Source organism: Schistocerca nitens, chromosome 1, assembly GCF_023898315.1.
Source record: "Schistocerca nitens isolate TAMUIC-IGC-003100 chromosome 1, iqSchNite1.1, whole genome shotgun sequence".
NCBI lineage: Eukaryota > Metazoa > Arthropoda > Insecta > Orthoptera > Acrididae > Schistocerca > Schistocerca nitens.
In genome coordinates, this window is record NC_064614.1 from 353,689,662 (window position 1) to 353,833,840 (window position 144,179).

Genomic DNA, 144,179 nt, shown 5'->3' on the forward strand with positions numbered 1-144,179 from the left:
AAGTTTGTGAAATGTATGTTGTCTTAGGCAATCAGAATACATCGACAAAGAACAGTAGCGGAACAGTAGTTGATATATTGAACTCATGGGAGAAACGCTGAAGAACATACACTCGACGAAGGACGTCGAGCACCTCGTAGAAACTTATTTAGAAAACCTCAAGACCTGTTTATTCTATGACGAATGAGAAAATATACTGTAGTAGTTGAGCAGATGTCCTGTGAGCACGTTGAAGATGAAAACGTCCACAAACTCGAATACATAGTCGTTCTTCCCTTGGTCACTGTGTGAGCTATTTAATAATTAAAAAATACTCTCCGCTATGTAGTAGGTTGCTGCGTAAGTTAGTAGCGTTTTTATTTATCATGTTGGTGTTCCGCTTGATACGGGTTTATTTCTCGAGTGTCATTTTTTATTTGTGGTTCGCTGTTGCTATTTGACTTCACATACTTCCATTTTATAATTTGGAGACAGTGAGTGGAGACGACAGAAAATGGAGGCCAAGTGGACCATTAAGAGTCTCTCCGACATATTCTTCTGTTTGAGTTCAGCAGATGGATGACAGCAGCGAAACCAGCCAGAAATCATTTGTGTCATGTATGAGGATAATGCCACTGAACAGAGCACAGCAAGAAAATGATTTTCTGGTTTTAAGGAAGATCGTTTTGACGTTAGTGACTCTCCACGTTGAGGAAGACCTTCGGAGTTTGATGAAAATAGTTTAAAAGCATTAATCCACACTGTTCCACATCAGTATACTCGAGAACTGGCAAATTTGATGAACTGTGATCATTCCAGTATCGTACGACGTTTAAATGCAATGGGGAACGTTCAAAAATCGGGTGCATGGGTACTGTATTTTCTAACCCGAAACCACAAAAATCAGTGAACGAACAACACCGCCCCTTCCCATCCTCTATTGCTGTTACGGGTGACGATAAATCGTGTCTTTATGCTGACCTCAGCAAAAGAAAAGAATGGTTGAGCCCAAACAAAGCAGCAACTGCCCGTACAAAGACCTGTGCGCATCAACAAAAGATATGTTACGCATCTGATGGAACAGCGACTGTGTGTTGTACTACGAATAGCTTCCCCGAGCTGTAACCATCACTGCTAACAGTTACTGTCCACAACGGAGACGCCTTGCAGACGCAGTCGAAGAGCAGTGGCCAGGAAGACTGTGTGAAGTCTACCACTCGATAATGCCAGTCTGTTACACTGACAAAGAAACCGTTGGGTTGGGAAGTCATTCCGCACGTACCATACTCAGCTGATCTTGCGCCTTCAGATTTTCAGCTTTTCCGCTCTCTATCGAACAACATTCAAGGAACTTCCTTTCAGGACGAATATGCGCTCAGAACATTGCTCAGTGAACTCTTCGCCGCAAAACCCGGTGATTTCTGCAGCCGTGGAATCGAAAACTTATCGCAGCGTTGGCAGATTGTGAAGGAGAATATACACTCCTGGAAATGGAAAAAAGAACACATTGACACCGGTGTGTCAGACCCACCATACTTGCTCCGGACACTGCGAGAGGGCTGTACAAGCAATGATCACACGCACGACACAGCGGACACACCAGGAACCGCGGTGTTGGCCGTCGAATGGCGCTAGCTGCGCAGCATTTGTGCACCGCCGCCGTCAGTGTCAGCCAGTTTGCCGTGGCATACGGAGCTCCATCGCAGTCTTTAACACTGGTAGCATGCCGCGACAGCGTGGACGTGAACCGTATGTGCAGTTGACGGACTTTGAGCGAGGGCGTATAGTGGGCATGCGGGAGGCCGGGTGGGCGTACCGCCGAATTGCTCAACACGTGGGGCGTGAGGTCTCCACAGTACATCGATGTTGTCGCCAGTGGTCGGCGGAAGGTGCACATGCCCGTCGACCTGGGACCGGACCGCAGCGACGCACGGATGCACGCCAAGACCGTAGGATCCTACGCAGTGCCGTAGGGGACCGCACCGCCACTTCCCAGCAAATTAGGGACACTGTTGCTCCTGGGGTATCGGCGAGGACCATTCGCAACCGTCTCCATGAAGCTGGGCTACGGTCCCGCACACCGTTAGGCCGTCTTCCGCTCACGCCCCAACATCGTGCAGCCCGCCTCCAGTGGTGTCGCGACAGGCGTGAATGGAGGGACGAATGGAGACGTGTCGTCTTCAGCGATGAGAGTCGCTTCTGCCTTGGTGCCAATGATGGTCGTATGCGTGTTTGGCGCCGTGCAGGTGAGCGCCACAATCAGGACTGCATACGACCGAGGCACACAGGGCCAACACCCGGCATCATGGTGTGGGGAGCGATCTCCTACACTGGCCGTACACCACTGGTGATCGTCGAGGGGACACTGAATAGTGCACGGTACATCCAAACCGTCATCGAACCCATCGTTCTACCATTCCTAGACCGGCAAGGGAACTTGCTGTTCCAACAGGACAATGCACGTCCGCATGTATGCCGTGCCACCCAACGTGCTCTAGAAGGTGTAAGTCAACTACCCTGGCCAGCAAGATCTCCGGATCTGTCCCCAATTGAGCATGTTTGGGACCGGATGAAGCGTCGTCTCACGCGGTCTGCACGTCCAGCACGAACGCTGGCCCAACTGAGGCGCCAGGTGGAAATGGCATGGCAAGCCGTTCCACAGGACTACATCCAGCATCTCTACGATCGTCTCCATGGGAGAATAGCAGCCTGCATTGCTGCGAAAGGTGGATATACACTGTACTAGTGCCGACATTGTGCATGCTCTGTTGCCTGTGTCTATGTGCCTGTGGTTCTGTCAGTGTGATCATGTGATGTATCTGACCCCAGGAATGTGTCAATAAAGTTTCCCCTTCCTGGGACAATGAATTCACGGTGTTCTTATTTCAATTTCCAGGAGTGTATTATTGATGACTAAAGCCTCTGTTATGTGTATCTGTAGTCTTAATTAAACTTATGAAAAAACCTTACCAGCCCACTAATTTACAATGATCGCTAAGCGCAACTGTAGAGCTTGCAACGCGTCATACGTCTGAACTCTCCCTGGACATCACAAGCCCGACGTCACTCAGCGAAATGTTTTCACAGCTGCCTGCCGTACAAAGGCGTGTTGACCAGAATGGGAACCCCGGAGTAGGTGCCGCTAGTCCCACAAGAATGCAGACAGCTCTGCGAACTGCCGTCCTCGCTCACAAAAGGCGCGCACTGCTCGGAGTAAGCTGAAATACTAACGCTCCGCAAGCCAGTCTCTTACGGCATATAAAGGAAAACTTTCCCACGTTTGCTCTCCCGATGCAGCGAGTACATTCGGTATTAATAGTGTAAATCAATATTCTGTATTTATGTGCCGTACTTGCGTGCCAATCACTTATGGCCACTTACCTTTTAAAAGGCGTAAGTACATCTTTTGCGCACAGACATCTCCTGTTCCTGGAGAGATTATTTTACCTGGAGGTCTTGGTACGTAAAAAGAAGTAGGTACCACCACACTTCCACCCCATAGATCAAGCAATTCCTATAAATTACCACGATGTCTTTTGTGTACTCTAAAGATGGCATTCAATGATGTCATCGATTCCTGTAGGCCCAGGATTTCTACCAGAGTTCGTCGTAATGTCCTCAGACGGCTTCTTGCGTGAATAACGGTCCTATCGCAAAATACTGTTCTTGGAGTGGAAGTTTCTATCTGCCTAGTGGTGCAAGTGGGCAGCAGTATAATTTCGTCACCTTCTACAAAAGCACAAGCCCCATATAAAAGACTACTGAGCAGCTACTATTATAAAGTAATAGCACCATCAACGACAGGGAGATCTGTGTGCAGAATACGTGACACTCTACAAACTGCTGTACAATGACACCTGATGCAGGGAACGAAGGACCTTTCGATTGCAGGTTAAGGTGCTGTGTCAACATATTGCAAAATAGAAAGACTTCAGACTGATGGATTGGACCCTGTGGTGCCAGGAAGTAATATGTTGCGCATATATACGAAAAGAAATCCACTACTGTACAACTACACTGTTAATAACATATTGCTGGAAACAGTATCTACTGTAAAGATCTAGGAGTAACTATGCAGAGTGACCTTAAGTGTAATGACCATATAAAATGTATTGGAGAAAAAGAAGATATCAGATTGGGATTCGTAAAAAGAATCTTAACGAAACGTAATTCATCCACGAAAGAAGAGACTTACAAGGCGCTTGTTCGACCGATTCTTGAATACTGTTCGTCAATATGGCGTTCTTAACAGGTAGGAGTCTAGGAGAGATAGAGAAGAATCAATGAAAAGCGGTGCGTTTCTTAACGGGATCGTTTAATCGGCACGAGAGCGTCACGGACATGCTCAACGAACTTCAGTGGCAAACGCTGCAATAGAGGGTTGTGAATCACAGAGAGGGTTACTACTGAAATTTCGGAAGCGTACTTTCCGGGAAGAGTTGGACAACACATTACTTGTGATTCTTCAGTTTCTCCCGGCGTATTTCTTGCTCGAACAGTCCAACGGCCCTTTGGATACTATGGACCGGCAGTACACCCGTGGACTGTTTGAGCAAGAATACGCCGGGAGAAACTGAAGAATCAGATTATATACCTCTATGGGGAGGAGATGTATCGCAGCATGAAGAAGGTGCCCGTTGGACATTATGGACCGGCAGTACACCCGTGGACTGTTCGAGCAACATATTACTTCCTCCCACATACATCTCGCGAAGTGACCACAATAAGAAAATTAGAAAATTATAGCCAATACAGAGGCTTGCCGATAATCATTCTTTCCACGCGCCATTCGCGAGTGGAATAAGAAAGGGAGTATCAGTTAGTAATACCAGAAATGCACTCTGCCACAACCCGCCAGGTGGCTTGCGGAGTACTGAAGTAGATTAAATGTTTCCATTCATTGGCAGTATACCAGAAAACTGAAGTCGACATCAAAAATTGCTTATGAAACATTTGGACGGCATGTAATGGAATTCTGTTCCAGTGTGTGGTATCCACGCCAGGTTCAAGTAATAGAAGATGCGACTGTGCTAAAAGAAGGGCAACATAGGTCGCCCCGAGCGTTCGTAATCCACGAGGGAGTGTTGAAAATGTGCTGGCACAAGTTCATTCGGAAATGCTCTGAGAGAGCTGCGCCAATCTGCACAGAATATTTTAATAAAAACGCTATCCAGATCGCAATAAATAAATTATTTTTTTAATTCGTTCTATACGACCATCTTCAGATCAGAGGCTCCAGATGATGTGAGGTCGCCTCATAGAGCTGCTGTGAGTACCGACTGTTACCTGTCACCATCTAAGTTCGTAAGTTGGTGGCAGGTACGAGTCGGTACTCACAGCAGCTCTGTGAAGCGGCACCTCACGTCATCTGGAGCCTCTGCTCTGAAGATGGTCGTACAGAACGAATTAAAAAAATAATTTATTTGTTGCAATCTGAACTGCTTTTTATTAAAACGCGAGGGGTGTTCAGTAAGTGATGCAACACATTTTTTGTCTGAAAGCAGGTTGGTTTTATTCGAGATTCCGATACACCAGATTATTACCCTACTCTTTTAGCTACAAAAACCGGCTGCGTGGAAGTGGTTGTGTAACACCTAGACAACATAAGGGAAGAAAAAAGTGAAGTTAGAAGAAGGGGAAATTAATGTTAATGTTGCTGTTGCAATTGATCCGCACGTTAGCTCCCGCGCAATCACTCGAGGAAGTGGCATGAGTGAGACAACTGTCTCCACCGATACTGGTTTCATCCCTGTTACATCTCTCTCAATCAAGAGCTGCATGGAATCCATTGTGAGAATCGTTTTAACTTCTGTAAATGGGCATTAAGACAGGATACTCCAGATGTATCATGTACCTTGTTTAGTGATGAATCCACAGTTACCAATTATGGCAATTTAAACCGCCGAAACATGCACTACTGGTTGGCTATCCCCGTCGGCTTCCTCAGGTGGAACGTCAGCGTCCATGAAGTGTACACGTGCGACGTAGGATAATGAACCATCAGCTCATAGGCTCGTTTTTCATAGACGGAACACTGAACGCGCGCAAGTATTGCAGCCTCCTAACAGACCATCTTCCACTGATGCAACAAGACGTTCCTCTGCCGACTATGAGGTACCTGTGGTACCAACATGATGGCTGTCCAGCCCACAATGAACGAAGTACTACAGCATTTCTTCACGAGTTGTTTCCAAATCGTTAGATTGGACGCGGAGGACCCGTACCTTTGCCGGCCCGGTGGTCGGATTTGACACCTGTAGAAGCTAAAAGACGCTGCTACAAGGACATACCAACTACACGCGATGATATGCAACGACGCATTACTGCTGCTTGCTCGGACATTTCCGCTGAAATGCTAGCACGTGTGCAACTGCGGGGACCAAGCAGCAATCGGTATTGTAATTGTCAACTGTCGAAGCTGCGTTGGTAAAGTACCGGAACTTCAAGCGCTGATAGAAAGCACCGAAGCTGAAATCGTTATAGGTACAGAAAGCTGGCTTAAGCCAGAGATAAATTCTGCCGAAATTTTTACAAAGGTACAGACGGTGTTTAGGAAGGATAGATTGCATGCAACCGGTGGTGGAGTGTTCGTCGCTGTTAGTAGTAGTTTATCCTGTAGTGAAGTAGAAGTGGATAGTTCCTGTGAATTATTATGGGTGGAGGTTACACTCAACAACCGAGCTAGGTTAATAATTGGCTCCTTTTACCGACCTCCCGACTCAGCAGCGTTAGTGGCAGAACAACTGAGAGAAAATTTGGAATACATTTCACATAAATTTCCTCAGCATGTTATAGTCTTAGGTGGAGATTTCAATTTACCAGATATAGACTGGGACACTCAGATGTTTAGGACAGGTGGTAGGGACAGAGCATCGAGTGACATTATACTGAGTGCACTATCCGAAAATTACCTCGAGCAATTCAACAGAGAACCGACTCGTGGAGATAACATCTTGGACCTACTGATAACAAACAGACCCGAACTTTTCGACTCTGTAAGTGCAGAACAGGGAATCAGTGATCATAAGACCGTTGCAGCATCCCTGAATATGGAAGTTAATAGGAATATAAAAAAAGGGAGGAAGGTTTATCTGTTTAGCAAGAGTAATAGAAGGCAGATTTCAGACTACCTAACAGATCAAAACGAAAATTTCTGTTCCGACACTGACAATGTTGAGTGTTTATGGAAAAAGTTCAAGGCAATCGTAAAATGCGTTTTAGACAGGCACGTGCTGAGTAAAACTGTGAGGGACGGGAAAAACCCACCGTGGTACAACAACGAAGTTAGGAAGCTACTGCGAAAGCAAAGAGAGCTTCACTCCAAGTTTAAACGCAGCCAAAACCTCTCAGACAAACAGAAGCTAAGCGATGTCAAAGTTAGCGTAAGGAGGGCTATGCGAGAAGCGTTCAGTGAATTCGAAAGTAAAATTCTATGTACCGACTTGACAGAAAATCCTAGGAAGTTCTGGTCTTACGTTAAATCAGTAAGTGGCTCGAAACAGCATATCCAGACACTCCGGGATGATGATGGCATTTAAACAGAGGATGACACGCGTAAAGCTGAAATACTAAACACCTTTTTCCAAAGCTGTTTCACAGAGGAAGACCGCACTGCAGTTCCTTCTCTAAATCCTCGCACAAACGAAAAAATGTCTGACATCGAAATAAGTGTCCAAGGAATAGAAAAGCAACTGGAATCACTCAACAGAGGAAAGTCCACTGGACCTGACGGGATACCAATTCGATTCTACACAGAGTACGCGAAAGAACTTGCCCCCCTTCTAACAGCCGTGTACCGCAAGTCTCTAGAGGAACGGAGGGTTCCAAATGATTGGAAAAGAGCACAGGTAGTCCCAGTCTTCAAGAAGAGTCGTCGAGCAGATGCGCAAAACTATAGACCTATATCTCTGACGTCGATCTGTTCTAGAATTTTAGAACATGTTTTTTGCTCGAGTATCATGTCGTTTTTGGAAACCCAGAATCTACTACATAGGAATCAACATGGATTCCGGAAACAGCGATCGTGTGAGACCCAACTCGCGTTATTTGTTCATGAGACCCAGAAAATATTAGATACAGGCTCCCAGGTAGATGCTATTTTTCTTGACTTCCGGAAGGCGTTCGATACAGTTCCGCACTGTCGCCTGATAAACAAAGTAAGAGCCTACGGAATATCAAACCAGCTGTGTGGCTGGATTGAAGAGTTTTTAGCAAACAGAACACAGCATGTTGTTATCAATGGAGAGACGTCTACAGACGTTAAAGTAACCTCTGGCGTGCTACAGGGGAGTGTTATGGGACCATTGGTTTTCACAATATATATAAATGACCTAGTAGATAGTGTCGGAAGTTCCATGCGGCTTTTCGCGGATGATGCTGTAGTATACAGAGAAGTTGCAGCATTAGAAAATTGTAGAGAAATGCAGGAAGATCTGCAGCGGATAGGCACTTGGTGCAGGAAGTGGCAACTGTCCCTTAACATAGAAAAATGTAATGTATTGCGAATACATAGAAAGAAGGATCCTTTATTGTATGATTATATGATAGCGGAACAAACACTGGTAGCAGTTACTTCTGTAAAATATCTGGGAGTATGCGTGCGGAACGATTTGAAGTGGAATGATCATATAAAATTAATTGTTGGTAAGGCGGGTACCAGGTTGAGATTCATTGGGAGAGTGCTTAGAAAATGTAGTCCATCAACAAAGGAGGTGGCTTACAAAACACTCGTTCGACCTATACTTGAGTATTGCTCATCAGTGTGGGATCCGTACCAGATCGGGTTGACGGAGGAGATAGAGAAGATCCAAAGAAGAGCGGCGCGTTTCATCACAGGGTTATTTGGTAACCGTGATAGCGTTACGGAGATGTTTAATAAACTCAAGTGGCAGACTCTGCAAGAGAGGCGCTCTGCATCGCGGTGTAGCTTGCTCGCCAGGTTTCGAGAGGGTGCGTTTCTGGATGAGGTATCGAATATATTGCTTCCCCCTACTTATACCTCCCGAGGAGATCACGAATGTAAAATTAGAGAGATTAGAGCGCGCACGGAGGCTTTCAGACAGTCGTTCTTCCCGCGAACCATACGCGACTGGAACAGGAAAGGGAGGTAATGACAGTGGCACGTAAAGTGCCCTCCGCCACACACCGTTGGGTGGCTTGCGGAGTATAAATGTAGATGTAGTAGATGTAGAACTGTCGTTCCATACCAGGCTGGCAGCGTTTATTGCCGCTGCCAGTGGCCAGACAACCTGTGATGGTCAACTGTCTCGTTACTAGTCAGAATCCACGTAACTAGTGTTAGCACTTGTGTTGTTTGTTATTGTGTGCTACCACAGGTATTGCACAAGCGTAGGTGTGAAAACTTTTCAAAATACGGTATCTCGTAAACTACCCGCACTAAAATCCTGCAGCAAACACCATTGACATTCTACGTTAACCTACTTTTAGTCTGTTAATGCCGATAGGCAGTGTTCCATTTAAAAAAGTGTATGTTTGCTCAGAAAATGCATTTTCTAAGTATTATTACCACCTGTTTATTGGTAAATGTAAATGTCGGGTGACTAGAGCCTCCCGTCGGGTAGACCGTTCGCAGGGTGCAAGTCTTTAGATTGGACGCCAGTTCGGCGACTTGTGCGTCGATGGGGATGAAATGATGATGATTAGGACAACACAACATCCAGTCCCTGAGCGGAGAAAATCTCCGACCCAGCCGGGAATCGAACCCGGTCCCTTAAGGTTGACATTCTGCCGCGCCGACCACTTTTTTTAATCTCATTTTGATCGTTATAGTTTGTTCTATGTGTTCGGGGCGGACGTCCTATGACGTCCGTTCCAGTTCTTCATTGATCCATTCACTCAGTTTTTTTTTATTGCAGAGGGCAGTCAACCCTCTGACTGAGCACGCTGAGCTACCGTGCCGGCAAAATGTGTGCCCCTACCAGAATCCGAACCCCGGATCTCCTGCTTACATGGCAGACGCTCTATCCATCTGAGCCACCGAGGGCACACTCTCAGCTACCAGGGGCAGACTGTTTGTTGGTTAACAATACGAGTTCCTGACTACCAGTTCATTCTGTGAAAACTGCACATCAATAGCGCTTTCCATTTCCCACTTGCGGTGCAAGTCTTAGATGATTCACAGTGTATGTATTCATTTATATGTAGTTTTGAAACTCTCATAATTATTTTTGAAAACGATTAAACTACTATGGCGTTATTGTCTAGGAAACTGGAAAGTTTTCTTTCGTCACTCACGTTAGCAACTTGAGCCGAGAAGAATTCACACTTACCACGTGTGGCTAGCTCGCTCGACAGCAGACGCGCATCGTATCACAGCTGACGGTTTCAGTGGCCTCCACCAACAGATTGTGGCAGGACATGTTCCACACCTTTGCGACGCTAGCTTTGTAGAATGAACTGAGTCGCTGACTGCTTTCTCCGTCTCAGGGGCGCTTAATCCGTTGCTCCGTTTGACTACACATTCCAAACCTAAACCTCTTAACAGTAGGAGCGTTTATGAGGGACTGATTTGCATTATTAGTAGCCATTCCTACCTTACCAGCGGACTTCGCCTGACAGTAATCTACTCTCATTTTCATACACCGTGAACATCTCTAAACCCCTCGTACGATATGGTTATTACACCTTTAACGTAACTGTTCTGCAATGGAAAATGCTGTTGCTTACCTCGAGATTCAGTATGTGGCAAAATTTGTGCGCTCTCCACTGTATGCCAGGCAGAGAAACGAGAATTATCGCTTGGTTGCTTGGTTTGACGGTGATTATTTTGAGATTAACATTCATCTTAAGTAAATAATTAGTGACCAACAGAATTTATACGTGACATACGACGAAAGTATATAACTGATAACGAGTAGTGTGTTTATATTTTGATGCGTGCAGTTGCAGCTGTAGCGGTTTTAAAGCTAAGTACTGACAAAGTTATTTGTGCACTGTTATACCGTTATTAAATTTAATAGTTTTCAGCGGTGTTTCGTGCTGTTTGTGGCGAAATAACGATTTAATAAACTTTTCGAAACGTCCGCTAGTTGTGTTTTTTAGAGTTTCCTGTGCGTTGAGTTCGTTTCGTAAATTTCGTGCTTTAGTTTACACCTGTCGTTTCTTATTGTTTCTAGTGAAATCTTTCAGTAAAATTTTCATTCAGTGTTTTAACTTAGTTGAGTGTTCCAGTGGCCGCTTGAATTTTTGGTTTCAGTTAATAATTTTATGAAGTTTTGTTGGTATTGGTACTAGCTGTGGTGTAGTAGTATTAGTACAAGTAGTTGCTTTCTTAGTAGACAGAGAATTTCGAGACCGCTATTGCTAGTTCTATAAATAGTTCTACTGGTATAACTGAACTTAAGTAGCGTAGGCGTATAGTTTTTTTTCAGTACTGTAAAATTTTACCATGAGTGAGAAGTTGGGCTCTGTCGTAGGTTTGTGGGTAGTGGGTTACGATGTAGGATTTCCGCAAAGTATTTTCAAATGGGGGAATGCAGTGTGGAAGCCAGAGAATATTCTAGAGAGATCGTCTCCTGGAAATGCTGAATTTGTAGCAGAAATAAGTTGACTGTTGAGGAGGAGCGTAAGATCTGTGCCTTTCAGGTGCAGTTATAACGCGCAAAGGAGGAACTAGATAGGTTGAGGAGAGTGAAGGGTGGATGGGAACGGGGACTGGCAGTTGGCAAGAAGGCAGCTAGGAGGAGGTATTCAGCCAGTTATACTTTGTGTATATGCAATAGATTTGACCAACTGCCAGAGTTGAGTGGAGAGGGACCTCTTGCAGCTGTAGGTGTAGGGAACATGCAGCAGTCCTCGGCAGTTAGGAGGCCTAGGTCAGTAGCAAAGTCTAACAGAAAGAAGAAGGTTCTGCTGCAAGGTACTGCGCATGGTAGAGGTGTGGGTCGGCAGTTGCAGGAAGTGTTGGGGAGTGAGTACCAGGTCACCAGCATTGTGAAGCTTAGTGCAGGGTTGGCTCAGGTGACTGACAGCATAGGGGAGTTATGTTGGAATTTTACGAAGGTGGATCAGGTAGTGATAGTGGGTGGAGCAGGGAACAGTCTTGATAGGGACGGAGAATATGATGAAGGTGGTGACCTGGTAAAGATGGCACAAGTGTGCACTAGTGCACTGGTGTGCATTTCGTACAACTGTTTCAGCGTCATGATCGGCCTCATCTTAATGCGGCTGTTAGGCGCATAACATGGGGGCTGGAGAGGGCGCTGATGGCAGAGGGCATGCGTCACATTTCAGTGGTGCCAGTTGTGTCTATCAGTAGATCGGGTTTCACTGGGCACGGCCTGCACCTCAGTAGGTATGGGAAGGGGAGGCTTATACGTGACAGTGTAGTGGGTGGTGGTGGGATCACTCATGGAAAAATTCCTGTAGTAGTTGGCGTTAGAGCTGTACCTTTTTTAGATTGAAGTCAGCTTATAGGTATACCTACATAAAGGAAGTACCTCTAACTAAGGGCTCACCTTCAGAGGACTTCATGTTTCCAAGTAGAGAAGGAATTAGCATATTTCATCAAAATATAAGAGGTATTAGAGATAAAGTTAGTGAACTATTTATAGATGTTGACGCTGAAATTATTCGTATGTCGGAGCACCACTTAAATAATTTGACAATTCAGAGGCTTCCTTTACTAGGATACAGATTAGCTGGCTGTTTTTCAAGGAGTTCCTTGCGGGGTGGGGGAGTGGCCATGTACGTAAAAAACAGTATTCCATTTGAGTCCATAGATGTATCACCTCACTGCACGGAACAGATATTTGAATGTTGTGCAGGGGCAGTTGAATTTAGTGAAACTAAACTTCTAATTGTTGTTGTTTATAGGTCCCCTAACTCTGCCTTCAAAGCATTTCTGCTCAAGCTAGTGTGTGCTCTTGATTCACTTTATAGGAAGTACAAGAAATTAGTTATATGTGGTAACTTCAATATAAATTTTTTATATGATTGTGCAATAAAACGGGTGTTGGTAGATCTACTAAATTCGTATGATCTGATGCAGACTGTGTTTTTTCCAACTAGGTTGCAGGGGAACAGTAGCACATCCACTGACAATATTTTTATTCATTCTTCATTACTAGATGGGCATTCTGTTACTAAAAGGTGAATGGCCTTCCAGACCATGATGCACAAATTTTAACACTAAAAGGCTTTTGTAACCAAACAAATATCACGTACAATTACGTTTTTTAAACCCTGTCAAGCAACAAGAGTGGCAGGATGTTTATATTGCCGATAACATAGATGTAAATATAACGCTTTCCTTAACATACTTCTCATTCTCTTTGAGATTTGCTTTCCATTAGAACGTTCTAAACGGGGTACACAAAATATTGCTCCAGAAGTTGGACCATTACAGAATAGGGAGAGTAGCTCACAATTGGTTCACCTCTTACTTCAGCAACAGACAGCAAAAGGTCATTAATCACAATGTTGAAAATGGCTGTGATGTGGGGGCTGAGTGGGGTACGGTCAAGTGGGGGGTGCCCCAGGGATCAGTGTTAGGGCCACTCCTGTTCCTTATTTATATAAATGATAAGCCCTCTAGTATTACAGGCAACTCTAAAATATTTCTATTTACTGATGACACTAGCTTGGCAGTAAAGGATGTTGTGTGCAACATTGGCTCGGTTTCAAATAGTATAGTTCATGACCTAAGTCTAAGGCTTGTAGAAAATAAACTAACGCTAAATCCCAGTAAGACTCAGTTTTTACAGTTTCTAAGACACAATTCAACAAAACCTGACGTTTTAGTTTCGTAGAATGGGCGTATGGTCAGTGAAACTGAACTGTTCAAATTTCTGGGTGTTCAGATACATAGTAAACTGTCGTGGAAAGCTCACGCTCAGGATATTGTTCAAAGACTTAACGCAGCCCATGTTTACTATTCGAACGGTATCTGAAGTGAGTGATCGTTCGACACGAAAATTAGTCTACTTTGCTTCTTTTCATTCATTTATGCCGCATGGTATTATATTTTGGGGTAACTCTTCCCATTCTAAAAGGATATTTTTGGCTCAGAAACGGGAAGTTCAGGCAATATGTGGTGTAAGTTCACAAACCTATTGTCGTCCTCTTTTCACGAGTTCGGGTATTTTGACATTGGCTTCTCAATATATTTCTTGTTAACAGTTTTCTTCTCAAGAGTAAGCAGCTTTCACTCAGTTCATACTCGGCAGAAGTCAAACCTGCATTTAGATCGGACTTCCTTAACTCTTGTGCAGAAAAGTGTGCAGTAACCTGCTGCATCCAATTTCAATAAGCTACCAATATAATTCAAAAATCTTAGCAGCAATCCACGCTATTTCAAATCGAAACTGAAGAGTTTCCTTATGAGTCACTCCTATTCTGGGGAGGAGTTCCTTGAAAAATTAAGCTGATTCTTGTTGTATTATTGATTGCGTTTACTTAAACTTATGGGCTGACTTTTTCCAGTTCATAAACATTTTATTTTTTTGTTATTACTTTTATATTGTAATTAAATGTACTGACACGTTCCATGACGTTGGAGATATGCTCCTCAATTTGGTCCTACGGAACTTGAAGTGTAAATAAATAAAAAAAATTAGAAATTTCTTAAAATCAAAATTGCATATTTCTCTGTTTCATTCAGTCTCTATCAAACCACTAACCTCACACACTAACGCAAACAAACACATGCGTGCGCCGACAGACGCATATGTAGATGACGATAGATCTTTTGTACCAACACTTACTGAAGCAAATAACTAATACACTAAACAAGAACACTGTAATTTTGTGTAGGATGTATGTGTGACTGGCTAATCAGTTACAGGACTCTGAGCTGCGTAGACAATGTCCAGATGCAGAGCAATCCGAACTAATGCTCACTTGCTTTATCGCCTATTTTTCAGAATTTTCTCTTTAAGTTTCGCAACACTGCCAAAGGAGTGGCACATGCAATAAAAACTGTGATACAGACATATTTAATTAATTTAAAACGATGTTTCTGGTGTATCAGCAATCGGATGTACTTTTTAAAAATACTGAGTTTTCGAACAGTGAAGTATCGAGAACTTAACAATTTTGAAATATATCTAAATCTGCTAGACACTACTCCGGAAGGAGGTAATACTGGCAGATGCCGCACTTGCCAGTTAATGTCAGAGATCTTTTTGTTTCACTGTTTGCCGGCCGCTGTGGCCGAGCGGTTCTAGGCGCTTCAGTCCGGAACCGCGCGCCTGCTACGGTCGCAGGTTCGAATCCTGCCCCGTGCATGGATGTGTGTGCTGTCCTTAGGTTAGTTAGGTTTAAGTAGTTCTAAGTCTAGGGGACTGATGACCCCAGAAGTTAAGTCCCATAGTGCTCAGAGCCATTTGAACCATGTTTTATGGGATGTAGCAGTAGGAAAGGTTGAAAGCACCAGAGGCGGTGCGGAGGGGCGTGCACCGGCTGAAGCCATAAAAGAGTCGCACCCCTCGGATAAGTTCTCAGAAAGGCCACAAGGGGTGATCAAAAGGGGTCACTGAGCACCGGACGGAGACTGTTACGTGCAGAGGCGTCGCAGATGTCTGGGCGTAGTACAAAAAAGCAGACAGCATCTCCAGTAGGGAAACGCCTTCCCCATGTGCGTCTTTTCAGGGGTACACTCAGCCGTGACTTCATTTTTATGAATGAAAATGCGCGACGGCGTCCAACAGAGCAAGTGGAGCTCTCGGAACGAAAGGATTTTTGACGATTGGACTGGCCTGGCTGTTCCACCGACTTCAACTCCCGTCGAACACTTGCGTGATACGTTGGGAAGACGTACTGTCCACATGCACCACCGACCATTCAGTAGTTCTTACAACACTGGTGGAGGATGGGAAGCCGGCTGGAGTGGCCGAGCGGTTCTAGGCGCTACAGTCTGGAACCGCGCGACCGCTACGGTCGCAGGTTCGAATCCTGCCTCGGGTATGGATGTGTTATGTCCTTAGGTTAGTTAGGTTTAAGTAGTTCTAAGTTCTAGGGGACTGATGACCTCAGTAGTTAAGTCCCATGGTGCTCAGAGCCATTTGAACCATTTCATTTTGTGCAATCACACGCCGTATTATGAACCATCTCCCACCTTTTGTAATGTCCAGGGGATCTTCATAAACCGCAGTGAGATCAACATATTTATCATCTTTGAATAAAAGTGTCATTTCTGTTCGTCCTATTGCGTATTTCTTTTATACCTACTGTACTACACTGCAACAGGTCTTTCTACGCGTGGCCCAAGTTCCATCGAGTTATGTTACATAGGAGTGACACATCATACGAAAGTTACTTTCGTCCTTCAGCTTTACACACCGAGTGTAAATCTCTATTGTGAACGTTAGCCAGCTCTCAGCGGCTTGGACGCGGACGTCACTCTTAAGCATCTACCCCGACGATAAATGTCTTCTAAAGAGGGAAACAGCCAAAGTCGGCGCGTCAGGCACTCATTGGGCGTGATACATAGACAGTTTACTCATTAGCGCCTGACATGCGTCCCGGTTTCAAAAACCCGTATCGCCTGGAATATTCACTTCCCATCTTGCTTCTCTACCTCAAAATACTCAGTTTACATCCGGAGTAATAAAAAAACACTGTCTGGATCACAACTTTTTATTACCGAATACCTGTCTGTCTCTGCGCTGCAGATCACCTTTAGGTCTAAGCTGGAACAGGAAAATGGCAACATCAGTAAAAAACTACAGAAGTATGATAATACAAACACTATCCTCAAAACATAATTTTAAAAACATGAAACATTCCCGGTGCCGCAAAGTTTAGTTTGTCAACATTGGTGTAAAAATAACGTAAAATGCAAAAATGTGCGAAAAAAAATTTCGTATAGTCAAGCGACGTTCGTACACGTCGTAGGTTAGTACATGAAAACAGTGTACAAGAAATTCCTCCACCATAAAATACAAACATATTTCATTTGCGTTTGCTCTAGTAGACACTTCAGCCTGCGTGCTTAAAAAGCATTTCAGCAAATACTGTTAGCAAAAGTTATGTTAAATGCTAGTCTTGTAGTGAAATCAGCGTTTTTCTGCAGGTCAGTCGACGCTGTGCGTGTGTTCTCGTGTGATGCAATAATTCCGGATCTCTTGGAAGTCTGTTTGTTCTCGGTAGCTCCACATGTAGACTGCACACGCAGCGATTAGATCACGTGACAGTATTTGTAACGTGATAAGATAGTAAATTACATAATAGCATCTTTCTGCTACAGGTGTTCTAAAGCGAGAAGTTCTTCTAAACTGTACGTCTGCAGCTGTTACACTGATAGCATTCAATACGTTTTGCTCTTCACATACGCATATAAGAGTAAGTTATACCAAGTTTTATTTCCTCCTGTTATATGATGTTCTATTATGAGAATGATTGTGTTTCCACAGTCACGCATTGTTGGCTAGGTTGCGTAACGACGTTTTAACATTACTGCTCATTCCATTTTTACGTAATAGCTATTCAGCGAATACTGCAATTTAATCGCTTTCTTACTGGAGACAACAATCAGATTTTCTTTAATGGCAGCTACCTTCCTCCTTCATGCATCAGGCACTAATTGCCTATATACCTAATAAGCTTCACTGGTCCTCTTTCATGCATCAGGCACTAGTTGTCTATATATCTAATGAGCTTCACTGGAGACACATTAATAAAATATTTTCATCACACAAATACGTCACTTCATCATTATAACCAACTACTTCGAACAATTTCCCCGTATCCATCAACGGGAAAATACTAACTGCAGTTAGAAAATGTAACTCCTAACAGTGCAATAGAAGACAGTTGCAGAATATGATTTGATAAGTAAAAATGAACACGTAATTAACTCACATTTCTTTTTTTAGTTATTGTATTTTACAGTTAGATAAATCATTTGTCTCTCGTGTGCACATCACAGATAAATGCGAGGTGGGCTAAATTCCGGCATCACATAGTCTGTAAGGTTTTATGTACTCTGAAACATCTCTACATGCAGTTGTTTACTTGATGATTTATGGTCAGTTTTACTTTCCTTTCAGCATGAACGCTCTCTAACAGTTGTGACAATTGATATTCCCGTCCTTTCTGCCGGCGTCAATTCTCGTACCAATGCTCGATAATGCTTTATTTATATTTTCTCTTTATGTTTTAATTTTCATTTTACTTGATTATTTATGTCCTTATACTTTCCGTTCCTGGTAAATCCGTTACTCCTTTTTTATTATTATGGCCCACTATTGGAAGAGAGGGTAAGGAAAAGACTGAAGTAGGTGTTTCCAGCGCAGTTTAGAACTACATTTCTGACTGCGTGAACATATCTGTTGAACTGTATTTGGTTCATGTGGTTTTATTTATTTTCCTGTACCTTCGTTATTGCTGTTTTCTTTCATCGTGAAACGTTGAACTTCGTTTTCCTTTACGACTGCAGGAAACTCGAGCGGGGATAGTGTAGTCTCGGGCTATTTTCGTAGTTACAATTCAGATATTTTCCGTCTGCATAACTTCTTGTATTGGTATGGGAACTCTACATCTTGGGTTATAACGTAAGGAAAAAATAGAACAGTGCAGCTCGTTTTCTTCATCGTTGTCAATGATGTGTCGTCTCGCCCCACTTTCTTTATCTACGTAGTGTCGTCTATGCTGCGGGTGTGAACACATGTGTCTTAGATAGCCTACCTGCCAGATTTTTTTATGACGCATGTAATTAGCAAATTTGTCTTTTCATTGTCTTTATAGTTTAATCGTTGTAATTGGTGATGAGGAGTGTTGTAGTAGTACTGTAGTGTCGTACTAGTTTAGGTCTGAGCAAACTCATTTGCAATTTCAGAATACCCATTTGCGCTGCTCGGGGTTTTTTTTGTGATGAAAGGCGATTTCTGCAGATTTTGTTGAACAGAGATGCAACACATTCGGACGTCGAAAAAGAAACCTATCTAGTAGATGAGATCATCATCAGTGATGAACAGTTGGTATTTGCCCCTAACAGTAGAAATGACAATGTCAGGTAAGCGAAACGTTCAATGCTACTTATTTTCACTTTTTAAAATTTGTAATAGTCCGCAATCTTGCACTATGTCGTACCATTCCACTGCTGTTTTGAATCGTCAAACCATAAAATGATTTTCACTTGGTATGTAACTAGGGTTGTCATGTAACCAATGTTCACGTTAACAATTTTTGAGGTTGACATTGGAGTACAACAATTAGGGGACTGGGAGCCCTGGGTCCGTTCAGACAGATGGGGGAGCTTCATAACGTAGATACGAAAGAATACGCAAAAAAAAACTCTTCTTGGATTAAACCCTTCAATTTCCAGTCGAAGGACAGAAGTAAACGGCACGTGTGAAGCGTGCGTTGCTGTGAGGATAGCGACAGTGTTTGCAAGGCCACACGTGTTATGTCTACCAACTGGTAATGACATTCTTCTCCAACTAGTGCTACATATGCGCGGTCCCTTCCGCAGAAAAGGCAATATCCTTGTAAGACTTCGCTGGAATCATGAGCAGCCTAGCAAATTACCCCAAGACATTGTGCAATATGAGAAACAAACAGCTGCCAATTCACGCCGCCCGGCAACCATTTATTATCAGCCGGACGCAATTAAGGGTGGATTCTGAGAAGAAAGAAAGGCTTCGCCTTGCGAGTTATTTGTTGGCTAATCAAAAATACGCGAGCGTCCTGGCCGCTCACGGCTCGAGTGAAGTGCGGCTGCTCGGTGGAAGGGGTTTTTGGCAGATGCCCCTCGAGCTTTTAGTGTTTCGCGACAGATGGCGCGCGTGCGGAGCTTATTTAAGTGCGGACCGCCTTGTAATGGTGCCCCGTTTCGTCCAGCAGCGCAGGCGTTGCCTTTTTTTATATACATATTTCGGGAGTTTTTGAGTGTTATGATAAAAGGGGTTTAGCGCAAACCCAGGAACTAGGGGCCCCTGAGTGAGTTTAAGTAACCCTTTTTATTGTGATCAAAAATCTTGCCGAAACAAGTGCAACAGGGACCACACTAACTCTCAAGTGTTTATAGGTAAGTTCAGTGTCCTTTATAGGTGACTTGCTATGTTAAGAGATCCTACACCAACGACGCGGAGTGATGAAATGAAGCCAACGAGGATTGTAGCGATGAAGATAAAGTGCGCGGTATATGTACGTGGAGTGTGCCGTTAACATTGGACGTCGAGTGCGGAGAGCACACGCGACACGATGGGAAAGTGCCACAACCTCTGGCTCTGACATCGATAGTCCGTCAGTGCGGCCGCCTTTCTTATACGACATTTCAACGCGCTGGATACGTGCATCAACAAGTATGCTGTGCAAGCGTTTAAGTTGGCGACACTGTCAAGTTCCTGCGATCTGGCGGTGTCTATTTCGTATTCCTAGTTCCTGTTCTCCAGACTGTTGCTGAAACAGATGAATCAGGGCGAAATGGAGAAAGATAAAAGGGAATTGACAGTTTATGTAGGATATCTGAAATTTTCTTCCTGATTGTCTGGAAATGTAGAGGACTTTCACGCCTAGTCTCTAGTTGTTCTGCATCCGAATCTACCAACAATTCATTGAGCTGTCTTCAAATTTGTTCGTAATTAAATAGTGGCGCCATTTGAAATGACCCATTCCAAAGGACAGCAGCCGAATCGTTTTTAAGTATTGTCTCTAGCCTGATTCAACAAGGAGCATCACAACAACGCTGTGAAAGATTTGGCAGAATAAAGCTTGTTTTTAATTAACTAAAGCCTAATTAAGTTACGGAAGGTTCTGCGAAAAAAATGCGTATGGTCAGTGAATCCTTGCCAAAAATGCTTCAGTGCTTTCACTAGCTTAAACACGAACATTTTTGCTGCTTAATTCCTGTTATAACACCGCATCGACATTACAAAAGGCGCTGTAAGCACCTGTAAGCTGCCAAGCTTCGTTCTCCTTGACAATCATTGTGATTTCATCTCTGAAATCTTCTGCATAAGTTTTTTCATTCCTTTTGACTCAGTGAATGTTGTGCAGTGGTCAGAAACATTTTCGTTCGTTTATAAAAAATTCCAGCTAATTTTTAAACGCGTTTTTCGTGCTCACGTCTGCTTATGGAAAGATGAATGAATCGTTTCGATGTTATTGGTTTGACTCCCCCAGTTCGAGCAGTGCTAATGAAATTCCACTCTTCTGGTTTACTGCCAATATTTTTGTTGAATATAAGATTAGAAGACCTGAATGAAATCATTCATTTGCATGCTGCACGAATCAAAATGTGAGTTATTTGTAGACTTTATATCGTAAGATTTTCTGTAGGAATATGAGCAATATGAAGCTAATATTAAATGACTGCGTTATAAATTACAAAAGAAGGGAAAAGAATATGGTTTGTCAGAACCTTTCAGCCGAATATGCAGCTTTTCTAGTTTAGTACCGTACGAAGTCATGAAAATGCTCTATAAAACGAAACGGCTGTTACCTTTAAGAAAGTGTTTGTAGCCCAGTATTTTGTCCGTTGTATACTGTGTGAACCTTCCTTGCGTAATATTGTGTGGTGCTCCGTTAATGCCAACCACGAAACAGTGCTCGGGAATGTTTTGGCAAGGCTTAGCGAATATGTCACTCTCCCGGGACCAAATAGTTCATGGGAAGCCTAAGTTAAAAATGGTCTACCTCGCTCTTCGTCCCTCCCCCCTCCTCCATTTTCCCCTCCTACCTTGTCTATTGGCACATCGTGTTCTAGCTACACTTGCCAAAATAATTAAGAAAGCCATCCCAATGTGCTAAAAGTGTTCGCTCCTGGCAAGCGATTTGGCAGCATGGCTCTTTCCCGGGGGAAATGATGAGGCAGTCCAAGCGGACATCTGCAGACTGTGCTCGGATTTTAAGTTGGCCGCCGGTTCAGCACATAGCACAGGTGATACTTTATACCTATGGAATTATGATAGTTAAGAATTTTCATTAAACCCAGCCATGATGTATGTTTGCAAATGTGTTGATTTTAGGATCATTCAATAGAATGATTACTCGTTGGAAAATTTATCTTCAATCAACGCAGTTGTAGGAATTGTAGAGTGTGAGTTCGATATTTGCGAATAATTACGACCAGTAGACGATGTTACATTATATTACGAGTACCCAAGATTTATTGACCATAGGTGGATAGCAAGTTTCAAAAATGGTATTTGCAGTTCGCAATATAGTTTCTAGCGATTCGTGTCTTATCGATTGCTCTCTGCAAACTGAAAGACCAAAGAGTACAAACACGTAGCACATAAATGACATAGTCGCTACGATAACACATTTGAAAGCTCCGCCGTAGCAACAGCTAGAAACGACAGAAGCAGTGCGCCAATCAGGTTCGACCACATGAGACACACCGGTTTCGAAACATTCATTTAGCGCAGCATCTGTTATGCAACCTTAGAGTTCAGGAGTAAGTTTATGAGAACGTAAAATCATTTTGATTTTGTTTGAGGGAACCAGATGTACTAACTAACGACGTTTGCGATTTCGGAATAATTCAGAACAGTTGAGTAACGTAGTGGTAGTGCCGAAAGCGGCCACCAGACAGCAGAGCCAACTGCTGGGCCTACCGTAAGGCAGTGATGCTGTGAGCAAAATGTGCTAACATGACGTGGTTTTTTGAGATGGTCTGCGTCAGTTTTAGTTGTGTTTATTTATGATATTAATTGTATCAGTTCTTCCCCATTTTTGTGTTTTTTAGTGCTCCTTCAGTGCTTAGAAGGTGTAGTTAAAGAGTTGTTCTGTGTCAAGTTTCTTGCAAAAGAGGTAATACGGGTAAGTTTCTACAATCTCATTTCCGGTTTTAGGAGCGCAGCATGTTTCTGTTTGTCATTACAAAGGAAGCTTCGTAGCATATTGTTTTCGTGATTATTATTTTATAGTATGCGAATCTGAAAGCGTCCGTTGCGCATGCCACTTTAGAAAGTTAAGACATGCTGACTTTTTGAGAAAATGTTGATCTGGCATTACGCAGATGAAAATAACACTGAAGTTCAGCCCATTGCCTCTATTCTTAACTTGCGAAATCAGTCCTTGTGCATCGATGAACTTGAACCCTATTGTTAGTTTTTTTGCCATCTAACCGAACAGTCTGGTTAGTGGAATAGGCACTTCATGTATCATTATCTTGCGTCTTCTTATCGGGCATTATAAACAAAAGGAAATACATGCTGCTATCTGTGTAGTTTAAACACAGCTTACAGTCTCAAATAGATTCTTGGAATAATTATTATGCTGTAACTAATGATGGGTCTTTTTCCTCATGTCTTACAGAACTATTGCTGCAAGTGCGTTAATGAACACAAGAAATAGCTCGTGAAGTGCACTAGAAACTGAGTGGCCATGGAGGACGCTCACACGAAAACTGTGGAGGAGGTAGTAAATTACTTCAATGTTGATATAGACAGAGGCCTCACGCTAGATCAAGTCAAGAAGTACCAGGAGAAGTATGGCCCTAATGGTAAGTGCCTGATATCTCTTTCTATAGCATAACCAGAAAATTGTGTTAAACTTATATTCTAGAGATTGGGATTGTTTTCATCATATTGGGTAAACAATAACCTTCGTGTACCCATGTATATGTAGATGAATTCCTGGTCACAAGATCCAATGTAACTGTTTTTCCAACTTAGGTAAATGTGTGTCGATAACAGGCACTTCTGACGTTACTTGAACAGACTTACCCGTGTTATGACTATACTGAAATAAATCACTGCAGCTGTAGTGTAGGTAAACCGTAGGTTCGTTATTTGTGTCTTGTTTGTGGTCATTGTGAATTATTCATGACTGTTATGGCAGCAGTTGCAACCTAGATGTCCGACGAAAGGATCTAATTTATTTTGTTTATTGGGCAGTGATTGAGAAATACGCCATGATTGCCAAAACATGTGCTGTGTCTGTTATTGAATTTGAGTAATTTTCCTGTATGACTTTCCTACTACTTACACATTTATTTTGAGATTTACTGGCTACTTTTGTTTCAGTTAATCTTTCACAAATAGCGGAGTTAAGTTTCATCAATGCGAGAAAAAGTAAAGCACTGCCCTGTAATTTCCTTTTTTAATTTTGATTTTGTGCCTCAAATCAAGTGGGGTAGTTCATTAATTATGGCACTAAACGATCATTAGGAAGGTGCTGGGTTAATACCACTTTTCAGCCACTCCTGTTTAGGTTTTCTGTGATTTTTCAAAATCATTTGCAACAAAAGTCATTGTGGTTACTCTGGAAGCTACTGTGCTGATTTCCTTATATATTTTTTAATCTGAGATTATGCTCCATCCCTCATTATATCATTGATAATCAAATGTTAAACTATTAATTTTCTTCTTGCTCTGATCATTCTATTTCTGCAAAGATGATCACTTTTGTATTGTTCATATGAGTGTAGTTTATGATGATACTTATTTAGGCAACATTAATTTGCTTTGTTTGCTTTGTCTGCTGTTGTCAGTAACAGGAAAGGAGAAAAGTTACTTATGTCTTGCATCTGACAGAAAAGCAGTTGCAGCTAATTATTCAGGGTAACAATGTGTATTTTAGTAGGCACTTGAAGAATTCTCCACCAGTAGCTGTGATTTTCAGTTTATTTTAAATTGACTTGGTTTGGAAGTTTGGTAGATACACTAGACCTGTGGTGGTCATTGGTTGCTTGCCACTATATAACATTAATATGCTGAGGTGCAATTCATTTGCAAAGGGAGGCTGGATACACCTTTCTTGTGTGACTTGTCCCTCTGTGCATTTCCTGTATTGAGGATCCTCAGCAGGTCAGCTTAGAGGCGATGAAAGGGTTTCTGATATGTTTTGTTAGATATGTAACCAGATGGGTCATGGAGTTAGTGTGTTAGAAACACACTTTAGGACATTCCTTTTCATGAGCAAGTTTAGAGACTCCTTATTAATTCAGAATGCCAACAGACTCTGTTGCTTTCATCGTCCAATCGTCTAGATAGAAAAATGTCATTAAGAGCTTGCTGCTTGAAATAGAATTGTTTAAAATGCCTGCCTGTGAATGAAACAGAAAGAATAATCTCATATTATGATGCAACTGTGTGACTGAAAATTAGTGCTCTGACTTGTGAATACACTTAACTCTCTTTAATTTTCTATTAACTAACTAATTTTTAAGGTGGGTATTATCATTCCACTGCACTACTCACTGTTGTATGTAGTAAATAGCCATCTATTAAAAATTGTTTGTACAGGAATACAGCTCTTAACTGTTAATTCAGCTTACCAGTAAGTCATGACAAGATGCTTCTATTAAGCCTAAGATCCACAACTATACTGTGCAATTCATACTTAATGTGCTTGACAGAGGATTTTTGCACCAGCTTCAGACTATTTCTCTACCATTCCACTCCTTAACAGTGGAAGGGGAAAAACAAAAGTGTAAATCTTTGTGTATGAGCTTTCATTTCTCCTATTTTATTATGATTATCATTTCTTGCTTCGTAGGTTGACAACAGTACAATATTTCCACATTCAGAGGATAAAGGTGGTGGTCGAAATATCATGAAAAGATACCGCAGCAACACAAAATGCCTTTGTTTTAATGATTGCCACACCAACTCGCTTATCATATCTGTGTCATTTTCTCCCCTATTTGTGATAATACAAAACAAGCTGCTCTTCTTTGGACTTTTTTGATGTCTTCTATCAATCCTATCTCACAAGGATCCCATACAGCACAGCAGTACTCTAGCAGAGGCTGAATAAGTGTAGTGTTGGCAGTCTCTTTTATAATCCTGTTGTATGTTCTCAGTGTTCTGCCAACAACACAATCTTTAGTTTACCTTCGCACAATTAAAGTTGTTAGTAGTTGTGATTCCTAAGTATTTAGTTGAACTGTGACAGCCTTGAACATTTGTCTAGTTTATCATTTAACTGAAATTTAATGGTTACAACCCCAAGGTTGCAGTGCTGTATAATACATGGTCCTAATGGAAACACTATGCCCTTACCTTTCACCCACCTTCAAACTGACATAGCCAGTCAGTTATAGGGGAACCCACAGATTGAAGTGGACTCCAAAGTGCAGTGCAACATAACATTGTTCACATTGACAAATTGCTGCTTAAGGTAAAATACACAGCAGGGCCAACTGGGTTTGAACCCTAGGGCCTTGGATTTGTAGCCTGGCAGTCCACTCAGTCACACCAGACAGTCTTATGAAACAAACTGAATGTAGCTTGAAATAGAGAGAAATAACAGAGGCTGAGCAATGTTTCTCTTTATGTATTTCAGTAAATATTTTGTGGTATAGCTAGTGCAGAAACCTACCTACCTCCCTCCCTCCCCACAAAATTTTTCTACCCCAACACATTGAATTCAGTTCACGGAACATGAATACATATCTCTTAGTGATGAAAAAAGTTAAGATCAGCCTCCTGTTCTTGTACACTGAGGCTGCACTAATCTGTTCGAATCATTGAGGAACTGTGACTGAGCAGGAATGCAATAGGCCCATATTGTAGCTTTGAGTCAGTCTGCAAGTTGTTGTCAAGTAGTCATGGCCATTAATCATAGAACAGTATTTTTAATTTATATTTTCACTGCCTCAAAAATTTTACTGTATCATATAAATTGGCTGTGGTACATATTCAAAGCAAGGGTGAAAAATTTCTTAAATTATTCTTCGGGTTTGGATTTTTATGCAGATGACAAAAAATGAATATTGGGCACCAATTCTACAAAAATCTCTTAACAGTTCAGTAATGGATCCACTGTTCAGTTGATTGAAAATGCATAGTTGCAGAAAACTGCTCTAAATTATACACTGATGGCTGTAATTTCACTTTGTTAACCCCAATTAGTGACTTAATCTACTGTTTTTATAAAATGCAAAAAAAGGGAATTGTTTGTATAACAGTAGACACAGTCACATGAGATCCCAGTGTTCATGTTTCAACACTGACCTGTAGAATAAAATTCTTAACCGCTTATGTTGTCTGTTGTTTCTTCCAGTTGCAAGTTTGTCCTACTTTTGCTGTAGCATGATTTTCATATTCTGTCAGAGTCAGAATATTAATTTTCTGTATTCACATTTTACAGTTGTGTACATGAAAGTTTTGAGTTTTCTGTTTTCATTGTGTTATCAGATGAGGTAAAATTCAAGATTTGTCAGAGGAAAACCACTGCAGTCTAGAGTGTAAAGAACTAACTAAAAAGGCCACATCCAATTCTTTTTTGCATCCTTATTAAATACCATGGTATTCAACAGAAAATTCACTAATACAAATTAAACATAGAGTAGTATTTAAACTCAGAGTAGTTTGCACCTTAATTCTAAGTAATTGGTAGAAAAAATAGTGCTGTGGTACAGCTACCCAATATGGGAAGAAATAGGGTTCAACATCTCATTCAGTCATCCTGATTTAGGTTTTCCATTATTTCCTAAATCACTTCAGGGTGGGGAGTCAATGGCTTCTTTCACAAAACATCTGAAGATTCTTTGTTGCTTGTTAGCATTGGCTTTTCCAGTTAACAGCAAGTGAATGTCTGAATGATTACCATATTCTGCAATTTACATTACGTGAGTAGTTACTTACAGTCATGAAAAATACATATATTGGAAATTTAGTACATTTTTGCATTTTTGTGGAATTGCTAGTAGTGACACATCTCTACATTCTTCCATCTGTTGTCATTCTTCTGAATAGTATATCAAAACCATTCAATCACACTGTATACTATTCTTCATCATGTCAAAAGGGAACTTCTACATTCAGGATCCATTTCCCATCATTGCAAGTTGTGTAGTTTCTTCTGACATTTAAGATTCAGTTGTTATACTTATGAATATTTTCTGAGGTTTTATAAAAAGTTACCAGTTTCTTTTCTGCTATCACTATTTTATTGCGGCTGTGATGGTATTTCAGCATAAATTTTGCAAAATAATTTTTAGTACAGTAGACTAGTGGACTTAATTCCTGTGTTGAGTGTTTTAATATCAGGGTTTAGTTACTTGCCCTTTTAAGTACACAAAATAATTAATACCATATTTTTATGCTTACTAAAGATTGAACATCTGAGTTAATCATTTCATACTTTCATCCAGATGTGGATCACATTGCATATATATCATTGATAGTTAAAAAGTGAATAGGGCTGTATAGATACTGGAAAAGGGCTGCAAGTGAATATGTAACTTAGAAAAGATGGAATTTTTTTTAGTCTCTCTTTCTTCATCTGTGGTATATTTTGTATTGTATGGTGTACATTATGTCTGGCACATGGAGCAATGTAGGAATTTTCTTATTTTGATCTTCTTGCTAGAAGAAAAAGGGCACAATGAAACCATCTCTTGAGAGGTAACATTTTACAATGTAAGGTGCCCTTGACAACGTTGTTGTCAGAGTTCCCTCAGTTACAGCCAGCAGTAACCTGAATTCCTACCAGATGGCTCTACATGCGATGACGCCAGGAAAAACACCACTTTCCCTTCTCCAAAACATTGGAAGAATCATACTCTACACTGTTGAAGTCATACTTGCTGACTGTGATCATTTGGCGTAATGCAGAACCACAATTCATTGCTGAACACAATCCAACATTATCATCAGTTCATGCTTCCCAGCCATGGCACCACTGTAAAGATAGCCACATGTGTTGTGTTAATGGCAGCTTACGCATAGGATTGTATTCTCTAGTCCAGCTGCTGCTAGTTTCCGACATATGGTGCATGGTGACACAGAATGTTGCAGGAAATCAGTTACTTGGTCTTGGATGGCAGGTGCAGATGTGAAGCAGTTGTGATGTGCGTGGAGCGCAATACTGTGATCCTAGTTTGTCATAGTCAGGCATGCTCAACTGGAACCAACTATGCAGTCCAGCATTAGGCCACTGTCACATCTGAATGCCTCACAACTCCTAATATTGCATGATTTGCCTGGACAACCAAATGGAAGCCCACACTGGGGCTCCATTCAGACTCTTTCAGGTGCTTCTAATGCTACCTCTGTGTCTCACAAGTACACGGCATCTCTGTTCTTCACTGTGATCCCTCAGCATCAGACACTGCTCACACTCCTTATATATCATATTATGTTCTTTGTCACATGAAAAGGGAATTTCTATATTCAGGATCCCTTTCCCATCATTACATGTGGTGTAGTCTCTCTCTCTCTCTCTCTCTCTCTCTCTCTCTCTCTCTCTCTGTGTGTGTGTGTGTGTGTGTGTGTGTGTGTGTGTGTGTGGGGGGGGGGGGGGGGGGGGGCGAGCATGCGCACATTTGGGGGGGGGGGGAGACTGACTTGAAGAGTAGATATGCGAGTTGCTTGAAATTTATGGAACATTTTTTCGTGTGGCAAGTTCTCTTTAATAGGTCTTTCTCATTCAAAAGAATAAAGTTCATTTCATTTTGATGTTTAATTTAATGCTATCATTCCTATTACAATGACACTTCAAACATTAATTTTTGAAAGCAGTGCTCTTATTTTGTAGTTTCAAATGCTTTTAACGGTGACCAACTGATGTAGAGGGATAACTAAGATTTAAAATCTCATCTACATGCAAATTAAACCTACTTTTTATGTGACCTTATATCACCTTGTCCTGCAGCATTACCAAATCTGTAGCTGGGCCTTGGTTTATGCTGAAACATGAGAACTGCTGGTTTCCAGTGTGGGAAGAAAGTGTTTGACTCGTGACAGTTAAGTTGACTGTCAGTATCCAATTCGGATTATGCGTGTATGCCACATTATAAGTCATCTAACCCGGTTGGAATATGTTGCCCATGATAGACAATTCATGTGTGGTGTTGAAATCACTGATTAGATCTCCAATATGTGAAGTGGCTGCAAACAAACGAATTTACCCAGCCAATTTCCATATCCGCCACATATGTGCCTAAAGATATTTAATACTGTTCAAAGACCTGTTAGTGGACATACTGAGAAAATGTATTATGCAACTATTATGAAACATATGTTATCACTACTGTGCACTTCTGGATTTGTGTGAAAAAAGTTCTGTCCCTTGTGCCATGTTGATTATCATGAGATAGAGAGGAACAATGGTCATCCAGAATGCTCGGAGAATAATTTTATTTCACCAGTGGGAGTGTAAGAAAGTTAACATGACATTGATATTTTGCTAATCAAAAATACTGATCAACTGAAAGGGCATACAGATGGCATTAGGCATACACCCATGAAATGAAATGTAAGGGATGTTTTCATCTTGAAGGAGTAGGCTGCAGTTGCTTTGGACAAGATCAACAGCATGTAGGATAGGAATTAATTTAAGGTCTGTGATACCTGTTGGGTGGAGGGTTGTTAATTGTTGCAAAATATTGCATTTTCGCGAATGAACTATTTTTTAGCAGCTTTACGAGCGAATAGGGGGCGCGTATAATAATTTGTATGTATTTTACTGTATCGGGAATTGCTCGAAACCTTGATATTGCACATATCTTTGGCGAGCAGCAGATGGCTGTGATAAGTGCGGACCGGCCGATGTGTGGTCTACTTTCTATGTTTACCGTCGCCGGTGGCGGCGCACGTCAGGCCGTCGGAGTTATTTCAAGGCATGAACGGGACGCGCGCCTGCCAGCGAGCCAGCCAGCCAGGTCTCCGTTATCTGCGCGCTAGCCACTACGCGAGCCGCACAAATACCAGCCAACCCCAGCGGTAGCTTCAGCCGTCCTATGAGTGCAGTAGTCCTCTCTCTCTCTCTCTCTCTCTGTCTCTACACGCGCGCGCGCCCACACACACACACACACACACACACACACACACACACAAAATAACGTATGTATATGTACGTGTACACTTGAGCGTTAGCGTTTCTATAGTCATTGAGATCTCACCAGAAATTTAAATCGACTGTTTACAAATTCATATGCGTAACTAAAGCTTATGGACAATGTTTCGATGTGTCGTACTTTAAGATGTTGACTCGTTGAGATCGATTTCATGCTGAATCAGTTGTATGTATCGTGTGCACATTTTACAACCTCCCTAATTTCTAATTACTGTGCAAACTGTTTTATTACTCCAGAGTAACTTCTTACAAGCTAATTTTAAAGAATTAGCGATGTCACTAGGGGGTGGAGAACACACTGGGAGGGGGGTGAGCGGGAAGATGTCTCGTTCTTTCAGTGAATGAGGGTGGTGTCTTAAATGCGCTACCTAACTCGTTGCACATATAGTTGTGTAAACATTTAAGACTTACTAGTTTTCGTAATATTGAAGTTCTCAGTTTCGACAGTATCCGTGAATAACCATAAGGTAAGGTATACATGTGAAAAAAGTACTTTCCCATGGAAGAGAAATTATTTGTGCAGTAATTAATACACCAAAAATGTACGAGAATGGTAAGCCTAAGGCAGTTTCACCACATCATAACAATAAGGAAGAGTGATGTTTAGATAAAACACAAAACGCGTAAAACTATATAGTCGTCCGTCTGTTTTCACGATGATATAAACTGAACATGCTGAGTCTTATACTGCGCTTCATTTCTTAACTTCTTGTTTTAACTACACCTAATGCAAGTTGAAAGTCGAATAAATAATCATAAATGCACCAGACGGGTGCTCTTCCCAAGCCAATGCCTCCAAAAAATTACTCCAGGCGGAAAGTTCCGTCAAGAATGTCACATTCGACTCTCTCCTGCATCATAACAACACACCATTCGTTTCCAGGGAAATGCTAAGATGATTCCTTCGAGAAAGATACGGCGATGAAGCGTTAAACACTGATATTCCTTTTTCCTACCTTTTATTTTCCCGTGTAAAGAACAATAATGTGTAGTAAGATTGTAATAGAAATGAACCGTTCTGATTCACGAACTTGATTTGTTGTTTTTACCGTTTCCGTATTCAGACAGTGTTCAGATAATATGTCAAACCACGTTAATTTGTTACTTTATTGACGTATGTTTCCTGCTGTGTTTAACTTTTCCGCGACGATGCTGGGGGGATACCTTTGGAAAGAATTTTGTACACATTGAAGAAATAATTTTTTGCAAGCAACAAGTAGATGTTTTATGACTTCTTATATGATCTACGCAGTTAGACCTTTGAACTTATATTGCCTTAGACACCTGTCATATACACTGACCACATTTTATTCACAGATGAGTCTTAACATTTTAGGTATTGTAGTATAGTTCGTTTTGCCGGATGGGGGACATGTAGTATTTCTACATTACTTGAGAAGAATAGTGCAAACTATTCGGTTCCTTCCCCATATATTGACAGTGCTTCTAAACTGAGACCAATGGAAAAATTAATATCATGCGATAAAGGAATTCGTTTAAAACAGCATTTGTAGTGTAGTAAATAAATTCGTAGGATGAAGGCCGTAAACTAAAGAAGCGCGATTTTCCACGTATTTAATAGCCTATAGAGAATAAATCGGCGTAATAAACATCTGCATATGCTATGGGAGTAATTGCTACGCAAGTCGTAGACAATTATGAATGTCACTAACGTCATTCGTGTTGAGAACGGCAGAGAGCGGACAAGGCTGTGATGAAATTTTAACCTAAACATCTGTGTACTTGTATTTTGTATGTCAGTCACTAGCAATCACATTCGATGGTGGATATTTGGCCTTCCACCGATCGTTCTTCTCTTTGTTAACGAGACGTAGTAGTCGGCAGCACAGAAGAGCTACAGAACATGCGTCACGGAGGAAGTGAAAGCAGCAAGCGGTGATATGAGAAGACCTTGGGCAAAGAGACGAGCAAATAACGTCAAAAATGACGTCTGTCCTTCGCGGAAGAAGCGTCGCTCGTAATCAGCTGTATCCGCCCTATCATTTCGTGGACTTTCTGCTTCTAATGATGAAAAACTTATCAGTGTAAGGTCACCTTAACGTTTTTTTAACAATCCGCAAATACGGACCCAAAATTCGCTTGTCATGTCTGCTTGGTTTGTCACGGACGATCCGTGTGCCGAACGCGTCTCTATTTATTAATTCATACGTAATAAACCGGTCTAGATCCAGTATAGCGTTAATGTTAAAAGCCTTCGTATCCCCTTATCTGCAGGAAGTTATTATTTCTTAAAGGCGCGTTTATCAGCAGCGTTGTGCGCTGCGACAAAATGACGCCTTGCCATAGGGACTATCTAAAGCAGTGGTCGCATAGCTTCCGGGCCCCAAGTTATCGAATGAAAATTTACCCGCAGAAGTTATACTTCATCTACGTTCACCTGCTTTATTTTCTTCATCTTATACTCGACACATTTTTCTGCTCTTTAGATTTACGCATTTACTAGTTTTAAACGAATCTGTGCCATTTGGCACGATGCTTTGCCACCAGATTTGTGTTTACTTGCTAGTCACGCTGTTCATCTCTGCCTATGCCATTGTATGTTGAGTTGCCATCCGTTAGTGATATAACGGCGAAATCGTGAGTCTCTTTTGAAGCAGCCAGTAGATTTTCCGAAATGTACCTTTTCCATTCGTGATTGAGTTGTCGTTTCATACTTGAACAATTATTTTTCCTATTGTGAAAATGACAAGCTGCTCCTGCAGGCGATCATTCTGTACATTGATTTGCTGGTTCATTTGCCTCGTTGTGTTTGCCCCACATAGTTCATAAACCCCATAGTGACCAGTTGTATTCCACAGTACCAAAATTAGCAGCATAAAATTTAGTTGATACTGTCGCTCTACTTTCTTTATAACACTCAAACAAAATGTGCCTATTACTGTAGCAAATGACCTTCTGGTATTGATCTGTGTTACAGGCCTAGTGTGTTAACAATAGAATCGAATTCTGTCATAGTCGATGTTTCTTGGTAATTTTATTTTTATTCTTTTAATACATTCCTGTTTCTGCAGTGTTCACTGCTGTTGCCTGGCATAGTAAGCATTGTTACTTCGCAATTATATCGGGGGTGCAGTTACACATGGTAGCTTTTTCTTCAAGCGTTGAGTCTCTTATGCCTGTTCTTACATGTTGCTTTTAGGGCAAAAGAAAGACAGCTTTTTCGAAACAATCGTGGCACAAAAGAGAAAACGCGAGGAACTATGTCGCAACAGCACAGGGTAGACAGCTAATCACCTATCCACCCACCTGGTAGTGTCAGGTGTACGTTATCTGTCGGACGTCAGAAGCGCGTATCATTTACGACACTGTCAAGTGATAAGGAATTTGAGCACGAAATTGAAAACTGATGTTTGTAAATAGTAATTGCGGGCAAGAAATGAAGAAAATTTTAAGACTACAGAAATTGTAAGTTTAGTTTTCTTCATTTTTGAGTATAATGATATAATCCAATAACTGTATCCTGTAGGTATTTACTTTTGGCACAAGCTTCGTTAGATACATGTGTTCCTATTTTGTGTTTCGCGCCTCTTCCCAACGCCGGTAGCATTTTGGACTGGTGAGTGGCGTTAGACCGTAATTTCTGGAGTATAACGTATCGGCTGTTTTCAGTGGAGTTCCACCGAGGATTGCTCTAGAGCCTTCATTTAGTGGGTGACGAAGCTACTGTTTAGCTTTAAGAAAATATTTCAATCGATTTTCATTCACGAATTAAGCTACTTGCCGTAGATTCTCTAGTTTTGAGGTGATCAGAATAAGGTTATTAAATCATCGCTGCAGGAATATTGAAACGTATCTAAGAATCGTTTTCTCCCGAAGAACGTTTTGAAGTTAACTACTTGTCGTGTTTTCTCAGGACACTCTTGATTCTGTAGCTTTCAATTTGGATCTTCCCCTCTCCCCCCGCACCCCCCTCTCTCTCTCTCTCTCTCTCTCTCTCTCTCTCTCTCTCTCTAACTGGTTTTAAAAACACTTTCATTTTACTTAGTTTACGGAGATTTGGTGCGCAGCTTGTACAGTAGCTGCGCTAGGGTTCCCACAAAATTGATATTTATAAAATTACCTGCGTTTCAAACGTATAAAATGCCATAATACTAATTTTAGTGTTTATGAAAAATGCCTAATAGTATATAGAATCATACGGTAAAAGGGACTAATGACTCTTGCAGCACATAGATTTCAGTATTGTAAGGCGCGACTTGAACACAAAGCTAAAATAGCTCAGTTGAACAGCGTAAGTGGCGTACAGGTGTTGCAGCTGCCTTCCGGCAGTAGTGTGCTGCAGGCCCGTGACCCGACGTCGGCTGCCGCTCGCTTGGCCAGGCGCTATTGAAGCTTCTGACGTCTGAGCGATAGCAGACAAACGTGCCGCAAGCTATTTTGGCCGGCCCCTCTCGATCCGCGTCGAAGATGGCTCACTTGAAGTGCCTCTAGTCGCCTTCCATGGTCATGTGGGTCGCCGAGGGTGTCATCGCGAAGCACACGCTCTCGAATAAGCTGATGGCACTGGGGTGGAAAACTCAATGTTTCCAGCTCATATGCAACTTCAACTCGCTGCGAATGCAGTCTTTAATTTGTAAGCATTGTGTTTTTATAAAATACCCCATTCTACACAACGTTGAATCACTTAGTGGTACAGGAAAATTGTGTCTCGCGTTGATTCAGCAGCAATCGTGACGAAACTAATAATTGAGAAAGCGGGGTTACGATCATTCATGTGACAACTCTAAATTAAAATGGAAATAGGTTGGTTGATTCCTGTTGATCACAAGCGTATCAAGAGAAGATTAATCTAACGGGAATAAGTAATATCAAACAACGGAAAGTCCAGGTTGGAATATCAACGTTCTGAAAAAGAGAGATTGCTACGCAGCGTAATGATACGTTGAATTCCTTGTGTGAATGTGTGCATGATCTAAATCTCAGTGTGTAACAATGTTTTCCATTGTGTCTATCTGCAATTCGTCTTGTCAGTTAGTAAAGAACCTATCTTTTTCATTATATTGGAAATAAGAAATTTACGAGCCACGCGAGTAATAGATATGAGAACGAGGGCGCGTACTCATGCGTGGCGTACGACGAGCGGGTGGTAGGCTGCTTGCAAAACCCGGAGTGAGCCCGTGTTGGTATAGCGATCGCAGAAATCTCGCGCGTCTTTTTGAGATACGACTGGATTACAATCGTGAGTTTCAGTACGCATCTGACTGCCAGATAGTGAAGTTCAGAATATATCGCAACTGAGATGCTTTCAGGCCACTCTTCACCATGAACCGAAACCTAACAACCACTACTGGATGGATACTATTTGAGTGGGCTGGAGAGAGTATCTCCATCGGTTTTATATCGTTTTATATCGTTATTTTGTGTGTTTCCACTGCGCTGTCAACTTTACAGGGAATGCGCCAATTTATTCTGCTGTTTTATTGCTGTGCGGCAAGGGGCACAGTAGCTAAGCCAGAGTGGCATCTATACACAGACGCGAGAAAAAAGGTGTTCTTGCTCGACGGTGCGACCGAGAAGTAGGTTAATAGCTCACGGTCCTGGGATTATTTTAGTAAATTGATTTCCAGTAGTCTGGAAATCGTCCCAGTCTTCTCATCCCTGGTTCTTACCCTTAGTTCGTAATTGTGGGGAAAAATTGCTTTTGTGGGAGTAATTTGCCTGTCAAATTTACCCACTCATTGATTATGCACGCGATTGCAGTCATTTAGTTCACAATCTCTTCTACGGTGTTAATCCGTGATTAGCTTTTATATTAATTGTATATTTTGTGACAACTTCTTACCGAAGGCTGAACGAAACTGTGGTTGGTAGTTTCCCATGTGTGTGTATGTGAGACCTACAAAAGTCTCCAATTCACACCTCTTTGGGAGTATAACGTTCGTTCAGCAGCGATGACTGTTTTAAGTTTATTTGAACGAATTATTTTTCTTTCACTGTCGTTAACAAGTTAAATAACGTCCAAAGCTATGGTAACAACATGTCAACTGTTACCAAAGAAAAGTACTGTTATTTTCTTAGTGCTCCCTGAACGAACCTCTTATCTTTTTGTTTCATCGTGGAACACAAAAACTCTTTGTTGCTGATTAGTTTGTGACTCGTATGATTGTATTCAAGGTTTGACTCCTGTTAAGATGTATACGTATTTGCATTTCCATGGTCGATTTTTTTTTTTTGAGTATTTCCTCACACCAATCGACACGAACCTGTATTTCGTTTTCTGTCAAATTGTTCGCGATCCGTCAGGAGCAGATCTTCTGTGTACTTAAAATGTTGGAAGCCCAGCGATGTCCCTTGTCTCAGGGTAAGTTACATGCCGAATCTTTTCAGTCATTTTGTGCACAGCAGCATTGTGTTTTTTGAAACAACAGCCTATTTTGATCGACATCGACGAAACTCGTCGCTGACGCTGACGAATCGCTAAAAGCCAGTTGTAAACAGTCTTTTCTGAATGTGGTTACCAATATTTGAACGAACCAATTAGAGACATTGTAGTTGAGATACACCGTTACAAGAAATCGTAAAAAGTCACCCAACAAGAGCCTTCATGTTCAGTTTTTTCCCAACACTTCCAACACTTTCTTTAAGTGCTCAATGTAAGCAGACTACTCAGCCAATTTCTGAGCAGCCATTGTTTTAAAAATAAATGTCAAAATTTAAAGCAATGGTAATGTTACACCTAATGGGGCCCCATCCTGTGGCCGTCCGTAAAAACAAAAAGCAACTCTCGTACGAAGTGCAGTGGTAACAGAGCTCTTATACCAACCATGTGAAGATATGTTTCTGACAGAGGAAAATTTTCATATTAATTCCACGTAAGTATGGCGAGTGACGAGTTAGTCGGTCCTGGACGTGACGTGAGCCGAGCAGTATCTGGGAGACTTTCTTTAAAAAGTAATGTGAATTGTTGTAAAAGCGGAAGCTTTCAGGCAATAATACAATTATTCGTAAATTAGGCGGTGTAAACCACGTACGGTTGTTCAACTACCAGGCGGCTAGATAATAAAGACTTTAATACACTGTGGCACTCTTATTTACTGTCGTCACTATCATGAATATCGCTCTGCGCCCTGGCTTAAGTAGTAATAACTCGGGCACTAAGATTCGTTGTCGCTTCCTTAATGAACTCTGAAGTTCGTGATTCGGACTCACCTTAGGTCGGATCGCTTTTTTCATAAAAAATGGGATTTTGAAATTCGACTTTTTACCACTATTATACTGGAATCCATTCGGACCGGAGCGCTCTCTTGTCATTGAACTTACACTAACGAAATTGCTTGATTGCAAATTATTGATACGAGGTAATATATGCAGGATGTGCGGCATGGGCTGGTCTTGTCGGTTACGGCCCTCCACGGCCGGTTGGGCCACACTACCTGCGCAGCCCAGCCCCAAGGCCAGCTGCGGGAGTCCAGCGTGGCACGGCTCTGACCTAGAAACTCGCTTAGCCGTCCAGGAATGAATGGCACGCCCTGCCCGGGGGGCTTCTCGTCGCCCATACTGTACCATGTGTCTGAAGGCCAAGAGCGTGCACGTGCCACGCGAGAGTTTTGTCTATGTACGTATTCTGCCCAGTTAAAACGGTAGAGGCTACTCGCAGTTTCTCGATAGTACCTGTTTCAAATGTTGCCAAAAGATAAAAAAAAAATTGCTCGAATGATTTAAGATGTATCAGGAATACATATGCAAACACTGTTGGGCGATTTCCTGACACCAAATCAAGACACCTATACAAATGTTGGCCTGAAGATCCATCAATTTGGGTTATTGGTAATGGAACACTTTTGAAAACTTCTGAAGTCCGACACTCATAACGAATGTTCAGATCCCCATCCGCTTCGACATATTGGCGTGAACTGTCGGGAACTTTCAACTGCCCGCAGACGCTTTCGAATAGTTTCGTAGACCTTGATGACATCTAGGTGAAGCGACTCTACCAAGGAGTGTTGGAATCATCTACAGTAGGGATGTTTACCTGAGCCAAATTGGAAGAAAAGTGTATTTGGGCTGCACATAATATAGTTAACACTAACGATAACAGCCGGCCGCTGGTGGCCGAGCGGTTCTGGCACTACAGTCTGGAACCGCGCGACCGCTACGGTCGCAGGTTCGAATCCTGCCTCGGGCATGGATGTGTGTGTTGTCCTTAGGTTAGTTAGGTTTAAGTAGTTCTAAGTTCTAGGGGACTTATGACCTCAGCAGTTGAGTCCCATAGTGCTCAGAGCCATTTGAACCATTTGAACTAACGATAACCACTGAGAAAGAGAGAGAACGGGGTAGACCAATGAGAGACTAGCATCGTATGGTGAGAGTTTCAAATTGAAAATATTCAGTTTATCATAACTTTATGTACACGGAATTTCATTGCTCTTTTTCCCGATCCCGTGATAGATACGATCTTCCTGGATTGCATTGATAGTTACTCTTTGGGCCGCATGCGGATCGCGGGTTGGACACCGCTGCTCTAAAGCATTTGCTGAATGCACCATGGGTAATATTTCAAAACATTGTGAAATGTGTAGGACATGAAATTTTTTCTTTCCTATCCGCCTGTCAAAATAACACTATTCATTGTATATCGAACAGTGAGACGGAAATGTATTTGAGCCTCCTCACACATGAGAAACTCTCTTCCTCTTATATGAACAATCAAGTTGTGTAGCTATTCCGATTGACTTCCATGTCGACAGCACGTGTAAGACATAGTGGAAGAACGCGTGAATGTTCCACATAGCCAAAATCCCAGCATACACATTAGTCTTAAACGGCTATTCTCTGAATTTTACCCGTAGGACTTTCCTCCGGCCTCAGATCTACTAGTGCATGCATGTACAGACGAAAGCGAAAGACATTTACGCCTTCGTTATGAGTTTCTGACTCGAGAACTTAGTTAAATGTCTTTTGATTAAAAAGCGAAATATTTCGAAAATGTGTTTATACGAGTTTCTTATCTTTTTATGTGAGGTTCCCACCCCAAAATTCAAGTGTTTGACACACGCCGTAAATCTGTTAAAATACTTATATGGCAGTTATGCACACTGTTTTCCTTGTATTAAAGCTTTTTCTGCACGCGGGTCGACATGCCGTAAACTACAAAGGACGTTGTTTATGTACCACTATGAGCGTACGAGAATATACTCCTTTCCTTCCCAGGCAGGTAAAGCTATGCGCCACGTCTGTTGTCTGCTCCCTCAGAAAGATCGGCGACTGTATTCGTTGATATGTCTTTACTATATAGACACTCTAGGCGTCGGATGGATGGCAGTACGCGGATTTCGTAGAAATCATTCGTAATTTCTTTCGCTTCTGTAGCCGCTGAAATTGAGGTACACTTATTTCAGTTGTATAAAGTCTTTGTGAAGCTTAAAAAACAGCGCATCCCTTTCAGAATCTTGACATTTCACACGATTCTTAGTAAGGATGAAGTTGTGAACCAAATGTGACTCCGATTTTCGCAGTTAGCTATTTGGTTTTTCCGTTCCAAACTTCTTTTACCACCAATCTATTCCAACAGGCTAGCTAAATGAGACATTTAGTACTAAAAATCATAAATTTCCCCATTTTATGTACTGTGTATGTACCAGCTCAAACTTAACTTGCTTATGCGGAAGTGTGTGTGTGGAGGGGGGGTGTGGTGGGGGGGGGGGCGGGGAAGGGGGGGGGGGTACAGCACTGGCATCACGCACCGAGATGTCTATTAAAGCCGTTTTTAATCATGAATATGCAAGAATCATCATTTCAGAGAGCTCTGTCGTAAAACAGACCTTTAATGGGTAGGATCGCATCTCTGGATATGAACTTACTGAATTAATTACTGTTTCGCTTGTTACTCGATAGTGCCTGAATACCATTCCGTGAATAATTCGTAACCTTGAGAATATCTAACGAGATGCTTAAGGCAAATTTTTCCTTGAATCTCTTGAATTCTATGTTGAAATTCGATTTTGAAATTAGGCTTACATTTTGTAAGCACAGAACAGAACCGTACAGGTTAGCTACAGAGCTGAAACTGAGCAAAGTTGTTCCCGAGGCATGTCGGTATACGACGCACGCACTCGTTGCGGTATGCGCGCGAGCTACTAGTGCTTACAACAAAACGGACCTTATTTAAAAAACACGCCTCGTATTTAAATTTCTCCACCTGTCTCACAAATGCTTTGTCATCGATGTGTACTTCAGATTTAGCATCACTATTCATCACCAGATACTCTTGTTTTTTAATTTTAGAATGATTGTATTAGGATGGCAATTATGGAAAAAAGTGTAAAAATCATCATGGAAACACATTTATTCTCCTGACAATGAAAGACATGAAATTTGGCACATATGTTTTCAACATAACAATTGAAGATGGGTGTGACAAACCACACACACCAATGTTTTCTACATTCTATGAAGTTTTCTGGGACACATATGTCTTAGTACTGCAAATTATTTACAAACCAGCAGATGTGTAGTAATGTTTCAGACTAATGTCTACGATAAATCGGACAACACGGAAACTTCAGATGTTCTTAGAATGGAGAAGATGGTGATTCGATCTGATTTTCGTGAAAAAAACGCACTGTGCCACCTTCAAACACACGCCGCCCCTTTTCTCACGCTCAATCTTATATACACTGAAGCGCCAAAGAAACTGGTATAGATATACTAATTCAAAAACAGAGATGTTGTTGTTGTTGTGGTCTTTAGTCCTGAGACTGGTTAGATGCAGCTCTCCATGCTACTCTATCCTGTGCAAGCTTCATCTCCCAGTACAGCCATAAAACGGCGCTGCCGTCGGCAACGCCTATATAAGGCGAAAAGTGTCTGGCGCAGTTGTTAGATCGATTACTGGTGCTACAATGACAGGTTATCAAGATTTAAGTGAGTTTGGACGTGGTGCTATAGTCGGCGCACGAGCGATGGAACACAAACATTTCCGAAGTACCGATGAAGTAGGTACCTTCCCGTACGACCATTTCACGAGTGCATCCTGAATATCAGGAATCCGGTAAAACATCAAATCTCCGACAACGCTGCGACCAGAAAAAGATCGCGCAATAACGGGACCAATGGCGAGTTAAGAGAATCATTGAACGTGACAGAAGTGCAACTCTTCTGCAGATTGCTATGCTGGGCCAGCGTGCGAACCATTTAACGAAACATCGTCGATATGAGCTTTCGGCTCCGAAAGCCCACTTTTGTTCACTTGACGATTGCACGACAAAAAGCTTTACGCCTCGCCTGGGCCCTCCTCTCCGGCAGTGCAATTTTGATTATTGGAAACATGTTGTCTGGTCGGACGAGTCTCGTTTCAAATTGTATCGAGAGGATGGACGTGTACGGGTATGGAGACAACCTCATGAATCCATGAACCCTGCATGTCAGCAGGGGCTGTTCAAGCTGGTGGAGGCTCTGTAATGGTGTGGGCGTGTGTAGTTGGATTGATATGTGACCCCTAATACGTCTAAATACAACTCTGACAGGTGATACGTACGTAAGCATCCTGTCTGATCACCTGCATCCATTCATGTCGATTGTGCATTCCGACGGACTTGGGCAGTTCCAACAGTACAATGCGACACTCCATACGTCCAGAATTGCCACAGAGTGGCTCCAGATACACGTTTCCGAGTTTAAACACTTCCACTAGCTACCACACTTCCCAGACACATTATTGAGCATATCTGGGATTAGCCGGCCGAAGTGGCCGTGCGGTTAAAGGCGCTGCAGTCTGGAACCGCAAGACCGCTACGGTCGCAGGTTCGAATCCTGCCTCGGGCATGGATGTTTGTGATGTCCTTAGGTTAGGTAGGTTTAACTAGTTCTAAGTTCTAGGGGACTAATGACCTCAGCAGTTGAGTCCCATAGTGCTCAGAGCCATTTGAACCATTTTTTATGTGGGATCCGGGGAACGTGCTGTGAAGAAGAGATCCCCACCACTTCGTTCTCTTATGGATTTATGGACAGCCCTGTAGGATTCATGGTGCCAGTCCCCTCCAGCACTACTTCAGACATTAGTAGAGTTCAGGCGACGTCGTGTTGCGGCACTTTTGCGTGCTCGCGGGGGCCCTACACGATATTAGGCAGGTGTACCAGTTTCTTTGGCTCTTTAGTGTATATCCGCCTCGGCTCATAGTACTTTTGTTTTTTCTTCAGGTTCCGAAAGCATCTCGCTACTTGCTGGCACTAGACAGATAAGAGGTATAGACGTCTGAAAATTGAAAAATACGTATGATTTTGGTGGAGCTTAATGAACCCCATCTACCACGAAAGGGTTAAAAGGCGCCCTTCCAAACAAACAGTTGTATAATTTACGCTGAAGTTATCTTATTTTTCTGATGACTGTTTTAGAAGGGCCCCCAATGACCCGTCACTTTGAAAGCGTGATTGCTGGCCCGCGGTTGCTCTTAGGATTCGGTGTTGTTTTTTCTGATCAACCGATTTTGTCACTGCATGTATACACACTGCAGAGCCATTTTCTGGAATAACTCTTCGCCCTAGTTACTGGTGCTTCATTTGTATGTGCGCTTCTTGGTTTGTGTGTGTGTGTGTGTGTGTGTGTGTGAAATGATCTAAACAGATTTAATTTTCCAGTCGGTTAATGAAAACTTGAGCATCTTCTTACTAAGCGTTATGCCTAATTTAAGATGATTGCGTGGGGAGCGCGTCACGTTATCGCTATTGCTATAGCACTGATATCGTAAGCGATATCCGTGCGTCTGAGCGCAAAGTTAATTGATGGCCGTGATAAGGGGAAATGATGTATCGCGTCGGCAGAGTGGGCAGCGGTTCGCCGCCTTGTGTAGCCCGCGCGCCCCGTGCCATCGATCGTGAACCGTTCACTCGGCTGGCTGGCGCTCCTCGCCACGACCTTTATTTTTAGGCGGTGCGCTCTGCAGCTCGAGGCACGCTGCCTATCATCGCGTGCTCTCTGCCTTGTGTAGGGCAGTCGGCCTACCTGTGGCTTTGGTATGGCTTCTGATCATGCAGATACCAGTAGGAGAGACTTGCACGTAAAATATTGTACACCACTAGCAGCCCCCTCCTCCTATTCCCAATATGATAAAAGAAGAGCGACGACATTGCTCTTCCGGACTCTCGAAAAGTCTCAGGCTTTATTGTACAGGTCGGTTTTGCAAGAGTATTTTTAATTACACACGTGCTAACAATGGAAAAATGAACAAGAATTTTGACTTGTTGATCGTCTCAGACAGTCATGCGTGGTATTTCTGCAACTGACAGTTTTGATTGCTACAGCAGCGCTTCCTGATGACATCGGATCTTGTTTGGTTTTGGTTCGGTAGGCTTCTTACTCTCTGTACACGCTGAAAAAGTGATGCATTATGTACCATAATTGGATGACCTGGAACTAAAATGGTCTGGACAGTTTTTTTTAAATAATATAGTTTCACGATTAATAACATACACAATCGTAGGTGATCTATGGAGCATTCCTCTCTGCAAGTATCTCCAGGTTGTGAAAATACTGGTGTAAAATTTTGATTTATAGACTGTTATTAATTAATTTTGTTTTATTGCGTTTTGTAATGGCCAACTTAGTTACAAACCATCCGGTAGTCATTGTGTTAATTTTCCACAAAAGATGTGTACTTCGCGTAATACGATAATTTTACAAAAAAATCCAAACTTTCAAAATCTGAGGCAAAAAAACAAGCGCTATAATAGATATTTTATGGTATTTGTTACCTCAGCTCTTCATTAAAAACTGATCTGTAAGCCAGCGTCACACATTGGGCATAGTCATTCTTAAAATGCAGGGTGTCTCAGAAGTCTTTCCTTCATTAGACATGTATAAGGCAGGAAATATGACATATCTTTTATGTTGAAGTGCAGATAACATATTCAAGTTTTTGTGTACTCACACACACCATTAATAAGTTTCGACGTGTGTAGCTTTCCCCGACGTGTCGGTTGACAATACCGTTCAAATGAAATGTGGCCTCATTTGAAAAAAGGACGCGTTTCATATAGTTATCATCTTCCTCAATCTCATCCTGCATTTCAACAGGAAAGTCCTAACGAGCGCTGAAATCTGTTGGTTCGAGGGACTGCACGCTCTGGATTTCGTACGCACGCAAAAGAAGTTGTTTTTGTAGGATGTGGTGCACTGATGTCTTCGTAATCTACAACCCACTTGAGTCTGCGAACTGTCTTCGTGAGACCTCAAAAGGCGTCTGTCTGAATTGTTTGCGCACTAGGTCCAGGCCTGCCTTTCCTAGGGAGATCACAGACGCTTCCTGTTCCCTTAAACTTAGCGGATCACATCTTGATGCCTTTAACATATGGCGGCTGTCTGTTATGCCGTCCGGAATTTTCTGTAAGCTGTTTTTGGTAGCTGTATCACCGTGTACCAGACGACACACTGGACATTCTCGTGGTTTGAGTACCTGTTGCTTACAAATACTGCCCTATCCATTGTTATTACGTCACGGTGAATTGTAACAAACAAAGTGACATTAAGTATGTATATATACACAAGAACTTGCATATGTTATACGCAATTCAAGATAAAAGTACTTGTCTGTTTGTCATATTTTGTGCCTTGTAAATGTTTGTAATCAGGGAAAGACATGTGGGAGACCCTAACTACTTCCTTTCGTCACATAATCAGCCCTTCATTACAATAAGCGGTCCACTTTATGAAATAGTTCGCAAATAATTACGCAAACTGCCAGCAGTACTAAAATTATGATCCTCTGTAACCTGCTCGCCGTAAGATTCTCCGTAGATTATTGCAGCCGCCTTCTGTAAGCTGTGTTTTGCACCTAGTCGGCCTGATAATTTTACAGCAAAAAGCAAGCGTGTTTGGCCTCGTTCTAATAATGTGCTCTGATGTGACCGGAAGCAGATTTCACAGTCGTTGACGGTCTGCTGAACACGTATGAACAGAAGAGCCCCCGATCCTGCAATAGTTTCCCCACATTTTCCAAAAGGAGCGGAGAGTGTCACAACTTACTACGTGGACCAGCGTTATGTTCTTCAGTTCCTGCCCTAGGTTTCTCGAAATTATTCTAAGACGCTGTGGTTGCAGATAACTCATGTTTGCTGCTATTAACACTCCGACTGGCTGAACTAGATCGATTTATTGTTTAGCAATTCGGACTTCGGCCTGTAAACAAGTCACCTCAATTTTGGGCACGGTCTATACTGTGTTTATTGAAACAACTCTTCAGACATAAGATTGCAGCTTCTTTAAATTTGTGGTTCCGTCTGTTACGAATGGAACGGACGATGGGTAACGAATCTGTTAACGTCAGTTCATTCACTTGCAAAAGTACCTACAAGTAACGTGAAGCCCAAAATTATCCTCTAAATCCCGTGATATTACAAAGGGCATACTCGTGTTCATTGTCACGCACTACGTATCTCGCTCTAAATCCTATAGCACAGCAAATTCTCTTCTTCAAAATATACTGTGTTTTATGCCGAACTGTTCGCGTTGTCATCCAACCTATCAGTTACTTAGTGCATATTTCCTGGAACTGAATAAATCTATATGCGAAAATGGTAAATTTCGAAAGTCGTTCCCTCCCATTGCTACTCGTAAAACGTCAGAAATACACATCATGTAAACGATGGCTAACGTGTTCATTAACTATGAAGGAGACAGTCTTGAAACTCTGGCGAGGGCCTCAGTAGACGATTGCCCCTGTGTTTGTGAACCTTATCAAAGTGCAGGGTAAGATAACAGATCCAGTACAAAAGGACAGATAGCCTTGTAACTCATTTGTTCATATGGTAGAACGACGTCCGTGTAATTGTAAAGAATGCCGACATTACTTGATTAACTCACTTTGGATATTTGAGAAATTGTGGGTGCCCCCGAGAAGACAACTAATTTGAGCGTGTTCGTGCTGAGCACACGATACTGTTACTAATCAACTTTACCTTCCTGTATGTAAGTATGGGAACGACACATCTAACGATATCTGCATTAGGAATTGAGTCCTCATCCCATTGTCGCAGCACTGTCATTAAGTTAAATGCCCGTGTAATTTGTGAACTGATGCAGATAATCGATTTTGTCCTTGAACGTCTTGCATGACACATAAGTTCATCTGAGGATAGCAGTATTCCCATTGGTAATGAGTGAAGTAGAACAGAATCGCTTAAACAGTAATTTGCAGTCATATGACGCGTTGATTGTATTTTAAGTTACCTAAATTGTTCTAGTCCAGCTCTACGTGGTACCTTTTCAAATCTGAATTGACGCTTACTCAACGACGGATAGTTTTATTTGTACTTAGTGCGAACAGTAATAATTTTTTTATAAGAATTCAGTCAGCAGCGTGTTTCTACACTTAACGTTTCCTGTTTTCCTCGTCCGCGATATATTCCAAGCAGCCTGGGAATTTATATTTAATTAGAAAAGTATCACTCCCAGTATACTTCTGATTGGTGCACGTGGAGAGTGTAACAGGTGGTGGAAGCATTACTGTAGCTCGTCGAAGCCTGCTAGTATGCGGGACAGGCGCTGCTCAGGCGATTGCGTGCCGCACTTCCCCTAACGGGGCCCAGAACAGCCTGTTGACGCACGCTACGAGGCAGCGCGCCTTTTACCGACAATTTATTCGTAATGTTGTCGTCGATAAGGTCTGTGCACGTAACGCGGTCCGTCACTTGTTGCTTGTCCACTTGAGGCAACACGTCACGGGGCCAGTGTGCTTTGCAGTCATTCACAAATTTACGTTTATTCTTTGATCTTGCGACTCCGTTGGCCAAGTCAGTGCGCAGAAGTCTAATACAATGCCGAGAGAGAAAAAAAATACGCCTCATTCAACATGTTTTAAAGTGACGTGGGATCATCAGTATTTCGTAATTAGAATGATCGATTTTGTGTTGAAGAATACGAATGTCACATGGAATACTCGCTCAACAAATGAGTATCGCATACGCACACAACTCCATCAGTTCAAACAGTTTCGAGACTAGATAAATAAATAAATAAATAAAAACAGAACAGTAGGTAAGGTGGTGCTTTTAATTCTTCGCTTGTTCTTCATAGTCTGCCCCTCACTTCAGTACAAAGCACAGAACGTTCACAAAACCAGGTATAACTGTCATAAAAAGTAATTCTTTTGGTTGTTCAACTCTCTTGTCATATTGGCTTAAATGCTGATTATGTCGTCAGAGTCTTGTGAATTTCTGCTCTGTGTCGTTTTGTGGTAGGTTCTTATTGATACAATCTCGTCGCATGTGATGATTTTTTTCTATAAATTAATTGTCCGATATGTCATTATAATGCAGCTTAGTAATTTGGAGGTAATCTACATAACATGGGCAATCCTTATTAAAATAACTGTAAGGAAACTTTGATGTTTCTAAAACTTTCATGTATCTTACGTGTACTTCTATTTTTTCTGCAGTACAGATTTTCATAATAGAGCTTGTGAAATTATTATTTATGAATGCAGATAAATTTGTTCTATGTAATTAATTTCCATGTTTTCTTTGTTTCAGAACTGCCCGCCGAAGAGGGTAAGTACTACACCCATCAGATCACTTCACGTAGAATATAATTTACTGAGCACAGTTGGATAGAAGCCGTATCTTTTACTTGTCGGGAAACGCATTAGACTCTGGCGCGTAGGATTAGTACCATTGGCGCTTACTCAAAAGAGCGAAAATGCCGTTCACTTTCCGAAACCAAGCTTGCAGCATAGACAGAGCATCTTAAACATTTATGGAATGAAGGGAAACTTACCTAAGGCAGATCCTTCTGTTCGAAGTAGTCATTATACAATATAACGTTGCTTCTGTTATGAAGAATCAATAATTAATTCACAACCGAAGGCCTTCTATTACGGGAACGCCAAATCACAGTTTGTGACAAAGATTGCATGTTTTGTGACATTACGCATGGACTGTGTTGACTAGTTTGTGATGCTTGAACTGACGATGAATTGTGAGAATTACAGTCTTAATGCTCAATTGTACTAGGGGTTGTGTTGCAATGGGAACGGTGTGGGTGCAGCCGCGCATCTATACATAAACAGAACAGCTCTGGGGCAGCACATGACAACAACGTCTTTCATTCCTGTTCGTCAATTCTTAATCTGACCAATGTGATTAGTGACGATTATAGTGACGACGTAAGTTCTTCTTGGTGTTGTACCGCGTCATTATAATTAAAATATTTTGTAAAAGCTATTAAACCAATGTTTCGAATGTATTAAATGGCGTTCCTCAGAACAAGACTCGTTTTGGAGGAAAGAAAGGCCCCCAATTCATTGCAGATTATCAGTCTCAGTGCATCATAGTTTTGAAACTTCATTGGCCCTAGAATAGTCTAGCCATGGCGTAAGGCAGAGGGTAAGAAAGACACTATCCAGTTTGTCAGCGATTGGCGACAATGTGCAGATCAGCGCTTGTCATCTGGTGGTTTTTCTTCTTAGTGTGCGGTAAATGCATTGACAGTCCCTCTACAGCCGGTTGTGTAAGCTGTCGCATCTGCGCCCAGGTGTTTCACAAATATGATGCATTGACTGATTCTCTGCAGTAGAGGCACATTTCCTCCTCCAAAACAAATGACGCGGTATATATATGAAGCGCTTTCAAGTAGGTGATTATTTATCTCGTGTAATAGGTATCAGCAACAAAAGGTAGCGATTAACGAGTACATAAAGGTCTGTGAATCCTAAAGCTCCAAACTGAAAACGGCGTATCAGAATGCGAGAAATACTATCGACCGACACTCTTGTAAATGCACTGTATTAAATGATTGACGAACATAGTGAAACAAAATCTAAATTCAGTTTTAAAGATCAATTGTGTTCGACAAATTACACTGGTGTTCAAAACTTTCAGATGAAAGTAACTCACACATGATGTACGACTGCCAAGTAAGATACCTCGACGAAACTTCGACCATATATAGAAAGAACTGCCACAGGATTTACATAAGGTAACTGAAAGGAATACCCAATGAGGCGAACAGAAATTACACTTGGTCTCAAGAACAATAATTACACTGAAGCCACTGCGATTTAGATAGTCCCTGCAACATTACATTAGACGGGACGTGGTTCATAATAGGGCGTGTGGCCACTACCAGAAGGCAATGCCTGCTCTGCGATGTGCTCCCATGCTGGCCACAATGTTGGTAAAGAGTTGTGGGAGGACCTACCATTACTCCAACAGCGTGGTTGACAGTTGCTGGATGACAGTCGGTGCACGTGGCTGTCTCCCCAACGCATCCCACAAATACTCGATGGGATTTAAGTCGGTGAAACGGACAGGCCAATCCGTTCGCTGAATATCCTTTCGTTCCAAGAGCTCCACCACATTCACAGTTCGATGCGGTCGCGAATTGTCATTCATAAAAATAAATTCAGGGCTGAATGCACCACTGAAAAGACGCACATGGAGGAGTGAAGTGCGACAATGACGACGACCAGTGAATGAATGTACCGTGTTCAAAGATGTGGAAGGCTGTACACCCATGCGACATTATGCTTTCCTCTTTCCCCCCACCCCTCCTTCCAGAACACACACACACACACACACACACAGAGACACACACACGCACACGCACACGATCATGTCCAATAATTTCGTAAGTGCATTACATGTTCCCACCTCTCGTCATATGAGGATACGTAATGCATACAGGAATATTATCGAACATGGACCAAAGTAGAGAGGCATAAAGTTACGTGTGCTTACTGACCTCCAAATCTTTGAAAACGATATACTCACTGGTCAATGTTATTGCGACACTTTACTATTTCTCCGTGTGAAGTTCTTCGGGGGTGCAGTCGGCCCTGACTTTATTTTTATTGATAGCAATGCGTGACGGCATCGAATACGCAGGGGTGCGGGAGCTCTTGGAACGAAATGACATTCAGCGAATAGATTGGCGTGCCCATTCCACCGACTTCAACCCTATCGAGCGCGTGTGGGATGCGTTGGGGAGACGTAATTCAGCGCGTCCACATGCACCGACGACCATCCAGCATTTGTCAACCATATTGGTGGATTGGAACGCCCTACAAGAACTCCTTACTAACCTTGTGGCCAGCATATGTGCACTAGCGGAGCGTGCACTGTTGTCTGTAGTGGTTTCACTCCATATTAAGAACCAAGTTTCGTCCGCAGCTCGTGGTCGTGCGGTAGCGTTCTCTCTTCCCACGCCCGGGTTCCCGGGTTCGATTCCCGGCGGGGTCAGGGATTTTCTCTGCCTCGTGGTGACTGGGTGTTGTGTGATGTCCTTAGGTTAGTTAGGTTTAAGTAGTTCTAAGTTCTAGGGGACTGATGACCATAGCTGTTAAGTCCCATAGTGCTCAGAGCCATTTGAACCATTTTTGAAAACCAAGTTCCGCTTTTTATAATGTCCAGGGTATCGTCATAAATCACGGTGGCTTCATTGTAATATTGTCTGTGAATAAGTGTGTCATTTCTGATCGTCTTATTGCATATTCCTTTCACTTACCTACTGTACTGTAGCACTTCTTTGTATGTGTGTTCAAGTTCCATCAATCTCTGCTACTTGGCAGCAACACGTCATGCGAAAGTTACTTTCGTCCTTAAGTTTTGCACACCAGTGTATTTAATAAAAGAACCTGAAGCTCCTATTAAATGCAACTGATCTTTATGATTAACATTGCCATTATGTGCGATAACACTAGCGCGACTTAGTTTTCATAGAACAAAACCCTTCACCTACTGCTGCATATTAATCTCCAGTTGACGAATAAGGAACCAATCTTCAGTTTCAAGAAAATTGTCTATTTTCGTAAAACAAGTTCCACAAAATAATGAGCTGAACTCTCAATAGCTGACAAGGTAGCCAACAGGAATGGTTTTGTCGGAAGAAAAGTGAAAAAAACTCAGCAGGCCAACCAGTAAGACGTCGGCAAGCGTTGGACGGGAGTGGCTGTTGGCAACGCAGTCCCTGCTCGTAACTCCGGTGGCCCTGGACGATCTCCAGCGCTAACGTCACTCCTGCTGCTTTTACGCCGCACTCACTACTATAGCCCTGAGATCGGCCGACCCTGAGCTTGCTGAGGATTAGATATCGACCATGTAGTCCTGTTGTTTTACGTGATCACTACCGGTTTAGATAAAATATATGTATATATCGTTGAAAACTTACCCAAAAGGACTCGCTAACAAGGGGACGGTACGAATTTCCCTACCCGATTTGATTCACAGTGACTGTGTGTAGGGTACGACGAGAACTTCGCAAGTAAACAAGAATTCGCAACTCTCAAACGTTTTCGAGAAAATAGTTTGAAAATGTTTGGCGTGCTGTGTGCTTTGTATGGTCTCTGGTTGCCGCAGCCTAGCAGCGTTTTACGTCATAAACTCGATGTCTCTGAATCGAATCTCCTTGCCGGTATTTCTTTTATTCTCACTGTGTAAGTAATCAATATTTAATGCTTATTATTTTTTATAATATTTATCCTGAAAAAGAGAACTTTTCGTAAAGAAATTGTAAATAAAGGATACACGACAGCATTCAATCAAATCATTATAGTAATTTATTTTTTATTGTTGTATCTATACTTGTACCCATTACAACGTGTAGCCCATGGACCATTGCACGAATCAGGATGATACTGATTATTGAAACATGAGGCACAATAATTATTTCGACATGCAGCACATGTAATCAAAGCCAAATCTTTGTATGTGGATGGTTTTTTCACTGTTCCATTGCAAAAAAAAGCAAGCTTCTTGTTTACAGTGGGAAACTGCTTTCAATTTTTGAGGAAGTCCGATTTATCAGGGCAAAGAGTATGAAATTAATAAATGAACGCATAATAGGGCGCTGCAGTCTGGAACCGCAAGACCGCTACGGTCGCAGGTTCGAATCCTGCCTCGGGCATGGATGTTTGTGATGTCCTTAGGTTAGTTAGGTTTAACTAGTTCTAAGTTCTAGGGGACTAATGACCTCAGAAGTTGAGTCCCATAGTGCTCAGAGCCATTTGAACCATTTTGCTGAAAGAAAAGTGGCCGCTTTGCTTGATTCTTAGGTATACGTGGATTGTTAAAGGATGTTTATTATTGTGCATATTTTCTGTTCGCTTTCAGCGCTGGCTTAAATGTGCATTGTCTTAAAGGCGAGTCCATGCATAAATACTATTGCTTAGTTTTCAATAGTAACGCCCTTGACGCGAAGAACAGCAAACGTACAACGGAATTTATGTTGTGTAGATGCCCAACTATCTCTTATGTCCCTACTAATTCATTTAACAAATGGGTGCAACTAATTTTCTTCGTGAGTTTACATATGAAAAAATGCCGTAGCGGTTCAAATAATGACTTCTGAGAAATAAATATCAAGTTAAATTCATTATTTATATTTGGGCATTGTGTTAACCTACAGCTGTTAACATTTTTTTGTACTATGATTTCAAATAGCAAAACGTGCATTACCGTGTACAGAGTACATGTAATTGCTTTCAGATTAAAGAAGACATTGTGAGAAGTTTTATTGTGAAGAACTAAGAGTAAAGTTAAACGTAGTTGTATGCTAACAATTTGCGATAAAATGCGCCATATGAAAATAGCAGCTTGCGATAAATGGTGCCTGGAGAAACTTTTTTTGCGTTCAGGTTTAAAGTAACCAAAAATGTGTTGACGTGGCGTAGAGAATGTTTGAGGATACTTACGCATTGTAGACTGTGGTGGCTTATATACCGACGAAGCGACCTTGACGTATGGCCGGCGCCTGGGAAAGAGCATGTCGAAAACTTCGAAACTGATCGGCAGTTCGCATACTACCGTCATGCTCAAAAAATGGTTCAAATGGCTCTGAGCACTACGGGACTTAACATCTATGGTCATCAGTCCCCTAGAACTAAGAACTACTTAAACCTAACTAACCTAAGGACAGCACACAACACCCAGTCATCCGTCATGCTCACATTTGTTCAGTGGTGGAAGGACAGTGAAACCACAAGTACCCCACATTGTGTTGGACGTCCAGACTCATCACAGAATGCGGAGGTCGGAGGTTTCTCCGCTCTTTAAAGCAAGACAGGCGGCCATCTGTTGCAGGTTTGACGGCAGAGTACATGCTGGTGGAGGCATAAATTTTAGAAGCACACTATTCAGCTCATGCTCTGATAGCGATGGAAAAAACCGACTGGTTAAAATCGATACCAATATTTCAGTTATAAATAACTAGTATTTTCTGTATTTTTTGATCTCGGCTACAACAGGTGTTTATTTTTTACTAATAACCTAGTAAAAAACGAAATATCAATTAGCCATCAGTACTAAAATTTTTCGTTTTTCAATAAACTGTTTAGGAGTAATTTTTATTCGTAAAGTTTGCATTGGTTGGAATATTGCGTTACTGGGAAAAGCGAGCAGCGATATTTTAATAACAATGCCGACAGAAACGAGCAACAAACATATGATGTAAGAATGGGTACAGCATTGCTGACACAGTAATGTCCCTGGTGTGTCGTGGCTTAAGGTACGCGTGTAAGGACAGTGTGCAAGGCTTGCTCTCACTTGGCCTATATGGTAGTTTCTCGCTGTCGTCGCGGAATATCGTTCTATTGAAGAATGGTACCAACCCCAATCTGGAAATATTTTTACATAGTGACGTAGCAGTGAAGTACAGTGCTCCATTTCCTTTAAAAGAGTAAAGACTTGTCTTCCATTTTAATTAAATAATAGAAGATGAAGGAAATTGAGGTAACAACAATAAATTAAAAACTTGACAATTCATTCATAGAGTACAATACAAATAGAAAGTGGCTGATCTGCTGCCTATGTCTATAAAGCACTCCGTCTTCAGGCCACGAGTGGCCTACCGGGACCATACGACCGCCGTGTCATCCTCCGACGAGGATGCGGATAGGAGGGGCGTGGGGTCAGTACACCGCTCTCCCGGTAGTTATGATTGTATTCTTGACCGAAGCCGCTACTATTCGGTCGAGTAGCTCCTCAATTGGCATCACGAGGCTGAGTGCACCCCGAAAAATGGCAACAGCGCATGGCGGCTGGATGGTCACCCATCCAAGTGCCGGCCACGCCCAACAGCGCTTAACTTCGGTGATCTCACGGGAACCGATGTATCCACTGCGGCAAGGCCGTTGCCTTTATGTCTATATAACATGCCTTTATCTGCTTGTAGCTCTTGAAAACGGACAAATTAACACGAAAAACGGAGTTCTTAGACACCCGTTAGCGCTGACTATTCGTAATGCTCAAATTGGAACACGAGTTTTGAACTAAGTTTCGAAAGATGGGACTAAGTAATAGAATACTGGCGTGTGTGTTTTTTAAGTGTCCGACCACATTACATTTCGTGAAAAACAACGAACGTTGTACGAACAAAGTTTTTTTTCTATTTGCCTAATTAATTTACTATTTTGATCGTGTGTTTCCTGAAATTGAGTATTCCAATCTTTGTTAGATTTCTACGTTCACTGCAGGAAGTAAAAGAAATAAACAACCGAAAATCGGTTTTTCAGAAACAGGTTATTTAGGGCAGTGTTAACAGGTTAAACTAGCTTGAAAAAAAAGTTTGTTTCCGTGATAACCGCCGTCCCTAGGCTCCGGAGCATACGACCCTCGCATGTTCTCATGTCAATTATGATGGCAGGGGGCATGGGATCGTGGAGATTGGACACTGGATCAGTGTATACCTGTCACTTGGTCGGATGACTCACGTTTGTTACTGCACCAGGCCGACGTTCATGTCCGCATGCGCTGTCATTCACGCCAACGACTGTTCGAAACGCCATGGGTAAAGGCCGTGGGGGGGGGGGGGGGCGTATTATACTACGAGTGACAGTCACCTGGTCTTCCATGGCACCTGTGGTAGTAATTGAAGGCACTGTGACAGCTGTGGACTAAGTTCACATTATTGACGACCACCTGCATCCTTTCATGATTCGTCAGACCTGGGTATCGTCAAGAGTGCTCCGTGGAAGGGTGATAGTACCGCTCTTGTTATCTGTATACATAAATGGTCTAACGGTGGGGTGAGCAGCACTCTGTTTGCTGATGTGTCTGTAGTCTGCAGGGAAGTCTCGTCGGTGTGTGGCTGTAGGATGATACAGAATGATGTAGACAAATTTTCCATTTGAGGGGGGAAGAAACGCGTAACTTTCTAATACAGTTTTGGTGGTGTACTCCTTGACAAATTCACGACGATTAAATATCGAGGAGTGACGTTGCAAAGCGACAAGAAATGGATCTAGCACGTTAGATCGATACTAGGGAAGGCGAGTGGTAATTTCGGTGTATTGGGAAAATTTTGGCACAGTGTGGCTCATCTGTAAAAGACATTGGGTATAGAACAGGAGACTGTTTTAAGTAATGCCGTAATGTTGGGGATCCCCACCTGCTCGGATTAAATAAATGCAGTGAAGCAATTCAGAATCGTGCTGCTAGCCTTATCATAAGTTGGTTCGAGCAACACTCGATATTACGGAGATTTTTAGTAAACTCAAGTGGGGAACGCTATTGAGAAAATTTAGAGAACCTACGTTTGAGGCTGACTGAAGAAAGATTCTACAGCCGCTAGCTTACATTTCACGTGAGGACCACGAAGACGAGAGAAATTAGGGCTCGTACGGAGGCATATAGACACAGTCGGTTTTTCCCTCGCTCCATTTGCGAGAGGAACAGGAAAGGGAATGGCTAGTACTGATGCAAACTACCATCCGCAACGTATCTTTATGATGGCTTGCGTAGTATGTACGTAGTTGCCCTAATTATGGCGAGGGAATCTTCCAGCAAGATAAATGCCAGTGTCACAAGGCCAGAATCGTATTACAGCGGTCTGAGTAGCATGGTAGTGAACTCACGTCGACGTCTCGCTACTAATTTCGTGATCTAAACCCGGTTGAATATATCTCGCCGGCCGCGGTGGTCTCGCGGTTCTAGGCGCGCAGTCCGGAACCGCGCGACTGCTACGGTCGCAGGTTCGAATCCTGCCTCGGGTATGGTTGTGTGTGATGTCGTTAGGTTAGTTAGGTTTAACTAGTTCTAAGTTCTAGGGGACTGATGACCTAAGATGTTAAGTCCCATAGTGCTCAGAACCATTTGAACCATTTTTTTTAAATATATCTCGGAAGTAGTAGGCGCCAGCTGTGGGCGGGCCAGTACACCACCTGTAATTTACGGGAATTGCGTGGATATACTCGTACGTAGACATCTGGTGCCATATATCTCAGGAAACCTACCAAGGGCTTGTTGAATCTGTGCAACACAGAACCGCTGCTGTATTGCGTTACAATGGTGGACCCAATATCGTTTTAAGCAGGTGATCATAATGTTTTGGTTCATCTGTATTTGATGTGTTTTGTTGTCATATTTCTTCAATACGTTAATGGACATGTTGCACCAGATACCCCTCTTCGACATAGTTTTCTTGGAAAACTGTAACTTTAAAATACGGTTGTTCTCTCTGCTCCCTCCCCCTTTTTAGTCATTTTCATTCCTTCATCGAATATCGGATGGTGTGCTATGACAAAGTGGCGATTACATTTCTTTGTCTGAAGCATTCTTAGAAAGCCTGTTTAATTTGCCCAGAAGTAGCTATGTTTACCGGGATAATTTGAATCGAGGTGGTAGTTAACAAAATGAAATGCCTGAAAGAAAATTTTCTGGCTGAACAAGAAGCTGAGACCGAGCGAGGTGGCGCGGTGCTAAGCACACTAGACTTGTTTCGGGGGGACGACGGTTTAAACCCGATTCCGTCTATCCAGATTTAGGATTTCTATTATTTTCCTAAATAGCTCCAGGTAGCTGCTGGGGTGGCACCTTTGAAAGGGCAAGCCCGACTTCCTTACCCATCCTTTAAATATTCCGAGCTTTCGTGCTCCGTCTCTAATGACGTCTACGTCTGCGGGTCAGTCCCTAATCTTCCTTCCTTCCTTTCGACGCTGAGCCGGTATACAATTACGTCTACATATGTATTCTGCAACCCCTTCTACAGTACATTGTCCATAGAGTTCTTGTCAAAAAAACTATCGGAATCGTTAGATAGCTGTTTCACATGCCGTCTAAAATTTGACTTGAGCCGCTGTAAGAACTTCAAGAAATATCCGACGTGTCTTTACAGATATATAGTCATTATTTTAAGAACTTTTTTTATTACAAGAAGTCGTTTAATGTATATTTCACCTGTAATTTCAAGCTCAGTTCCGTCATATTGTTGCGAATTCCTAGTAGTTTGTGAGCCACTCTTTGGTGTAGATATTTATTACCATAGTCGCTGCAGCTATTTTATGAAAAATAACCTGCTTTACTGCTCCCACACGTAAGCACAGTGTTATCATAAAGATCAGTAACATTGAACAGAGGTACCAGGTGGTATTCGTTACTGCTTTTTCCATTATTAAGGTCTCTTAGTGGGTCAGCTTCTGCTAAATACTGTCCCAAACATAAGTCAGCAAAGTAATAAATATTTTCTGTCTGGTGACTTTTTGGTATACAGCCAGTACCGCTTTCTGTGATTTCCAAATCAAATTTTTATGCATATACAGTCCATTTGCACATGTTACGATGTTTTTTGATGAGACAGAAACGACACGTAATTATCGAACAACTGAATTCGCAAGTCACTGTACGGACGATAACTCAGAACTACTATCAATCGACCTTTTTTTATTTCGATGTATTGGCTTCTGGGTCGTGCCCATTCAGTCATCTCAGTAATTGAAATACGATACGATACTGTATTTGAGACGATTTTCTTGTAAGTTACGATGATACGAACGTAAGGACAACACAACACCCAGTCCCCGAGGGGAGAAAAATCTCCACTCGGTCGGGAATCGAACCCAAACCCTTTCGGTTAGCAATCAGCCGCGCAGCTACCGAGGCGGTCAACAACTGACTTGAAAACATGTCCATAGCTACATCTATAAACACCAAAGATATTACATGGCGGTAAAATTTGAATCTCAACAATCCCCCTCAATTTTTACAATTACAAATTAAGAATTGAGTCTAAAGTTCGTGGCTTTAGGATTGAAGTCCAAGTCTTTCAACACATTTCTCGTGCTTTGGTGGAGGAAGAGCCTTCTTCAGTACATCTGTTATATTTTCTGTTGGCTGATACTCCAGTTTCAGCAGATACTCTTGTAGACGTGTATTATGAAGTGATATTTTATATGAATGTGCTTAGTCTTCGAATGAAAAACGGGATTATGTGCTAATTTTACAATTGATTGTCATTTAACAGTTTGGTGATGACAGTTTTCCTCTACCAAGCTCCTTCATAAATTTTGACAGGCGAATTGCTTCCTTGTAAAGAAAACTTAATTTCTACTAAAGGTTGCTGTTCTAACGAAATGTACTAAAATTATTTTCTTCTTCCTCAGCTTGTAGCTGAACGGAGTTTTCGTAGGTGCTGTCTAAGGCAACCCATTTTGACATTTTGGTATCGTTGCTAAAGTTTTTAGCAGCTGTGAATGGAACATAACAGGAAATAATCATTCTGTAATACAGTCACTATTTTATGGTGTTTAATTGAGGACATATTTTTGTCGTTTATCAGCCCGTGAATCGGTAATGCATGGATGAAAAATTTGTCAGAATTGAAACTCTCTAAGCGCTGTCACTGTGCGAATGGGTGGCTTCAGCGTAAAGGTCAAAGTAGCTGTAGTCTGTATATGAATCCGTGCGTATTTTGCTGCTGTTATTCCCAGTAGTGGTGGATCTTTAACATCTGACTACCGACTGCCACCGAGCGAGGTGGCGCAGTGGTTAGACACTGGACTCGCATTCGGGAGGACGACGGTTCAATCCCGCGTCCGGCCATCCCGATTTAGGTTTTCCGTGATTTCCCTAAATCGCTCCAGGCAAATGCCGGGATGGTTCCTTTCAAAGGGCACGGCCGACTTCCTTCCCTAATCCGATGAGACCGATGACCTCGCTGTCTGGTCTCCTTCCCCAAACAACCAACCTACCGACTGCCTCTCTACACAAAATTATTTGTCTTTTCGGGTATCTCTTCAAGAATTTCGTGGAAAGATAATTACATTTTTTTTTATAAATACACGGTGAATTTTCATTCGAAAGTAAATGAAAGTTTACGTCTCGGAAACCGGTAGTCATTGTTGAAGCCCTCGCTCATAGCAAACGGCGTTTGCAGTGCGCTGTAGCTGGTGGCATGTAACGTTTCCTGTCCCGCTGTAACGGTCCGTGTCCGGCTGCTGTGAGCCTCGCGTTCGCGTTTCTGCTTTGTATGAATGGAACTCCAAATGTTGTACCTCGATTTAATATGATATTGGCACAGAGTTGGCTTTAAATGTTGCTAGTAACTGCACATTTTCTCGTGAATGGGAGTAAATGTTCGAAGCATTTGCTTTTTAATTTCAGAGCCTCCTAAATGAGCATTCTTGAGTTGATATTGTTTCGCTGGACATCCGCAAACGTACGAGCTATGAAATTATAATAAGAAAGAAGATTAGGAACGTCCAGTCGACGAGATGGATATCCAATCGGGGGTTTGAATAAGAGTTAATTCGAGTCCATCGAACAGAAGAGTCCAAATATGATTTGGGGAGCGTTGAGGGCCACCTCTGATTCTGCGTAGATTGTTCGTGCATCTCGTCAGGGGGAGCAGTTTTGTGGAATCTCAAGAGATACTGTCAATCGATAACTGTGGAATTATTTTATTCCACAGTCAGTGATAGCTGCAAGTTCTTGTTTTGTTATTGCAGAAAATTCTCGTTAGCCTTTATAAACTTTCTAAATACGTATAAGACCTTGGAATTTTTTCTCATAAATTAAAACTATTACGAGCTTCCTGGAAATCTGAGACGATTGTAGTATAAGGAGAAACATGCGTCGAAAAAGATCATGAAACAGTAAATCCAATTGATTAAAATTTGCACCAGCAGTAAATCAGATTTTTTCCTTTTATTTATTGTCAGTGATTGGAAGTCGGGTGGTTCCAATCGATGTCAAGTTCAGACAAGGCACTCACTGTCATTTTCCCGTGAACGTGCTGCCACTGAAATGTCCAAAATCACATTTGTGACAACACAATTTGCTCTCGAGTATCCGTTGGCCAACACTCATTGAATATTGTATCGTTACGAAGTCAGTTGTTGTTTACTTTCAGGGAAAGGATTTCCCGGCAGTTGACGTTATTTGTCGATTAGGGATTACTATTGCACTTCGCTACCGTAGGCATATTAAATTTGGTAGCAGTGCAAAATATCTGAAATTGCGTCATGATAATATAATTTGTCATCGATAATGTATAATAAAATCAGTTCTTCGGTGCGTACACGTGCCCTACTGTGGTTTTTTTAAACTTCTGCTTTGTCCTGGAATGTTCTGATGTCTTGTGGTTCTCGCAGATTTTGCTTCAGCGCGACGTTGAAGCAATATGCGTATGTTTAGTTAGTAACTTCTGACGAATGGCCTTCCTTTGGTCTCACGGACTTCACTGCAGCTAACAAGCTATGGATGGAGACTACTGTGCTCCGCGAAATGGGTTGAATTGCTCCGCTTCTCTAAGAATAATCTAAGCAGTGACTTCCGTAGTGGTAATCGTGTTTTAATTTCGTTTCTGCCTTGAAATGTTTACATTGGCGGCGATTAATCAGTTCAGTAACGCGATGCATTACTTCGTAAAGCGACGTATACGAAAATTATTAATCAAAAGAATACAAATACGTAGTGCTCCATTCCTTAAGGTCTTTTCTGTACTTGTTGCTGTTACTAAAAGCGGATTATCATTTCTTTACCCAGGCGTTATCAATGTTTTAGTAATGGTAGTCACTCTTAGTTTATAGTAGAACCCGATATAAATAAATTATTGAACAGATGCGTCGAAGTTCTGTGGGTGGTGAAAATCATCAGGATCCAATCAACTTCATATAAAGTGAATAACATGGGACCAACGAATTGTGCCGTTTCTCCGAAAGACAAGAACATTGGCCGCTTCCTCTTTGTAACATGGATAAAAACTTCTTAAAATGACGTAGATGGATTACGTTACATCTATATTCGGTGGCCCAAGAGATGTGCGAATACATTTAACGCACTTTGCATTGAAAGACGAAGTCATGGGACACACATCCTTGAACTATCAGTGAAACATCTCCCTACTAGGACTGTGTGATTCCAGGTTGAGATAAAAACCATCAAACACAACCAATGTTTTGTCGGACTGTGGTTTGCAAACTGCTATTGTCTATGACAAAAAGGCTAAACTACTGCAGTTATCTTTGTCAGTAACTTTTATTTTTCCCCACGACGCGTTTCGAGGATTCTCACCTACATTTGCAGGTAGGTCTGTGGTTTACGTTACAGTTTTGTTTGCTAGATTTGGCCACTTGTCTGTTTTGAACTGCCTTGTTCTAGAAATGAGGTATAACTTAAAGTAATTTTCGTCATAGGGCAGTGGAATTACAATTGTAAACTGTAAATAAAGCTACTTAAAAGATGGTTCAGCAGAAAGAGCTCTTGAGGGTCGCTGTAAGTACATGTGTTCATCAATATTTTTAAATGATAAGACTGGAAAGATTTAAACACTTATATACGTGTTATTTTCATCTTTAATTTGTTTTGTAAGCTGGTATTGTTCTTTAGACAACAAGGCGCTATATTTCTACATCTGTAGAATCTCTGGACTGTTTGTCGTTCTTAAGACATACACCAGAAAACAAAAATAAAAGAAATACTACAGAAGGAAAATAAAAAGTACACACTGTAAAACAGTTGACATAAAAGTTTCCTGGCTGTGGTACCGCATCATAATGTATAAAACTACTGCTGCTGAAGAACAACCAACGTTTCGGCTACGGTTGCAGCGGCATTCTTCTGGGTCTGCTGGCTTCGAAACGTTGGTTTTTCCCCAGCAGCAGTAACTTTATACATTATGACGCTGTACCATAACCAGAAAACTTTTATGTCGACTGACTCTGGCCGCGGAAGCCTACGCAATTGTGTGTAAAACAATTGTAAAAGAACATATTAAGCAAAGCACAATAAAAAAACGGGATGTCAGCCACAACGGAGGAGATATCAACTGCAGATAGTAGTCTCTCGGTGCCGATCTCTAGCTTCATCCTCCACAGCTGTCAGCTCCACTTGCTTAAAGATTGTTAGTAGTCGATCCTTCCGTCACTTCCTTGGACGTCCAGCGGATTGAGAATGGAGAACTCGGTTAGGGAACGATCCATCAGCTCGAAAGATGCGACAAAATTACTGTAGCCTCCTGAGCCAAAGCGTGATCTTCTAAACCAATGCTATAGGTCGTCTTCCGTTCTTCGTTCCCATTTACCTTCCATTGTATTGTAGACGTACCCACAGATCTTTCGAAGTGCCTTCTTTTCGAAGGTACAGATTGCTTCTTGAGTTGTTGATAACGTCGCCCAGGTTTCACACCCATATAGAAGTATCGGCCCTGCTAGTGTCATATGCTGCTGAATCTTATTCTTCTGTGATATTAGACAATAAATTATTCACACTAAAAATAGGCTATTAGCGGTTTTGTGATGCACTTCTTTGGTCACTTCCTGTTTTATTAGTCAGTGTGGATCGCAGGCACTTGAATTCTTGAAGTCGTTCGAATGTACTCGTATGCCTGTCAACATCAGTGGAGGGTAGGAGAGCTTGACGGCATATAACATCGAAATATTTTATCATCGTTCACTACGTGCTCAATTTACTCCGCATTGCGGAGAAATCGAGAAGTATCATCCTATACTTGCTCCAGGGTGTCGCCAAGAATGACAGCATCGTCAGCATATTTGTTTCCACCTTCTCAGTTTCTCTGATAGACAGCTGTCACGGGTTACTTTTTCCAAGGCCAATTTGAATAATAATGGCGCCAACGGTGTTCTTATCTCAATCCATTTCGAATACTGAATGATAGCGGTAGTAGGTTGCCGAACCGCACATGACAAGTCGATTGAGAGTAGCAAGCTGCAATATGTCGGATGTATTTCGATGGGATGTCAAATTTCTTTTGGCCTTTTTCCATAACATGGAGCGACCAACTCTCTCATAAGCTTGTCGAAAATCAGTGAAGATGTGTAATTTTCGATCAATCTATCAGCTGCATCAGAGTACTTACGTGACAGAGTCGACCGTCCAGAAGCGAAGCCACATTGATGGGGCCCTACAGTTCCTTCAGCCAGTGGTTTCATGGGGTTGAGGAGCAGCGTTGTAAATACTTAATAAACAATTTCAAGTAATGAAATACTTGGATTCTTGTGTAGCACCACGCTTCTTGAAGATGGGACATATAATTGCGAGAATTATTTCTGCCGACCATCAGAATTTCATCTCCCAAACGGAGCATCCCAGCTGTGATACCAATACGTCCGGAATCTTGTTGTTTTGAGGGCCTTTACGCAACAATGTATGAAATTGGGCCTGCATCTGAGTTGTCATCGCTCTTGGAATGTCATGATTCAGCAAGTTTTCAAAATGTTTTTGAGTAGATTTTTGCTTTGATGATACCACTTCACAAGTCTCATTTGTTAGAATCAAGGTATGACGTCGGCAGACACCTGTGGAAAACCTTGAGGGCTAGAAAAAGAAGCTTGTGACGACTTTGATTCTTCATCTGCCATGAAGAGACATTTATGGTATTCCCGTTTCTTCTTCTTCGTGAAATTTCTGTTACGCCTGGCCTCGTAATAAGCTATTCCTTGCGTCTTCAGACAGTTGTTCTGGCCATTTTACCCTCTTCGATGATCTACTCTCCACGAGTTTCCGACATTTTTGTGTGGGAGCCATTTATTGGTGAAAAGTATGCTGACAGCGACTCTTAGGGTTCTTTCAGCTGGAACATCTTGTTAAGTAGCTTTATTTATTGTTTAAAAATTATAATTCCAATTCTATAACAGGATAACAAGTGCGAATTAAAACTTACTTCCAACGACATACAGTTCAAAACAAACAATTGGTCGCAGCTAGCAAACGAAACTGGAAACCAATCATCTGAATGAAGATAATGATGCAAGTCCTCGAAACGTGTAGTGGGAGAAAATGAGTGACTGACGTAGATAAGTGTTTTTGTTTGTCTTTTGTGACATAAATCAATGCGCGTACAAATACAGTTACACGGTTAAACTAGGGTTTTAATTTAAAAACAAGAGGCTTAAACAATAGTTCTATTTTTTCTTTGCTGCATCTATTTTGTGGAGCTGTTATGGCTCTACAGAGATGGAAAAACAGCTCGGAGCACATTGGCAATTTCTCTCTCCGCGCATACCTTTCAGGTATCTTTCTCATTGAACACAAAGCAAGAACCGTGCTTCCATTCAGTTACATTTTGTCACCACTGAGACCTGCAAGAAACAAGTACCGTTAATGGACAGAAAAGATCTAGGATGGCGACTGTGTGTTGCTCATCGGTTACTAAAGATTTTATAATCTCACGTGTTTCAAAAATTCGTTCATTGGAGGACAACTGTACTGCAGGAAAAAAAGGTCGATGTACGTCCAGCGGACCATAACGATTAGGAACTAAACGAAGATTTTGTTTGACACAGTAAGCTAGAGACAATAGTGAGCGGGTTAGGAACGGCATTTTTTTTACTAACGTCGTGGACTTAAGAGTTTAAGAATAACGTTGTTACTGTACATTCGCAAATAGTATGTCTAACAAAGAGTGCCTTGTGTCTCTTTGATGCTATTTGCCGTCTCTTTTTCAGTTATATATGAGTTAATTTCCAACTGTACTGATCGAACAACTTCACAACAGCGTGACGAATATTTAGGAATTAGATTTGTGAAGAATTTCCAGGATTATTTTCATACACATTGTTCTTACACGACGTACTTAACAGCGAACTTCATGAGAAACGAATTGATCGATCGTGACCGGCGCTGACTGATGCCGGTTTCCAGTTTGTCTGAAGACTTGTTTGATGCAGCTCGATACAGGTTTTAATTTATTGATCCAATGAAACGAGGACTTTGCTGTCTTAGCTACACGCTGAAAACTTTCACAGTTTTGATATTTTGTTAAATATTACTTTGACTCATTTATGTGTTATATAGAAACACCTCAAATTTTCACTTGTATGCTCTTGCATATTATAATGCGATGATTCCCGAATTTCGTAGAACGGAGATATTTCTACGGCGGTTTCCATGCAACTTAGCCACTTTCTAACCGCAGAGCACATAATCACTGACACAGTTTTCGTTGGCAGTTTTTCTAACTGCTGCGGTAATGTGTAGAGGTTTAAGTAAATTCGTATGAGTCACTTTATAGGCCCGCCGTTATTTTTTCTAGGTGAATAGAGGCATTTATTACCCACGAGTAACTGCGTGAAAAAAAGGGGTGGCTGTCATCAGATTTGTCGTTCACCCTTATTTAGCACCTGACTGCAGCGTCCGTACAGTTTGATACGCGAATCTGCTAGGCACCAACTGGGCACGTATCGCGGATTTATTCTCTTAAAGAGCCCAGTTTAAAGTGTTACGCTGCACCAGACTAAGAGGGTTGCCTTCTGTCAGACTGACTAAAGGCACTAAGAGACCAATGAAAAACTTCAGTATATTATACAGAAAAAAAAAACTGGAACGCAAGTCACCTTATAGCCATACGATGTGTACAATTGATGATAGTGAATTTGCAGACTGAGCATTATAAAAGGTGGAGCGAAGAAACATGCCGCAGGAAAGATCAGGTCTTGTAGAGTTAAACTTTTTAAAGCAAGTTTGATATCTTTTATTTTAGTAATATGCCTACGTGATTATCGTGTGACGTGTGAGATGCGAATAGAATTGTAGATCTCGCTGTAATAGCTCTCCAAAACTAGAAATGTTATTAAAAATTCTGGTTTCCATATTTCGCTGTATATGTTTCTGAAGTCGACATATACCATTCAGAATTTTTCCGAGGAACTACGCCTATTAACAAATTGCTGTTCCTTGTACTGTGTAGCCCTCTTCGTCCCACTTTATTCTTTATTGCTTGAAAGTATACCAGTCGGTCGATCTGACCCACATACATGTATCTTTGTAAATTTTCATTTGTTAATAAGCGAATTTCCAGTTTAAGGCTTGCACATTCTCTTCCCTGTTGTTTTTGGTGGAATTCGGGAGTTTACTACTTAATTACAGTCAGATGATTTTGTTGAACATTCAGGAAAAGTAATAGTACTGTAATGCCGCCGCAACTGTTAAGACTACGGATTCTTCTATTGACCGTACTACCGAATTGTATAGTTTTAGACATTCTCTTCGCTGGGACTCTTTGTCGGCGGCCCCTCTGGGGTAATACAGTGAATGAGCAGGCTTCCTGCGTCGACGCACTGTAAGCCCCAGCACGTGTTCAAAGTGATCAGTCGGCTTCATGTCAGCAGATAGAGCAGACCATTTCATTCTGTTGATTCTTGCCCCCTGGTGTTAATGGTCACTAGCTTTGGACTGCATGTTCGTGCTTTATCCTCTTGCAAGACTAACATATCATCGATGTGAGCTATAGAGCTGGACAGTCCTCAAATTACCACCGATGGGCATGGCAGGCGCAACGTCCGACATCTGTGACTGCGGCACCTTGCTAAACCGTGAGGATGCTTGCCCGATTGCTGGCTGTCGATCATCAGGTTCCAGACAAATCCTGAACTTGCCGATAAATAGAAACCTCAGTCATTAATACAGGTTTCGAAGCAAGTGTTCTCTTGCCTACTTCGGTGCTGGGAGGTTTTACTGTTGTTGGTAATGGATGCGTAAAGGCCAAATTCACAGTGTACAGATATTTATTTACTATTATTGTCAACACAACTCTCCAGTTGACCCCAAAAGGCAATGCACAGACCTGTTGCAGTCTCCTCAAGTGTATCTACGAGCCATAATTTGTAACTATGTCATCAGCTGGCGATAATTGCCAGCAACCATTACGGCGCGGTTCGAGCTGAGGCGATACGATACGATACGCGATGCGACACTTAATACGTTGCAGAAGCAATTCACATCGGTGGAACGCATGCAAACAAAATGGAAGCGGCGTAACAGGTTCACGCTAGGACGACAGGGATATAACTCCGATACGCATCATACCGTAACAGGACGTGCTGGTCGCTCCACGCAATTCGTATCGCACGATACACCGGGAATAAAATTTCCTCCTTGGATATGGCGGGAGGAAACTTTTAAATTTGAAATGGAAACCGCTATTTATTTTTTTTTCGGATTCTCCATAAAAAAGTAATCAAGTTTTGTCTGAAACATTTTTTAAACCATTGACAGATGGCGCTGAAATCGAGAAAAATTAAAATTGGGGAAGAACTTTTTGCAAAATGTATCCTACCCGCCACAATTTTTGATGGAGGGAGGCGGAATGGTATTAAAATCTCGTTAGGGAACTCTTCACACTTGCGTTACTCATCCTACTGTGGCGCTACCGTGGCCAAACTGCGAACTATGACTCAGAATAAAGGTCGGTGCAATGCGATCAGACGTCATTTCACTTTCAGATTGTAAACCGTAAACCTCAAACTGACGAAAGTAAATTATTCTTTAGCGAAACGTGGCTCACTATCCTCCTACAGATGTTGATATGAAGTTAATTTTAGGTGAATGTCTTAACAATTACGCTGAAGCTGCGCAATTGTATGCGGATCGTTTCCCAAACAGACGACATCCAAGCGAAAACATTATTCGTAATTGCCCTCAACGAGCTCGAAATGGATACATGCCCCGCCCACCTCGTCATCGCGAATACAATGAAAATGACGCTCGTACCCTTACCGTTCTCGCCTGTGTTCAACGGGATGAGTAGTCGTGCGATTCAGAGACAAACAGGAATACCGAAATCAACCGTTTTTGAGGATTTTTAAGGCACATAAATATCGTGCATATAATATCACACTGATACAGGCATTAACGCCGAAAGATAAGCAAACAGGCGTGCATTTCTGCCAAAGGGCCTTGGAAATGACAAGAGGCGACAGATATTTTTTTTTTTTAATGGTCTGGTGTGGAAACTTAAACGGATACTTGATAGGACCATATTTTTTTTGACCGAAATGTTACTGGGGAATCTTATATACAACTTCTCCGGGATGATTTGTTGGAGCTAATGGAAGATGTTGATTTAGAAACCATGCAACAAATGTGGTACCCACAGGACGGAGCAGCTCCCCATTATGGTAAATATGTGCGGAACGTTTTAAATTTACGGTACCCTGGTCTGTGGATAGGACGCGGCGGACCAATTCAGTGGCTTCCACGTTCACCAGACCTAACATCTACTGATTTTTACTTGTGGGGTTATTTAAAAAATATTGTTTGACAGACAGCCCACAACCCGAAATGATATGGAGCATCGCATTCGAAGAGTTTGTGCAGCCATACCACGGGACGTGCTACTCAAAACGGGGACAACTTTCGCAAACGATTGACTTTATGCATTGAAGCAAATGGGGATAATTTAGAACAATTTCTTCGTGGCCAATTTCATTAATGAGGGACCCTAAATTGTGAGAGGCAAGGGGACTCTCACTAATGAAGCACCCCATGGGAACATCATTCTACTGCGTCAGTGTCGTTGTTCCTGGGTAATGCTAAAAGTAGGATACAGTACATTTTGTCCAAAAATAGCTTAATTTGGCATAACGAAAGTATTGATGCACATTTTTCATCGATTTGATACCTCTTTGTCGGATAATTCTAAATATATCAGAGTTCTTCCCCAATATTATTTTTTTCTCAATTTCAACACCTCCTGTCAATGGTTTAAAAAAATGTTTCAGACAAAACTTGATTACTTTTTTATGGAGAATCCTAATCTGCAATAAAAATGGGTGTTTCCATTTAAGATTTAAAAGTTGCCTGCACCCCACCCAAGGGGGCAGGGGCTGGAGTTCACGTGTAGTATCATTTGATGTCCCGCTTTGAGCTTACGAACTTGTCTTAACCACTATTTTTACCCAAGTATAGTTTTCAAGATAATCTCATCTGAAACTTCAGATGGACCACCCTGCATATTGGCTTTGGGCATTCGAAGTAGTTGCCGACTTTCGAGTAATTCATTCAGTAAACTACAAAGTAAACCTATACAGCAATGCATAGTGTTGTTAAGCAGACCACTCTGGCAATTTCCTCTGTCTTATCGTGGCGACTGTGACATCAGACATCACAGCATGGTGTCACGTAGTACTCACCAGTCTAGTATTGAGCTCCCTTGGATACACAAACAGCATTGTTCCCATCCATGATTTGATACGCAACGTTCTCTATGCGACTTTTTCTGAGACTACATTTTTATTTACGCCGCGTTGGTACCACAGGGTTCTCCCAGAGGAACGTCTTCTAGCATCAGTGCGAGGCGGTTTGTTAGGAGACTGCGATAGTTATGCGCGTTGAGTGTTCCATCTATGAAAAACAGGCCTATGAGCTGATGGCTCACTATCCCACACCACACATTTACACACCACGGACGCTGATGTTCCACCTGACGAAGCCAACAGGGATTGTGGACAAACCAGTAGCACATAGTGCTGTGGTCTTCCTGGCTGATAGGTAAATGTGGCTTCATTACTAAACAAGTGCATTATACATCTGAAGTATCCTGTCTTAACGCCCAGGCAGAAGTTAACATGATTCTCATAATCATTTTGATGGAGCTCTTGATGGAAAGCGATATGACAGGAATGGAGCCTATGTCGATAGAGAATGTGTAGGACTCTGCCTGCCTGATGCCACTTTCTCGTGCGATTGCTAGGGTGCTAACTTGTGGATCAACTGCAACTTATTTTGTGTGTTACACTGTCTAGGCGATACGCTAGCACTTTTTCGTTAATGGTTGAAGAGGTTGATAAATAATTGCCGAGATGGTTGATATCTATTGGCATATTATGTCGCATAAACCGTGCAACAACGAACTGCATTCTTCCTATACCCACCGTACACCATAAGCATGTCGGCTTTTTCAGCATTGGTAAATCCCGTCGTCCTCTCATGACCTAGTGCTTGGGCTGTCTCACTCTGACCAGCAAGTTGCAGTCTACTCAAGGCAAACATAACATCATAGAACCTAGCAACTATGCAGGTTGACCGGCACAAACAAGTGTCGGTGTTGAAACTTTGCAAAATACGTTCACATAAAACTCGCACTAGAATCCTGCAGCAAACACCACTGACGTCCTAATTTACCCGACTTTGTTTTTTAATGTCAATAACCTTTGTTCCATATAAAAAAGTGTATTATTGCACAAAGAAATACACTTTCTAAGTATTATTACATTCTGTTGATTGACTAACAATATGAGCCCCTGACTGCCAATGCATGCTGGGAAAAACGCACAACAGTTACACATTTCATTTCCGCAATATTAGCAGTGCAAGTCTTACTTAATTCACCCTGTATACAGTTCTCTTTTTGTGACGGGAGTCGCCGGTACGCCGTACCTGTACCTCTGACAAAAACAGCATTAAAATAGCATTTTAAGATGTCTAAATTTCAAAAACACAAAGAAAACGGTATCGGTTACTCACTGTACTGGCGTCCCCACACCACCAATTCCTTTCTGCTTTGTAAATATGCCATCATCAGTGCTTCACAAACTGAGATTCTATTAGGAACCATTGTTATTGGAAAGCGTGCATTTTGGTGAAATTGGCGCTTTGTTTGTTAATCACCAATCAGGTGATGGAATGGTGAAGACTTTACACTCTTATTCGAGGGGAGATAATCCTCATTTAGATTTGCCGCTGTTGCCCTAAAGCCCAGTAGACAAAAAACCTTAAAACACCATTATCCTTCCCTCATCCTCGCTTCTTCATCTGTACTGCTGCTTCGCCTCTCTTGAATCGAACTGTTAGGCAAGCTTGAAGAGAAAAGTGACACTACTTCACACATTTGTATGTGTGTAAACCTACATAGAGCGGCTGCGGCCTGTTATCTAGGCTATAGATTTTGTAGTTTCATACGTCACTTCTGGCAACAAAGTCTCACTCATAATTTTTCAGTGACAGTACTGTTTAAATCTTTTGCAGGAATTCTCAGCTTTCTCTGATGGCTGAAACAGTATAATCATGAATTCTGATTACTGTCGCAGCTGTAGGAGCTAATAATAAATCCCTCGTGTAGAATTTCTAATTGTTAACCGTATTGTAATTAGTGTATTACTCGTAACATCGTGGAGATGAGGAAATCAGAAACCATATGGTCCAAACGTCTGGTGTTGGTGTTCTTTAGAAGTAGAGTAGCAGTGATTATAAAATGTTTCATTAGGTCTCCCTCTCCCTCCTCTTTGTCGCCGTCATCCTCCTCCTCCCATTAGTAGCACTTCCGAAAAGCAGAGGAACTGCAGAAATTACGTCTTTTGAGTTGAAATTGGTACATCGCTTACAGTATTATCACATGCAAAATATCAGGTATTTCAATACCTCATTGTACAAATACTTTGAACAGCACAGCGGTTGCCTTGCACATTAGCTTTTTTTTTTTTTTTTTTTTTTTTTTTTTTTTTTTTTTTTTTTTTTTTTCATGCTTGTAATTACTGGTTTCTTAGGCCATTAGCGTCTTTCCTCCAGCATAAATTTAATTTTGATTAAATAGTATGTTGTGGCACTGTTAATCCAGTTTTGGAAATTACAATTATTTCCGTGATTTGCTCCATAATTTTTTTTGTTTGTTTCAGGCAAGTCGATATGGCAGTTGGTATTAGAGCAATTCGACGATCTTCTAGTTAAAATTTTGCTGCTTGCAGCCATCATATCATTCGTAAGTATTTACTTTGTCACAATTAAAAGTTCGACTTTAGTTATAATATAGAAATAGTACATGTTCATCCACAGCCAGTTTAAAGCACAAGCTACTCTAGCGGCCTCTTGCGGTGCCAAGCTGAAGTGCGCCAGAGGTGGCAAAGCACAAAAAAATTTAGAGTCTTACCAAGAGTCTAAGGAAAGGCAAGTAAGTTCGGGGGGTGGGGGTGATGTGGTGCTTGTGTGGACACATTTCCGGTCTGGTCCAGTGTTTATCACCCTTGCAGAATAAGCTGCAGAAATGTTTGATCACGTTTCCTTCCAGTACATATAACCCTCCCCCTCTCCCCCACCCTCCCCCTCTCCCCCACCCTCCCCCTCTCCCCCACCCTCCCCCATAGTCATTTAAGCAGTGGGCTGTGTCTTTAAGGGAATTGGAATCTGGCAGGAACGAAAGGAATTTGGAAGGAACTGGCTCTGGCCCAGTGAGGGACCAACCCCAGCATTTACCTAAACTGAAAATGGGAAACCACGGAGTCCCATAAAGGATGCCAGCGGATGGATTCGGACCACTTCATCTCCCAAATCTAGTGGTTGCTAGTGCAGCGCCTTTTGGCGCCAACCAACCTTACTTGGTGGAGAATTTGAAAAAAATGGTTATTGTGCATTTTTTTTCTAATAAGATAAAATGTGTCATAACAAAAGATGGAATGGTGGTATTGCATGTACATGCTTCGTTATTTGATAATGCATGAGTGCGTTCATATTTTAATATTTAATTGTGCAGGGAATTCTTGGCTTCAGTTATTCTAGTATTACAAGTGCGTAAATTGATTTTGAACAAAAGGAGGTGGGGGAAAGAAGCAGGGCATAGTTGGTTCAGACAAATTCAAGCAGCTAGCTGAAAAAAATCTTTTAGAAACAAATGTATTATAGAATGTGCTGTCATCACACATTACTTGTGCCCTCCACTAACCCCTCCCCATTGTTTCATATCAGAATTGATTTTCACAAGTGAGGGCCTTCCAGGTGATAAGTTTGGGCAATATTTTGCCATTTGGGCTGAAAACAATGTGATTTTGAGCAAATTTATGAAAGAACTGCAACCATGGCTGTTTGGGCGATATTTTTGTTGACCAACACAATGTTTGGGAACGCTGGAAAATCCAAGTGTGTTTTTATGCACTGATTTTAATATAATGTTATTTGTAATAATTTTTACTATCCGCTGCCTTGTAAAACACTGAAGTTTTGCGACTTCAAAATTCTACCTGTCACCTACTAACAAATCCAGTGTTAACATTAAACTTCTTTAGATCGGTAATTAGGTTATTATTGTAATGCATACAAATTTGTAACTTACCATAATGCTGTTGGATGAATCAGCATTGATTTTCCTCTTCTTTCTTGTTGCAAACTTATCCATAATTAGAAACTATCACAACAGTGCACAGCAAAAATAAATAAAAGACAACACATATATCAAATTTGACTGCAAGTAAGAACTGAACTGATTTACGAAACAACTGAAGTTGAGTAAGGCCATAAATGTACAGTGGTTGGTCTTGGCTAAAGTAAGGATAGTGCAATCTGTGTATAGATGGTTTAAATCCATCAGTGCCCTTGTTGACTAATTATAATATGTATCCCTTTTTTGCAATATGATTGAATATCAGAATATAAGGTATAATAAAAAGTTTCCATTCGAAGGCCATACATTCCAGAATTGGTGTGCCACTCAGGCAAAATTGCAGTGATAATTGAAGCAATCATCCCAATGACTCACCAGGTTGAAGAAACCCATTTGCGAAAACACCGTGTGCTGCTGCGTGAAGAAGTTCGAAAGTGCAGGCTGCACATCCTCATCTGAAAGGTATTGTTGACCTTTGAAGTCCTTTTTTTAAGGGGACTGAAGGCATGGGAATCTTACTGGGCCGATGACGACTGTAGGATGGGTGCTCGAGTGTCTCCTGCTTGAGTTCATTATCATGAAGCAGCAGAACCCCTTGTCATACCATTCCACAATGGTGGTTTCCGATAGACATGCTGCCCATAAAAATCGTCATCCCCGAATGGATGTAGCAGTGTTTCTTATTTGGCAGCCTAGAAAAAAATAACAGCACATCAGTCCTGTTTGGATGCAGTTGGTAATAACGTTGCCACACTTATGTTCCCTCATTTACTTCATGCAAGTTGGAACGACACAAATGCCACACACATCCCTTGCCTTCAAGTCGGTGCTTATATACCTGCATCAGAGTAGCGCTACATTGCATCTACGCTGCAGCAACACCCTCAAACTGAAACTTCTTGATCATCCCTTGTATCTTTCAATTTCACTACACGGCAACTAGGTCATGTGTAATTTAATTCAGGTGATTAGGGGAGGGGGATGGGAGGTCCGGACCCAGTGGACCCCCTCTTTGGCTACGTCCTTGGCCTGGGATGCACCGATTTGGAACAAGTGCCACACAAGTGTCAGATTTCATTCGGGAAGTTATCTGCCACACTGGTGTAAATCGCTGCCTGTGAGTCACTAGTGATATTTTGCAACACACATGAAACCACTGTCATTGTGTTCAACATGAATTTGTACCAAAAATTCTGCAATGCATATGGAAATGGCATGATAACAAGTCAAAACAGACATGCCAGCAAGAAGTTAAATGTTTGTGGAAGGAAGTTAAGCTGAATTTCACTGACATGAATTCTCTTAGTGATCATAAAATCAAGAGACTGGAAAGCTACACAATCACATGGTTCAAGAGAAGGCACAAACAATGTTGTCTTTCATTTGCAAAGTAAGTAAATGTCCAGTGACATTTAAAGTGTATAATACACCAATAAAAGGTCAATTTTTTTAGGGGATCCATCAGTCATTAGTACTGTTTTTGTACAGCCTTTTTGTCCTTCTGTCTGTCCATCCAAATACTACACAGTGTTGGCATATTTAAATATTGTTATTAATCACATGTTGAAAATAATTGTTGAATACACTTTCTAAGTAAAATGTGGTTTTATTAAAGTGTTCTTATCAATGTTTACAACAGCTAAAATCTTACTCATTTTTACATATTTACCTGGGTTCAATTCCCAGCTGGGTTGGAGATGTTATGATATGTTATCTGCTCGGGGGACTGTTGTTATACACACACACACACGTTATGGAAGTCATAAAAAAAATGCCGTACAATCATTTCATTTCTCATGTATCAATTTTGAAATATAATAAATTGTTGGGAGGAATAGCTGGAGCTCGCAGTTGATGGGTTGGAATGATAAATTGTGAGTAAACCATGGATTACAACTGGATGGCAGAGAAACATTGTGGTGTAAGTTAAAATAGCTACTTATTCAATAACAAAGGTTTTGTATTTGACACTACAGAAAAAATCAATGAACCATGTACAGTAACTTTCAATAAAGTTTTAGAGATTGCCATACACCACTATGCACTATAACAGATTGGTCGTGGTGTATTCTGAACAGCTGGATATCTCAAAACTGCAAAACATTGACTTGCAAGACTTTTTTCTCAGCCATCCAATTATTACAGAACTTTTTAGAATGGCAAGATGGAACTTTCACACTCGTACATTTATCTTGAAGTTGAATTTATTAAGATAACATTTTTGAGTTCCAGATACTCAGTCTCATGTTCTGTGTTAATAATATTGCACCTAGCAGCTGAAAATACTACTGGCATAATTATGGATTCATTGAAATTCAATCAGAATGGTGGCTTCCCTGTAGTCTTTCATAATCGAATATGTAAAGGATAAACTGTGCTCATGGATCTTGCAATTTCCATTAAAAACATTTAAATGTAATGTTGTCCATGTTAATATCAGTAGCTTTCAGGAAATTATTAAACATTAACCCTCAGGCTACCAGTACAAAATGTAGTCGGGGAACCCTTTCAGCATCACCAAATAGTATCTGATCAAGAATTCAGGGGGGTCTAGTTTTTCAAAGCCACTCATCATTTGATTGTATTTCATTCTGGTTATATCTTGCTTTCTGCCAGTCCATGAAAAATAAATTTGGTTTATTTAAATTAGTCTTAAATTGTTGCCTTAGATGTTACATCCTTAATAACATCAGAAATCTATTGATAAAAGTAGTGCATCATTTCTTAAAACATATATATCTCAAATTGGACAACACTATTATTTCTAAAGTAAAGTTTCTGTTGCAGGTTCTTGCCTTGTTTGAAGAGCATGAAGATTCAGTCACTGCATTTGTTGAACCTTTTGTTATTCTGCTTATTCTCATTGCCAACGCTGTGGTTGGTGTTTGGCAGGTAATAATTTTATATAACGTCAAAAGATAATAACCTTATGTTTCTCTCTCTCTCTCTCTCTCTCTCTGTCTCTCTCTCTCTCTCTCTCTCTCTCTGTCTCTCTCTCTCTCTCTCTGTGTGTGTGTGTGTGTGTGTGTGTGTGTGTGTGTGTGTGTGTGTGTGTGTGTATGTGTGTGTGTGTGTTTAATTCTTTGCACAGTTCTCCCATAAATTTCACTTTTGATTATGTCTGAGTTTTTTTAATTTTTGCATGTTTGTTGCCTCCTGATCGAATCCAAATCCAGCTAGTATTCCGAAAAGATATTCTTGCTCTCTGCTATCAAATGCTCTTTTAAAATTGACTGATGTAATGATGCATCCTTTGTTTGCTGTGTTACAAAAATATGTTATTGAATTCTTCAGGCTAAAATTTTATTCTGTACACGATCACACTTTCCTGAATGTACCCTGATATTTGCCGGATTCGTATCTAGTTGTGGCTCAGTTTGGTTGAAGAGAAATTTGGATAGAATCCTGTAGGGCTACAAATTGTGTTAAAACTAAAAGAACATTGTAATGCATGTGGAGAGAGAGAAATAGTAGTTACAGATAAGCAAAAATTCATTTTACTCATTTCACACTTCTGTATGCTCCAGGAACGAAATGCTGAATCTGCAATTGAAGCGTTAAAAGAGTATGAGCCTGAAATGGGCAAAGTAGTAAGAGGTGATAAATCTGGAGTGCAAAAAATCCGTGCCAAAGAAATTGTTCCAGGAGATATTGTGGAGATCTCAGGTATCAATATTTTCATTTGTTCATTTAGAAGTTAAGATATATTAATAGGTGTATTTGTTTAGTTTTAAATTCTGCTTGGAATCGAGATGGCTTTTCTGGTCTCGTAGTATACCAATTGTTTCATAATTTATTGGTTTCTGTCTGACTGGCTTTTGTAAATTGTTTAACATGAGTAGTTGATTATGGCCCACAAGTTCACTTCTGATTGGAACTGTTAACTAATAATATGAGTTTGTTGCAAAAAATATAATTGTTGGTAAACTAAAATGGTGCACAGAGACTAGCAATATATTTTAATAAAAATGCCCATTTTGCTCTATCAGTCAGTTTTTGTGTAACATCTGCATTTCATTTCCTTTGCCTATTTTATCTACTTCTAATTACATGAAAAGTAAGCAAAAAGTGAATTGTCTTTAAACAATTTTAAGAAGTTTTATAACAATACAGTATTTGTTCTTCCCTTGTGCGTTATGCGAGTGTAACTTCAAAGAAAACGTTTTCGTAGCGAGTTAAATATTTCTAAATAAAACACAATTTCAACAAAAGCGAGCTTAATTACTGATAGTGTAACAGCCAGAACTAATAGAAAAACGCGACTTATCAGTAGCGGCTGCGAAATACCACACACCCCTCAGTTTTGCAAGCTTTAACTTAAATGCTGTTTATGTGTGAATGGAAATTTCTCCACTCCCTCAAGAGATTTTTGTTTTGTCACATTTTTCTTTCCTTTCTTTTTCGTTCTTGGCACAACACTTTGCTGCCTGACATAACCTCTTTGTAGTTTATACGACCTGTTAAAGAAACTCACCAAACGATGTACAATCGTCTGCAATATTTTTGTGATTATGTAGTTTGAATTCAGTAAGTAACTGCCCATTATTTGCCAAAAGATATCTGATACTATCTGAAATGACTTTTAAATCAAAAAGCAGGCCTAGAGTATTCCTGACTATGAAATGTAAAATGGGATCTGCTTGCTGCAACATTTTCAAATGAAACCTGTAACATGTTATTATTATCTACTCATTTTTTCCATATACAGGATTGTAATAGTTTATAAGATGAGAATCAGTAATACTGAAAACAGCTATTCTGTAACTTTTGTTTACTTTAATTTTTTGTGTGATTATATCAAGTAATGTAGTGTTCCACTGAAATCTCATTTAATCAATATGTAACTATTGTCTTTCTCAGTGGGTGACAAGATTCCAGCTGACATTCGACTTGTAAAAATTTTCTCCACTACTCTGAGGATTGACCAGTCAATTCTGACTGGGGAATCTGTGTCAGTTATAAAGCATACAGACCCAGTACCAGACCCTCGAGCTGTAAACCAGGTTAGATTGGAACTGTATACATTATGTATGATACTTTTAGCATGTTTCAGTGTTACGGAATAGTGACCATAGGTCACAGTGCAAAATATGATGATAATATGAGAGTAGAATGTAGTCTGTTGCTTGTCTTAGTGCCATATGCTTCCTTGTGACATACTGATCTAGTTCTGCATTCAGCCAGTGTTAAGTGACTGTTGGACAAGGATCATCATAATCATCATCATCATTGCACAAGGACCCCTCTACACTTTTCAATGCATTACAGTTTTCTAGTATCATCTACACACCTTCCATTTTATTGTCTTCTTGTCTCATATCTTGGTGTGTGGCAAAGAACTTTCTTTGTCCATTCATTCACCTGGCTACATATGCTGCCCACCTCTACTTAATCTATAATCACACCTTCCACTCCAATTCGTTTTCTGATAAATTTATTTGTTTACTAGTCTCACCCAGTGCACCTCACTAGTACTCACTGAATAATTGTCAATTTATGAATAGTTTTTATGTTAAAAATGCCTCAGTGCCATAAGTCAAAACTGGCAATACCTGCTGATTTAAATCTTAGTTTTAAAACTCTGTTTAGTTTTTCAGCAGATATTTGATTGTTCTTGACACACTCTAGCCTGAAAGGTCTATTTCTGTAGTCTCTTTACAATTCAACACATATTCCACACCACATATCTCTCTTTCTTTAACACTGTGCATTGCTTCTGATCTCTCCCAAACGTTTTTCTTTGTGATGTTGCAGTGCAAATTTGTTCATATTCTCCACTTTCACCCCCCCCCCCCCCCCACTTTTTCTGATTTATCTTCCCTTTCTCCGTATCTCCCAGCAGATTTTGTGTTTTCATGTTTGTCTATTATTTGCGCCAATGTGTCTGATTTATGTTGTTTATCGTCTCTCCACTTAATTTCTGCACACTAACTTGATCTTTTGGTTAGCTTGAATGATTATTCAGACAATTATCTCTCATCTTAAAACTTTCTTCAAGTTTGGTGTGCAGGAACATGGTTTTTGTATTGTTGTTGTTCGCAAATGTCACCACGCTTTTGTCTGATTTCTCTTTCACCATCTTCAATTAGATGTTGCTCTATCTTATTAAATTACTAGTATAAATTTCCTATTTTCAATCTTCATTGCATCCTGTAGTGTACCCGGCCTCTTGACAGCTCCTTCAGTACAGGAAAGTATGTACAGAAATATAACAATATCTACTTTTACAAAATTGAAATTAGAGCTTACAATTTGAAAATCTTTGTTACAGGACAAGAAGAATATCCTCTTCTCAGGTACTAATGTAGCAGCTGGAAAAGCTCGTGGTGTTGTGATTGGAACAGGTCTTGCAACAGCCATTGGTATGTATAACATTACATACAAATATCTTAGTTTTTAATAAACATTACATTAATTGAAAACGATTTTAAATTCAACAACACTCATTTCCATAGCCAAATATTTATACCATCAATTTTCATAAAATTCTTGTGGGTTGTAGAGCACATTGTATTGTAAAATGTACCAATGTTTTTGCTAATATTGCCAGTGATCTTCTTCAGTGTGTATAATGCTATTGTGGTATGCTCTTTTATACTGTGAAAAAGCATATACAACAATATGCTGCAGTGATATTGCACACCCTGATCAAGGCCATTTGCAATATTGATTGAAATGTTGTTATATTTTACAACCTGACATGATCAACAACTCAGATTTTTTTGATGGAAATTGGTTCTGGCCACATAGATCTAGCAACTTAAATTTATTCCATCAATAATAATGAAAGGGGCAGGGGACAGGGTTTGTGGGGTGGATGAGGTTAAAACAATGCTGCCAAGCTGCAAAATAGACATGAAATTAGTATGTATGAAGGATGACCTTTGATGAATGTTGTGATGATAAGTTCAACAGGACCAGAGCAGATTGTCTTCCTTAGGCACATTAAAATGAGCTAATGCTTCATATGTATAATTACTCAGATGCTAACAGTATGTGAAATCTAACTACCATTTCTTTTCTTTCTGTGGTACTGAAATGTTAAGGATTCATCTAATACTTGTAGATTTAAAACTCATGTTATTAAGAGTGGCATGCAGATTGTAACCCATGTACATCAATGATATTTCAGGTAAGATCAGAACTGAGATGTCAGAAACAGAAGAGATCAAGACTCCTCTTCAGCAGAAGTTGGATGAATTTGGTGAACAACTGTCGAAAGTGATATCCGTTATATGTGTTGCTGTATGGGCGATCAACATTGGCCACTTCAATGACCCAGCTCATGGGGGCTCCTGGATTAAGGTACCTTTTTTAATTAATTGCTATTTATATGTCATACCTTTGCTTACAAATTTTGCCAAGGCACTCTTGTCCAATTTTTTTATAAGAAAGAGAGGCCACTGAGCTTTTAATGTGAGTGTCTCATAGAGCTTATAAATTTATAGGGTGCAGTTTACTACTTCAAGATTGCAGTAGCGCTGGCCGTTGCTGCTATTCCTGAGGGTCTCCCAGCTGTCATCACTACTTGTTTGGCCTTGGGCACAAGGCGTATGGCTAAGAAGAACGCAATTGTCCGATCTCTGCCCTCAGTGGAGACCCTGGGTTGTACTTCTGTCATTTGCTCTGACAAGACAGGAACATTGACAACAAATCAGATGTCTGTCAGCAGGTAATTGATCTTAGAAGGAGCAAGTTTTATGAAAAGGTTGAGTCCTCATCTCTGTAGTCAACTATTCACCACCATCATGATTTTTCCGGATGTTCAGCAACAACCAGAAAGATATGGTTTCTCTGAAGTTTGTCACCGAATCAATGTTCACACTAAACAATATTAAAATACCTTTTTACTTGTACAAAAAGTTGTTTGTTCACATGTAGGATTAATTAAACCTTTAAAACAAGGAGTCTGTAATTACGTGTCACTCCAGTCATTACCTATAAATGCTATAGGATCATTTACACACACATACTATGTTTCATAGTTTTGAGATCTCAGCTGGCTACAAAGAAAGCACTTGCAACCTTATTGTTTTTGCCTTGCATGTCACTGTGCGCTATTAAACATTTGCATAAATTGTTAACTTTTTTGCACATGATCACCACGAAGCTTAAATATGTACTAGCAAGGCTGTACATTCCTTTGCAAAATATATTACGTTGCACCACCAAAGGGACACCTATTTGCAATGCATGTTATTTACATACTTCTCAGTTGTCTTTTCCTCATTCATCCTTTATGAATTATCATAATGTAACTTGCTAGTAATGCCATCTTTTGCCCTTTTTTTCTCACATTTCATTACTACTACTCCAAATCACTTCTGTTCACTCAAAAGTGCCACTGCCCATTAGTTAGTTGTTGTTGTCATCGTTAGTGCTGCTGCTGCTGCTGCTGTTGCTGCTGCTACTACTACTACTACTACTACTACTACTACCACCACCACCACCACCACCACCACCACCACCACCTAACAGTCATTTCTATCAGTTTCATTATCATTGAAATATAATAGCAAACTAGTATTTCATGTCATCTCAATCATTGGAAAGCAAAATATTTTAACTGAAGGTAAAGCAAAAACAACTTCATATGTTGCTTCTTCTGAAACACTAAATTTTCTGTAAGTGGACATGTACTATGAACACAAGAGATATACATTTTATTTAATTGTTCTTCTCACTGCATCTATCATTTCTATTTTTTTAAACTTTTTTTTAGGATGTTTATATTTGAGAAGATTGACGGCAATGATAGCTCATTCCATGAATTTGAAATTACTGGTTCCACTTATGAACCCATTGGTGATGTCTTCCTGCATGGGCAGAAGATAAAGGCCAGTGAATATGACACATTACATGAATTGGCTACTATCTGTGTTATGTGCAATGATTCGGCTATAGATTTCAATGAATTCAAGCAAGCTTTTGAGAAAGTTGGAGAGGCCACAGAAACTGCCTTAATTGTGTTGGCAGAGAAGCTTAATCCCTTTAACGTCAGCAAAATTGGTCTGGATCGTCGTGCTGCTGCCATCTGTGTTCGCCAAGAAATTGAAACCAAGTGGAAGAAAGAATTCACTCTGGAATTCTCCAGAGATCGCAAATCCATGTCATCTTACTGTGTTCCTCTAAAAGCTTCTCGCCTTGGATCTGGGCCCAAACTTTTCTGCAAAGGTGCCCCAGAAGGTGTCTTGGACCGCTGCACACATGCTCGCGTCGGCACTCAGAAGGTATGTGTTCGTGAGAGATTGACGTAAAAATGTTTGTCCCATCACATTATTTTCTGCATAGATAAAATTATCTTAAAAATTAAGTTATTGTACACAAAGCTCATTAGTTGCGTTCATATTTGTATCGCAAAAGTGTGTTCAGTGAATAATGCTTTATGTGAAGTGTATTCACAACAGCCTGAGGCAAGTTGGAAAGTTATTGTCTGGTACAGAGATGTTGTTTATACAAGTGAAACTTAGCACTTAACTTTGGTCACCAGTGCTGCACAAGAGTGTAAGTTAAGTGCTAACTTGCTTTTCTACGTATATACACTGTAAACCACTCTGAAATGCATGGCAGAGTGTACATCCCACTAGACCAGTTAATAGGACTTTTTCCTATTCCAATCACATACAGATCATTGAAAAAATGGTTGTTTAAATGGCTCTTTGCATGCTGTAATTAATCTAATCCTATCCTCAGGTACCATGTTTGAGTGATGTGTGGGGAGTGTTGGAGTGATGTGTGAGGGCTTTCAGTGTTGTCCTAGAGTCACCAATGAAAACCAGTTCTCCAAACTTTGTCAGTAGACTTTATTGGGATGTCTTCCATCTATCTTAAAGTGTCTGCCAGTGCAGTTCTTTCAGCATCTCAGTGACACTCTCCCGTGGATCAGACAAAACCTGTAACCATTCGTGCTGCTCTTCTTGATATACATTAAGTAGCCGCTGAGAGTCCTGCTTGGTATGGGTCCTGCACACTTCAGCACTATTCTAGAATTGGTTGCATAAATGATTTGTAAGCAATCTCCTTTGTAGACTGATTACATTTCTCTTCTGTTCTACCAATAAACCAAAGTCTGCTACTTGGCTTTACCCACAACTGAGCCTATGTCGTCATTCCAATTCACGTCCCTACTAACAAGGGACACTCCCCACCACACTCCCCCTCAGATTTAGTGGTACGATGGTCCAGTGGTAGCCCGTCAAAACCTGAACACAGATAAAGCATGAAAACAGTATGGTGGTGTATTAAATTGTGAAAAAGAAGCAAAATAGAAACAGAGAACAGTCAAAGTGTAACATGTGCAACATGAGTGCCTGTGAATATCAGTGGTGTCGTTCTGTGGTCATAGTGTTGGACTGGGAAGGGGGAGATTGATGTTCAAATCTCCCATGGGCCACATATTATTTGTTTATTTTCCACAAAATTATGAACTGTCTGTCCACACACATATGTACCTCCTATTTGTTCTACGCATGTACCGCGTTATGAATCTTGCTTTCCATTTTGGAAATTGTGTCTCTTGAATTCCCTTGTTGTAACAGTTCGCACCTGTTTGTTTGCTATTTTCATTTCTGTGAGAGGTCTATGTGGCATCTTGCCATCTCAATCTATTCATCAAATTTACTTGTGATGGTAATATATTGTTACCACAGGACTCCTATTCTATAACGAAGGTATTGTATGACCACTGAAGAACACACATGTCAGTGACCAGACAGAAAGTTAACAATGTTGCGAGGGGGGAGGAAAAAAAATAGGGCCAGAGGGAGTTTTGAACATGGGGGGGGGGGGGGGGAATTCCACTTCGCAGACAAACAGCGTGCCCACACAACCATGACATGATGCTATGATTCTTGAAATTTGCTTGATGTTGCTTCTGTTGAGCTTGAACCATTCACTGTTTCTATTTAGCTTTTTTCCCCCACTGTTCAGTACACCTTCTTCCTGTTTTCATGCTTGATCTGTATTCTGTTTTTAACAGCCTATCCATTAAGCCATTTTAGCACTAAATCTGAGGGATTGCAATGGGGGGAGTTCCCTTGTAAATGTTATAACCAAGTATTTGTAAGACTTGCAGACTCCACCTGTGATTCAGTAATATTATATTCATAGGAGACTAACTTTTTGTTTTGTGAAGGACATCGTTTTACCTTTTTGAACATTTGAAGCATGTTGCCAGTCATTGCACCAGTTTGAACTCTTATCAGGGTCTTACTGAGTATTTGTACAATATTATGAAAAGGATAGGTTTGCTAATCGCCATATAGCAGAGATGTTGAGTCACAAATAAGCACAATGAAAGGCTGTTGCCCAAAAAGGCCTTCATCAGAATTAGGCAATAGTCATATGCGCGCACGCACGCACACGCGCGCAATGCGCGCACACACACAGACACAGACAGACACACACACACACACACACACACACACACACACACACACACACACACACACGGTCTCTGGCTCCTAAGGTCAGACTGGGCAGCTAGAGAGTGTGGTCGCGCGCGCGTGTGTGTGCGCGTGTGTACGCGCGTGTGCGCGTGTGCGTGTGTGTGTGTGCGTGTGCGTGTGCGTGTGTGTGTGTGTGTGTGTGTGTGTGTGTGTTTTGTCAAATTCCGATGAAGGCCTCTTTGGCCAAAAGCTCCCTGAGTGTTTGACAGTCTTTTGGTTGTGCCTATCTGCGACTCAGCATCTGCACTACATGGTGGGTAGCAACTTGTTTTTCTCCTAATATTGTAATTATTTCATCCTGTATTTTTCAGCTTTGTTCAGATTGTACTTAATTGTAGATAACAGCATCATCTGCAAAAAGTCTGATGTTACCATTAATATTACCTGTAAGATCATTAATGTGCAACATGAACAGCAAGGAATGCAACCAACTTCCTTGGGGTACATCCAAAGTTAGTTCTACATCTGTTGATGATTCTCCATCCAAGATAACATGCTGCAATCTTCCTACCAAGAAATTCTCAACTCAGTCACATATTTCATCTGATACCATGTATGATCGTACTTTTGATAATAAGCATGCATGTGGTACTGAATCACAAGCTTTTCGGAAATAGAAATGCTGAATCTACTGGACTGCATTGATACATGGCTTTCAGCCCGTCAAGTAAGAAAAGTGCCAGTTGGGTTTCACATGACCTAAGTTTTCAAAATCCAGGTGTGGAGAAAGTCATTCTGAGATATACAATATTATGTGCGAATATTGTACAATTACATGCCAAGCATATTGGGACAGGAGTTTTTTTTTATCACTTCTGTTACTCTTCTTGTAGACAGGTGTGGTCTGTGCTTTCTTCCAGCTACTGGACACAGTTTTTTGTTTGAGGAATCTACGATAGATTATGGCTGTAGAGTGAGTATAGAATCTGATAGGGGCTCTGGGGCTTTGTTCAGTTTTAATGGTTTCAGCTGGTTTCAACACCACTGACACTGGTATCTGTTTCACTCATCCTTTAAGTGGTATGAGAATTGGAACAATGCTCTTGGGTTTTCCATTGTAAATAACATTTGAAAACAGAGTTAAGCATTGCTGCTCTCGCTTCGCTGCTCTGTTTGATTTCCTGTCTCGTCCATGAGTGACTGGACACTGGTGCTACTAATAGCCTTTAAATGTAACCAGATTTCTTTGGGTTTTGTGAAAGGTCTTTTGACAATATTCTTCTGTGGTAGTCGGCGGAGGCTTCACGCATTGCTCTCATGATTGCCAAATGCATTTCATTCAGCATCTCTCTACCTGTAGCCCTATGCTTTATAACTATTACGCAGTAGTATCTGTTTCTTTAGAAGTTCGTTTACAGTGACTGTATACTTTGGAGTACATGTCCCATTATGAATTTTTTTACTGGGAACGTATCTACCGGAATATGGTCAACTACAATCACTGTTGCTGCAATTGCCTCCTGGTGACTGATACCAGTTTTAACATGGACTTCCTCAAACAGATTATGACTGTTTGTTTCCATTATATTTAATGTATTTCCAACATGAGTGGAGTTCTGAACTATCTTTTCTAGATAGTTTTCAAAGAAGGCATTTAGTAAAATTTTGCAGAATGTCTTGTCATGACCACCACAAACAAAACTATAACATTTTGCAGAATGTCTTGTCATGACCACCACAAACGAAACTGTAATTTGGCCTTCTTAAAAATAATTGCGAAGTGATGGGCTCTTTAAATGGACTTTGGTGCCAACATAAGAAGTTTTATTTTAGATGACTTATTGCCAATGAAAGTTTGATCAAATTTGGTAAAGCTGTATAAAAAATCTGGTCCTTGATTTTTAGTAGTTAATAAATGCTTGATCTTGTTCAAATGAAGAAGTACCTATGTTGAGGATGATACATGAGGATGATGATCCAAAACTGGAACCACAGATGATCACCAAGAAGGTTCACAATATGTCATTTAGTGAGCTGTAATTAAAGGTAGATGGTGCCACAGAAAGTACGAAAGGGAAAAGTGCCGTACATTTTACTTAAACAGTTAATTATAACAGGGCCTTACGTAAGTTGCAGCACATTTCTTAAATGTGAAAACCTGCTGACTTCTTAGTAGAGAATTAATCAAAGTATGAATTCTTGTAGACCAAATGGATGTAATAAATGTCTGAGAAGCAGTGTAGGTTGCAAAATTAAGGGAAAAAGAATCTTCATCCTGTGTGCTCACGAAGATGCTTTGACAATGGAAAACTCAAGGGACAGTTGCAACAAGGACACTGTTATCAAGTTTGACACCTTGAGACTTTAAATTTATTCTCAAATCCAAAGAAATTTATGGATTATGATTTCTAGAGCCCAATGAAGAAGTTATGGGATCCATACCAGGTTGGATTAAAGGAAGACATCAAAGCATTTCAGAGGCAGCCTGCTAGATTTGTTATCGGTAGGTTCGAACAGTGTGCAAATTTTACAGAGATGCTTCAGGAGCTCAAATGGGTATCCCTGGAGGTCCCATTAAAGAAGTAATGTCTTTCCAGCCATATACCGTCAAGCTGGTAGGAGGGCAGAGTGAGTCTCAGTTTAGAATATTTTGGAATGGATTTTCAGTTCCAACCTTACAACCAAGGGAAGCCTACCAAACCCTTTGTCAATTCCATCATATAATAAAATATAGAAGTTAATCTATAGCTTTGAGAACATGATTTAAATTTTAATTTTGAATTTAGTTTATACTAGAGCTAAGTAAACTCCACAAAAAAGTATGTGTACTTAATGCAGAGTTTTGAATGGTACCAGTGTGGTTGTCCATAATAGTATCATAACTGTGAAAACGGCATTATAGACTGTTGCATTGAGTACCTTGGGCTTTGCCCTTACACTGATTTCTGCATAGTAATGAAATTTCTCCTAAATAACTGATATTTTACTGCATGCATCAGCTTTTTGGAAATTTTAACTTAAAAAATTGCTGAAAGAAAATTGAGTAACTTTCAGCAGATTAACACAGAGTATCTCATAACTTATATTAAAAGAAAATATTAACAAATTGTTGATTCACTTTGTTACATTTTATTTTATTTGCACACATATTAGTGAGCTTATGTTTGCATTGGACCTCTTGATGTAGATAATATATCGTACTTGTACCACATGCAGAACTTGTTTATTTTTAGAAAGTGAATATATGTATCTGTTTACGTTAAGTCCTCAAATCAGGGTAGTATGTTGTTATTTGTTAATAGTAAATCAGTTTTTTAATTCCTTAGACCTTATTCTTAAATGGTTGAGTTTGACACATTTAGTGTTACTTGCACACTGATATATATGTAACATAGTTATTTTCTTACAAGATGTGCCATTGTTAAGAGCTACAGAATCCACATTTTTATGTAAATGCTCTTGAGCAATTACAGTAGTGAACTATATACAAAGTATAATTTTTATAAAAAAAACATTTATTTGGCAGGTGCCTTTGACAGCCACTCTGAAGAACCGCATTCTGGAGCTTACACGGCAGTATGGTACTGGGCGTGACACCCTCCGTTGCCTTGCTCTGGCTACTGGAGACAGTCCTATGAAGCCTGAGGATATGGATCTTGGGGATTCTACTAAGTTCTACACTTATGAGGTGAACTTGACATTTGTAGGTGTTGTGGGTATGTTGGACCCTCCACGGAAGGAAGTGTTCGATTCTATTCAGAGGTGTCGTGCTGCTGGTATTCGTGTCATCGTCATTACTGGAGACAACAAGGTAAGATTTAAAATGTGTTATGTATAGTTTTTCATACATGAACACCCTAATCTGATCATGTTAAATAAACATATACTGCATATCTGGATTATTGAGTAGTAATCTATTTATTATCATCATTAGCGTTATGAAAAATGAATTATATTGTGAGTGCTGTAGTTCTGTTGTTTGATTACTCACCATGCAGTGGTCTTATTTAAATAAAATAGTCAAGCTGTTATAAAATTTTATTTTCTGTAAAAGGAAATAATCAACTGTAGAAAAGTATTCCCACAGGCCTTGAAAATATTTTTTCCGTGGGATTTTTCTTGTCTACTGAATCAGGTTTAATTTTGTTAACACAGTATAAATACTACCATCAAAACTACTGTTCTTTCCTGCAGCAAATATGTCATCAAATGATCATTCATAGAGTTTTTTTCAAATACAAATAATGAAGAAAATTGTAATATGAAAGTAGAAAACTTTGATTTTTCACTGCCAGAGTAAGTGATATGAGGTACTGCAGAAGACTTAGAAATGAAAACTGTAGAAATCAGACAAAGAAGTTGAAAATATTTCTTTTAATTGAAGCTAGACAGTGTGAAATTAATGCAAAATAATCTTATAACACTATAATTATAAATATTTTTGTGCTGATGATGTGATTATGCAAGATCATGTTCATGTTAGAAAAATTACTGACTTTTGTGATTTCATAAGTTACATATTTTAATATCATAACTATAATTGTTTATTATGATAGAATATCAAATATTGAAAGGAACTATGGTGTATGGAAAATAAGTATCCTAAGTATGAAACTGCATAAGCGTTCTATAAACTTATCACCCGTAAACTTGGAAGTTTTGTGTGTGTGTTTTTTGTTTTGTTTTTTTTTTTTTTTTTTTTTTTTTTTTTTTTTTTTTTTTTTTAAAAACATTCAATATGTTACAGTCCACAGCTGAAGCAATTTGCCGACGTATTGGTGTATTTACTGAGGAGGAAGACACAACTGGCAAATCATACTCTGGTCGTGAATTTGATGACTTGTCACCAGCTGAACAAAAAGCTGCTGTTGCCCGGTCTCGTCTTTTCTCCCGAGTTGAACCTGCCCACAAGTCAAAGATTGTGGAATACTTGCAGAGCATGAATGAAATTTCTGCAATGGTATGTTAATTTATTTTCAGATGGTATGCAAACAAATGTTATTGAAAGAAGAGTACACTGTATCTCCATTATTGGCTTGTCTGATACAGTGTGTCTTCTCTGTAGACAGGTGATGGTGTGAATGATGCTCCAGCACTGAAAAAGGCTGAAATTGGTATTGCCATGGGTTCTGGAACTGCTGTAGCCAAATCTGCATCAGAGATGGTATTAGCAGATGATAATTTCTCCACCATTGTTGCTGCTGTTGAGGAGGGTCGTGCAATTTACAACAACATGAAACAATTTATCCGTTACCTCATCTCCTCTAATATTGGTGAGGTTGTCAGGTGAGCTCTTTTATAAAATAAGCATATTTTTTAAAAAAAGTGAAGTAAAACAACTCAAGATATCTCATTTATCCTCAAAACTAATAATTTTTTATTATGTTATAAAAAATCTAAATTCTAAAATCAGAAAAATTTGTGAATACATCATCAGTACCAAGGCAAGGTACCTTGAAGAAAACATTTTAATGCTAATTTGTTTTTCCACTATCAAAATTACAGAGGTAAAGCCGTCATCAATTTGAAGACTGGTTTAAACAACTCAGTGCTGTACTGTGGTCCTGTTAGGGCTGGTGTGACATTAACTTCCTCCAACCTCGGAACTGATTTACCTAGCCAGTTATGGTGGGAGGGGGGGGGGGGGGTTCCCAGTTTAACATGGACTCAAAAGGACAGTGCATCTCATATATCTCACTACCAATTAACTGAAAACTAGCTACGTATAGGTCCAACAATTGTCTAATGTTTACAACATAGTGAAATGGAAATGTTTACTACACAGTGAAACAGTACTTTATAGCATTAATTTGGATTTCATTATCTTTGTCACTGGTGTTGGCCAACAAATGTGACAGTGCACAGATTGATTTGTGTTAGCTAATAGTGATTTGGGCCATGACTTCAAATATTCACAGCAAGGAAGTAAGTGTAAATAAAACACACCACAGGCTGAAAGATTTGCTGCTGTCTGAATAGGGTTTACTGAGACAGTTTTTTAAAAAAATTAAAATATAAGTAAAAAATGCTAGCAAGCTCACAGTTTTCACTATTAAAAACAAACAGTCAAGCACATAATAATATGAAACCTCTCAGTTATTCACTGTATTAAGCATTGTGGAATATTAGATAACACTTGCTAGCAACATCCTTCTTTGTACCTTAATTATTGTTCACCTCACCAACTTTTCAAGAAAAAATTCTTCTCTCAAGAAGCTTAAGGTTATTTTATTAATAACAATTTTCACTTTTTTCTTTCCGCAATAAGTTCACTGTTTTTATACACACACAATCAGAGAGCAATACCTGTAAGAATAAACGACTACTTACAATCTGCATGGTTACTTATGGTTTTCTTAGTAGGAATCTCTCTTCACCAAATCTAATCCCATTATCATGATGATATTCATTACAGGTGAATGTTTTTTTTTATAGCTGGATAAATTGTAGTATTTTTGTTTGAATGTAAATGATCACCACATTGCATTCAGATTACAAATGAAAGTGATCTATTCACAGTATCTTCTTGACTGCTGCCCTTGGGCTTCCTGAAGCACTCATTCCTGTTCAGCTGCTGTGGGTCAATCTGGTTACTGATGGTCTTCCAGCTACAGCACTGGGATTCAACCCACCTGATCTTGACATCATGAACAAGGTATGGGCATTACTAGCAGAGATACATTTTTTAATATTATTGTTAGTCACTCGTATGTATTTATGTACTTGTATGTACATAACAAGCACAGCCATCTGTAGTGTCACAGATGACAAATTTGCCACCAGTCACCATGTAAAGTTTTGGTTTTTTACGAACCTCTGATAGTAGTAATTGATGAATTACATAAACTAAACATACCACGGTTGGTAAACACTGAGACATTTAGTGTCTCTGCATTGTAACAATGCTGTGCTCATCTCAGATATATAATTGTAATGCAGACAGATAAACATATAGGATCTGTTGTAAAAATTGTATCCCCACTCTACAATGAAAATAAAATAAATAAATTAAAAAAAACTGTTTGAGACTTGTCCAATTGGTATCTTTGTAATATCGTGCTGTTCTGGATAGACTGAATAGTCCTAAGAAATGATATGTCCATTTTTCTTAAACATGGTAAGAAACAGTTTTTGTAGAACGCATTGTAACGAGAGATCACAGCATGTTCGTGCGGCTTATTGTGTAACTTAATAGTAAGATACAGCAGTAACTTGCCGTGGAAAGACTTGGGTTCGTACATTTAATTTCTTTATGGAGAACCAGAAGTACAATCAGGAGTTTAATGCCTTAAAACAACAACAATAAAAAATATCTAATTATAGCTAAGCCGTGTGTGTGTGTGTGTGTGTGTGTGTGTGTGTGTGTGTGTGTGTGTGTGTCAAAACATGAACCCAAATTATTACAAATGTTTAATGCCATTTTACAGCCACCTCGCAAGAGTGATGAGGGTCTGATCTCTGGATGGCTGTTCTTCCGCTACATGGCAATTGGTGGCTATGTGGGTGCTGCGACTGTCGGTGCTGCTGCATGGTGGTTCATGTATTCTCCTAATGGTCCCCAGCTCTCTTACTACCAAGTTGTAAGTTGAAGTTACTTGCTTTATATCTCATGCAAGTTAGTGTTGGGTACCTGTCTTTTTACAGTCTTAATATCTCTTATAAATAACGTGATGGTTGCAAAGATCTACAGAAGTTCATGATCTGAAAATTCTCCCTAAACAGGCACACCTTTTTTTACTCAGTCATTGCTCTGCTGACACTTTCAACCTATTTCGAAAAGTATAAATGTTACCATGATGAGGAGATATATGTGAAATTGTTTTGACAAACCATTATAAGAGTTCAGTTGGAGAAATTTCACAATATTCTTGCCAGGCTTGAATTAATGCCAAGCTGTGATTTTGTGTGTGTGTGTGTGTGTGTGTGTGTGTGTGTGTGTGTGTGTGTTAGAAGTGGTCCTGAAGTAAGTAATAATCCAGTGTTCAATCATATTGTTTGATAATGAAATATTTGTTTTCAATATTTTCTTCTATAAGAAGCTGTACTTGTTAATTTTATAACCGTAAACTCGATACATAGTTACACAATACCAGGATAGACAACACTGTGACTCACTGGTCGCCAGAGGTGACAAATGAATGGCAGATACAAGCAATAAATTAATTTATAAATACAGTGAAACCCCTTTTTTACACTGTTGAAGGGTAAAATGTGGGAAAATGTAAAATGTGGTAAATAACGTTTTAAGCTGTAAGTTACGTACAGGTTACCCCCTTGCATTTTTTCGCTTTGTGTGATATATGTAGGTAACAAGCATCAAAAGACTTGTCAGGGACTTGTTTATTATCCAATATAAACTGCTGATGTAACTGGCACTGATAACTGTCTGGGAAGTAGGAACATTTGACTCAATTTCATTCGTCATAATCGATGTTCCTGAAATTCTGCAGCTGTCATTCATTATGTAAATAATGAAATACTGCACTAGCTATGTAGTTTTTCATGCATAGCATGACACGTTTTGAGAATTTTTTCTCATTGTCAAGTGCAAATATATACACAAGTATTTTGTAAGGGGTTTGAAACGCGTGATTCTGCATCTCTTGCACTAGTCGTCTTTTTGAGGTTATCAGGTACTGTGCCTCCTCGGTTATGTGGGAAAATGCAAGCTCGCTCACTATCTCGCGCGCGCGCGCGCGCGGACACACACATTGTTTGTATGTGTAATATTGCAAAAAAATACATACGTAAATGCTGCACTTGACAGGAAGAATAAATTATCAAAACACATTTTGCCCAGCATGAAAAAAATACATAACAGTTGCTGTGTTTAAACTAAACATTTGAGCAACGCACAGTGAATGATGGCGTCAACTAGCACTAAACGCTGAAACACGCTAAATATGGTTCGACAATGGACAAAGGTGTCTCAATGATCACAACAGTCACGAAACTGCATTCGCATAGTAGAGAGAGTTTGGAAATCTTTGTGGTTGGTTATGATATCCTTATTGGAACAAACCTAATTACTCCCATCAGCCACCACGCCAAGTATAGCTAGGCAGCGGCGAGAGATGCGGCATAAGTGTCCCAACTTTACATGTTTACCAGTTAAAATCCACTGAATAGAGTGCCCAGGTGTCAAGAAACTTAACCATGTAATATTTGTAAACACTCCTGGACAGCCAACATTATGCCAGCGTTATTATTATTGTTATTATTTTTATTTATTTATTTCCCATGAAATTTTTTTTGTAATGCATGAATCGCAGGAATGATCAATTTGTTGACGCAGAATCGGGTGCAAATTAACATTGTGGACATAGGAAACTTGACAGGAAAAATAAAAAAATGCCGTAAACAGCTGGAAAACGTTAATTCTGGGAACGTAAAAGCGGGATTATACTGTACATCTTAAGGACAAATATTTCTACTGCATGCTTATATTGCTGGGATTCCCAAACATTTACTCCATTTTGAGAATCCTGATATAATACTTCGTGTATTTTGAAGGTTAATACTACTTTTAAAAAATGAGAAAAACTTGTTGTTTTCAGTGATTACTTCATTTTAAATCATCAGTAACAACACAGGAAAAAAAAGATGCCATGATATTAAGTTTTTTGCAGAGCAGTTACTCGCTTCCTATGGAACACGATTGTTCCACAGAGCACACCTTGTTGTATTGAAGCTGTGAATTGAGTTTGTATTAATGTAATGGAAGTACATTTTCTTTATTGTCTTCTGAAATGCATTAACATCATCTTTTTTTATCCCTTCAGAAATAGTGTATGTATTTCCTGAAAGGATTTAAGACAGGTTCTCAAATGATGAATGTTATGTAGAGGAAGGTTAGCCTTAGAGCTTTTAGAAGTTTATCACTATCAGAAACAAGTGTTACTCCATTGCAGACTCACCATTTGGCTTGCATTGGAGGTGGTGATGATTTCAAGGGTGTTGACTGCAAGCTTTTTAATGACCCACACCCAATGACAATGGCCTTGTCAGTTCTTGTCACCATTGAAATGCTCAACGCAATGAACAGGTATGTTTTATTACAGCTCCTATTTCTGTTACCTATATAACAGGCAAATAGATTTTGATGTTTGACGCTTTACTTGAATTGCAGTTTATCAGAGAACCAGTCCCTAGTTGTAATGCCTCCATGGTCCAACATTTGGCTGATGGCTTCCATGGCCCTGTCTTTTACGCTTCACTTCGTCATTCTTTACGTTGAAATTTTGTCTGTAAGTATGATAAATATTTAGCATATGTTCATAAAATAAAAACCCTTTGTTACTAATAATGAAGTGGATTAACTACCATGACTACTAATAATTCTAGCAGTTACCATGTCATTGGTGTGGAAATAAGAGGTTGTAAAGGTGGTCAGGGCTTTCAAGTGATGATAGTGGCCCACATAGGTGTTATTGCTTAGAAGTGACTGGGTTACTCACATTATCCTTAATTATAGCTTATTGTTCATGGATAGAGCAAGAACAGTAAACTGCCAAGAGTAGTTTGAGTTGGGGCACTAAAAACTTTTTGCATTAACTGAGAGAAGTAATTGCAAATCAGTGAGAAGATACATTGTCCACCATCCAGATGAAGTGGAGAGGAAATGGAATAACTGCTGAAGTTGACAAAAGACTAAGATAGTGTTATGATGCTGCGAGACTTAAAAGCTGTTCTGAGATGCTCATCGCCTCCGCTGCGGCAGGTGAAATTAACTGAGGATATGCAAAATAGGACTAATGTTTAACAATGCACACATTATTAGTTGTCCCAGGAAGGAAATACATCTGCAAAATTGGAAAGATTTAGGCTGCACTAAATTATAGTGAAGCAAAATCACAAGAACTAAAGTGCAATTACAACTGCTGTGTATCTGGCATCGGTAGTGATTGCAAATAGTTTTGACCAAGTGCAACTTGAAGCACAAGGAATTTAAGCATGTAATACAGGATGGGGCACAAGCTGGGGAGAATGAAAGACAAAGTACTGAGCCAGGAGGTCCATTTGGCATGACTCTCTTCTTTAGCGCAAATGAAACAAGGAGATTGTAGGCAGCAGATAGGATGTTATCTAAGAGGAAATGGTAACCTAAGAAATCTTGAGTGACTAATAAAAATAATGATCTAGAAAAATACTGGGTAAAGAGATAAGTGCGGATGGAGGTGTAATGAAGTTAAGCAAAAATATAGACTTTGGAGAAAAAATTAGATGAGGTTTTTAACAATAGGAGGAATTGCATCAAGTTTTTACCAAAAGTGAAATTTCCCTTTTATTGACACTCTGAAAAGCATTTGACTGCATAAACTTCACAGTAATTACAGTTTTCTTCTCCACTTTGATTATCCCCATCTCAGTTAGGTTAGAAAGAAATCCAAGAACCAGCTTGACACGAATTATTTGATTTCAGTGGTGGAAAGAACTGGAATGCTTATTCACCTTTCAGTATTTTTCATACAGTTGGCTTCATTAGAGTTTATAAACTGTAGGTCAAGTTTTATACAATAATGAGTTACACACATGGTCACAGAAAATAACTGGCTTATGTAAGAAGCAAAAGGTTTTCTTAATCACTGAGGAAAAATGTATAATGATCTGTTTCTAGGAATTCTTCATTTGAATTGAATTCATTATAATTTAGGCATATATGTGTGATAGGCAGAGCCAGTTCAAGGCCCAAACAATACAAGCAGCTGTTTGGTGTGCCTATCATGCCCAAGTGCAAAATTTGTAAATAGGGTGTATCATTTGTAATGATAACTGAAATGAGTGAAAGTATATAATAATAGAAGCATGGTTAGTGTAAACATGAGTCAGCAAACTAGCTATTTACAAAATAATTGTGATTGTGTGGTTACGAGCTGCCACTGACTTCAGTATGAAATGTTGTACTAGTTAGTATAAGTGTATTTGAGATGTAAACTTTCTGATTAAATTTTCATCTAAGAGGGATGAAATTTCACCCAGGGCCTACCTCAATAATACTTAAGCACTTAATGTGTTACAAGATAGTGATTAGTTTTCTTCCTGCAAAACCTACAACCTGGACATTGGAAGAGATCAGTATAAATTTAAAAGATTTTTGTATTTATCACTTTTTGATGTCAGAGAACTAAGTTGTGAACAATAGAATTAAAAAGTCCCTTTGCTAAAAGAAAAGAAAAGATATGGGAATTTTATATTTTCACTTTTTCGACTCAGTTTAATAAGCAGAACATTTTTATCAAAGCTATAACAATACAATAGTTCTAGTTCTTTCTGGTTCCACTGAAAACATTTTCAGTCTCAAGAAACGGAAACAAATTTTTTCTTGTAATATTTAGCATTGCAGTAATATTCAAGAATTTATTCTATTGCGATGAATGCCGCTGTATAACTTATTTTAAAAAAGAAAACACAACCTCTTTTCACAATGTTAGATTACCAGGAGCCTAATGAAAGGCAACAAATTTGCGTGGGAGGGTCACCAAATTGTGTCACTTGTTCGGAAAAATGTCCTTGAATGAGCCCTGGTGGTATTGTATGAGCTTGGAATGTTAATTCATTGACAGCTTCCCTTCGTAAATAGTTATTGTTATTATGGCTTAAAATAAGTCTTGAGGAAGGCCAGTTCTATAAGTAAATGTTACTGGTATTGTGCACATCATATCACATATTGAATTTTTCCAAATTTTCTCTAGCATACTGAGACTTTTAAAGTACTTTCTGTAGGACCTGGTGGATGCTAATCCTAATAGATATCTGATTTCTGTCTTTCTTCTGCCATCTGAAAATACATTTAAGTCTTGTTTAATTACCCAAAAGCAATATTCCGTGGAAATTGAAGAAAGCAGAGTACAAGTGGAGTTACAAATATCTGCTCATCCTGTTTCTTAATTTATGCAGTTAAAAAAAGTACAGAGGGGAGTTGGCTGCACAGATAATTTGTATTTCTTTGCCAAGAGATCTTTTAATATAAGACTAGGGAACAATAGGAACAATGTTACAGGTTTTCACTTGATAGAAATTAAACAGCAAGGAAATGTTTTGCAGGGTCATAGACTTTAAAAAAAAGTAGTGGAAACATTTTGCCTTGAAAACAGTAATTAAGTTCATAACTGCATAACATAACTATGGAATCAATTGTTTGAGAACTAATGAAACAATTAATGATGTTGAAAATTATGATACAGAGTTTATGTATCTAGATTATGTAGCTCAGAACAAACCCAAGTTGGTTGTTTTTTAATTGAAGAAAACTATTAAAATCTACATTAAATATGTACTGTATTTATCAATATAATTGAAATACTTACTAAATATATAATTTTTTTTTCTCTTAGACTGTCTTCCAGGTGACGCCACTGTCAGTTGAAGAGTGGATAACAGTATTGAAGTTTTCCATTCCAGTCGTTCTTCTTGATGAAACGCTCAAGTTTGTCGCCAGAAAGTTCACAGATGGTGAGAGCCCCTTCTTAACCATGCACTGGATTGTTCTTATGTGGGGGGTGTTCTTTGGTTTGTTATATATATCCCCGATTTAAAAATCCATTGAGTGATTGATTTTTAACTATCCAAAACCCTTTTATTCAACTTTACCCCCAACACCATGGATTGCTTGAACACTAATTTACAAAGCATGTGACATGTAGAATGCAAAAGTGATTCACTGTGTTATTTTGAAAAATGGTGGAAGTCGAGTGAATATGTTTTTTGTCCATTGCGCTGTTGGGGGATGAAGAGATTAGGGAGAAAGCGTGTGCTGTAGATTGTGCCACTGAGTTTGAAAGCTCAGAGTGAAATCAGCTGGGATCAATGCATTTTTGCCCTTACAGTGAACAGTACAAAAGCCCAGAATTTTGTAGGTTATTTTGTACAGTGTGTAGTGACATCGCTGAAGTGCGTTTTTGATACATTGTCCCCGTTGCATTTGTCAAGTGTAATGGATTTTTTTTTTGTAACTGTAGATATGTGCCTTTTTTAAAACCCAAGCATCTTTTTTGTGGAAAGAGTATTTTTTACATCTGGATGCTTCCCCATTTTTTAAAAAGGTTGCTGTAAGCTCTCAATTTGTGCTAAGTTATGTGCAGTACTTAAAGAATGGGATCAGATATGTGAACTTGGTTTAAACCTGTGACAATAATTACTGTTCAGGAAAGGGTGGTGAGAGTTTGTTTTGATCTGTATGTATAAGCACAGTAACGAGCTTCCTAGTTTTTTTATGGTCTTAAGTTGGTAACTAACATTGCACTGATTGCTAAGTTGCCAAGAATCTCGTGACACGTTGTGAATAGTCTTATCAGTGCTGCAGTATAATTTTATTTATTGTGTAGTTATAAGATTTGGCAGATGAAGAATTATTTATTTATTTAGAAATTGTCTTAGAGGGTACTTTATTTCTCATGTTTGTATCTGAGAAGCAGCAGTTATTTTTTAAAAAAAGGAAATATTAGAATAATTGGGAGATCATCAGTCACTTGGTTACCTATGTACAGTAAATCTACGTCAACACATTGTTTAAATCCGTGCCTTATATTTAGTAAGTAATAACTTTTATGTTTTATATCAAGAGATCATTGTTTACTTCATGATGCAGGTATTTCGAGGTCAAATTGGAACAAGAATTTATTAGTTTGGGTCAAGAAGTCAAAAAGTAAAAGTGCATAAGTCTACATGGACCTTTCAAAAGCCTCAGCGTATAAATTTGATTTTGCCTGTTTTATTGCTTTCATCCACAACCATCTTTCCCACCTGCAAGAAGCACTTGAGTTATGGGGCAAATGCAGACTGTTGCTTGATTTGTTCTGCGTCCTTACCTTTGCATGCGGCACCTGAAACCTGCTAATCCTATGGCACTTCTTCCTGTATTGAAGACTAGTATGGACTGAGTGCTACAAGAAAAAAAAATTTGTTTTGCTTTTAAAGTTAATGAACAGTTAATTATTGTGCATGATGATTTTTTAAAGCGCAACAAAATGGTAATATTAAAATCAATTTTGAGTTTTCTTTGCAATTTTATCTCCCAAAAAATGCAGGTAACAAGTGATTTGAGTGTGAATTATGACTTTTGGAAAGACAAAATTTATTTATGCTGCATGATGATTAAATTATTTATGAAATCAGAAAAGAAGTGTTTAGGTGGTTGTTATTTGGGTGTTGATCATCGGGCAAGACTCGGACTTTTGTAAGTATGATTTTTGTGTGTATCTGTGTGAGAAAGACATTAAATCTGCAGTCCTTGAAAGGATTTGCTAGACGACATAGTATTAATTCTTGTGATCGAGGTGTCCTGGACCCTGTCCTAAAAATGTGATCAGTCTGCTCACAAACTACTTTACTGAAAAAAGGAGAATTTAAATAGGTAGAGTATGTTGCATTTCCATCTCTTCCAGTTGTGTATGATGGTTTCTGTAAGTAGTATACATAAGAGCAAAATGACTTATTGTCGTTTGTATGTTCCCTTCATTTTGAACTGGTGTGTACCGTACACGAGTTGACAAATTATCAGAAATTGGAATCCAATGCCATGTACATATTTCATAATGTAATTGTGAACCTTGTTACAAAGAAACTGTTACTAATAAACAGATATTTTAAATGTGTTGTGTTTGATGAATGCCTTATATTAGTTTTGTGCCTATTCCTATTCCTTTTAATATCGATGCAAAAATGATCACTGCCTTAAGAAAGAACTCCTAATAATTCAAATGGTACTGAGAAACATACATGATGCTGTAGGCAATTTCTATCAATTCAATATAACATTTCACCCTCATCTCTGTTTTTCGAAGTTGATGCCTGTTACATTTGCTGCCTCACTAGAGCTTACTACAGTAATTCCTCTGTAGGATTTGGTATCAGTCTTGCAGATTAATTGAATGAATTACATGGCATTAAAATGCTGTACACACAGATAAATTTTGATCATCACCCAAAACCAGGTAGCACAATTCTAACCAGCATCTCTCTCTTTCTTCCCCCTCCCCTGTCCAGTCTAAGACAGTGCTCATTTTCTAAAGTTGAGCAGTTAATTGTATCATAGCTTCCTTTTATATTTAATTGTAGAACTGATCAAGTGGAAGAAGCAGTCAATTTTCGATACTATGAGTCCTGTCTGTTAATTGGTCCTTGGTGTTTTCCTTAAAGTTTAGATTTTGTGCTACCAAAAGATGGTAACACAACAATTTCTATATTATAGCCTACCTTGGGCTTCCATACGAATTAATTTCTCCTCCTATCTAAATGTCTTTGGCAGGTTTTCATTTGAATTGTATTCTACATGCTATTCTGTCATGTAGTATGAGACTTCTAACTTACTACATTACTAGCATCTTGTATGTTTCTCTCTGCTATTTTCATCACACTTACAACATAATTTGGACTTTTAATTCATTTTACAAATTGTATTCTCTCAGAGTTGCAAATGGTAATATTTAATTGGCCAAGAAAACTTTCAACGATCTTGATTACAATAAAAATACAATTTTATTGTAAATCAAGCTGATAATTATTTGGTTCTGATACAGTTAGAATGTGATTACTGGAAGTGAATCATTTTTGCCACCATTTTTAACAGAAAGCATGTACTTGAATGTAATCCTGAATTATTTTAAAACATTACTTAACACATTTCATTATTCCTGTAGAATTATAAGCATGAACTGCAACATCCCTTACCAAATTTTAATGCAGTTCTTTAAAACATTCCTCACACTACAGAGTAGAAAAATAACATATGTCAAAGGGAATTTGAAGAAAAAACACTTAAATTTTCCAGTTATCATATGTATTTTATTGGCTAAAAAATCGGAAATGTGACTATAAAAATGTATGAGGTAATATAGGTTCCAGTGAGAGATGAATGTTAAGAAATATTTGAGTTTTTTAAATGCTCAGTACTCTGTGCAGTTTCTAGATTCTATCTGATTATTTATGCTTTTATAAACCTTGGGCACTGTCTGATGGCAGATTTTCATTTAGGAATATATCTTTCCTTAGACTTTTATCATATTTTGTTAATATCAGTGGCCAGCATTTGTAAGACCACCTTCTGTAGCTAGAAACACTGTCCTTGTACACATGTCTCTGTTGCATTTTTTATTAAAAATATACTGTTCAGTCATATTATTGTTAATTTTTGGGATTTAATTGATTCTTACATGAATCCTTTCAATGCTCTGACAATTTTCATTTTTGATTCACATTAGAGGTATCATGATCACCAGCAGAATATTTAAAAAGTTTCGAAAGGATACTGAAATTCAAATGCGGTGTTCTGGCATATACAATGATACAGAATGTAAATGTTTTCAAGCAATATAAATCTTGCTTTATGAATATTTCCTGGGTCATGGAAAGATACTCCATGAAATGGAGCTTCAACAAGAGACTCTGCAGTTCTAGAAATTTAGTATAATCTTTTCTTGGCTGCTGTATTTTGAAAATATCTCAAACAGAATCTGAGACTCATTCATATCAGTTTGCACCACATGTTGCTTGACCATTTCCTGCTACACTCTGGTTGAGATTTCATAAACACCGCTTGCAGACTGACTTCCCCCAAGATTGATATAGTGAGAGCTGTGTGTTCACAGCCCATCTTTCCATGAAACATTTCTGAAAATAATTACATGTAATGTATGCCTGCAAAATAAAGACAAGAGGTCTTTATCAAAAAGCTTTTCAGTCAGAACACACACACACACACCTAAAAGTGCCTGCATTTGATTGTGTTGTCAAAAACTAATACCTCCTATTTTCTGTTAAATGACCAAAACAAGTGGTTTTTTCCCTTTCATTTTCAAATACATTTGTGTATAAGATGTATGTCAAAAGTCCATACATACATGTTACTGAATGCTGAATCACATGTTCATTTCATTCTTCCTCTTCATGGCTGTTTCTGCTCACTTGCTTTCTCAAATAACTGGTGATCAGTTCCATGCATCAACTTTGGCCCTTTTTCCAGTTGTTAACTGATGAAAATCTAGCATCTGCATAGTAATGAACTTCATAGCTTACCATGTGCTATGTCTGCAAGTTTGTTTGTTTATGAACCTCCAGTGACCATCCAGCATAATTTCGCAGTTGCTTCCATTGTTGATACAGAGCTTGTAATTTTGGTTTGCAGTTTCACAGCCCCTGTTACAGATGCATACTTTTTCCAAAAAATCATCACTTTTCACACATGCAGTGAGGTACTTTGATGTACAGTTAACTTACACATTTGCAAATTTTAAATGTTTGTTTGACAGATGATTGTTCACCTCCATTTGTTTCATGTGCATATTACCTAAGAAAGATCAAACAGTGGAAAATCCAGAATGGAATAGTGACAATATTATGAAAAAAATAGATTTCTTCACCACATAGTGGAGATGTTGCATCGCAGAAAGACACAACAAAAGACTGTAATACCTAAGTAAACATGTTATCTCCTGTAAAAGACATGAAGACGAAAACATTGCTTATGCCACTGTTGTTACATTCCCACAAAAGTGTGAGAAGGCTGGGGTGAATCACTTTTGTTTGTGAAAAGCAACAACTTTCACTGCCCCCCCCCCCCTCTCTCTCTCTCTCTCTCTCTCTCTCTCTCTCTCTCTGTGTGTGTGTGTGTGTCCTGTGTTCATTGACCCTTCATGTAATTCAACAGATGTGAGCTACGAGATAAGAATGCAATCAGTTAATTTAAATGAAGTAAACAACAGGTCTACACCAAGTAATAAAAGAGAAATAATATTTTGTGAAGTTGATGGTTTTATTTTTTTTTTCCCTAATTTTCCAGTTCTGAAGGCCCAGGACAACCCTTTCCCTTTATCCTACTGACCCCAAATGTCACACAACCGATTTTTACATAAAACCATTCAGGAGGAACAACCTGTGAACATTTTAGCAGAAAATGTGAGAAGCACCTTACAAGAGCTAACCGTAAAATACTTACACATGCTCAAAATATTAAGGGTTGCAAAAACTTGATGATATCGGAATATGGGTTAATCTCATCATAGTTTATCAAATAGTCAGTATATTGAAGGAATGGAATTCTTTTTTAAATTCAGATAGCATATATAAATTCGCAAAACAAAAGACTGTATAAGTGGGTGATATTAGGAGAAACAGCATAGTTGTATCATTATGCTTGTATTTTGAGGTACACATCAAAGGCACACACAAACACCTGACTATTGACACAACTTGAATAGTAGGTACAGTACTGGCCTGCAGCTGTGAATGTTACCTGGGAGTTCTCTGTTATGTAATCCACAGATATCAACAAACCATGAAAATGTTTGTCATCTGTTTTAAATTATCAAAGAAAACTTAAGGGATACATTGTGTGTAGAATGAGATGTACTGTTTCAAAAATTTATGTGGTGATGCCTAGTAAATACAGCAAAATAGTAGTTATATATTACCTTTCTGCACCATTAAAATGTCATGATTAGATCATAATGCCAAAACATCATATGTTTATTATAGAGAGAGTAGGGTGTCAGAATAGTTATTTCCAGAAAAGACTGAATTTATTAAAAAAAGACTTTTTAATCTTGTTACAGTTTAAAAATGAAGAAAGTGTCCCCAATATTGGTGTGGCTTCTCTGCAAGTAGGAGATTGCCTGTGGTTCAGAAACAGGCTGCTGTATAATTATTACGGTTTTTAACAAACCTATTACAACTTTTTCTAAGAGAAGGTGCTGTTGCTATCAGTTTCGAAATTTTTAATGTTTGTTGTTGTGAAATTATCTTTGAAACTGTAATTTACTCTGCAGAAACCTGCCCAGAAACAAGTAGTGGGTGGGTGGGTGGGTGGCTGGCTGGCTGGCTGGGTGGCTGGCTGGCTGGCTGGCTTCCTGGCTTCCTGAAGTTATATTTCTTCTAATAGTAATTCTGACCTTGTTCAGAAAGGATCTTATTAAAAAAAAAACTGAACGATTTTTAGTGAGTATATCACGAGAGAATCTATAAATCCACTGGAAACAGCAGTTTTTGATCCTCTATACTAATTACACCAGCTCACTTTTACTAGTCCTTTAAAGCTGCATGTTTGTTCAATTTATGTGCCCTATTTCATGGTAATGCAGTAATTTCCCTTTCCCACAAATATATTTAGTTAAAAGGTGTTGAGTGTTACACGGCCCAAGTTGTCATCAAACGGCAATACAGGACCAGCTTTATATGACATCACTGAGTTTTGGAGTTACTCATTGCCTTCTCAGAATAAAATTTCATTCATAAAACAGGTGAGTGTCTTAATATATTATAAATAATAATTTAAACCAGGTGAGTCATGCTACAGATCATAGCATTTTTGATGTTATGCGCTATTTATGCATATTTTTAGAATGGTTGTAACATATAACTTGAACTATTCGGCACTAGTTCTTCTGGAGACTGTTTCAAAAATAGATAAAATTTTTGTGACTTACCTCTTTCCATTTCAACATCTTAGTGCATAGCTTACTATTGAGATGGCATTTTTAGTTGAGTTTCAAATATCTGAACAGTCTGAAATAAGGGAAAAATGTAAACAGAGGTCGTGTTCTTTGTCTTTAGGGGTAGTTGAAACAGTGTCAGTACTTCAGTGACACTTAGAGGTTTAAATAGATATCACACAGTTGTGTAAGAGACGTGTAACAGAACAATCAGTGACTAATCCAAATCTTTCATTAAACAACACAATACATTCCCCTTTACTCTTCGGAGCTGGCATTCCCTTTGCCATCTGCCCACCTGTAAACCATTTCATCCAACCACTTGCTGTAGTTAATGTGTAATCCGAACCACAGAGAAACTTTGTATTTGTCATACTCATCAGATGCTACTTCAGATGGTCATCACCATCTTGAGTGTCTTCTGGAGCTTTTTATTACCAAATTGAAATGTATTTTCTATCACATTGAAAGACGAACATTCCAGAATAAATGTTGGCATGCTTTCTGCAAAATGTTGTCCTGTGGTAAATTGTAATGGGTATCCACATCTTCCGACATGTAGTACTCTTAAATGAAGTCTTTTGTGCACAGAGCTCAAAGTGATATGTCATACATTAATTTATCGCAATTTTTGATAAAACAGAAGTACAGTGGTTTATCTGACCATCTCAATGGGCATCACATGCTTCCAGTCTGCCAATGGCTCTCCATTGTACTGTGGATGGCACATAATGCCTCAACATAGCCAAGTTGCTCATCCATGGTGCCTTCTCGCTGCTCACAGCACTAACGGCAGTCCTAATCAGGTGTTTCATTTTCTGATGTTGTCGTATGATGCATACCGACTTCAATGCTGTTGATTTTTTTCGTTTTCCAGAAATGAATGTGCTTCAGAACAACCTTGTACATGCCAGTCTAAGTAGCATCATACTTCTGCATGAAACCTTACTATCTTAACTTTCACACTTGTTTGTTAAATGTTCTCTTTGGACATCCTATGTGAACTCCAGCCCATGACATCTGTAATGTGCTACTATTATATTTTTAGAGAATATCTTCAAATATTCAAATTTCAGATCACGTAATTTATGAGTTCTACTTAATCGTGAATAGAAACTGTTGTATTTTGCTGCAGATGGACAAGCAGATTAATGTATAAACATAAAATATGAATTATTCAAGTTTTGATACACACAGATTTTCTTTGGGGAAGATAGATACAAGCTGAGAAATTAACTTTCTTGAATTAAAAAATGATCTTACCATATTATGAATGTGTGAGAGAGTAAGTGTAATGTAACAGCCAAACTCAAATGATAGTAATAATAATAATAATAATTATAATAATAACAACAACAACAATAATTATGTGACTATACATTGTGCATATATCTGTTTCCTCCAGTAATCTTTATTTGATCTGACCAGGTCTATATTGGAAAACTATAACTATCAGACATTTTTCATGGATAACATATCATATACATGAATATAGTTGGAACACGTGTGCATAAATCTCGAAGTTTCACAGAGAGTTCGTTTTTATTTTTGGGGTACTGATACATACTTTTATTTTAGGGGTACTGATAGACTAACACAAGCACTAGCAGTATGAATCATGTATTGATTTGACAATTTTTTGAAGAATTTCCATGATTTATCACCCTAGCATGCATTTTAGAGAAATACATAGTTCTAAGGCACTAGAGAGAACTCAACTTTAAACAAGTTCAACCGACAGAACAGTAAGTTTATCATTTCTTTATTTTTGTGAAGTATTCTATGTGCTTTTGTGACACCAAAATTTAATATTGACTGTCTCCCATTTACTTTTTTATTTGGTGTTAGTTTGTGTCATGTGTAATGAATTGCAATTTTCTTCCCCATAAATTGAGACCCTTGATAGTTATACTTACTTAAGCAGAATGCAAAGTCTGTTTATCCATGATTACAGTGTAGACCATTGTACTGTACATACTGCCATGTGTATTCCTATGATAACCTAGTTTCCTTCCTAAGCAAACACACAATTTCTGTACCATCCTACTGTCTTAACCCATCTTCCAGCCTCTTCTTTCATTCTTAACCTACCTCTAAAAAATAATTCCTTTCCCTAATTTCTTCTAATTAAAATTATTCTTTTTTTCCACATTATTCAGTGCTCCATTAAACTAAGGAGTTTAACCCAAATTCATCACCCCAGTGCCTTCATATGGAACCTTGTGTGAGTATAGACAACCTCTATGTTTCCAGTTTTGTACAGCTGCGTCCTGGTCTGCTCTGTGGAAAATAACATTTTCATTTGATTGTGTAGTATGTATTCTGCTAACTGCTTTCTTTGCACAGTTTCCAGTCTGCAGGTGATGGCTTCAAGAATATGGAATAATTGTTTCAAGTGGGATCTGCATTTACTTGGATGAGGAGATGGAAACAGTGACTGTTTAAACCGAAAATGAGCTTGTGTGTCTGAAGAAATAATTTAGTGTTATATGAGTAAAAATAGCTCACTACTGGTGTTGATTTTCTGTTTACAGTTTTCCTCATAAAGTAATATGCAGTTCCTATGAGAGAGAACTATTAATTCAGTACTACTATGTGATTTAGATTATGCTTTCTATGTTGTTGTTTGGCATATATATTTAGAACATTAACTTCTCTCACTGTTAATTCTTGTTCAGGTAGTTAGACAGCTATTTTTCAAGGAAGTTTTGATATTATTATTTCGTAGATACAAGTCTTTTCATTAAGAGCAGCACTGTGAAGTTGATTCAGCATAACAAAATTTGTTACACACTGCATGGAGTATGTTGTACTCATGTTTACACATGTAAAAATAATTCAGCAAATAATGGGCTAGAGTAATGAATATTCCAGTTATTAGCACTGCAGAGAAATGGTATTTGTAATACTAGTACAAGAATGGGTTTAAGTGACAGGGGATAATACATAGGTGCTTATTAATTATGATGCTGCTACTGCTGCACACTAAGTAATGTACAAAGATAATCTGGTGTTTGTGTCATTAACAGAGGAATGGTTTAAAAAGGTCATATTTTTTACATGTGTGCTTAGAAGCATGAGGAACATGATTCGGAGTTGTTGTTGAACAGTGAGGAGCTCTTGTAACTAATGCTGTATAAATGCAAGCTTCTTTCACATAGAAATCTTAAAGTAAAAGTTTCAAGCAGAAAACTTTATTTTAGTTAATATGCATTTGTATGAACACTCTCGCTGTTGTATGTATTATAAACAACAAGAATAGCAACTATCACATTTTTGCATGTAATTTGTATACTCAAAACAACTTTATGCTTACATCATCATCAAATGGCGCACATTTCACTAGGTATACGTAATAACTGCTCCCCCCCCCCCCCCCCCCCCACACACACACACACAGTGTCTCAGTGTGCTACATAAAAGTTAAAAGCAGGATACTGACTGCAGTGTTGCTGTGTGCCAAAGGAGAAATGGCAAAATTGTTGCATATTTGTACTAAAAAGTAAGATTTGGATCAAGTCTTCGTTGCTTATCTGAGATGTAATTTAAAATTTGTGTGACCTGTACACTGCAGTTGCTCTTATTCCTGTGTTAACATGACAACTTTCATTTCTTGTCCTTAAAAATCAGACGGCGAGAAACACACTGAAATAACTTTTAGTACTTTTAAACTCATAGCATTTATCATATTTTACACAAAGTATGAGTAGTAACTGCAACTGCATATTTTTATTGCCAGTTGTGAATGTGATTAACACAAGCTTTCCCCCTCCCTACCACCCATCTTCGTATTAAATGAAAGTTTCGTGTTTCAACCCCTAGTGGTTCATTACGTGTATGTACTTTAAATGTCTTGCCATTTGAAATGAATGTAAACCTTGTCTTGTAATGGGTATATAAACAAATTAATCGCTTAAAAATGACTAAAAGGCATTATTTCGGAGATTTGCATCACTGTAGCAGGCGCATTGTACAGTTAATGTCGGTGTATAGCATCATGCTTCTGTCATACTGTCACTAATTCATCTGTAATGTGTTAATTATTTTCATTTGTCTTGGTGTTGCGCACATTTCAAGAATTCACTTTTCTTGTTCCGCAGCAACCCCAGATGCAGTAGCTGACAAGTGGTGAGATTTAAGTAAAACAGTGCTATAAAATGGAAATCACTGGCAAATGAAAACACAAGAAATAAAACCAATCCTCAAATAATAAGAAACTGAAAGTGAAAATATTCCGGATATGTTGTTCCCATTTGTAAAGCTCTTCAGTAGTTCCCAAAGATGCTGTTGAATATTAAAATTATGTTATTTCTTTCTTCAAATTGCATCTCTCTGTGTTGCCAGCAAAAATCAACTGCAGCTAATATTTTCTCCATTACTCCTGCAGCTAATATTTTCTCCATTACTCCGCTTTTGCAGTAGATACTTTTCTCAACTGTTAATAGCATTTGCTTTTCTCAGCATTCAGCAGCAGCTGCAGCTAAGAATATAGCAAAATGACTTGAGTAGAACAGCTTTGTTTTTGCACTTGAAATATTTCATAATATGGCTTATAGTTAGTTGTAAGTTTTGCGTAATACATTATTAGCTTAAACCTTCAATTTTAATACATCTTGTAGAAAATTTACTAACTCTTTTAATTTCTGTATTTTTTTGCAGTTGGTGAAGTTGTTGTAGACAAGTGGGCCTATTAAATTCGCAGTGCATACAGCATCTAAACATGCTTTAAGCAAAACAGTGCTTTCTGCTAAAGAGATCTGTAACAAGCATATTCATTGTAGATTATAAAACAATTTTTTTTGGAAACCCTTCACCATCATACTCAAGTTATAACCATGTCGGAAGTACAGCATATTAATTCTTCTGTTTCTGTACTAATACTCCGTAATTGTGAAACTAATTTGCTTTCTCAAGTCACCATGCTAATATCCGCTCTGCCTCAATTAATTGTGGGAACAACACTAACATGGTTCACTGTCTGTGTATTCAATTTATACTTTCTTCCTGTTGTTCTCAGTCCTCAGCATCAATTACAAGTGAAATACTGAGCATAAAGGGTGATGCAGAGTGAGAGAGCCCTGGACAGGCTCGCTCACATAATTTCATAGTCACATTCGTGGAAGCCACTTTCCTGATTGTCCTATTACTTCTGCCATGGTTTTTGTGTAATTTTGTACAAAGAGAAGAAAATGCAGCAACACGAAGAAGATGAAATAATATTTCTCCATTATCTTCCTTGTATTGCACGAAGTAATCCATACGAAGACTACGTCTGGAATCTGTGATGGTGTGAATGAATCATAAAACCGTTCTTTTTAAAAGGAGGGTTAATGTGTTTAAGGTTGTATAAATTCAGAGAAACAAAGTTTGTAAATAAACAAATACTGAAATATATTTTGAAACCAAAGATGAATTGTGTAAACTTATACCAGAACGAAGTACCTGTGGAGTTTCGTGCTAATTTGGTCTATGGGCGAGAATCACAGATGCCTGTAGTGGACTGCAAACTTCATAAGAGTGGGAAAACTACCACACAAACTGTTATCAGATTTTTACATATCATTACTTACATTTAGTATTCATGCTGCTGGTTGGACATATTGTATATAAATATAACAAACATGTATACACTTTTTTGAGTGAATGAGTGTGTCAGTATAAATCTTGTTGGATGATGTGTGGGAGGTAAGACTTATGTACAATCATAAATGTCATTGAACCATTAAATATCATCCATTTTACTATTTTAGGGAACAAGTGTGTTTATTTTTCTCGCCCATACTGTCCATTCTTCACTCCACAAATATTTGTTCATCTTGTTAAAGAAACTGCTGGACGGAACCCGCATTATTCTTTTTCATATGGAAAGTCTGTTTCCCTTTGTTACATTTTGATAATGTGACATTGAGATTTTCATGTTTTGTACAATAAAATCCAAAAAATATAATAGTGATAAAGAGTCTTGAGTTTTTTATTGTATTGTCCCGTGTACTGTATCCATTTAATATAATGGTACACATGCATCCCAATAGCAGAAAAAACTTCATTCCAGGGTTTCAACACAGAAGGTCAGTATGTATAAATCACTGCTGTTGACTGAGCTAAGCTATGTTATCCATAGTAAGCACTATACTAATCAATTGGATTTTGAAATGGAGTAATGTAAGAGAATTATCTGCTAATTTAAAGGAACTTTTGGAAGGTTAAAATGCAAAATGTGCTTGTTAGTAAGCAGTGACCTTTTTCAATGGAGGTGCACTGATTCATTCGTTCTTTTAATAATATTATTCAATATCATTTGCTGAAAGCTTCAGTTCTCACAATAAGGCTCCTTTTCTGAAGCACACAAGAGAATTAAAATATAGGCAAGGTACTGAAGAAAGCAAAGTTGAAGCATGCCAGAACAACACCCTGGAAGTCCAGCCGATCCTGTCCCAGCTTAGATTGTTAGATAGATGTGTGCTTGAGTCTTCTGTAGTTTTTCTGTTTCTTTCCTTTCCTCTTCCAGTTTCTAACTCTGCCCCCAAGGTGCCCTATCTTGCATTTCTTGTAGGACAACCCAGTGTTTTCGAGGTCCATGTCAAATCAGCTTGAAGTACGATGTAAGGGATTCAGCGACACAATGCTAGTATTGTTACAAATCAGTCTAGGTTATACAAGGATAACAGGTACTCATACTTAAATGGGAATTGGAAGAATTGTGATATCAGATTTTCCATTTTTCCCTCCTCCATTTGAAAACATACAGGATGGAGAATAGTTAATACTGGAATGAAGTATCCTCTAACGATCTCTGTAGAGTTGCTCCAGAAGTATAAGTTTATGTTAGCCCCATCCTTCATTAACTTCTATTTTTGTTCTCATTTTCAGTATTAGTCTTTCCTTGCCTGGCAGTTTTTCATTTCCTTCTTTGATCAATGCAACTTTGAATCATCAGCTATTCTGTATTTGCAATTTTTATCATTAGCTATATTGTGCAAGAAAAATACTTCAAACGTTTGTTCTGCAACTCATTATTTCACATTGTTCAAGATCCAAACCTGTCTTTTAGGTGTGTTGCTGTTTCAAATACAGTATTCATCCTGAAGCACTCATTTGGACCTGGGACCTGAAAAGTCAGTTGTGTAAAATAAAAAAAGGTTGTGAAACTTAAGCAGAAAAGTGTCTCCTCATGTGTAATAGTTACGTTTCATTAGAAACCCACAGTCTAATAATAATTAAAAATGACTAATTTCCTTTTTATCCAATGTTTTCTTTGAGATTTGTATTTATCTTTTGCCGTTCATAGGTTTTTCTGTATTTATTTTTGGATCATTATTTTAATAGCCTATCCATGTTTTCTTTGGTGTTGTGTGTCCAAGTTCTTAGACTTCCTAATTTCATTCTCAAACTAAGCTTTGCAGATGCTGCCTCTCTCTTATTCTTCTGAGTGACCTCCACTCCCTCCACATTTCTGTCTTTTTTAATTATTTTGCTCAAGTGCTCCTGAAAGAGGAAACCTGCACCAAATGTCTAACATCCTCAGAACATGCAAATAATGCGTATCTTAACAGCATTTAGCTAAACATGTTAGTGTGCCATGAATGTTGAAAAGAGAACTTGATGTGCTGTTTGAGGCTTTCCCAATGTAATAGCTTCTTAAAAGGTACACAGGCATTCTGTCAGATGGTATTGTTTGAACTGCATTTTAGAGAATACCATCCAACTCAACACTGTTGTACCTTTCAAGTAAATGAGAACTTATTTAGTTAAAAATATGCATGCCACAAAATTTGTGTTGTACTATTCAGTTCCAAAACTAATGAAGATTAAGGTATCAAACAATGGAATGGCTGGGATGGGATTATAATATATGAATAGGATAGATCGCTACTCACCACATAGAGGTGGTGGTGAGTTGCAGACAGGCACAATGAAAAGACTGGTAGACAGTTAAGCTTTCAAAATCACACACACACGCAGATGAAACTCTCACACATGTGACCACACACTCTGGCTGCGCAGCCAGAAACTGTGATGTGTGTGAAATTTACTATTTCTCCAGATGTTGCATCATGGTTACTGCTGGACAGTGACAAACATTCTCTTCTGGATTGTAGTGTGGCTATACTTCAGTGGCAATCCTATTGAGCTTGGACGATAGTGATACTTTATGAGGCCTCTCTGGAAACAAAATACCGTTTTGGAAAAAAATCATAAAAATCCTTTTTTAAACCAAAATTTATTTTTGCAAGAAAGAGCATTTCTTAACTATTTTTGTATATAGTTGCCACCACTGTTCAGACATTTGTAATAGCTGGAAACCAATTTCTCTATGACCTCTTCAGAGAAAGATGCACCAGTGAAAATAGCTACAGCTGATTGATTTCCTTCCCAGCGTGGTACAATACTTCTTCAGTGCAACTTTCAAAATGAAAGGCATGGACGGTTTGAGTGGCCGAGCGGTTCTAGGCGCTACAGTCTGGAACCGAACGACCATTACGGTCGCAGGTTCGAATCCTGCCTGGGGCATGGATGTTTGTGATGTCCTTAGGTTAGTTACCGTATTTACTCGAATCTAAGCCGCACTTTTTTTCCGGTTTTTGTAATCCAAAAAACCACCTGCGGCTTAGAATCGAGTGCAAAGCAAGCGGAAGTTCTGAAAAATGTTGATAGGTGCCGCCACAACTAACTTCTGCCGTCGAATATATGTAGCGCTACACAAGCGTGCTTTGTGGGCACAAAGATAAATACTGACGCCAAAATAAATTTAAAAAATAGGTAGAAGACGAGCTTTTTTTTTTCTCCGCCCCGAGTTTCGACCACTGCATTTTCATACATTATCCTACGAAGTAAATACAAATTCCGTATTGTTCATCTTCGAATGTAGCAGAATTTCAATGTACTACGAAAATCCGACTGGCAAGACTGTTAGGGATGTTTGTCAATATGGCCAACTCTACGTTCCGAGTTTTTTCCTACCTGTGAGAAGAGATGGTTGCTAATAGGAACCTGATGAAATGTGAATCACATGCAGTATTCTCTTCACCATAAGAATAATACGAATATAAACATTTTGCCATGTATTCTTTCGTGTTTGCTGCTATCTCATTTAAATCCTGTCTGCGTAATAAACTACGAAACTAGAGTGAGACAACAGCAAACGCGGAAGAATATACGTATCGTGTCATGTTTATATTCGTATTATTCTTATGCCTAGTAGTGATACAGTCAGAAACGAAGCACGGCAACTGACTAGATTTTAAATGTAAGATGACTAATTTCTGTGCAGAATTTGATGTACTAAAGAAGCGGCCGCAAAGATTTTCAAACGGAGGAAAATTTTCGCAAAACGTTCAGAACATGTTCTATCATACGAATGTTCTATCATACGCATTTGGTTCTTGTTGATCATTATCAAAGAAAGCAGCAGTGTAAGTAACAACAAATAGCAGCCTCTTGCCATTGTTTCGCTAATGAGACGATTCCTCTTTTTTTTTAAGCGGCGGTAGCGCGCACGAAAGCAAGTCATGCCGCGAGCGGCGACAGGCCGTAAACACGCACTATCAAAATGCGACAAACAATGCATTACACAGTACAGTAATGCATTTTCAGCTTAGAGTGGCGTAAACACCTATAACAAAGAAAACGGCACTTATCAGATCAAAGCAAAATAAGCAATCGATTCAAACCAGACGAAGCACGTGAAAAAGGAAGGGTACCCGTATAAATACGGACGGAGCGCCTGACGCATAGCAATGGCTACCTGGTAAAGCTTAACTGCTAAGCTTACGACTCGAACCAAACTACTGTAGCTGTATCGTCTTTCATTCGACCTAGATTGTGTTTCATATTACAATGGACCAACTTTGTTTCGATTTGGAGGTGCGGCCTTGAACTTTTCTCTCCCCTTGAATTTCGAGTCTCAAATTTCAGGTGCGGCTTAGATTCGGGAATTTTTTTTTTCCTTTATTTCGAGTCTCATTTTTCAGGTGCGGCTTAGATTCGAGTGCGGCTTAGATTCGAGTAAATACGGTAGGTTTAAGTAGTTCTAAGTTCTAGGGGACTGATGACCTCAGAAGTTAAGGCCCATAGTGCTCAGAGCCATTTGAACCATTTTGAAAGGCATGGAATGCTCAGTCAGGGCATTGTGTTGCTTCATGAAAACATACATCCCCATTCTTGTTCAACAATTCAGTTGGGAGCAGTTCGATCATTACCTGTACAGTCTCTATCTCACTTTCTGATCACCACTTGTTCTTAAACTTTGAATGTCATTTTGACAGTGATGACAATGTAAAAAATGGTGTTCAGCAGTAGCTGCCTTCATTGGCAGTATCTTTCTATGAACAGGGCATAAGAGTTAGTTTCCTGCTATGAAAAATGTCTGAAGAATGGTGGCAGCTATGTAGAAAAATAGTTTAAGAAATGGTCTTTCTTGTAGAAATAAATTTTTGTTTCAAAAAATATTTTTATGTTGTTTTCCCAAAATGATACTTATTTTTCAGACATGTTTTGTAAGAATTATTTCCATATAGGCATTTTGTTGCACTCATGTGTAAGGCTTATATAATCATAATTGTTAAAATTGTTTTGTATGCATGTTATTAATGAGTTTGAGCAAATGATATTTAAAAATGAAACAAGTGTCTTTGATTTTAGTGCAAAGAAACTTCATTATTGTAATATACAAAGTAACATCCAGTACTTTTCTCAGAACTGAACTTTCTATTTATAAGGCAAATATATCATATGAAATAGGTCCCAGACTTTACAATGGGGTGCAGAATTTGCTTCACTGTTTCAAGAGCAATAATTATTGTTTATGCCATGGTACACTTCACATTTAACAGGTACAGTAAAAGGTATATTTTTTCCTCTACAAATCGTTCTTGGATGTGGCATAACATAGTTGGAAGTCTTCTAAGAGGAGAATGGATGAATTTAGCAAGTAGACTCCACTCCGCAGTTATACCCTCATAGGGTGAGGAGAAATATCGAGTGCAAAAACTCCGCATTTCATACGCAGGGTAGCCAAAATATCAATGCCGCTTATGCTTTATGCTTCTAAGACATAAGTAACACTCAACCAGAATTTCCTTATACATTCACATATTCAATAATGCTAGAAGTTTCTGCAATATGCATAAGCTTTCCAAATAAAATACTAGTCACACCCTTAAAAGAGCACACTGATCATTTTGGACCACTGTATGTTGTGTAGAACAAGTACCAGGCAGCCAAATGACCCTCTGCTGCTGACATGAGTCATTGTAGTGAAGTACAGTGTACCTGTATGTGTCAGTCAGTTGTATGTAATCAGTGGAGTAAGAGTAGTTGATGTGGAGACTGTACAGGATGGTGGAAAGAAGTTATAATTTTTAGTTATCATTTCTGTAATGCCCTTGACAACACCATGGATGAAGTTGTGCTATTTGTTGGTGTATGAATGCAGACTGTCCAGTGTGTGTACAAGGAATGGTGTATCGTGCGCAGCTTTGTCACATAACTTAAGGATAATATCATTAAAAAAATTCCTAACCTATAGGGACTTGCGAAAAGTGTCATACTTTACAGTTGGTTTCAAACACAGTAGGAACGGCTCCTGTCGGTGATTACAGTTGCATTTCAATCAGTTTCTTTGTGAAAGGAACTGCAGTTAGTGGAGATTTGGAGTCGGATACCTTGCAGAAGGTCATTGCCCACAGTGGCAAATAATGATGAACTCCTTCAGTGACCCAAACAATAAACAAATTGAATGGTAGCTGACTTAAAGCATGTAGTGTGGCCCAAAGAATTGAAATTTCATTCAAATGATGAAAAGCATAGCTTTCACAGACAGCCCAATGAGGCATTTAACCCACAGTGTGTGGAGGCTGTAGTGGGCCAGAGGTGGTCAGGTTATATTACATTAAGAATGTGGATGCACTCAACGACTCGGAGTAGTCTTGAATAAACTGTGACAGATACCCAAAGAACAGGGGACTGACGTACTAGGACACGCATTGATACTACGAAATAGCGCATTGGTAATGGCTAGGCACTAGCTGAAATCTAAATTTGCTTAATAAAACTCGAAAGAAAAGGATGACCAATTGCTGTGTCCATTATGTTGAAAGCCAGAGGTGATTATGTGGTTTTTTATATTTCATGACTTGGGACCTCTCATTCAGGCAGTTGTGAGAAAGAACCAGAATGTTTATTCAACATTCTTAGAGACCAAGTGTTGCACTTAATTCTAGCAACATTTACAATTATACTCTACAGATCACTGTGAAGAGCATAGCGGATTATATCTTCATGATGAGTACACTTTGGACGTCTTCCACAATGATGACAACCACGTTCACAGGGCTGGCTTAATAAATACTCAGACACATTATTGCACCTCCACTGTCCCACTAAATCACTCAATCTTAATCCCATAGAAAATACCTAGGGTTATATGAACAGAGTATGAAATGTAGGTCTCAGCATCACCACAATTTGATAATTCTACTCAATCTAATTACAAATGAGTGGCTTCAGCAGGACATGGCATATCTGAAGAGACTTGTGGACATTCTTCCTACCTGAACAGAGGCTGTTACTAGGATCAGAGGTGGTGTTGCATGGTACTAGTGTGATATCCCCTTGGGGTGACTATTATTTTGTACAGTGTGCTTAAAACTACTTCTGTACCCATACTACAATATCTGATTACAATGGTTGGCAGTGGCAAATGAAAAAACACCAGCGCCCTAAATTCTGACTCGTAGTAATTGAGGATCAAGGAACCGAGAGCTAATGCAAAAGCTTGCACATAGTAATTCAGACTATATGGCAACAACACATTTCAGAAATTTTGGTGGTGTCAGTTTACATTCACAGACAAAGACCCCATCTAAATTATTCAAAAGCTTACTATTAATGACAATATTCAGTTTGACTACTTCTTTAATTTATAATTTTCCAGGTGTAAGTAAACAGCTGTTATTAGGATTAGCTAGACAACAAAACTGTGAACATTTATGTCCCCATTTTTTAATAGTAAATACAGGATGAATGACATCACACCCAATTTTTAAAAAATACAATGGTTTCTTTGAGATCTCTCAACTCTTATTGGCCTTTCTATTGGTAGAATGGCCTTTGATTCTAGTAGTTGACTTCCATGTTTTACCCAGTAGTAGAAAGCACAATGTTGTATTAGAATTTGAGTAACCATTTCTAGATAGTGAAATTCATTGGCATCAAATTTATTACTGTTCAGATAGTAGTAGTCTTTGTGTTCCTTGAAGGGTCTTGTAAGGAAAGTAATTTCATCACAAGTGGAGTGGTTGCTCAACTTTATCTGCTTAACTGAATTGTCCTTATCCTTTCAACTGTCTAGTAACACAGCACGCTTTTAAAACTCTCTCACTGTTAAAATTTATAATTTATTACAGGATACACCCGTGAAGAAAAATAGATTTGCTTAAATTACAAATTTGTCATTTTGAGGACAATTTCCCATTCCATGTCTCCTTATTTTGCACTGGCTGGTAGATTCCTAATTCCTTGTTTTTTCCTAGCTTTGTTCATCTTTCATTGTTTGCACTAATTCATAATCAGTCACAATTATAAGAGCCTACAGAGACCAATACACATTTATTTCCTCTTGTGATATTCCAGTTGCTATAATGACAGTCAATATTTAAAGTACAAAACTCTAAAACCAACATTTTTTGTACAGGTGTATATCACAAAGTAGTAAATTTTAACAAGGTAGAATAAACTTACAAGTTGTAACTACTCACCTGATGTTTGGTGTTGTCCTCCACAGCAATCTACATCTACATATACTCTGTAAGCCACTGTATGGTGCATGGCAGAAGGTACTCTGAACCACTACTAGTCATTTCCTCTGCTGTTCCATTTGCAAATAAAGTGAGGCAAAAACGTTTGACTAAATGCCTCTGTACGAGCTCTAATCTCTCTGATCTTATCACAATGGTCCTTACAAGAAATGTACATTGGCGGCAGTAGAATTGTTTTGCAGCCAGCTTCAGATGGCTGGTTCTCTAAATGTTCTCAATAATGCTCCTCAAAAAGAATGTTGCCTTTGCTCCAGTGATTCTATTTTAGTTTCCAAGCATCTCTGTAATACATGTGTGTTGTTCAAATCAACCAGTAACAAGTCTAGCAGTCGGCTTCTGAATTGCTTCAGTGTCTTCATTCAATCCAACAAGGTGTTGATCCCAAAAACTCGAACAGTACTAAAGTAACCCATTGCACTAGTGTCCAAGATGCAGACTCCTTTACAGATGAACCAACTTTCCTAAAACTCTCCCAAACAATGTCGACCATTTGCCTTCCCTACTACAATCCTTACATGCTCATTCCACTTCATAGTGCTTTGCAATGTTATGCCTGTATATTTAATTTGGGATATCATACCAGGTATTTGCTGCCTGGAATAATCCTATGTAAGAAATTGGTTCTCTAAATAATATAAACAATACTAGGTTTACAGTTACGGGCACTGGTAGCTTTACCTGATGTTTATTCAAAACACAATAAAAATACGAGTTATTCTGACATGTGAAGTGGCTCCATTCATTTAAACTGATTAATTTTCCAGATTATAAGCTATCATACAGTATCATACAAAAAGGTCCACTTCAAGGGCGATAAAAATGGGAAGTGCAATTATTCTCATTTGTAATTGAAATTATCATATTTATGTCAAAAGAAATTATATCAGTTGACTCTGATATACTGAATGGAAATTAACTTCAGGCCAAAAGGCTGTTGTTGGTTAACAGTGCACGTGGTGATGAGTGACCAAGTAAGTAGTTAATATTCATACAAAAGAAGTTATTTTGTAAAAAGGTGATCAAACTTTGAATTACGATGAAAGCTTCACTTTTTAATACTAAAATGACTAACAATAGAGCAGTTATGGTGCTCAATCATAGCATCACCAAACCAACTTCTTTCAACTTAATGTAAACAGTTAGAGATTAATAGCCTGATTTAATTAAAATGAGGACAGATTTTTTCATTTCACAGAATAAAACATGCTTAAAATGTATTATTCCATTTATTAGTGATAATAAGATACATCTAGTGCAACTTACATCTGCATTGCGTTGATGCCAGAACTAGTGTCACGTATTTCTGAGGTACGACGACCGGAGAACAAAGATTGGTATAATATCAGCATATTAAAGATACTGCTTTTTCCAAGACTTTGCAACATAGTTTTTTGCTTTTAATTCCTTAGAATTGACATAAACTTGTAAAAATTTTAACTGAAATAATATTAGTTGCTGTTATATGGCAGTGCACATGTAGGAATATCATTTGACATTGTTATTATCATGTCCCTTCAAAATTATTTAATTAGGCACAAGATTTCACCCTCACATTTTTATTGAAAGATAATTACATAGATTGCGCAAATGGTGAAGGCACTGTTAATTAGAGTAATGCGGATTCCACTTTTTGGCTACATGTTATTCACTTAAGTTGTTACCAAAAACTGGTACTGTTAATATTAGTCACTTAGCTATTGTAATTGATTATGTAGTATTCATGACAAGGGAACTGTTTGACTGAATTACTTTGGTTATCATTCAAGGGTGGATTTACAAAACGAACATTATCATTTGTCTTGCAGTGGCATAGCCATACCTCATTAATTAGTTACAAGTCTGATCAAGTCTACGCAAGTTATTAAAGATCATAGCCTATTGTTAAAGTCTGAATTACTTTGTCAACACTCAGGATCTTATTTAATATGTTTGCTCCCATATTTAGGCAAAGTCCAGAGAAAACCTGAGCCGAAAACTGCAGCAGAACCCTCACACTTTAACATCATATGTGATTATAACCTTTATGTACTGTGGTGAACAGCAGGTGGATGCCACATAAACTTTGGAATTTATTTTACATACAAATGATAATGAATTGAAGGCCCTTGAAAACCAGTATAAGTGTATGGCTTTTAGATAAAGTTTGTGTGTCTCAACCATGATCAGTAAAAGTATAGAGATTTCTGTGAATATGACGTCCAATAAAATTTGAATTGTAACCTTGAGGAGTCAAAATGCAGTTGTATTCAACACGTTTTGTCTGAGCACAATGACTAAATTCTGTAGAGTTCATTAAATCATAATAGTTTTTACAAACACTTCACCTCTTTTGGGGAAACCTGTTTTGTCCAGCATCAAGAGGAGGCAAACGCAAAAGGATAGGGGTCTATTAATTGTCAATAGCTCAAATGTATGGCAAATGATGGTACCCCTTAGGGAAATGACAGCAAGGGACAGGAGAGGACACCAGGTGATACATTCATTGTTCTTGCCTAGGTGTCTCATTCAACAGTTGAAGAGGGTATTCCAGCGTCCATTGAGGGAATATGGTGCAACCAACTGCAGATTGTGGCGCATGTTGGAACAAGTGATACCTGTCATCTGGTCCCAAAGGTCATACATGGAATCATTCCAGCAACTAGCAGAGAAGGTTGAGAAGACTAGCCTTGTGCATGGAGTTTCAATGAAGCTCAAAATTTGAACTGATCGTGGCCCTTTGGTTCTGAATCGAGTGGAAGGACTGAGCCAGAGACTTTGAAGGCTCTGTGACAAGCTAGGCTGTGAGGTCTTGGACTCCCGCCATAGGGTTGAGAAATGTAGGGCTCCCCTATATGGGTCAGGTGTGCACTACACATCAAAGCACATCACTGCGCATCACACTCAGGTAGCTGACTGTGTATGTGGTACACAAGGATTTTTTAGATAAGGTGACTCTCCATCCAATCCAGATAATATAGCTATAGGAAACTCAGAATTATCAGTGTAATATCGAAAGAAATGCTTCCCAAAGGTGACAGTATTAAAATCCTATTGATAAAATATTGAAGTGTTCACAACGAAGTGCCAGAGTTGAAAGTGCTCCTGAAAAACAGTGAAGCTCACATAATACTAGGAACAGAAAGCTGATTGGAACCTGTAGTTGATAGTAGTGGGATTTTTGGGGAAAATCTAAGTGTATATCGAAAGCATAGCCAAATGGTGAATGGAGGTGGTCTATTTGTCACAGTAGACAAGAAACTCAGATCTGCTGAGATAGAAACTAAAGCTGAATGTGAGATTGCTTGGGCAAGACTCAGTGGGCATAAAATGATAATTGGATCCTTCTGTCACCCTCCGGACTCATCTGCTAATGTAACCGAAAACTTTAAAGAAAAGCTCTCTCTGTTCACTTGTACATAAATTCCCCAGTCATACTGCAATCATTATTGGAGACTTTAATCATCCAACAGTTAATCAGGAAAATATCAGTTTTGTTAGTAGTGGGCATAAGACATCCTGTTAAACATTACTAAATGTCTTCTCTGAAAACTACTGAAACATACCGTAAGGAACCCCACTCATGATGGAAATATATTGGATCTAATGGCAACAAATAGACCTGACGTCTTTGAAGATGTCCACATCAAAACTGGTATATACAATCACTGTAAACAAACTTCTAAAGAAACTGAGAGCAGGAGAGCTTCTGTAAAGTTTGGAAGGTAGGAGATGAGATACTGGGAGAAGTAAAGCTGTGAGGACCGGGCGTGAGTCATGCTTCGGTAGCTCAGATGGTAAAGCACTTGCCCGCGAAAGGCAAAGGTCCCGAGTTCAAGTCTCGGTCGGGCACACAGTGTTAATCTGCCAGCAAGTTTCATATCAGCGCACACTCCACTGCAGAGTGAAAATCTCATTCTGGAAACATCCCCCAGGCTGTGGCTAAGCCATGTCTCCGCAGTATCCTTTCTTTCAGGAGTGCTAGTTCTGCAGGTTCGCAGGAGAGCTTCTGTAAAGTTTGGAAGGTAGGAGACAAGATACTGGCAGAAGTAAAGCTGTGAGGACCGGGTGTGAGTCGTGCTTCGGTAGCTCGGATGGTAGAGCACTTGCCTGCGAAAGGCAAAGGTCCCGAGTTCAAGTCTCGGTCAGGCACACAGTTTTAATCTGCCAGCAAGTTTCATATCAGCGCACACTCTGCTGCAGAGTGAAAACCTCCTTCTGGAAACAGAGATTACTGCATAATAGGTGTAAAACAAAGCATAAAGCTATAGATAGAGAAATGCCGAATGAAATTTGTTTGGTTGTCAAGTGAGCTATGCATGATGCCTTCAGTGACTACTGTAGCAGAATATTATCAAATGATATTTCACAAATCCCAAAGAAATCCTCTGGGTGTATGTAAAAAATGTAGGTGGCATCAAAGTTAGTGTACAGTACTTAGCAAATGAGAAAGAAACTGAAATTGAGGTTAGCAAATCAGAAGCTGAAAAGCGTAACTCTGTTTTCAAATACTCCTATGCAAAGGAAAACACAGGAGAATTGCCCCAATTTAATCCTCACACCACTGAAAAAGTGAATGAAATAATTGTCAGTGGTGTTGAGAAACAGTTGAAATTGTTAAAACTGAACAAAGCTCCAAGGTCTGATGGAATCCCTCTCAGATTGTATACTGAATCTGCAGCTGAGTTAGCCCCTCTCCTATCTATAATGTATCATAGATCCATTGAACAAAAAGCTGTGTTCAGTTCTTGGAAAAAAAAGACAGGTCATACCCATCTACAAGAAGGGTAGTAGGAGTGATCCACAAAACTACTGTCCATTATCCTTGACATTGATTTGTTGTACTGTCTTGAGCTCAAATGCCCTCTTCAGAGTCAACTGGCATGACTTCCGAAAACATTGAACATGTGAAACCCAACTCACACTTTTCTCACATGACATACTATAAGCTTTGCATCAAGGCAGTAAGGTAGATGCAGTATTTCTGGGTTTCTGAAAAGCATTTGATTCAGTATCACACCTACACCTATTGTCAGAAGTATGACCATACGGGGTATTAAGTGAAATTTGTCACTGAATTGAGGACTTTTTGGGAGGGAGGATGCAGCATGTTATCTTGGATGGAGAGTCGTAGTCAGATGTAGAAGTAACTTCAGGTGTGCCCCAGGGAAGTATGTTGAGACCCTTGCCGTTCATGTTGTATATCAATGACCTTGCAGACAATATTAATAGAAACCTCATACCTTTTGCAGATGATGCAGTTATCTATAATAAAGTATTGTCTTGAAAGAAGCTGCATAAACATTCTGTCAGGTCTTGATAAGATTTCAAAGTGGTGCAAAGATTGGCAACTTGCTTTACATGTTCAGAACTGTAAAATTGTGCACCTCACAAAATGAAAAAACATATATTATGACCATAATATCAATGATTCACTGTTGTAACCAGCCAACTCATACAAATACCTGGGTATAACACTCTGCAGTGATAGCACCCACCAGGTTAGCCGAGAGCGCCAATGCGCTGCTTCCTGGACTCGGGTAGGCGCACCGGCCCTGGATCGAATCCGCCCAGTGGATTACCGATGGCGGCCAGTGTGTGGGCCAGCCTGGATGTGGTTTTTAGGCGGTTTTCCACACCCTGCTAGGTGAATACTGGGCTGGTCCCCACGATCCACCTCAGTTACATGACTCACAGACATTTGACCATGTTCACACTATTCCATGGATTACGCTAGACACAGACAGCTGGAGTACACTAATTCTCTCCTGGGGGGTACGGGGTAGCGGCAGGAAAGGCATCTGGCCACCCCTTCAAGCTAACCTTGCCAAATCCATTCCTAACCGTGCCGACCCTGTGAAACCACGGGGCAAGGCACCAGCAAAAGAAAGAACACTCTAACAATATGAAATGGAATGATCACATAGGCTCAGTTGTGGGTAAAGCAAGTGGTATACTTCATAAGTGGTATACTTCATTTATTGATAGAATATTGAGGAAATGCAATTAGTTTACAAAGGAAATTGCTTACAAATCACTCGTGAACCCCATCTTAGAATATTGCTTAAGTTTATGGGACCCCTACCAAGTAGGTCTAACAGAGGATATTGAATGTATACAGAAAAGGGCAGCATTAATGGTCATAGATTTGTTTGATCCATGGCAGAGTGTCAACAGAGATATTGAAGGAAGGGGAGAGTGTCACAGAGATACTGAAGGAACTGAACTTGAATGCTCTTGAAGATAGATGTAAAATATCCCGAGGAAGTCTGTTAACAAAGTTGAAAGAACTGGCTTTAAATGATGACTCTAGGAATTTACTACAATCCCCTACATATCACTCACATAGGGTTAAGATTAGAAATATTGTTGCAGAAACCATGGTGTAGTGGTTATGATACTAGACTGTTGTATGGAGGCTCGTGAGTTCAAAATTCACCTGAACTGTAAAATTTTAATTTCTATATTCAGTTTGAGTACATTCTAGAAGTATCCACAAATGTCAAGAATCATTGTACTGGAATGTTCTGTACCTGTATATATATTGTATGTGTTCTGGCCAGAAGCAGCTCGCCCCATGCTCTTGTATGTGCAAGTGCTGAATAAACCTTCATTAAGTGAAGTTAGTGTTCGTCATTCATCTAATTATGCTTCTTCTATGTGAAATCATTCTGGTGGAGGCGCTGAGTATTGGAACTTGTCATGGCACACATTATCGACAACACAGTGGCTCCCATCAGGCCACGACAGAGCCACCATTTACGTGGCAAGAAACCCGATTTTAAGCCATATTCAGCAGATCGCAATCTATCAGAGACAGAAGAAGAAGAGGACGTTACAATGACAGCAACTGTGTGCCACCACATGAGACATCCTTCTGGGTTCTCTGGTGACAATGGCCAAGATCCAAACAAGTGGCTGAAGGTATATGAGCGTTTAGCCAAATTTGAGAAATGGGATGACACCGTATGTTTGGCTAATGTATTTTTATACTTGGAGGGCACTGCCAAGAAATGGTATGAGAACAACGAGGAGAAGTTCACAAGCTGGGAAGTATTCCAGGCAGAACTGTGCAAGTATTTCGGCGACACTCGATGACAGAAGTGCAAAGCTGAAGATAATTTACAGTGAAGGGCACAGTGTCCAGGAGAAACTACAGCATCCTACATTCAGGACATCTTGGAGCTGTGTAAAATAGTGGATCCTAGAATGAAGGAGGAAGATAAGGTTGTACATCTCATGAAGGGTGTTGCTGAGGACATGTATCAAGCCCTACTCCTGAAGGAGGTTTCGACAGCAGACAACTTCATAAAATGGTTCCAGTATATTGAGACAATGCATCAAAAATGAATTACATGCAAGAAGTTTAAACAGCTTCCAAATGTTGTATTGATGGCTGTGATTAAGGAAGAAACTGATTTCACAAGTGTTCTTCGTCACATAGTTAGAGAGGAAGTTCAGAAGGCACTTGGATTGCACGGCGAGCAAAAAACCGAGACACTTCAAGAGGTCATAAGGGAGAAACTGGAACCGACATTGAACCCAATCTCTCGTCCTTCATTTCCCTTTAAAATGGTGAAAAAGTCAAGACCCAGGCGAAGTTACATTCTTACAATGCTGCATGAAGAACCTGTTTGGGCACCAAGGAAGACTGATGTCTGGAGGACCCAGGATAACCAACCAGTATGTTTCCACACTGGATGACTGGGACATGTGGTGTGCTATTGTTGAGAAAAGCAGCAGATATTTGATGACGCCTGCACCAGAAGACAGCAGACTGATCTTAGCCGATGCCAACTCCAGGATGACAAAGATGAACAAGAAGATGTGAATGCAGGATGACATAGGTCACCATCGCCGCAAGCTAGCCACTGGAGAGGACGCTCCCCTACATGCCGATTAAGGTCTCCATCACTGTTTAGAAGCTCTGGTTGATCACCTAACCACTGCAACCTGGAAAACTAAAAGGTGCGACTTTCCTTGGAGGTGAGTCCACCGAAGAGAAAAATCCTCTGCCATCGATCACTACAAAAATGATAGGAAACTACGTCGATATCCTCATGAATGGCTGACCTACCCAATCTCTTGTGGACTCTTGAGCATCATATTCAGTCATTTTGGAGAAGTACCGTCACCAGTTGCAGAAAACCATATTCGGCGACAGCAAAACGTCTCTGCTGAAGGTGGCTAATGGGAAAAGTGTAAAATCGTAAAACCTGCAGGAAGATGTGTCATTCATGTAGGTGTAAGTGGCCATACACAGCCCTTAGAATTCATCATCTAACAAGAGTGTAGTCATGACGTCATTCTCGGCAATGATATACTGTGGTTGCTCAAAGATTATGCTAATTGAGATGAGATATTGTGGACAGGAAGATGCACTGTGGAGACTGTGTGTGCTGGATGAAGTGATCATTCCTGCAGTCAGCACAAGAAAGGTACCTGTCATATGTCATGCCATGCATCAACCCATGGATCTTCTAGTTGAATGTAAGAGAGGCATACCACTGAAGAATAGCTTGGTCATCCCAGTCTCTGTCGACTCGTTTAAGAAAGGATTCAGTGAATTGTGGATAGTTAACTGTTGCCGAGAACCACAAATCCTTCCAAGTTGCTTGTGTGTAGCAAATGCTGTGTCATTAATTGCAGAATAGCTGAGCATCATAGAAACCTCCCATGCCAAGTCCGTGAGAGAAATTAGTGCTACCACTATGAGACAAGATCTTCTAGCTCGACTATCACCAGATCTCACTAAGCAACAACAGAAAAAGCTACTTGCCGTTCTTCAAGAGTTCTCTGGAGGCTTCAATCCACACGTAAAGTGCAAATTAGACAAATTGAAGGCGAAGCACTGTATTAGCGCTGGAGACCATCAAACAATAAGCCAGAGAGCAAACCGTGCATCAGCAACGGAACATCAAATAATTCACAATGCGATAGAGAAAATGATGAAAAATGACATTCAGCCTTTACAGAGCTCATGGTCGTCACCAGTGCTTCTCATCAGGAAGATGGATGGCAGTTGGCACTTTTGTGTTGATTACAGGAAGCTTAATAAGATAACTAAAAAGGACGTTTACCCTCTTCCACGAATTGATGATACACTAGATTGTCTGATGTACTCGGGACACTGGCAAATCAAAATAGATGAGGCTGATCATAAGAAAACTGCATTCATCGCTCCTGAGGGCCTGTACGAGTTTAAGGTAATGCCTTTTGGTATGTGTAATGCACCAGCAACTTTTGAATGGATGATGGATAATCTTCAAAGTCACCTGATGTAGACGATGTGTCTTCGATATTTAGATGCCATTATAGTGTTCTCAGAGACATTTGGTGAACACATAAAAAGACTGAGGGCTGTGCATATGTGTCTCCAACAAGGCGGACTGAAACTTAATCCAAGAAAGTGTCTCTTTGGAGCAAAAGAATCAAAATACTTGGACATCTTGTGTCAAATGAAGGTATGCGGCCAGACCCAGAAAAGATGAGATCTATAACGGAATTTCCTATTCTTAAAAGTATTAGAGATGTGAGAAGCTTCCTCGGATTATGTTCTTGTTACTGTCGTTTTAACAAAGACTTTTGTATCAAAGCCAGGCCATTCCAAGAGTTGTTAAGAGCTGATGCTAAGTTTATCTGGGGTGGTGCTCGACAAGATTCTTTCAATCTGCTGTGAAAAGCTCTGCTGACTGATCCTGTACTTAGTCTGTCTGATGAGAGAGCACCTACAGAACTACTCACAGGTGCCAGTGGGTATGGGATCGGTGCTGTTCTGGTGCAAGCTTTGGATGGAAAAGAGAAGGCTATAGCATATGCTTCTAGGACACTTACAAAAGCTGAGAGAAACTACTCGACTACAGAAAGAGAATGTCTTGCTGTGGTTTGGGCCATGTGCAAATTTCAACAGTATCTCTATGGAAGGCCATTCACAGTTGTTTCAGACCATCACTCACTTTGTTGGTTGACAGGTCTTAAGGTTGCAACAGGACGACTCACCAGGTGGGCACTACATCTTCAAGAGTATGACATTACCATAGTGTACAAAAGTGGAAGACAACACCAAGATGCCGACTGTCTCTCAAGAAACCCTGTGCAAGACCATCAAGACTTGGATGAAGATAGTGACTGTCTCGCTGCACACCAGGATCTCTCTGCTGAGCAGAAGAAGGACGCCAAGATATCTCAAATTAAGCATGCCTTAACTTGGTCAAAGGATGTGAAAGGACAATTTAAGGTAGTTAATGGATTACTTTGCAAGAAAAACTTTGATCCGTTTGGAAAGAGGTGGCTACCAATGATCCCTAATCATATGCGCTTAGATGTCCTACAGAAATTCCATGACACTCCTGAGGTCGGACATTTAGGATTTATTAAGACATACGATAGGATCCGCAAGAGATTTTTCTGGCCAGATTTATTTAGGAGTGTCTGTCACTATGTGTCACACTGTCAAGAGTGCCAGAGGAGAAAGGCGGCTCCTCAGAAACCACCTGGCCACCTCATACCAATTCCACCAGCCGAAACGCCTTTCCAGCGTGGTGGGATTGACCTCCTCAGATGATTTCCAACATATGCTAGTGGCAATAGATGGATTATTGTTTGCACTGATTAACTGACACGCTATGCCATTACAAAAGCCGTGAAAACAGCCGAAGCATTCAAGGTAGCCAAATTCATCGTGGAAGACATTGTATTAAAACACAGGCCCCAAGGTCATTAATTATGGATCAAGGGAAAGTTTTCCAATCGAATCTTGTGACAGAGATAAACCATTGGTGCAACATTACTCATCACACGATGACTGCCTACCATCCGCAAACTAACGGGCTTACTGAACGCCTTAATAAGACTATGGCCAACATACTATCAATGTTCGTCAATGTTGGGCACAGCAATTGGGATGAGGTGCTACCTTTCGTGATGTTTGCCTACACCACCACCAAACAAGACACCACAGGATTTACACCAGTTTTCCTGGTGCACGGGTAAGAGGCGACCACGATGATGGACACTGTGTTTCTGTTACATCCTGATGATGTGGATGATGACTACATCGGCCAGGTGTTAACCGGAGCTGAGGAAGCTCGGCAATTAGCTCGACTCCGCACACTGCAGGCTCAAGAAGACAATCGCCGAAAGTATGATGCAAGACACCATCCTGTAGTCTACCAACCTGGTGACCTCGTCTGGATCTTCACTCCTGTTCAAAAGGTTGGTCTCTCGTAGAAGCTCCTCAGGCGCTACTTTGGACCTTATAAGGTTGTAAGAAAGTTGTCCAATGTTATGTATGAAGTTGGACATTTCGACCACGACACAAGATGATGAAAGATTAATGATATCCACATCCTTCAAATGAAGCCCTATAAGGATCCCGCAACCCAGGGTAAATTCAAAGCTCCAGTGTCAAGCAACAAGCAGGAAGATGACAAAGAGCGTAGCAGCAAAGGAAGTTCTAAGAAGAGCACCGCCAGGGCGAACATCAATCATCGGGAGTCTGAGTATGTAGGGCTGATGACACATTCCCAGACTAGGAGAACATCACACCAAGATGCTGTTCTCTTAAGGAGGGAGCAGTGTCGCAAAAACTGTGGTGTATATTAACATAATATTAATTTTTCTCCACAGCCGCCCGACGTTGCAGAAAATACTTAGCTTTAAGATTCTTATTTTCAGTACCATAGCCGAGAGCCAGAGCCAGGACTCCGACTACAATACAATGGTTAACAGAGGTAAGAAAAATACTCTCGCGCGTGTGTGGGTCGCAATTTTAATTAATAACTAAAGATCTTTTGCTTTAAAGTGAACTGACTAGCCGAGGATATTAATATGAAAAGTTTATTACATTGTTCAGCTTGTATGCTTATGTTTTAAGATGCAGCAAGTCTAACATTCATTAACGTAACAAATAATTTGAGATTAATATTGTTAAAAAGGAGAACTTCAGGAAAGCATTTAACCGTAAAATCAAAATTAAATGGAATATCATTTTTATTAAGGCCCACCACGTAAGTCGGCAACAATCAAAAAATAATAATAATAACAATAATAATATATTAAATTACGACGGCCGACGGACGCTAGATTGGCGCCGCAACTTTGGGGCCCGATTAATATGATTCTATTTTACTGAATGTAATTATGTATGTGTCTAATTGTTGTAAAATATTAATGCTTATATGAATTCTTTTACATGTACAACAACAAAACCACACCCTGAGGAAATCTGGAGAAGAAAAAGTGTAGAAAAGAAAAGGGATTACGATAAAGAAAAATAAAGGTAAGGCCTATTGTGCAAGCATCCTGTGTAGCTCTGTGCGGAATATCGAACCCATGTGCACATGAGATACCTTCGGTGTTTTGTGAATTTATGTGTTTGTTTTTGGAGGGGATAATTATTCGTTTTGTGTATTTATATGTTAATTTTTGGAGGGGATAATTATTCGGGTGTGTATCAATGTTAAAGATTTGTCAGTGGCTTAAAGTGAATTTAGTGTGGGTAAGATAGGACAACCTAAAGCATACGTACCAGAAGAACAAAATTCTGTTAATATGGAAAGTGAGGGTCATTTGCAATACGCAAACGAATCCCAAGCCACCGCCTCGGATAACATAATTTCCGGAGCGGGGGGCGAGGATCTGTGGACGGTGAATGACGCTCCACAGCAGAATGGGAATAGAGTAACAACTCCACTGCCTGGGCAGGGGGGCCAATCGAGTGCTAGATTAAGCGGGACACCAGTATGCTCACCAATTGCAGACCCATTTGCAGAATTTCTGCGCAGGTTAGAAGAAAGAGATAGGGAGAGAGATCAAAAACTGGCTCAGATGCTACATGAGCAGGAGAAAAAATTAACGCAAATGCTACATGACCAAGGGAAAGAATTTACGCAAAAGCTCAGTGAGCAAGAGCAGCGCAGTGAAGCGAAACTAGACCGTATACAAAGCGAACTTGCCGAGATGCGGGACGCGTGCAAAGAAATACACGATCTTGTGCAAAGCTTAGCCTGCGAGATGCAAAAACTACAGATATCGCAGGCTAGGCTTGAAGATAATGTCCAGACTTTAACCAACCGCGTAGATAATGTGGAGATAGATGCACGGAAAAGTATTGACGCATATTTGGAAGTGCAAGCTCAAAAAGTAGAAAAAGAATTAAATGAATGGCTAGAAGTAAAGGATCGCGAGATATCTGCAAAGATTGAAAGCGACGTAAAAACAGCTGTAGAACAAGCGACTGCGGCCGCGAGTGTAAATATTGACGCTAGCGCTGCCGCACTACATGCCGAATTAACACAGATCAAATCCCGTGTGACAGCGGAGTTGCCAAATTGGCAACAGGAGGTCGCGCGGAGACTGTCTGCGTTGGAAAGCAATGTAAACAGTGGCGGACAGATAATGAATCCGACTCCTCGTACTGATTACTATAATAACGCTGACGGTAGGCAGGGTGCGAGTGCGCAACCGCAACCTAATGCGAATTATGAGCACGAACAACATGCGATACCGTGCAGCGCACATCACGAAGTAATGAATGTCCCAGAATGTAGCAATCAGATGTGCAAAAAAGAGGACATTGTAATAAAACACAGGACATTCCAACCCTTCAATAGCGAAAAACGAAATGTCCACCCTGTGGTATTTATTAAGAGCTTCAGGAATGTGTTTCCCAGGACATGGACGGAAAGACAAAGAATACAGTTCGTGGTCTCCTTTATTCAAGGTGACGCGGCACTGTGGGCCACCGACGTGTCCGAAAAATGTCTAACGATGCAACAGTTTGAAGGTGTCTTCTTGCAAAAATTCTGGTCCGATAGCGTCCAAGAAAGACTACGAAAGGAGTTGTACAGTCCAGAAATGTACAATCCTAAGACGGGAACGTTACGCAAATATTTCGAAAAGTATATAAACAAAACCAGGTACTGGGACGAGCCAATGTCCGATGGTGACATAATCAGATTAATAAAAATGAAGTTGCCCAGTGAAATTAAAAGATATTTCATCAATGTGCCGGAATACGATATAGAACAATTCATGGAAATAGTGGATTCTGTTGACTTATTGATCGAAGATATGAAAATCGAAAACAAGTGGAACCATGCAGGCTGTAATCAACAAAAAGCCGATTACAATAGCAGCCACAGTAATGGTAGTAACTTAGTACCAAATGGTAACGGGAATAGGGAAGAGCACCGGCAACAGAATCGAGGCACAAACAGTGGCAATGGTTATAACGGCAACGGTTATAATCGTCAAAATTGAAAGAGACATCATGATGGAGCGCATGAGTAATGGATATAATGGTAACGGCAATCGGCAATGGCGGAATAACCGAAACCAGTGGCGTGGTCGTAACGAACCGACACCACAGTGGCAACAAAACACAGCGCCACAATGGAACGCCAACCCAGGTCCATCACAGAGCATGTCAGGAAGTTACAACCGACCACCGCAAAACCAGAGCCATACACAATATCAAAATACACCATCGGGGAGACAGGGCGGCCAACCCAACAGTAGCAACAACAACAACCAGAACCACAATGTGAGGTTAGTGGAAGTGACAGACAACTGTCAACCCACTAATGCTCATCCGTTAAACTAAAGACAGCCACAATACGCTCTCCGTTGTTGGCTGCAGGATGGTGTAGTGAGGGCACATTCACGGATGACAGCCATAAACTTTGTATGCTGAGATACAATGAAGGAACAAAAATAGAAAAGGAACTTGTAGACATGCCGCAGAAGTGTAACCGAACCGACAAAAGTGTTGTGCAGGCTATATTGCAAGCAGATATGTATGGAGCACCAATACACATAATAGTCGATACCGGTGCGTCAACCAATGTCATGAGCGCAAATTTTTACTAGTACTTGAGTCAAAATAATAGAATACCAGTATTGCCAGTGAAGAATTGTCGTGTAACAGGTGCAATAGGTGCACAATCTCATATCATAAGGCACCAGGTGCAAGTCGAGTTTATGGTAGGAAATGAAGCAATGAAAAGCTCGTTCCTAGTAGTTAAGGTATTAGGTGTTGCTTGCATCCTGGGGATAGAATTTTTACGCCAGAGGGACGCAAAAATCGACCTCTTGTGCGGGGAAGTAAGCCTTATGGATGAGGGTACACGTGTAGTTTTGCCGTTGTTGAGGACACGGGAAGTGCATGGTAAATATTGCCGGAGCTTTCAGTCGAGATTCGAAGGAATACAGGTAATGAATTTATATTCTGACTTAAGTACAAGACAAGTATATTTTAAAGATTTTATTACTGAAGACAAAGAGGAAAAAAGGAAACTGATAGCCGTGAAAGTCATGGGAGTCAGAGCATTTGACTGAAGCACAACAAAACGAATTGACTCAGCTACTTATAGATTATGAGCGTGTGTTTTCGGAAAAACCCGGTGTTATCGAGGGCTACACCTATAACATCGAAGTGGTACCTCACGATACTTTCTGTCACGCAAACTACACCATCCCGTGGTCAAATAAGGAGGCAATTACGAAGGAAACAAGAAAAATACTTACAAAGACTTAAAGAAGTTCGCTCAGTAGAGCAACGTTTTACATATGTGAATAATAGGTTAAATTTGTATTTTTTTTGTGAGTAAATGTTCAGATTTTAGTGTAATATTTAAAGACAATGAGGCACACAAGATTAGTGCGATTTAATTTTGTAGTTGTTAAGGAATAATAGTATTTTTAAACAATTGCATTTTGAAAAAAAATGAACGTAGATTTAAAAGTATTTTACAAATTTCATGTTGAAAAATGCTTTAAAAAAAATTCAACAGCATGTAATGATGAAAGAATTTTTCATTAGTGTGTCATGGATATTTTAGAGACTGTAGTAGTAACGCAACTTATGAAATTCAATATTATAGTGTGTATGTTGTTCCATGTATTTATGTCTATATCGATCTTGAAATATGCTCAATCATAATTTACTAAACAATATCAGTGCAGGGTGTACATCACCCAAGCTACCTCATGTGTTGTGGACAAGGTACAAAGCAAATCAGTAAACGCGACTACCGCTAAGCACTGTTAAAATATATTGTCATCTGCTAAGGCAGAGATTTACACGAATTTATCGTGTAAACAAAAGTCACAAATCAAACACTAATCTAGGAACTTGCACGCTAGGCCTAGATTATAAAATGTGTACAATAATGCGAGAGGCAAAGTTTTGTAAAGTCGAGCCTGGCTCTGGAGGGCAAGTACGCAATGAGTGGGCAGACATGACATGGGGACTTACCTCAGATGAGACGGAAATACAATTGTATAGTCAGAAAAAAAATCTGAAAGCAAGTACGACTCTAAGTGGAAAATGAAAAGAGATAATTAGTGCGAGAGACTGGTAAAATCCAGCACGAGCCAAAATCCAGTTCAGACTGAATGAAATACATTAGTGTTTGTGAACTAATCGAAACAGTTACTTTAAGCAGTGTGAAAAACTGTGAAGGTGAAACTGTGATATGGACAGTGAAGTGCTAGTATTGAACGTTCAACAGCGGTAAGGACCCCAAACGCCAATATTACGCACGAAAAACTGTGAATTTGCTTATAAATGTGAACTGTTAACGTGAAGTGAACCCACAGTTAATATTTTTGGGACAGACTGTAGTTTCAGTGAGCACAATAATGCGAGATTGGAATGCGATGCGTGGACTGTTGCAAAACAGCGACCGCAGAAACGGCGAATGTTTGTGCTAAGCTCGTACTGGGACACTCACCAGTGCCTGCGAGTGCGGCGAAAACATAAATAATTGTATCAAGACAAAAACTGACGTGTAATGGAAACAGTGGCGCAACAAAACTTCATTCACGGGAGAAGATCCATGTCATGTATTCTGCAAGACAGTTTCAGTTTCAGTTTATTGAGCACCCGTTTTATCATGTACAATGTTGACACTCGGAAACTGGCGAAAACTTAACAACAACTGCCGCACTAATAAATGCTTCTTTCCCACTAGCGTAACCATCTGCAGCGGGAAACAAATATTACGTTGGTTGTGTGTATGTTTCATGTACTACGTCGGAGATGCGTAGCAGAGCTGACTCCTGCCAACAAGCGCGGGAGGCGGATATCATCCCACTCCGCCACGCCCGGCCGAGACAGAAGCGCATCGCCAACCGTGCAGCCGATCAGCTGATTCTGACGTTCCGCGACGGCGAGAGACACGCTGGCGTCGAGCGGGCGTTGACCTCTCGGCAGCCGCCGCGGACGCCGAGCACCGAACACACCAACCGACGCCGTCGCGAGCTAAACGTCGCGGCGTAGATCATCAACGACACCACAATCAATTGTTATAATGACCTCATTTTTTACATAGTGCAACAAAAAATTATTTGTAATGTATGCACATCCTGTACTCCAATGACATCCCAGAAACAATTAAGTGAAAGTAACCAAAGCAGTTAGTCTGTCGCTCCGCCGAGGTTTTCCCCAGGGTCTCCCTACGGCCGAGCCAAATGGGGAGCGAACAGTTGACAACCCTGGGACTTCAAGTTCTACAGACTAACTAGTGAATGTATACCTTGAACACTGCAAAAGTTGCAACCCTAAGAAGAAGCAGCCAAAATAAAACAAATTGTATTCTATGTCCTTTTGTACATGACTGTATACGTAACCAATTGTATATTATATTGTAATGTAGATAACTTCATCTGTATTACACTTTGTGTGCAACACACCTCAGTAATTTAACGATTTAAATATACGATGTGACATATGTAGACTGTGAAAGAAAAATCTGCGTGTGGACACTGTGGACATGAAAGAGGAAATATTTATGTCAAAAAACACGAAAAAATTTTATGACATAAACATTTGGGGGGGGGGGGGGCAATATAGCGTCCCCAGTGCCACATTACGAAAAGACTTAAAAACAATATTTATAAAGAAGACATTCATAATTTGTAAGAGATTTTTTTTTTCATGTAGCCGTAAAACAATAATTTCTCTGTCGAGAAATGCAAAGAAATATAACAAAGTGATCTAAAGAGACGACAAGATACGCTCTTTTGTTAATTTTTTAGTCGTCTTCACTACTTCTCTTGTCTTTATTGTGTATCGACGGACATCTTGCGATTCATTTATTTTTTATTTATTTTTTTATTTATTTATCTCTTGTTCCGGTGATCCATGTTGTGACAGTATCACAGGATATGGAACGTGTCAATTTTACAAGCTTTTGGCCAGAATTTATGGTAATACATAAAACAAAACAAAAAAAGTAAACAGTAACTTAGGTCTCACTACAAAAAAAAATACATTTTAGAAATAGATAGAGATTACGAAACAAAAAACAGTAAACAGTAACTTAGGTCCCACTACAAAAATACATTTTAGAGAGAGATAAAGATTACAAAATAATAAGTATTATAGAGAAATAAATATTGCAAAATATATGTTTACAATAAAAATATTCGGTATTACAAATACAAATTTGGGCATACATTTGCAACTTACAATACAAGAGATGTTAAACACTGTAGTTCAGGAACTCTTCTAATGTATAAAATTATCCTTGCAATAGGAACTGCCTTAAGGTTTTTTTAAACGGGAGATCATCATCTACCAAACACTTAATTCTTGAAGGGAGGGCATTAAAAATCTTACAGCCACTGAAATGGACTCCTTTCTGCACCATACTTAGATTTGGCTGTTCATAGTGGATATCATGTTTCCTTCTAGTATTGTGACTGTGATATGCACTATTCAGCTTAAAGATGGATTTTTCTTTCCTTATGAAGCACATCAATGAGAATATATATTGCGCAGTGGATGTAAGTATTTCAAGCTTCTTAAAAAGATTCCTGCATGTGGCTCTAGGATGGACTCCACACATGATCCTTATGGCTCTTTTTTGTACACACAGTACTTTTTTAGCCAGTGGCTGATTTCCCCAAAATATAATTCCAAATGCCATAATTGCATGAAAGTAACCATAATATGCTGACTTCATGGTTTCCATATTTCTATAAGAAGAAACAATGCGCAATGCATATGTTGCTGAACTTAGTCTTTTGCACAGATCCATGATTTGGTTGGACCAATTCAGTTTGCTATCAATATGCAAGCCTAGGTATTTTGAGGAATCTACCCTGGTTATTGTCTGCTCACCTACCTTTACAAATATTTCCTCATCTTTGGATGTTTTGTGGAACTGAATGTAGTTTGTTTTACAGTAATTTAAAATAAGACCATTAATGTTGAACCAGTTCACCGTTTGATTTAAAACCTTATTTGCCGTTACCTCAAGCTTATCTTCCGAATGATCAATAAGTAGTGTAGCGTCATCCGTGAAAATGGTGAATCTACAATATTCCGTAGAGAGAGGAAGATCATTTATAAATATAATAAAAAGTAAGGGGCCCAGAACTGAGCCCTGCGGCACTCCACATGTAATGGTACCCCATTCTGAAGATATTGGGACACCATCTTGACTATCTACTACAACTTTTTGTTTTCTGTTTGACAGATATGAGTCGAGCCATTTCCCTGCTGCACCACTTATACCGAGATGTGCAGCTTTTTGTAAAAGAATTTGGTGATTTACACAGTCAAATGCTTTTGTTAGGTCACAAAATATGCCAATCACTTTCAGTTTTTTGTTGATAGATTCCAAGAGTTTGCCAGTAAATGCAAATATTGCATCTTCTGTTGACAAACCTTTCTGAAATCCAAACTGACTTTTGCTGAAGCTATTGTGTTCACTCAGATGCTTAACTATCCTGGCATGCATTAGTTTCTCTAAAACTTTTGAAAAGCTTGTCAGTAGTGATATTGGCCTATAGTTAGCAGTATCCGTCTTATCCCCCTTCTTATATAGCGGTTTTACAACTGCATACTTAAGCCTCTCAGGAACTATTCCTTGCTTAAGTGACACATCAAAAATGTGGCAAAGGACTTTACTTACATGGCTGGAGCAGTATTTTAATAATTTGTTAGAAATGTTGTCAATTCCAGCAGAGTTTTTACTTTTCAAGGATTTAATAACTCTTTCAATTTCTTGAACAGTAACTGTTTTTACCTTCATGTGTTGCACTAAACCAGGTACTCTAGCTTTCAAAAGATTGATGGCTTGCTTCATGGACCCTTGTAAACCTATTTTTTCTGTTACTGTTAAAAAATTGTAGTTGAATGTGTCTGCAACTGTTTTTGGATCGCTAACAAGATTACCCTCACTTTTGATTTGGATATTTTCACGACAAACTGCATTTTTCCCCGTTTCCTTCTTTACAAATTTCCAGATAGTTTTTACTTTATTGCTCGAGTTGTCAATTTCTGCCTTCAAGCACATGTTCTTTGCTGCCTGAATTGTCTTATTCAGCACTTTATTGTAGATTTTATCGTGTGTGATCCTACTGTTATCATTTGAACTCCTGGCTGCAGCATATAGTTCTCTTCTTGTTTTACAAGAGATTTTGATGCCTTTAGTAATCCAAGGCTTGTTTCCTGATTTGAACAGGTTTTCTCTCACTGATTTTTTAGGAAATGCTTCTTCAAAAAGGCTTGTAACTTCATTGATAAATATATTAAATTTTGAATTAACATCAACTGTAGCATATACAGGAGACCAGTCCACAAGCCGTAATTGCTGATTAAAGGTTTCAGTGGTGTGTCTGTTTATAATCCTAAATGTTTTCCGAATGAAATTTTCTTTTCTTTGTACATTCATTTGGTTTAGAGTGAGGAATTGCCCTTCATGATCAGAGAGCCCATTTATAATATTTTTCATGGTTAAATTATTGCAAATATCCTTATCTACAAATACATTATCTATTAAAGTGCTAGAGCTGGCAGTTACTCTAGTTGGAGTGTCCACCACTGGTACTAAATTGTAACAGTACATTAAATGTTCAAAATCTGTCTTGTTTCTATTTTCTGTTAAAAGGTCCACATTGAAGTCACCCATAACAATGATAGATTTAGTTTTCCTACATAGGTGGGCCAGAAGTGATTCAGTTTGTCTTAGAAATACATTTAGATTTCCAGCAGGTGCCCTGTAAACAGCCAGAACAATAATAGTTGCACTATCTGCTGTTAACTCAATGCCACACACATCAAAATGTTGTTCATCACAGTATTTGCTTAAATCTAGGGATTTATACACTATATTATTTTTTACAAATATTGCAACACCACCTTTTTCCATAACAGATATACAGTAATGAGTAGCTAAACTAATGTTCTCAATCTGTATCATGTGGATCCCATTCATAACGTGATGTTCTGAGAAACACAGTATATCAGGCTCACTTTCACACTCGTCTTTTAAATTTATTAGCAACTGGTCTATTTTATTCTTGAGGCTACATATATTTTGGTGGAATAAAGACGAAGTTTGATTTTTTTTCACCTCTGCATTTGCGTGATGTTTGCTAGGAGTGGCTTTTTTCAGTACATTAGTTGATAGTATTGCTTGGGGTGTGGAAAACTCATATTGAACACACAAGAGAGATGCTTCACGCAACTTTGAATCCTCATCTTTCGTGTTATTCACCATAAAAAACGCTGAGTTTGTTTTCTGTTGCGTGTAGGACGGGCAATAGTTACCGCTGAGTATGTTGTTTTAGCTGTTGGTTCCGCCACTGACGATTCTGCTGCTTCTTTTTCTTTTGCTGAGACTGGTCCCATACCGGTACATGGAATTTTTCAGTTCGCTCTCTCTCTGTTCGCAATGATTTCTTTTATCATTTTACATTCAAAGTTTTTTCCTTCATAATTTAGATGCATTCCGTGTTTGGTATGCTGGCATCTGTCCAATTTGCCTATATCAAGGACGCTACATTTTCCAAACAAAGAACACATCTGTTTTATTTTAATGTTAGTTTTACGAATTTCTTTATTTACACACGAGTGATACATTAGATCACATCTGTGTGGTAATGTTGCAACTATCGTATTTTTTTTGTTTACTGCGTTCCAGGAATTTCTTTAGTTCAGTGAGACAGTTATTTGCTTCGTTTTTCGCAACATCGTTTGCACCCGCTATACACACGACATAGTCATTTTTTCCCGACATTTTGTCTTGTAAATCAACACCAATAATGTTTTTTGCTGTTGCTCCTGGCTTCACAAAACCTGTAATTTTTCTGCCGTGACTGTCCGTTAAAAATAATACATTACTTTCGTCTTTGCACTGTTGTACGTTTTGATTGATAGTGCCTTTCTCATTACTACGTGCAATAGATGTCCCATTATTATGTACAATAGATGGCATGCTCAATTTCGCACCTTCATTGTTTGCGTTAATGCTGAACTCAGAGCCTGTATCACCATTCTGATTACAAAGTTTGTTCAAAAGTTCATGTTCCCTTACCGATGTTAGGCCTAAATCCGCTTCTTCACTCACGGAAAGAACTTGAAATTTGTTTTTAACAGCCAACTGCTTGGTGTTTTTACTCCCTGGTGACGCTTTCGTATTCACACCTCTGTTTTTATATGGTATATTTGTCCACTCACTAGAGTTTTTTTGCGGAAGAGAACTGGCCGTTTGTTTGACTAATGACTCACTTATTTCTTTTCGAAGTTCTGACATCTCACTGCTCAATACCCTGACGATTTGCTGAAGGCTAGAAATACACTCATTTAACTTAATCATTTCGTCCTTACAATTCACACACACTGTACTTTTACCGATATTATTTTCGTTTTTTGCAGGAACACTACTCACTTGTACACACAACATCTCCGCCATCTGCAGTTGTGATGTGTCCTCCTCACACTCACTGAAACAAACGTTATAACTTTCACTGTGATCAATGGGTGATGAAGCTGAATCACTTACACAATAGATGTTTGTAAATCACTTTTCCGCAGAACTTAACGCTTTTCATTTAATGATGAACTTCTAGGCATCCTAGGAAATATAACTATGACACTCAGCAACATAAGTAGGCTACCAAAAAAAAAAAAAAAAAAAAAAAAATTAACAAACCCCTAGCGAGACGTCAACGACACTCAAGAACCAAAACGTAACAATTAAAAAACTGGACTGTAAACAGCCGGTTGCTACGACAATGGCACCAACCAGAAGATCGCAGTTTTTTATACAAAAGAGTAAAATCTTTTGTTTTCGTAAATGCGAAGCCTTGTACGCGAACACAGTTTGATGCCAAATTATTTTATAAGCTTAAAAATGGAAAATGTGATTTTCGTACCATTTTGAATCATTTCGACTCTCCTTTTCCCTGGCAAATGTAAGCATATTTGTATGAGTTAAGCATATAATATACTGATTTAATATTATTGTGCACTTTTAATTTGTAAGAGGTTATCCCGATTTCATGTCCGCCTTCCTTGAATTAACCTGCATTCAAGTAATTTACAGTTCAACAATCGCAGCAGCCGATGCAGCCAACGACGCCATTACGTGGCGATATTAACTTATGAAAAATTAGCGGAAGCGGAAAACTCGCCCGCTATTAACATAATATTAATTTTTCTCCACAGCCGCCCGACGTTGCAGAAAATACTTAGCTTTAAGATTCTTATTTTCAGTACCATAGCCGAGAGCCAGAGCCAGGACTCCGACTACAATACAATGGTTAACGGAGGTAAGAAAAATACTCTCGCGCGTGTGTGGGTCGCAATTTTAATTAATAACTAAAGATCTTTTGCTTTAAAGTGAACTGACTAGCCGAGGATATTAATATGAAAAGTTTATTACATTGTTCAGCTTGTATGCTCATGTTTTAAGATGCAGCAAGTCTAACATTCATTAACGTAGCAAATAATTTGAGATTAATATTGTTAAAAAAGGAGAACTTCAGGAAAGCATTTAACCGTAAAATCAAAATTAAATGGAATATCATTTTTATTAAGGCCCACCACGTAAGTCGGCAACAATCAAAAAATAATAATAATAATAATAATAATATATTAAATTACGACGGACGCGAGATGGGACATACCCTCTGCCATGCACCTCACAGTGGTTTGCAGAGTATAGATGTAGATGTAGTAGATTCAAATGCATTTTCTTAATGTAAAAGACAAAGTTTATTTTTGTTTGTAGAACAGATGAGTTCAGGTTTTACAAGAGTATATACTTCTGTTTTTTTCCATATTTCACAATAATTTCTCACTGTATGGAAACTAGAAGTACATGTTACTATGTATGTTAGGAGTATTAGTTTGAGAGGCTTGGCCATATTGGATGGTAGCTGTTGATGAATGATATTTTGTGTTGCGATGAGATGGGCTTTACCCCAAGCAGGAAGGAAGTGTCGGTTGACGATGGCAGGACCCTGTTGTAGAAGGGCAGAGATCCCGACAGCCAGGCCAATGAAGTGGTAGGAGGTCACAAGCATCAGCATTGGTAGGTTTCATTTCAGGAAGACATACAGTAGTTTGTCAGAATGGATTACATCAAACAGTTGTAAGTTTTATGAATAACATGTAAGACTTACATTAGGTTGTTCTGAAATAATAATCCTATTAACAAATAAATAAAATTTACATAAGTACATAAATAAGTTATTAATTATTTGAATACATTAAATAGTTCTGTGGTTTTATTAGGGACATGTTTTCCTTTTCTTGTACCCTTGCAGGTCTGTTTATTGTCCATTGACCCATACATTTTCTTTCGTATTGATTTAAATTATCATCTAACATTCATGACCCATAGTATATTTCACAGGCAAGTCCTACAAATTTTTATGTCCATTGCATGCACGTGACGAGTGTCCTTGTAGGGCTGAGTTTCAAAGTTGGCACCAAACAGTTTAAGTCAATAATAACTATGCCTGCATCATTCCACATTGAATGTCAGGTGGAGTGTAAACAGTATTGTTGCTTACAGCATGTGTGGATATGGTTTTC

General features: G+C 39.6%; 1 protein-coding gene across 5 annotated transcripts; it reads left to right on the forward strand.

Moving 5' to 3' along the window:
* The first annotated feature begins 19,756 nt into the window (after nucleotides 1–19,756).
* Nucleotides 19,757–111,508, forward strand: LOC126248773 (calcium-transporting ATPase sarcoplasmic/endoplasmic reticulum type). Of its 5 annotated transcripts, XR_007545539.1 has the most exons (21): nucleotides 19,757–19,966; nucleotides 23,203–23,389; nucleotides 48,178–48,195; nucleotides 72,264–72,346; nucleotides 76,526–76,630; nucleotides 77,266–77,404; nucleotides 78,599–78,741; nucleotides 80,010–80,100; nucleotides 80,871–81,043; nucleotides 81,187–81,410; nucleotides 82,461–82,968; nucleotides 88,652–88,936; nucleotides 89,873–90,085; nucleotides 90,191–90,411; nucleotides 91,645–91,780; nucleotides 92,553–92,705; nucleotides 95,037–95,170; nucleotides 95,255–95,372; nucleotides 98,460–98,577; nucleotides 107,708–107,772; nucleotides 109,649–109,870. XR_007545539.1 is itself a non-coding variant. In XM_049950159.1 (20 exons), the coding sequence occupies exons 2-20, from the start codon at nucleotides 23,272–23,274 to the stop codon at nucleotides 110,240–110,242; spliced, it is 3,015 nt and encodes a 1,004-aa protein (XP_049806116.1). In that variant the 5' UTR covers nucleotides 19,757–19,966; nucleotides 23,203–23,271; the 3' UTR covers nucleotides 110,243–111,508. The 5 variants fall into 5 exon arrangements, 4 of the variants coding, with proteins under 4 accessions (XP_049806116.1, XP_049806124.1, XP_049806099.1 ...); XM_049950159.1 differs by lacking the exons at nucleotides 107,708–107,772; nucleotides 109,649–109,870 and adding an exon at nucleotides 110,208–111,508; XM_049950167.1 differs by lacking the exon at nucleotides 107,708–107,772.
* Nucleotides 111,509–144,179: the final 32,671 nt, after the last annotated feature.

What these genes read in the sequence shown, in the direction of transcription:
- LOC126248773 (XM_049950142.1), top strand. Translation starts at nt 23,272, where the DNA reads ATGGAGGACGCTCACACGAAAACTGTGGAGGAGGTAGTAAATTACTTC. An exon ending in AGGTCTTGCAACAGCCATTG is followed by an intron (nt 80,101 to 80,870) that starts GTATGTATAACA and finishes ATGATATTTCAG; the next exon opens with GTAAGATCAGAACTGAGATG. An exon ending in ATCTTGACATCATGAACAAG is followed by an intron (nt 91,781 to 92,552) that starts GTATGGGCATTA and finishes GCCATTTTACAG; the next exon opens with CCACCTCGCAAGAGTGATGA.